At 29.7% G+C, this 142,938-nt stretch overlaps 13 protein-coding genes, 3 long non-coding RNA genes, 1 other non-coding gene and 2 pseudogenes across 30 annotated transcripts; 11 read left to right on the plus strand and 8 right to left on the minus strand.

Annotated features, from left to right (window-relative positions):
- The first annotated feature begins 4,434 nt into the window (after window positions 1–4,434).
- LOC145181257 (membrane-associated tyrosine- and threonine-specific cdc2-inhibitory kinase-like) lies at window positions 4,435–6,757 on the plus strand. Its single transcript, XM_090071303.1, has 2 exons — window positions 4,435–4,630; window positions 4,708–6,757. The coding sequence occupies exon 2, from the start codon at window positions 4,709–4,711 to the stop codon at window positions 6,254–6,256; it is 1,548 nt and encodes a 515-aa protein (XP_089927429.1). The 5' UTR covers window positions 4,435–4,630; window position 4,708; the 3' UTR covers window positions 6,257–6,757.
- Window positions 6,758–6,901: 144 nt separating this feature from the next.
- LOC145181049 (anaphase-promoting complex subunit 2-like) lies at window positions 6,902–20,155 on the plus strand. 5 transcript variants are annotated; one of them, XM_090071298.1, is made up of 19 exons: window positions 6,902–6,967; window positions 7,777–7,954; window positions 8,267–8,379; window positions 8,578–8,702; window positions 10,522–10,715; window positions 11,636–11,750; window positions 12,148–12,244; window positions 12,375–12,441; window positions 12,544–12,599; window positions 15,905–16,048; window positions 16,526–16,598; window positions 17,145–17,238; window positions 17,416–17,561; window positions 17,659–17,805; window positions 18,534–18,625; window positions 18,914–19,083; window positions 19,252–19,404; window positions 19,734–19,804; window positions 19,884–20,155. In XM_090071298.1, the coding sequence occupies exons 2-19, from the start codon at window positions 7,880–7,882 to the stop codon at window positions 20,091–20,093; spliced, it is 2,142 nt and encodes a 713-aa protein (XP_089927424.1). In that variant the 5' UTR covers window positions 6,902–6,967; window positions 7,777–7,879; the 3' UTR covers window positions 20,094–20,155. The 5 variants fall into 5 exon arrangements, 3 of the variants coding, with proteins under 3 accessions (XP_089927424.1, XP_089927423.1, XP_089927425.1); XM_090071297.1 differs by lacking the exon at window positions 6,902–6,967 and having other exon boundaries at window positions 7,681–7,954; XR_016446805.1 differs by lacking the exon at window positions 6,902–6,967 and having other exon boundaries at window positions 7,733–7,954; window positions 18,534–18,634.
- On the minus strand, window positions 13,603–14,826 carry LOC149879150 (uncharacterized; annotated as a pseudogene).
- A 644-nt stretch (window positions 20,156–20,799) lies between the features above and the next one.
- LOC145181726 (retinoic acid receptor RXR-alpha-B-like) lies at window positions 20,800–24,560 on the plus strand. Of its 5 annotated transcripts, none has more exons than XM_090071301.1 (6): window positions 20,800–21,034; window positions 21,751–21,852; window positions 22,482–23,375; window positions 23,467–23,678; window positions 23,876–24,182; window positions 24,284–24,560. In XM_090071301.1, the coding sequence occupies exons 2-6, from the start codon at window positions 21,801–21,803 to the stop codon at window positions 24,523–24,525; spliced, it is 1,707 nt and encodes a 568-aa protein (XP_089927427.1). In that variant the 5' UTR covers window positions 20,800–21,034; window positions 21,751–21,800; the 3' UTR covers window positions 24,526–24,560. The 5 variants fall into 5 exon arrangements, with proteins under 5 accessions (XP_089927427.1, XP_089927428.1, XP_079913004.2 ...); XM_090071302.1 differs by lacking the exon at window positions 20,800–21,034 and adding an exon at window positions 21,092–21,109; XM_080056878.2 differs by lacking the exon at window positions 20,800–21,034 and having other exon boundaries at window positions 21,751–21,917.
- A 2,206-nt stretch (window positions 24,561–26,766) lies between these two features.
- Window positions 26,767–32,258, minus strand: LOC145181695 (uncharacterized). 2 transcript variants are annotated; one of them, XM_090071757.1, is made up of 5 exons: window positions 32,130–32,258; window positions 28,801–29,380; window positions 28,071–28,326; window positions 27,918–27,965; window positions 26,767–27,791 (listed from the first exon to the last, which is right to left on the minus strand). In XM_090071757.1, exons 3-5 carry the CDS (start codon window positions 28,279–28,281, stop codon window positions 26,872–26,874), a joined length of 1,179 nt encoding a protein of 392 aa, XP_089927883.1. In that variant the 5' UTR covers window positions 28,282–28,326; window positions 28,801–29,380; window positions 32,130–32,258; the 3' UTR covers window positions 26,767–26,871. The 2 variants fall into 2 exon arrangements, with proteins under 2 accessions (XP_089927883.1, XP_089927884.1); XM_090071758.1 differs by lacking the exon at window positions 28,801–29,380 and having other exon boundaries at window positions 32,130–32,163.
- A 6,282-nt stretch (window positions 32,259–38,540) lies between these two features.
- Window positions 38,541–44,544, minus strand: LOC145181678 (heparan sulfate glucosamine 3-O-sulfotransferase 1-like). The gene is made up of 2 exons (XM_090072210.1): window positions 44,388–44,544; window positions 38,541–39,834 (listed from the first exon to the last, which is right to left on the minus strand). The coding sequence occupies exons 1-2, from the start codon at window positions 44,479–44,481 to the stop codon at window positions 38,744–38,746; spliced, it is 1,185 nt and encodes a 394-aa protein (XP_089928336.1). The 5' UTR covers window positions 44,482–44,544; the 3' UTR covers window positions 38,541–38,743.
- Window positions 44,545–45,975: 1,431 nt separating this feature from the next.
- LOC149879151 (uncharacterized) lies at window positions 45,976–46,365 on the plus strand. Its single transcript, XM_090071286.1, has one exon. The coding sequence runs from the start codon at window positions 45,976–45,978 to the stop codon at window positions 46,363–46,365; it is 390 nt and encodes a 129-aa protein (XP_089927412.1).
- A 2,842-nt stretch (window positions 46,366–49,207) lies between these two features.
- Window positions 49,208–55,561, minus strand: LOC149879152 (sodium/hydrogen exchanger 9B2-like). Of its 3 annotated transcripts, XM_090071609.1 has the most exons (7): window positions 54,927–55,561; window positions 54,535–54,710; window positions 54,311–54,417; window positions 51,268–51,420; window positions 51,084–51,192; window positions 50,539–50,675; window positions 49,208–49,561 (listed from the first exon to the last, which is right to left on the minus strand). In XM_090071609.1, the coding sequence occupies exons 1-7, from the start codon at window positions 55,559–55,561 to the stop codon at window positions 49,340–49,342; spliced, it is 1,539 nt and encodes a 512-aa protein (XP_089927735.1). In that variant the 3' UTR covers window positions 49,208–49,339. The 3 variants fall into 3 exon arrangements, with proteins under 3 accessions (XP_089927735.1, XP_089927737.1, XP_089927736.1); XM_090071611.1 differs by lacking the exons at window positions 49,208–49,561; window positions 50,539–50,675; window positions 51,084–51,192 and adding an exon at window positions 53,112–53,249 and having other exon boundaries at window positions 51,297–51,420; XM_090071610.1 differs by lacking the exons at window positions 49,208–49,561; window positions 50,539–50,675; window positions 51,084–51,192; window positions 51,268–51,420 and adding an exon at window positions 53,094–53,249.
- An 84-nt stretch (window positions 55,562–55,645) lies between these two features.
- On the minus strand, window positions 55,646–62,535 carry LOC149879153 (putative RNA polymerase II subunit B1 CTD phosphatase rpap2). Of its 2 annotated transcripts, none has more exons than XM_090071612.1 (12): window positions 61,957–62,535; window positions 61,738–61,855; window positions 59,803–59,901; window positions 59,435–59,500; window positions 59,132–59,217; window positions 58,949–59,008; window positions 58,746–58,796; window positions 57,616–58,066; window positions 56,899–56,984; window positions 56,282–56,365; window positions 56,095–56,163; window positions 55,646–55,956 (listed from the first exon to the last, which is right to left on the minus strand). In XM_090071612.1, the coding sequence occupies exons 1-12, from the start codon at window positions 61,974–61,976 to the stop codon at window positions 55,821–55,823; spliced, it is 1,326 nt and encodes a 441-aa protein (XP_089927738.1). In that variant the 5' UTR covers window positions 61,977–62,535; the 3' UTR covers window positions 55,646–55,820. The 2 variants fall into 2 exon arrangements, with proteins under 2 accessions (XP_089927738.1, XP_089927739.1); XM_090071613.1 differs by having other exon boundaries at window positions 61,738–61,850; window positions 61,957–62,422.
- A 4,986-nt stretch (window positions 62,536–67,521) lies between these two features.
- Window positions 67,522–75,417, minus strand: LOC149879154 (uncharacterized; annotated as a pseudogene).
- Trnaa-cgc (transfer RNA alanine (anticodon CGC)) lies at window positions 70,856–70,927 on the plus strand. The gene has a single exon. It is a non-coding gene; the product is annotated as a tRNA-Ala (tRNA).
- A 6,836-nt stretch (window positions 75,418–82,253) lies between the features above and the next one.
- Window positions 82,254–83,394, plus strand: LOC149879155 (uncharacterized). The gene is made up of 6 exons (XR_016447076.1): window positions 82,254–82,388; window positions 82,462–82,517; window positions 82,685–82,721; window positions 82,910–82,950; window positions 83,039–83,143; window positions 83,271–83,394. It is a non-coding gene; the product is annotated as an uncharacterized LOC149879155 (long non-coding RNA).
- Window positions 83,395–89,632: 6,238 nt separating this feature from the next.
- Window positions 89,633–97,953, plus strand: LOC149879156 (uncharacterized). 2 transcript variants are annotated; one of them, XM_090072292.1, is made up of 6 exons: window positions 89,633–89,668; window positions 96,544–96,666; window positions 96,738–96,793; window positions 96,944–96,980; window positions 97,170–97,210; window positions 97,300–97,953. In XM_090072292.1, the coding sequence occupies exons 1-6, from the start codon at window positions 89,648–89,650 to the stop codon at window positions 97,391–97,393; spliced, it is 372 nt and encodes a 123-aa protein (XP_089928418.1). In that variant the 5' UTR covers window positions 89,633–89,647; the 3' UTR covers window positions 97,394–97,953. The 2 variants fall into 2 exon arrangements, with proteins under 2 accessions (XP_089928418.1, XP_089928419.1); XM_090072293.1 differs by lacking the exon at window positions 89,633–89,668 and adding an exon at window positions 96,145–96,269.
- Window positions 97,954–103,350: 5,397 nt separating this feature from the next.
- On the plus strand, window positions 103,351–104,317 carry LOC149879157 (uncharacterized). Its single transcript, XM_090071288.1, has 3 exons — window positions 103,351–103,471; window positions 103,560–103,833; window positions 103,906–104,317. Exons 1-3 carry the CDS (start codon window positions 103,351–103,353, stop codon window positions 104,315–104,317), a joined length of 807 nt encoding a protein of 268 aa, XP_089927414.1.
- A 6,216-nt stretch (window positions 104,318–110,533) lies between these two features.
- On the plus strand, window positions 110,534–117,150 carry LOC145181050 (sodium/hydrogen exchanger 9B2-like). Its single transcript, XM_090071712.1, has 7 exons — window positions 110,534–111,179; window positions 111,380–111,555; window positions 111,876–111,982; window positions 112,815–112,967; window positions 113,586–113,694; window positions 113,850–113,986; window positions 116,446–117,150. Exons 1-7 carry the CDS (start codon window positions 110,560–110,562, stop codon window positions 116,635–116,637), a joined length of 1,494 nt encoding a protein of 497 aa, XP_089927838.1. The 5' UTR covers window positions 110,534–110,559; the 3' UTR covers window positions 116,638–117,150.
- On the plus strand, window positions 113,854–121,523 carry LOC145181029 (xaa-Arg dipeptidase-like). Its single transcript, XM_090071713.1, has 6 exons — window positions 113,854–113,986; window positions 117,485–117,691; window positions 118,491–118,609; window positions 119,594–119,806; window positions 120,003–120,272; window positions 120,853–121,523. Exons 2-6 carry the CDS (start codon window positions 117,486–117,488, stop codon window positions 121,224–121,226), a joined length of 1,182 nt encoding a protein of 393 aa, XP_089927839.1. The 5' UTR covers window positions 113,854–113,986; window position 117,485; the 3' UTR covers window positions 121,227–121,523.
- A 261-nt stretch (window positions 121,524–121,784) lies between these two features.
- On the plus strand, window positions 121,785–126,451 carry LOC145181030 (peptidase M20 domain-containing protein 2-like). The gene is made up of 6 exons (XM_090071714.1): window positions 121,785–121,997; window positions 122,869–122,987; window positions 123,900–124,112; window positions 125,104–125,373; window positions 125,730–126,322; window positions 126,391–126,451. The coding sequence occupies exons 1-5, from the start codon at window positions 121,792–121,794 to the stop codon at window positions 126,095–126,097; spliced, it is 1,176 nt and encodes a 391-aa protein (XP_089927840.1). The 5' UTR covers window positions 121,785–121,791; the 3' UTR covers window positions 126,098–126,322; window positions 126,391–126,451.
- Window positions 126,452–133,261: 6,810 nt separating this feature from the next.
- Window positions 133,262–133,765, minus strand: LOC149879158 (uncharacterized). The gene is made up of 3 exons (XR_016447048.1): window positions 133,687–133,765; window positions 133,497–133,601; window positions 133,262–133,369 (listed from the first exon to the last, which is right to left on the minus strand). It is a non-coding gene; the product is annotated as an uncharacterized LOC149879158 (long non-coding RNA).
- A 129-nt stretch (window positions 133,766–133,894) lies between these two features.
- On the minus strand, window positions 133,895–134,332 carry LOC149879159 (uncharacterized). Its single transcript, XR_016446757.1, has 3 exons — window positions 134,249–134,332; window positions 134,120–134,175; window positions 133,895–133,952 (listed from the first exon to the last, which is right to left on the minus strand). It is a non-coding gene; the product is annotated as an uncharacterized LOC149879159 (long non-coding RNA).
- Between the last annotated feature and the right edge of the window lie 8,606 nt (window positions 134,333–142,938).

A 142,938-nucleotide genomic window follows, 5' to 3' on the forward strand; every position in this document is an offset into this window, starting at 1 on the left:
AAGTAACATTTGTTTCGTATTAAGGAAAAAGGCCTTATAAACTCTTAATGACCTTTCCTATTGTTGTGATGTGGCCGGACATTTGAATGCAATGGACGTCAAAAAATGACCTAAACAAATGGCGTCATTTTATAAATAGTTCGAAGAACAGACTAACGTGTGTGTTACAAAACGGAAGTTTACTTGGTGCTGTTTCTATTGGTCGCTCTGTACATCTCAAAGAGGAATATGAACGGATAAATAAAGTACAAGATTTGTTCAGAAATGATGTGTACAAATGGATTACTTGTGTGGATCTTTTGATAGTTAAACTTTTACTTTGGCAACAAGGAGGATATATATATATATGATATCCATGTTTCCTACGTCTTTGGAATAGTTGAGCTAAGGACATATGTATATAATATTTGTTTTTAAAATCAGCGACCCAAAAAACAACTCAAGTTTAAAACAGCAAACATTGAGTTTACTGTGAATTCACTTTTGGTCGCTTGCACGTTAATAAAATTTTTTAAAATTTCTTATCGAACAATTATGCATGAGAAGGTTACATCAAATTGTTAGGAAAGAAAATAATAAGTTAAGTATGATAACATAACCATTTAATATACCAAGATTTACAATATTTTTTATTCACTATATTGTCCTAACAATATTGTTTATACCAATTACAAGTTGCTTATCGACTTTATATTTTTTAGCAACAACACGGTTTTTTATTGAAAAAAATATTTTTTTTACCAACAAGATAAAGAGATTTGGTTCTCGATACAAATTCTTGTTGATCTTGATCCATTCGACTTGGCCTCAAGAGTTTTGAGATTTATTATTTACAAATTGACAGAACAATTTATAAAATTTACTACAATTTACAAATCTGAGAAGTCTTAAGTCTAAAACTAATTTTATTTTTTGAAATAAGTATAACTGATTTACAAAATATTTAACTTTTTTTAAATATAAATTATTGTTATAATTATTATACATTAATACATTATTATGTAAGTTATTTAAATATTGTTTAAGTAATAATTATTTTATGTAAATAATTAGATTGCTTAAAAGTATTTTTTCTTTAAAGAAAAAAAAAGATGTGAAAAAATGAAGATACCAATCAAAATTTATGAAATTTATAATTATATTAGTCAATTTTTGAAGGCCATATCCTTTTAAAACAACACAACAGCACATATTTGATTTATTGAGTCGACAAGTTTTATTAGGTTGTTTATGAGCTTACTTTTCTATTTTTGTTTTAAAAACAAAAATAGAAAAGTAAGAACAGAAAAATAGTTTTCTTCTCTAACTTAGAGAATGAAGCTTTTCCAATAAATGTTCAAGGGGAACTAGGTGGAAACTTTGGCTAAACAAGTCCAAAATACTAACTTTATCAGATTATTAGTAGCCTTTCTTTTGAAGCATTCTTGCTTTGACATGTGATTGCAATTAATTTTTCTCCAAACAAAAAAGTTTGAATTAACAGCCCAATACAATCACAGGAAAAAAAAATCCCATGGCACGAACACGTCCGTGTTTTACGGTCGGTACGGTGTACATTCCGTAAAACGCGGAGGTAGTTGAATCATGTATTTCTTCTCTTTTGCTTTCTGGATATCTAAAATACTCAATAGGTACAAATGAAAAAAAATCGTATTTGCTTTCATCACTCAACAACACTTTCCTTTAATCTTGTTTAGCTCAGTGCAAATACTGAATTTTAATCAATCCATCCGGTTCTTTTTTGAAACCTAATGTTTTCAACAAAAAAATCAAAAACATTAAATGTGAAAAGACGTTTACATGACAAAAATAAATTGTTATCATGTAAACGCCTTCTTACAGTTAAATCAGATATTTGTTATATTCAGAAGTAATCTGATTTGTAGTAAGATAAACATCACTTTTCAACATTCGACGTTCTTGGTAGTTCTGGGATTTGTTTTAAAAGTTCCCCTGGGTGCTTTTATCTCGATCCATTTTCATACAAGTTGTTTAGATTCTCCAAGTTGACGAGCAGATTTCGCTTTTGTGATTTCACAAATATTAACTATATTTACTACTGATTTTCACAATATTCACCATATTCGACGTACTTTCCCATTTTTAAATGTGGTTTTAATAATTTTCAATGAACTTTGCTGAAAAAAATCCATCAAACTTAACAATTAAAAAAATGTAAATGTTAAAAAATTCGGATTAACAATTTTTTTTGAACTTATCTAAAAAGCCTTTCAACTGAATCCAAAAAAAAAAACAAAAGAACTTCCCCCATTTAAAACTTTAACATTGTGGGTTCCACAAAGAAAGAATGATTTAAATATTTTTCTATAAAAAGTTATTACATAAAAAATGAAAGTAAAAAAATGCAAGAATAGTTAAATAAAAAAAATTTCTAGTAATTTTTACGTCTTTGTATCTTAAAAAACTTTATGTAAACCAGCCGCTATTTTTGCAAAACCTTCAAAGCTCTTCACAGAAGCAGTAAGATCAAGATTATCCCCGTCGCTTAATTTTAAGAGTTCAAAAGATTGACAATAGCGTTATTTTAACAGTTTTAAAAGTAGTAAACTAATTGATGATTTAAGAACTTTTTTAAAATTTATACCCAAATTTAAAATTTATACCAAAAGAAATTTTATATAAAATAAATTATTTCAATTTAATGCCTATTGAGACGTTTCCTTCTTCTGAAAATAATTCGTTACAACTTAGGTTTTAATTTAGACCTTGTAAGTTTTAAGTTATAAATAGTTGTATAATTGATACTGATATAATTGTATAATACAAGTTTGATAGTAATATTATATAGATATTTATATAATAAATTGAGTTATAAAACAAATTTAGTCGTTAAATTATTCATGATGTCATCGCTGTCATTTTTATTTTAGTGTTTTTACTATTAATTAATTCTTTAGTAGAAATAGTAACTTTAGAAAAAATAACTTTTTATTTTCTCTTAGTTCCCATGCAACATAACCAAAACATGAGTTATTGATTGATAGAAAGGATTTCTCTATTCTGTTGTAAATTTCTTTCTTTTGAGAAACGTCGCAAACATTTACGTCAAAAATATAAGAAAAAGCGAAAAACATTGCAGTTGAACAAGTTCTACCTAATTACGGATTGCAATAAAACGTGTTAAAATAAAGAGAATTTTGGTCGAAGAGTACCGTTTTGAATCACTTACCTATACTGCAGCTCTATTTCAAACAACCAACTTTGTTTTTTTCAAAGCTATGAAAAAGTAATCCACTACATCCACCGCTTACATGAGTTGTTTGTGCCACTTCTTAGGGATTTCCTTCCTCCCAAAAAAATATCTTATATATATATATCTTACAGACATCTTATATCTTATATCTTATATACATCTTTGTATAAAACATTCCAATCGCTGAAAGGTTTTCTAGTTATTGTCAAAATCCTAATTAAAATTTTTTTATCATTACACGAAAAAGGTGAAAATTAAAAAAAAAACAAAACAAACAAAAAGAAAGAAGATTACATTGGTTTTGTTGTTGATACTTCAACAAGTATCAACAAGTTTTTAGTTATTGTCTTCGTGTTTTATCATTATAATATTTAACACTTGCATGTTTCCTGTATTAAAAGTCTCTTAGCTTTAATTGATTATTGGCTCAAAAGTTTCTAAATTTGCCACAGTGCGTTTTTAAATTTTTAAAAAATGAAAAAAAAAAAAGAAGAAAAACAAGAAAAAGAGCCAAGTAATAGAACTAGTTATCGCTCAACGCGTTCTTAGCCCGAAAGCAGCTTTTTAAACCTTTAAAGATTTTACATAACTCTTATAATTTTAGGTGAGCTGAATCCGAAAAACAATAACAAAAGTCGTATTACCATCTTTTTGCATTTAAATATACGAAATACAATACCCATTTTTTAACTCTAATATCTGTGCATTTTAATTTACTAAAACATGCAGTAAGTTTAAATGAAAATAGATTAACAGAAGGGGTAAATGGCACCCTCAGTACTCTTATTTTTTCTTCGTCTTGTTCTACTTCTTTGCTTACAGGGGTTCGTTTTCTTTCAGTCAATATAACCTCGCTTTTCAGTTTTTTGCCTATTGCCCCAACTATGGCTAATTGTGGTTCTAAAAAATCTTCTAAGAACTTTTGTTATATATATGTGATGATTTTGTAATTAAAGTAGTGTAACTTAAAGGGGCTTATTGACCTATTTTTAAATACAATCGAGGTTATGTTGTGAGAGAATTTTAGGTGATACAAAAAAACTAAAAACAGATGCGGTTTCAGCACCCGAAAATACTTAATATTCTGTTAAATTAGTTTAGAAAGTTTTCACAACATTTGTTTGCATTTTGTTAACTAATTAAAGTAATTATTTGTAAAAAGTTAAGCCCCCCCCCCCCCCTCCCCGAATTTTAACACTCGTATGACTTTAATTTATCATGCCACTTTTCCAATATACATCTCGCATCAGGCCGCGCCGTTTGATTTTTCGTTGTTATTTTTTAACGCTCTTATACCTTAATTATTGCACGTTAGAGACCTGCAAAACAATATTTATCATTATTTATTTTATTAAGTGAAAACTTGATGAAACAAAGTGCTATTAGTTCTTATATAACTTAATTATAAACAGGAAGGTAGGTAGTTATCATCTTAGGTTGTTAATTAAACAGTTATTATAGAGCAAAATAGTTAACTTTATCCTTTATTTAAGCATGACAACAAGCACACCTCGTCCAATTCCTATTATTATCGATGAGTTAACATTCTCGCGTAAAAAAAGTGGTTCCAATCACCAGGAAAGCTATCTTATGCCAAAATCTCCAATAAAATCTATTCCACCTACAAGTAGAATATTAAGACACCGAAATTCATCTACACCTGGAGCTTTATCAGTAAGCTTTCGTCAACCTGCATTAAAAAATGGTTCCGTTAGCATAGCAAGCCCTTCATACAAAAATCTTGACAAATTATATTTTGATCAATGTTTTACAAAGTTATCAAAACTTGGATCTGGATCTTTTGGGGAAGTTTACAAAGTTCAAAGTAAAGATGATGGTAAGCTATATGCTGTAAAAAAATCCAGGGATTGTTTTCGAGGAGATTTTGACAGAAAACAAAGGTTGGAAGAAGTAAAAAAAAACGAGTTACTACAAGGACATAAAAATTGTGTCCAATTCTACAAAGCATGGGAGGAACGTAATTTTTTGTATATCCAAACTGAATTATGTGAAATGAGTTTAAAAGAGTATGCAGAGAATGTACAAGTAGTCGAAGAAAAGGAAATATGGAATATGATTGTAGATTTATGCAGAGGACTAAAACATATTCATGATTCTCAATTTGTTCATATGGATATAAAACCTGCTAATTTATTCTTAGGACATGATGGGCGATATAAAATTGGAGATTTTGGCTTAGTTGTTGAACTCTCTAGAGATTTGAGTGATGCTTTAGATGGTGACTCAAAATACTTAGCTCCTGAAATAATGGAAGGACATTTTTCAAAGGCTGCAGATATATTTAGTTTAGGAATAACTATTCTTGAGCTAGCATGTAGTTTGGAATTGCCAAATAATGGTGCATTATGGCATCGTTTAAGAAACAATGAACTTCCTGTCGAATTTACTCAGGGGCTCTCTGATGATTTAATTTTGTTAATTACAAATTTAATGAACTCTAATCCTCATTTGAGGCCAACTATTGATGAAATTCTTGCATGGCCTTGTGTCAAGCAAGCTGAGTGGAACAGAGGATCAAAAAAGATCTTGGCAATAATTTCTAAGCCATTTCATTTTCTGTGCTTGATATTTAGTATGTTTTGGTTTTTTCTTTTGGGGATTTTTACTAGTAAACATAAAAAACCTATTCAAACTCATCTCACATCATCACCAAAAACTAATTTCAATTCTAAATGTGATTTCTTTACCCAAACACAAAAAAGTTCTACCCAATTGTCTCCTATCTGTTTACGCAACAATATAGAGTTATCTAAAGGAAGTCCTCTTTTTCAAAATGTCATTAAAGATAAACAAAATGCATTGTCAGGGTCTATAAATAAAGAAAAATGGAAAATATCATCTGATACAACAACCCCCAAAAACTCTTTAAATGCTTCAATGGACTGTTCTCCACCTACTGCTCCTTTAGCTGATATGGCTGTGCGATCACGTCTGTTTTCAACTTCCAGTGAAGATGAAGAAGAAGAAGTACAAATTGTACCCAAAAATTTGCTTAACAGCTTTAATTCATCTGAACTTTAAAAGATAAAGGTGTTTAAAAGCAAATTATTTTTCAAGTAAAAAATTACAATGTGGTTGTATATTATATATGCAATATATTTGTATCTATGTAAGTGATGTTATATATGTAATATATGTTACATATGCAGTATTATGTGTATTATAAATACACTTAGTTTAAACAAATTGTCTAGCTTTTGTAGAGTTCTGCTACATCCAAATTTATATTTTAAAGTTTTAAAGTGAGAAATTTGTTGTTGTTGTTCCAATTTTAATTTTTTTTGTTTCTTTTTGGTTAATTTTTTTAGACCTAAATTTTGTCTTTAAAGATAAAATGTTTAGCTAAAATTGCATTTCAAATGTTTTTTTTTTTTGTTGTTATTTTATTATTATGATGGTTACTTAATCTACAAAGAAGGCTGCTCTGCTGTAATTTATTGTAATTTTTTATTAGTTTTTATGTTTTGTAGCACTTGTTGTGTTTGGGTAACTTTTCTTGATTAAATTTTTACATTGACTTTTTCCGTGTGTGTTTTTTTTCTACAAATAAAATGTACGGTATCCTACGTATGTTATCATACGCAAATACAATGTTTTTTACTAGTTTAGTTTTTTACATGGCTTTTTTATTTTTAACCAAGTTTTTCAAGTATAATACTTTGAAATGTTTTTTATTAAACTAAAATAAAGCATGTCAAAAAGAAAAAGTAAACCATTCAGGAATTAAATGCTGTATGAATTTAAGTTTAGAAAACTGTTATAGTCATTCATTTATAGTTCTTATCGTAGTTTTTTTTTTTTTTTTTAATATTTGAAAAATTTTTTTTTTAAAATTCTTTGATTTTTTCTGCTGAAACTTTGTTGACAAAGTTTTCTAACTCATGGTTCTATTGAATTTTATTTAAAGAAAGATTTAATCAAATATTTAAGAGAATATTCTAAAGTAATTTTAGCATTAAAGGTGATTTAATGTTTTATCATAGTTATATACTAAGCCCCTATGAGTCAAGATATTTTTTATTAAGCTTAATCTCAAATTGTGTATAGGTTCAAAAACCAAATTGCATCTCAAATTGCATCTCAAATTGCATTTTAACATAAGCAAAAATCTAAAATTTTCCAAACAACATTTGGTTTAAGATAATTTAGGCAAAAGAGTTTTATTTTCTAAGAGGCCTGATTTTTTATTTGGAAAGTTGGCTGTGCTAAGCTATTTAGAATAAAGTATTTATTTTTATTAACTGGTATAACTTGTTGAGCCCAAGTGAAATTAAATAAACCAGTATATTGATTTTTTTTTTTCTTCTCGACTGGAACTGAAAAATTTTATTCATGGTTCGCATAAAGAAAATAGGCTCAAATCAAATCACAAATTGCATTTCTGGTTCAATTCAAGTTTCTAAGCTACATAGGGGCCTATTACATACTTGTGTAATAAATAATCTGTTTTATGATTGTTTTTAGTCTCATTTACTAATGACATTTATGTGTATCCGTATTTAACAAGATTTAATTATTTTGTTTTACAAATTTGTTTTTAGAATGGGGTGGCAGAAAAAAACAACTTTTGAAACAGGTGTTAACATAAAGAAGTAGCATCTAGTGTAAATTTTTTTTTTGATAATCAGTTTTTACAAAGGAAACATGAGCAATGAATGGCAGTTAGTAGAAGAATATACCGAGACTTTTGTTCAACTCTATAAAGAAAAGAATGAAGGGGTTTGTTGTTTTTTTTAAAAAAATCTTTATACAACAAATGAGTTCCTTAGAACTTTGATCGAGTTTGTATACCAAAATCCAAAATTGTTTTGGATTTGATTTATATTTACTTTAATGGAAATATTATTTGGATCTGTCTTGGGGTTACCCTTCAGGTTGCATTGATCCCAAGATATTTGGTTTTCTAGTTCTCGTTCTCATGTCTCATTTAAGTTGTTTGTAGTTTTATTCCATATAACTTGAATAAAAAAAAAAATTTAACAAAATGTAATTACTTAATGCAAAAATCAATTTGTTATTTTTCATGTACAGATTATAGACTGTTCAGGAGAAGAAATATGCATGTTTTACTTGAAACTTTTCACCCAACTTTATGAAAACTTAAAATCATGGATTGAAACAAATAACATTTTGTCTTATGAAAAGTATGTAAACTTTCAAAAAAAAATTTAAATTTTTTTGTTTTTTGTTTTCCATGTTTTTGATTATTAAAAAAAATCCTGTTTTTATTTTGTTAGGCCATTTACATAAAACCTTTTCTACATTGAATTTTTTTTTTTTATTTATTTGTTAATTTTTATTTATTAATTTTTATTTTTATTTATTTGCTGCTTTGTTTGTAGGAAACTTCTTACATTAGAAGCAATATTTTTGCTGAAAAAACCATTATCTCTTGGGGAAAAAGTATCTGGTCTTTATGAGTACTCATTTGAGGTTTACTGCTCCTACAACAAGCAGCTGTTTGAAGGTATTTGAATTCATTTTTCCGATTTTTTTTGAAAGATGACTTTGAATGAACAAAAAATAGTTATCACTTACAAGGATTTTCATTTTAGAAGTAAAATAAATTTCATATTCTTTCTACTGATAAGCAAGCTTAGGATAGTTTCACTGGTCTGCTATTAATTTTCATCAGGCCTTCACAAAATTTGTTAACTCTTAACATAGTTAAGAATTAGCAGTCTAGAACTCTTTAATACCATTTTTGTCAAGCCCAGACTTCTAAGCCTGCATAGAAAAATGTTACTTATAAATGAAGGAATTTATTTTATAATTGCTTTTTCTTGTAATATCTGATGAGAATTTTGCTATAATTGGTTGTTTTAAATTGAGGGTGCACAAAGGTACATCAATCGTTATCTGAAGAAATTCACATTTGTGACCTTCACTCTGTTAAAGATCGTATTTGAGTATACTCCTCTTTAAAAAGTTAAAAGAAAAGAGCATTGACAACTGAAAAAATCTAAGAAAAAAAGCCAATTACAGTGAATTTTTCTAATTATTAGAAAAGTGAATGGTTTTTTGTAGCACAAATTTTCATTTTTAGCAACTTTATACCTTATTATTGTTCTATCAGATTAATATATATTTTGTTCAAATAACTTGAATCTGTTTGCTTATTTTGCCAAATTTCCAGTTTGAAATTCTGAGAATTAAAAAAAAACAAACATTTTTAACCTCAAAATTTTCAAAACATGTTACTATAGCAGCTATAAAAGAATGACCAACAAACAGTCTCTGCATTCTTACATAAGAAAGTATATCTACCAGTAAGTAGTGTCAAATGTTAAGTATGAATTAATTGACTGCATTATTTCATTTGTTCGAGCTTGAGTTTAGAAACTATTTTGAATTACACATAGTAACACTGGTAGTAATTAAGGTAACTAGTTTTTCTATTATTTTAAACTTATTAAATAGAAATAGAATGAAACACATTAAATATGTCAAATAGTTATATTTTAATATAAAAATAGCCTTTTTTGTATCACAGTATTAATGGCCTTGTCATGGACATAGTTATTGTCCACTGTCTGCATTACTCTAGGCAATTACTTTTTAATTCACACAGTTTTACAAGAGTTTCAAGATGATGACTATAATATAGTGAGCTAATTACCTGTCAAATAACTTTAAGAAATGACTTAAGTTACGTTATATATGTAAATAGTTCACTTTCTAGTATCAGATGACATCTCCTTCTAACAAATGCTTACACATTCAATTATAATTTTTGATTTCAGTAGTTGCGGAAACTCTGCCTTAAATATATATGGAAAAGAAATTTTGACATTTTACAGGTTTTATTTCATCTGTATCTTTTAGACCCATATATATCTTGTACACTTTTAGGACACAATCAAATGTATACTGTTTAGTATTTTCATTATCATTATTTTTTATTTCAGAAGCTTTGGAAACCACATCAATATTGATATAATGTAAACATTTAGAAAATCACTTGCAAAATTTGCCATTTTAAAAGTTATATATAGATCCAGCTGATCATTTTTTTCAAGTTAAAAGTAAAAATAAATATTTGAAGTTTTCAAGTTAAAAGTAAAAATAAATAATGGTTTCCAGACTATTTTTTCTAATGACTATGTTCTTTAAAACTTAACTTTCAAATCTTTGTAAGTTTAGTTACAAAATCCTATTAAATCCAATTAAGTTTGCAAGTTAATGTTTGTTTTTTTATTATATATTTTTATTAATACTGTTTAGTATAACTGTTCAAAATATAAGTTTCTGCTAGTTAATTTTATTTTTGGTTGTATCACATTTAGATTTAAAAGACAAAACTGAAATTGAGGAAAATGATCTAGATGATGGATATTGTATTACATGCAATCAAGACACTGATTGTTGCAGATGCGAAAATATCTTAACACTATACTCCTCACTGACTGAGGTTTTATACAAGCTAGGATTATATGAACATGTGCTCTTTCCAGCTGTTATTTCTGTGGCATACAAACAAGTAGCTTTTTCTTGTGATATTTCTAAACAAATCTTGTGTAATTTTTGTTTAAATACTTTGTTCAAATAAAGAAATGGTTTAGAATGGTGCATAGGTAATAGTTTGCTACAGGCTTTTACAAAGTTTGGTTGAGCAAGTGGTTGAAACAGTATAATTCAAAAAATATTTTCTGCATTACACCATTTAATTAGTTAGAAGTGATAATTATAAATAACCAGAACTGATCTGAGATGTGAAAATAAATTGTGGCTTCACAAGCCTGCTCTGCGATGTAGCTTATGCAGAATTAATAAATGATGCTAAATGGTGAAAGTTTTTTAATGTTTAAGTTTTACAACTTTTGTTTGACTCACAATCAGTCACATGTGAGCTGCTCTATAAAAATTCTCAACCAGATTAGGCTCTAGAGCGCAAAACGTGTTAGCTTTTTTATTTGTAGAAAAACCAGATTTAGTGAATTTGGTTTCTCAAAGTACCACAAAATCCTCTCTAAATATGCCACATTAGACAGTTGTGCAATTCAGATATGCAACTTTTATATGGGAATTAAGTTCTGTAAAATGCAACTTTTATATGGGAATTAAGTTCTGTAAAATGGTTAATTTGCATGCCATTTCAATTTTTTTAAGTTATAAAAAATGAATAAATCAGATAAGTATCAACAATTGAAAACTTCATTTTTAATGAAATTTCGGTAATCAAAATGAATTACCTTTTTGATACTTGGTCATTGATTTTTTTCTGTTAGCAACATTATGTTAAAAAAAAAAAAAAAGCTTCAATGTTTTAAGTATTATTAGTAAAAATGAATGTAGCAAAGGTAAATATGGTTACTATTTTAGGTTGCCAAAGCTAGGCATTGAATGGTTGTTTTGAAGAGTTTTCTAACTCTAGAATAGTTTTGTAGTTTTTCTTTTTAGCTATCAAAGTTTATAGAAAAGCACTGTAAAGGCCAATTTTTTGAGCCTTGGTTAGAGAGAATATTGGAATGGACTGAAAGAGGTTTACTTAATTGGCTGCAATTTTGTACTTGTAGTAAGTTTTTTTTTCAAATGTTTTTTGCTTGTTTTTTCTCTACTTTGTTGTGTTTTTATGCATTCAATCTCACTTAATCTATTTAATTATTTAAAAGCTTATAACATTTCATTTTTTATTAGTTATTATTCTGGATTATTAGGACATTATTTCCAGGACTATTATACTTGGTATGGTAAATAATAGCAGGAATTTTACTAGTAATCTAGGTTTTTTTGTTGGATTTTTATTAAATTACATAAGTTATTATTTTTATCATTTTTTGTGTGTGAGACTTTTCTTTATCATTTTTGTCATGAGAATTTTTTTTTTTAATTTCAGCTTTGCAGTTTTTTATTAAAAGGTTTTTATTCTAGAATCTTCATATTTCATTCAAGATAAAATTTTCTAATTTCAGATTCGAACTTTTCCCATGCTTTAAAAGACTATTTCACAGTTGAAGATTGGAAACCAAAGTTGATATTTTTTGTACATAAAGTATTTGCAGAATTGAGGTAATCTGTTTGAAGCTCTAATATGTATGATATACACTGTCTGCATGTGATGCATGTGTGAATAAAGAGTGTTTTTACTTTTATTCAATTAAAAGATTCCTAATACTTTTCTACTCATTTTTTTATTCAGGATCTCAGAACTTTTTGAGATAATAGTTGAATACCCAGATTCTCTACCAGCAATTAATGATCTTAAGGTTTGTTCTGATTTTTTTGTTTTTTTTTTGTTTTTTTTTTTAAAACTGTGAACTTTTTAAGAACATTTCTAATAGATTTTTTTTTAAACTTTATTATTACAGGAATGCATATACAAAACACAAACTCGGCAGTATCTTACAGAATCTCTAAAGAAAGCGTGAGTATTGGTGTATATAAGTATAAAATCAAAGAATGAAGTATTGCTTCTGTTTTTTTATCATATTGTAAGAAGTTGATTATATTTGTTCATGAGACCTCCCCTATGTTTTGCTCATTAACTACCCTTACAGAAATATTTATTCGCAGTTTACTGGCAATTAGTTTCTCAATAGTTAATGTGTTTTGAAATTATGATTTCAGCCAGATTGATTGCAGCTCCTTGATAGCTGATTCTTTTGTTATCAAGACTCATAGCTAGTTTTTCATCAAATAAGTAGAATGTTACATAAATTTACCAGGGTTTTTTTTCCATTTATTATCCTTTTGTTTCAGATATTTCACTTAATTTTTTGTTTTTCTGCAGCTTCTTGCTGAACATTGGATGTCCCAATGGATGTGTTAAAGATTGAATGCAAGTAGTAGCTGTGCTACTACTGGCAATAACCATGTCACCCAAAATTTGTTTGTAGAAAAGATTCATTGTAAATGTGACAATTGAAACTTTCAGCATAAAAACTCCATTTAGATAAGTTTTGTGACAGACAAAAAGCATGTAGTTGTTATTACTACTCAGTGCAGCTATGTAAATTTTGAACAAGTAAATTTATCATGTCACAAATGGTTGCTGCAAATGCAAACTGTCAACATCACAATTAGTGGACCAACAACTTGAAGTAGCACTAATGGAAAACTCACAGAATTAATTAGTGAATGAAATTGAGATATTTTCAAACCAATTGCCTCTGGGCTCAAGATCTCACTAGCTATAAGTCTTTAGAAAACTCTTTATAGGAACTATCAGTAGTTCTCAAGTGATACCTTAAAATGCAAGACACAAATTAAGTTAAAACTTTAAACCAACTTTCAAAGATTTAAATGTCAATCAGAATGTCAATCAGAATGAAAATAGTGTTAAGTCTAACCTGAAAAACTTGTAAGTATTTCTGGTAATGGACAGAGAGCTTGTTTTTAAATCTAAAGGATATTTAGCCATCCATGTTTTATTTGTTGACTTCAATACTTTCACATATTTTTTTTTTCACAGACTCTCCTAATTTTTCTGATTTGATATCTTTTTCCTTCTGTTTAAGAGGTAGCATTTTTTTCATTGTCTTTTTTCTTTGAAATACATACAAACTGTTATTCAAAACAAAAGGTTTTTGAACATTACAATGTTTAAACAGTTTATCTTTTCTGAATGTTGAAACTGACTAGGAATAGGTTTAAAGAAAAAAGTATTTGCAATGTTTTTTTACAATGCATTAGGAGTTTCAAGGTCTAGGAGGGCTTGTGGAACCAAGATCTCATCTAGAGATACTATTGCTGAGGGCAATGCAGTTCTCAAAAACCAGACAGAGTAAAAAACAGACAGAAGCAAAAATAAACCCTCCCCATTCCTTTTAACTCTTTTTTTTTTTTTTGAGGAAAAGTCAAATCATGATGCAGCAGCATGCCTAAAATCATAATCTTTAGATAGTAAATAGAATTTGTCATGAACCAAGAATGAGAAACATAACCTGAAGCTGAAATGGAAAACCATTCAGGACACAATTACATTTAGGTAAGTTCCAATCACTCCCTTTAATGTCCTCTGGGAAATATCATTTTCCATACAATCTTGCAGAACTGTATAGCTTCTTCAACCTATGTTGTCAAGAAGGTATTGCTGATGGAATTGAAATTAAATCTTACCAATTTGGAAGGATCAATGTTATCCTTGGTTTCATTCCAGTTTGTCTAAAAGTGTTTAGACATTGAATTTTCTGATGCTGCTGCTTTGCCTGTGTTAATCCGCTCCCAGTAATGTTTGATATGAAGTTTGTAAATATGCCTTCTACAAGTAAGCCTCAGTAAAATAAAATCCTTTATCTCAGTGAATAGAAACCTGATATTAGTTCCAGAAGGTCTTCCAGTATTTGAGGCAGTTATACCAAAACATAATTCCTTCACATCATCACATCCATTATCATCCAATACCTTAGCTAAAGTATTATACTGAGCTGAGAAAGCAAACCTATCTCTTTCCATCAGTGATATCTTCAATGATTTTTCCATCAGTGAGCTATTATGGGGAAAAGTGGTTCCTCAGCAGTTCTTTTAACTCTTCTTTTATGTTGTGTAACATTTTCCTGAACCTAAAATCAAACCTGTACATGCATGCAATCAAAGCATCAAATATTTTTAGAAACTGTTACCATGGGAATATCTCTCAATAAACTGTTCATTTCTTTGAGCTAATTGCTTATGTTTCAATCTTCACTGTTGTCTTTTCTTCATTTTCTGGGTATACTGTTTATCTTTTTTCCTGAGGGTCACCTTATACAGATCCTTGGATCTCAAAAGTATATATAGAAACTATAATTGTACTCCTGCACAGTCATGCCCACCTCACACACTGCATTGTATAATAATAATTTAACAAATGTTGTTCAACATGAAAATAAAAATGTACTTCTAAGTTAAAGGACCACTTATTATAAAAAAAAGTTGCCTCCCACAGATATGGTATTTCTATGGACCTACCTCATACTGTAGTCAGACATCCCATTTTTATAAACTCTGTCTATTCAAGGTTTCTTTACTGCAAATATAATGCAATTTTCTGGACAGTTAGAAAGACCAGAAAACTTTTCTATATGATCAATTGCACAAGCAATACTCTTTTGTGTTGGAGTTATTTTGTAGATTTTCCAAACGGAAAGCAGAGAATAATTTCTACTTTAAGAAAACACTCTTTAAGTTCTGTTTCTTCAAAAAAAAATACTCCCTTGTTTTAAACCTAGTTGATTTTGACATCTTGTCTCTGACAATGGTTAGCAATATTTTGATTTAAAATAAACAATACAAGATAACAAGACAAAAGAATTTAATTGAAGATCAGTTGATGGACTGTAAACAAAGTACATGCCATCACTTAATAATGAGCTAATTTATGGTTTCATAATAAACTTATTTAATATCTAGAGAAAAATACAGATTGAATATTTGCTAAAAATTATGTAAAATTATACTCCCCCTCTTATTGGATCAGGGTAAGCCCCCTTTCTATATGAAATTTAAAAATATTATAAATCCTTAGGTAAATTATTTATTTATAGAATCAATAAATAATAGTCTCAGTTATAAATAAGTAATAGTAATACATCATTTTAAAGTAAATATCAGTTTTTTTAATCACTTTCTGCTTGTTGTATATAAAAAATTATAATTTCTTCTGTATGTATATAAGAAATTTATGTGGTTATTATAATTATTATTATTTAAACATGTGCTTTTTAAGATTTATGCTGCTATTTTTATCAGGTTTGAAAATCGGCTTCTACATCCTGCTGTTAATACAGATGACATTCTAACTCAATATGTCTCTGCCATTCGAACATTACGAGAACTGGATCCAGCAGGAGTAATTTTAGAAAATGTCTGTGCACCATTAAGAGAGTATTTGAGGTGGCATAAATGTCTCAAAATTACTTGAATTGTTTGTTAATCAGTTTTGTGATGTGTGTAAAAATTTTTTGTCTATATACTTTTTAAAAATATATATTAACTTCTACATATATGTTTATTAAAAGTATATATTAAGTATAAGATGACAGGGTATTTTTGTAAATTTATGTGTAAATGCAAATATGAACAGCAGTCTAGTAAAAGATATATTTATGGAATAATTGTTTTATTTTATGCAACTTTAAAAGGAAAAAAAAAATATTTTAAACATATTAAAAAATTTTTTTTTTCAAAAAGAAATTTAAGTAATTTTTAATCAATTTTTATGCTGTTTAAGGTTAAACTTTTTCTTCATCTTTCAATAATATTTCCTTCTTACTGATATCTATACTAAAATGTTTTTTGTTTAAAATATTCTGTAAAACTTTCTTTTGCTGTGCTCAATCTTGTAATTAGCATTTCAGTGTTTACTTTTAGAAGCAGGGAAGATACAGTTAAATGCATTATAACCTGCATTACTGATGAAGAATCGGGACCTGATTTAGTTGAGGTATTAACTGTTCTGCTTAGTTGTCTGTGCATTGTTGCTGAAATTATTTACCCATATTCAAGTAATTAAAGTTAACTAAAAAAATTTTTACAGTTTTAATGAACTTTTAATTAGTAAGTAAATAAACAGTAAGTTTTAGGTTTATCATACCATGTTTATTATACATATACATTAATTTCTATAAACATTATCTATATATTATACCATGTTTATTATACATATATATTAATTTCTTATTATATATAATTATTAAAAAGGTATATAAGTAAAAAATAACGGGATTTTGTAAATTTAGATGTAAATACAGATATGAACAGTACTCTAGTAAAAGATATATATTATTGAATAATTGTTTTATATGTTTATTATATTTATAACAATTCTATGTTTATTATACCATGTGCATATATGTATATATATAAACATATATGTATGTATGTATGTATGTATGTATGTATGTATGTATGTATGTATGTATGTATGTATGTATGTATGTATGTATGCATGTACACTTTTTTAAAAATTTTTAAACTGAAACTCTTCCAGGAACTTATTAGTAATGATGTATCTGGTGGATACAATTCAGATGATGAATCAGATGGTGAAGATTGGGTTCCTGACCCAATAGATGCAAAAACAGGTTACTGGCTTCAGAATTCATAAATACTTTTAAAAAGCTTTTGGTCAGAAAGTTTAGATAGATGCTTAAAGAGCGGAGAGTTTTGTTTTCATTTAGTGTTCATGTTATGCTTTTTATTTTTTTGTTTTGTAATATTTAAAGTGTTCCAAATATGTTATAATTTTTCTATGTTTACAGATTTATCTTCGAGAAAACAAAGGACTGCAGATATAATAAACATTCTTGTAAATGTCTATGGTAGTCAAGACATGTTTGTATCTCAGTATAGAATTTTGTTAGCTGATCGTATTTTAACAAACTTTACTTATGATATTACTAATGAGGTGAATAATATTTTTTTTGTGTGTTGTTACTTGATGCTACTATTATTGTAGAGCAAGTAAAAAATTGTATGTGTATATATATATATATATATTTCAGCGGCGGTATTTAGAGTTGTTGAAACGTCGATTTGGTGAAAATCATCTACATTTTTGTGATATAATGTTAAAAGATATTCAAGATTCACAGAGAATTAACAGATTAATTAAGGATGATGCCACAAAGGAAAAACATACAATCAAACAGGTTGACAACATTTAATTTCTTTCTTCTACAATGAATTTCCTATAGTAAATGCGGTACAATAAAGATGACTCGAGTTTTAACATTTTTAAAAGTTTAACATTATTATAAATTATATTGAAAGAAAAAATTACTGACATGCCCAGAATCTAATCTTGTACCTGTTCAAACAGAAAAAGAAAAAAAAGACTATACTACTAGGTTGATAGATAGATATATTAAAAGTTCGTTTGTTACATAAGTATTTCAAATTTGAATTAGAAAAGAAGTTTAGAAAAATATTTTGTTATTACTGTTGTAAATTTTAGGCGACGCTGCTAAGTAATAAGGAACGCACTTTCTGAATATTTTCTGAATTGTATTCATTCATTAAATATTTTATGAATTTAAGTAGGAAATGTGTTTTTTGATAACTTTTAAGTAGAATTTGATTAGGGAAAAAATAAATTAAAGATGAAAAATTAATTTTTCATCTTTTGTTCATTTTTTTCATAATTAAATTCTAATAACAAACCTAATAAAAATGATATGTTATTATAATTAATTATAATAACATCTAAAATGCACTTTTATGTTAATTTTACATCGGAAAAAAACGTCTGCTTCTACTGCTTACATCATTTAAAGCTATCATTCTAAAAATCACTATACAAAAATTTTCAAACTTTAAAATGAAATATTAGATACTAAAAAACACAACATTTATTTGTAATGAAAACTTCTGGTTTCAGGAATTGATTGACTTCAATGCTTTTATCTTATCATCGACATTCTGGCCAACTCTCTCAGACGAACCTGTTGATCCTCCAGAAGAAGTAAAAACGTAAATATAGTAAATATTATCATTTGTTATTGAAAATGTTCGAGGTTTTAACTGCAGTTTATGTAATTTCAATCCTTTTTCTTAGTGCGTTATGTTTTCTCAGATTTCTGATCCCTGACTCAACTTCAATAAATAGTAGTAGTAATTTTTAGCTTCAAAGGAATATTTGTAAAGGATTTATATAAAATAAACTTATGTAAAAGTTAATCATTTTAAAATTTTTAGTTTAGTCCGCTTTTCTTTTTCCATTGAAAGGCAACTATACTGAATTTTATCAACTATCTTTAGTTTGATGGGCAACTACACGGAATCATTTAAACAATTAAAAGGAATGAGAACTCTTGACTGGATACATAATCTTGGTAGCGTTGAATTAGAGGTGGAGCTACAAGATGGAGTTAAAATATTTAATGTAACTCCTGCTCAGGCTACTCTACTGTTGATCTTCCAAAGAAAAGGTTTGCACAAAATGTAGCTGTGGTTTAATTGCTGACTTAAATGGATTATTATTTAATACTTTTGTTGTTAAACATCATTATTAGTGCCGTCTGAAGCAGAAAGAACTTAGTCAAATAGCATAAAAACAATTTTGTATTTACGCAACAAGTTTTATTTCATTTTTTTAGATGAATGGGATTTGTCTGAGTTGTCAAGAGAAACGTCAGTAAATAAAATCTCGTTACGTAACAGAATATCGTTTTGGGTGGGACAAGGAGTGATTATTGAAAGACCAAATGATGTGTTTATAACAGCAACCTGCTTTCAATCACATAATCAAGGTTTTTTTAAATTACATTTTTGTTTTTATCATCTGTTTTCAAGATCCACACAAATCGAGTACGCTGGGTATGTATCGTCATTAAATCCACTTAAAGCATATAAGTGGCTGCAGTTAGTCTGTTGATGTTGAAAATTAGACAAAATTTATTTTGAATTAAGAAGCGCTGTCTTTCGATTTCAATCAATACTATTGTTCCTTACAGAGCAAATCAGTAAATTCTCCATAATCGAAGATGGTTTCTAGAACATTTTTATGTGTTGTTTTATAAACTTAATACTCGTGCTAGTTTGATCCTTATTCTTTTAAACACCATATGTTGTTTCTTAGACACAACAGCGTACGATTCGGAAGAAGAAGATCTTTCATCTTCTCAAAACCAAAAGGAGGAAGAGTTGCATGTAAGTTATTTGATGCTGATAGTTGCTGTGATGACAACCGTTATTTATGACTGTCTTACATATTTGCACGTTCTTCCAGATTTACTGGTCGTATGTTGTGGGGATGTTGACGAATATAGGTAGCCTTCCCTTAGAACGAATTCATTCTATGCTAAAAATGTTCGCAACACACGGCGAATCATCTTCGCATTGCTCTATGGAAGAAGTGAAATCGTTTTTGAGCACAAAAATCAATGATGGAGAACTTACCTATGTGGGAGGAATGTATAAGCTTCCAAAAGGGAGCTAACAAATATTTCATGCTTGTAAGAAAACGGTACTATATAAATTAAGTTCAGCTGAATTTCGAAATCTACATTTTTTTAGTTGATTTTCACAACCATCATCAAAACTTCAAAAAAAAAAATTTTTTTTCTCTTTAATGATTAACTACTTCATAGTGCGACTTTATTAGATATAGGGTTGAATTGTAAAATATCAATTAAGGCAACGGTTGGCTACACTTAGCCATTATAGGAAGATGGTAACCCTTTCCCTTGCACTGCTCCTCATCGTGGATTAGACAGGAAAAGTTTTATACTTAAGAATGCTTCTCTTGATTAAAATGGCTCACATAACGAAGAAGTGACTGAATCAACATTGAGCACTGAAACATTTTCTTTTGATTTAAACTTTCGGCGTTTTTTACTGAATTTTTACACATCGTTTAAAAAGACGCGTATACTGAATAATTCATAGTATTTGGTATTAATCATGTTTATCTGGTACCATTGATGTACTATATTGATGTACTATATAAGCTATTGATGTTTATTTAGTCGATATACGCTTTATATATCTTGAATAAGTGAATGACTCATTTTCTATAAACAAGAAATCAATTTTGATAAACAAAATAAAATTTCGTAACTTGAATTAAAAAAAAAAAAATACCAGTTGAGAATAAAGAAACCAATGCAGGGTTCAATAAACCATTCGTTAACTCCAAACAAAATGAATGGAAACTAAAAAACTTTGGCGCTTTGATGTTGCATCTGCCGCATCGGAAACCATTCAGCAAGATCAAGTTTCGCTTTCTTGCTTTCAGAGCACAAAAAGTTAAAATAAAAATTTCAAATTATTTAGCTATTGAGAAATGAATAAGAATGGCGTAATAATTACGTTTGACCTCAAATATATAAAAACAGCAATCAGTCTGAGATGCCGACAATGTTTCAGATCCTGATCAAGGTTTTAATATATGCTTTGACCTGGTCCTCTTTTTTTGTTATTCTCATATGATTTTTCTTTTCATTTATCTAAAAGGTCATTAATATTATTTTATGATTTTTTTTTCCCTGCTATTTTTTAATTTTTTTCATCTGGAGAATTTGCTCACAAAAGCTTGAAAAAAATACTGAGGTTGAATATTCGTTCGCTGAAAACGATTTTATAAAAAGTATCATCGTTCGGAAATATGATCTTACCTCTACTGCCCCCAGTTTAAATCTTTTGCCTTTCACGTCTTTTTTAAATCAGAAATTCGATTTATAGTCTTTCATCAATTTAAATCCTAAAAAGAATTTTAAAAAGTAACTAATTGCTAAATGCAACATTTTAATACACGAAGTCTTAAATATCAATAGTCGTTATGTAATTTCAAATTGAACAAGTTTGTGTTCTAAAATTCCCCGCACTTATTTATTTATAAGAAATCTTAATTATCTTTCAAAGATTTTCTATACGAGTTCTCTTACAATCAAATTGAAGGTTCATTTATTATTTCCCAGATAATTAATGCTTTTTTTTATTTTGTTCTAAAATTTTATATTCGAAAGATTTTAAAACCATTTTTGTCTGAGGTTGTTTGAATGACATAGGCAAGAACATCCAAAGCTAATATCGATTTTGACCTTTCAACTTTATTTTTTTTTTTTAGTTTAGCTGCCCTAAATTTGTTTGTTTAGAAGTTTACCGTCGTCGTCGAAAAAATTTACAAAGGCCGTTGTTTTAAAAAATGGATTTTTCATTCATTACTGAAGCTTTAAAGAAAGTAGAATATAGTGAAGGTTTGTTATATCCCTTGTCAAACAAATTAATCGCTCTCCAGTTTGTTTAGTGTTTAGAATTTGAGGTATTTGTTTCGAAATTAAATGTAATAGCGTTTGTTTGGTAATAAATTTTGATTGTGTGCTCTGTTACATATATTAAATATTAACCGATTTTAGACCTATTTTGAATGCTTTGTATCGTGGTATTAAAAGCCAAAGCGGTTAAATGGAAGCGCAAGAGACAGCCCTTAAGTACCTATTTTAAAATAGAATTCCATTTACTAATGCATTTATTTTCTGTATAATACAATTGAATTGAAAACTGAATGTCGCTAACCACGAAATATTTTTTGTTGCATATTTATTAATAATGATCAGTAGTCGCATGCCACTGCATATTTTTAAAAGTTTAAAGAAACCTGATCGGAAAATTCAGGCATAAATTTGCGAATTAAGCAGATGAAGGCGGCGCGGAAAATAATTTATTCATTATAAAAGAAACATTTTATTCATCTCTGCTTTTTTGCTACGTAAAACTCTTTATTTAAAGTTTAAATTTTGTTTTATTGAAACGTTGATGAATATTTCAGATGGTTTAAAACAATTCTTTTCGTAATTTTATCAAAAAAGTTTGAAATAATTTACAGGTTACAAGAATCCGATATTGTTCTCGTCTGATCTTTCACCAAGAACATCTATTGAAGAGTGTGTCAGTTCACCTAGATCAGAAATGTTTTCTCATGGTCAAAGATCACCAACTGATGGCTCCGACGCTCCTCTCAGCGAATGCAAACTAGAGTCTTTTAAAAAATCAGCATCTATAAGACAACTTTATGGTTCAGAATTCCAAAAGCGCAACGACGTTTTTGCTTCTCCTGAGAAACAACGACGAAGATTCCAAAGAGAAATTTTAAATGATTCAGTATCACCTCCTGATTTGATTGCATCAAGCCCTTCACTCTATCATCCTCACAGAGACTACTTGTATAATAGAAACTGTTCTATTTCTCCATTCAAAAGTTACCACAATAATAATTCAATTTGCTACTCTCGATGTAGTTTCAATCCATACTCTTTGGAGAAGCAGGAGTATCTTGATCATCATCGGGAAGAATTTTCTATTGGGGAGCTTCATAAATACATGAAGCAGGAGTCGCCCACTTTTAATTACACAATGTCTTCACGAACTCAACATTATAATCAATCTCGGTTAATAGATTCGATAAACCAATCTCCTCATCAACAGAATATCAGCCCAAACAATGACCACGGTGGTATTAAATTTGTACACGATGAGAAACAGCGTGGGTCATTTAAGAAGCATAATAGCTGTTGTGCGGTGTGTGGTGATAAGTTAAGCTCGTACTTTCATGGCGCAGTTATCTGTGTAAGTTGTCAAGGCTTCTTTAAAAGAGCATTAAAGAATAACCGTAAGTACACATGCTTGGGTCACCGGAACTGTAGTTTAAATAAAAAAACAAGAAACCACTGTCAAGCATGTAGACTTGCGACATGCTTTAAAGTTGGAATTAAAAAAGATGGTAAATGTAAATTTTTTTTATATAAAGGTATGATTTTTTTTTAAATTTTTATTTATTCAATTACTAAAGGTAATTTTTTTTTTCATCCAAGGTGTGCTAGAGGAAATTCGACAAGAAAAAGAGCGAAAAACGGCACAAAAATCAGTAAAAAAAAACAGCAAAATGGAGCACTTATCTTCTACTACTTCGATTGACTTAAAGTCTATATATGATGCAGAGAAGTTCGCCCATCCTCACATTGGTAACTTTGCTGAGATAAAATCGCACATTATTCATCATCTGTGTCGATCCATCGATAAACAGGTATACTTTTAGTTTACTAGAGATTCTCCAGCGATCAGAAATTCCGCGAAAGTTTAGAATCATTCATACTGGTTATTCTATTTATAGCTTATATTTTCGTCTATCTATATTTTTTAAGGCTTTTTATTTCATGCGTTTTTTGGTGACATTTAATTATTGCTGTTTGATATGATTTGGGATTTTTTTTTTTAACTTAGCTGGTCTCCTTAGCTGAATGGGCTCGTCGCCTTCCTTGTTTCGGTGACCTAAATATCACTGATCAAATTAAAGTCCTTCAATCAGCCTGGAGTGAGCTTCTTATTGGAGCGTTATGTTTTCGCTCATTGTCTACTGACGGTTTGATGCTCGAAACTGGTTTATATGTGTCGCGTGCAAACATTGAAGACAACAGTTTTGAAGCGGCACTTACTCGTACGTTTGACAAGGCGCTCGAAAGAATGAAAGAACTCCAGGTTGACATGACGGAATGGGGTTGTATGCGGGCAGTAATTTTGTTCAATCCTGGTATTTATTCTTTTTTTTTTTTCTTTTTTCTTTTTTAATTTTCTTTTTAAATACAAAATTTAAAAAAAAATCCATCCATATAATTAAATAGTATTCTTTAGATGTAAACGGCCTCGGTGCCGTCGATCAAGTGGAAGAAATTCGTGAGCGTTACCTTTCAACGTTAATCGGTTATTGCAAGCTTATTTGCCCAAACGAAACTAATCGTTTTAGTAAGTTGCTACTTTGCTTGCCTAGAATTAAATCTCTAGCATTAGAGGTTATAGAAAGTTTGAAATATTCTCAACTGATTGCAAATTCCTCGATTGATTCCTTTATTTGCGACATTCTGGCTGAAAGATAATAAAGTTTGGAGATAGTAATATAAAATTTTATAAATTGCAATCTTTTCTCTTTATCCAAGATATTTATAAAACTTTACGTAAAGGAAAATGATTACATATTAAAAAGTATTTGTAATTTTTAAAAAGCATAAAAACTTTTATTTAAAAAATATTTATAATTATAACAGAGTAAAAATATAAAAGTCAATGTGACAAAAAAAGTATCTTTTAAAACGTAAAGGTTATGAAATGATAATGAAGATTTGTTGATAAAATTAAATTTATATAAAATCAATTTTTTTTAACAAAGAAACTTACAAATGCGTTAACTGTGGTACGGTTCTCTCAGTTCTACGTTTAAGGTTTTCATCGGATCATGGGAGACAACAACACAAATGTCACGAAAGAAATTGCCGTCGGATTACAACTAAAAAATTAGGCATAAAAGTTTGTTTTTTTTATCATCGCGGCCAATTAGTTTTTTTTAATTTAAGAATATAAGTCTGGAAAAAGATGGATGCTTAAATAGGGAACACGCTTGCAGTTAAGTGTTACCGATCTTAGATTTAGGATGGATTGGAGAATAGAATTGTATCCTCCTTTACTGAATACCTTGCGAGACTTTGGATATGGTAATGGTATCTAAGGTTACTAAATATTAATACAGATAGATTGTTTGAAAAGAAAGATTTAAATTTTCTTCAAATAATGAAGCGTCACTTGGAATAAAAACGTAAAATTTCTTGATGGTGTTGTTGGAAAGACGGGTTTTTTTTACATAACGTTAAAAGTTTTTACAAATCTGTTGTTAGAAACGAAGTTTTAAATTAATTATTAAATAAAATCTTAACGTTGACGTATTTGGCTTTAAATGTATAGCTTAATCTCTGTAATAAAAGAAAGTGTTACATATCGTTTGCCAAACACTAAAATTACTTTAATGTTATTTGAACTTAAGCAATCTTTATAGCGCTGAAAACTCTGCTTACGTTTTTAATTCATGTTTAAAATTAATTAAAATGATATACTTCATAAATACTCTTGAACAATAATAATTTTGATAATAATGCTAAACCAAGGATATGGGTTTTATTGATATTATATGACACACGATGACACACGATGAATTATAACGTGGAATTTGCCGAAAAACATGTCGTTGTTATACTTGTGTGACACAAATGTCACATCAACATGTGTCATACCTGTTTAAACATAGAAATTTTTTTTTTTTTTAAATTTTGTTTTTAAGTAAATGTAAAACTAATTAACATCCTGGCGGGACATAAACTTAACACCTAAATATATATTTTGACAAAAATTTTTCTTCTTTCATTGGATTTTTTTATTTTATTTTTAATAACGACAGTTTGAAGAACTTTTTCATGCCACTGAAAATTTTCTTGAGTGAGAAGGGGGGGGGGGGCGGTAGTTCCGACACTTCGTTCGGAATTTTCAAAGGATAATTTCACCAGAATTTTAGATTTCTGCAAACTAGCTGATACTTTTTAGTACCATTATCGCTATAGTTCTAATTGCAACAGCAAATGTTGTGACGATTACGCGTTTATACAAATACTTCTGTAAAATACGTTATCTAATTTGTGTGGATCTCTGCATCCATCTTTCCCTCAAGGAGTTAAATATTGCGCTCTCCCTCAAGGAGTTTGATATTGAGCTGATTTTGAATAAGTTTTTTTCTCTCTTTTTCCTTCGGCTCAGAGGAGTTCAGATAAGAATCGAAGCTTAATTCAGCGCCAGGTTTTATTTTAATTAGAGTCTGGCCGGAAATAAGTGATAATTCATTAATTACAAGTACAATATGTCACTGTGAAGCGAACCAAATACTGCGCAAAGTACAGCGAATATAAAAATTAAATATATTAATTTAAAGATCTTGGAAACTGTTTTTAATAATTTAGATTTTGTTGTTTTATAAATATGATTACAAATAATTTATAAGGTTTCAAGTGAATATCTTGAGCATCATTTCCAAAATATTTTTACGTCAAGCGAGTAAACTGAAATGCTGCCAGATTGACGACGTCAGAAGAGTCACTGACCTAATATTTCACGGCTTATTACAAAATTTGTTTTGTTCCTACAACAAAATCGTTTTTTAATTTAAGGTCGTTTTACACGAGTAACCCTTTGTTGTTTTCGTATCTGCTCCCTAACATTTGGACTTTTAAAATTAAAAACACTTTGTCAAAACATCAGTTTATTATTGGCCTTTATCAGATAACTAAATTAAAAGAACCTTTGCAGAAATTCAACTCTCTTTAAAACAAGCAAAACTATTTATAATATTTATATATGTACAAAAAAAGTATAAATTACTTGACAAAAGAAAATATTACAGAGGTTTAGAAAGAACCTTTTGTTAATTCAGATTGCAAATACTTTAAGCGATTTAACAGAATTATTTGACGTTGTTTTTCTAGTTCATGATCAGCAATAAGTTTTTGCTCTTGAGCTTTTAAATCTTTTAAAAGCTCCTGTCCTCTTTTAAGAATTTGTATCTTTGGCGCTTTGTCATTAAGCGCTAAATCAGGTATTTTATCTCTCAGAATGTTAAATCGCAATTTCAATTCGTTTCGCCTTTGTCTTTCTAGAACATTGTGCGTAGCTCTACTCAGCTCGGGTTCGTTTTCAGCACTGCTTGAGCTGCTTAGTTTTTGCTGATGCGTTCGAATTTTCTCATATGCCAACTGTCTATAATATTGAGTTTGAGACCTTCGATGAACGTTTTTATTCGTTTCGCTTTTATTGTAGATAACAGAGGTATTGGGTAACAATGTTTCAAAGTTTTCTTGATTAGATAAATGGTGTTCAGAATATACAGCACAGGGTTGGCACTCAAAATCTTCGGGCTCGCTATAACATGTATCGTTAGGAATGCCTGATTTCATAAAATTCAAATCTAAACAGTTATTCATGGGTTGGCACTGCACCTGTTGATTGTATGGATATCGAATGCATCTTGCATCAATTTCATGACAAAGTGTTCTGCAATTTGAATAAGAGTTCTTGTTGTGTGTACCAAAGGTATGATAAAGATTCTCATTTGGAAGAGCCTCGTTTTCACTTAATCTTCGTCCATATCCATGTAAAACGGAGTGAACTTTTGAAGGATGATTGTTATGGCAAAGTCTAGTAAATTGTTCGTCTGGGTATTGAATGAACTGAAAGGATCCCTCTTGTGGTGATGAGATTGGGGAGAGGATACAGTCAGGAAACTCATCGTTTTGATAGGTTGTTAAATGTGGCGCATCTACGTAACGCGCTAAAAAAAAAATGTTTAAAAAAATGTTAAGAGAGTAAGTCCAAAATTGACTTTCGCTGAAAAATTTTAACTTATTTTATACATTTAAAAAATTTTAATTTTTTTTTTAAATTTACAAAATAATACCTTGTGATAATCTCATCTCATTATCGAAAGCAGATGCATCTTGCAAACCTTAAAAAACAAAGCTGTTGCTAATAAAATCTTAAAACTCTTCTTAAAGAGTTGGCTTTAAAATTGAAGTTTATTAGATTGAAATTATACAACTTTTCAATTTACCTTGTGGAGAACCGTCTAAAAAATGTCCAAATCTACAATCGCTGTTTCCAGGAGTCGACGGTGGTGTGGGCAATCCTGGAAGCCTATTGTTTGCTTTCCAAGCATCTGTTGATGTTGCAAGATTGAAAAAATTATCATAAAATGTCGGATCTGACTGATGTTGATTTAAAAAAGTTTGAAATGCATTTAAATCAAGTGATTGTTCATACATCTTTTGACTCGCTGGAATTCGCCTCAATTTCAAGGAACGTAAATCCTAAAGATTACAAAGGGAAACATAATTACACTGCATTTGATAGAACCACAGTATTTTGTTAAAATTATAAAACCATTAAAAACTATTTTTACCAACTTTTTGTACTGTTTCTTGGAAAAAAACACGTTTCGTACTTTAGTTTCGTAATCATTAGCGGTATAATAATTACGAAAACCATTAAAAAATAATAATAATAACAATAACCATTACATTGTCATTATGGCTTGTGTACATGGCTACCGCCCTAATTACTCTTCCTATTTTGTTATGTAAAAACTGTTTGCATAGTAAAAATCAAATAATTGTTAAGCTTGACCTTAAAAGAGGCAACCTATTTTAACTAGCGATTTAAATGGTACAATTACTAAGAGATCCCTTTTCCCGTGAAAAATAAGATGGCAGTTCAATGATCTTAAGGTCGATCAAAGTAGGAAGAAAAGAAAACAAGGCAGAGGAAAAAATTAAAAAATTAACCTCATCAAGTCTTGTAGCAGTGTATTCTTGAGCAAATCAAGCTGAGGTTTCTTTTATCGTATTTTGTTGCTCCAAACAAACTACCGTACTTCTGAGAACTGCTCTTCGATTCAAATGATGTCATTTTAATGTTGCGAATTGAAAATAACCGCTAATTGGCCAATTAAAAACTTCTACCTAATTTATGCTAGTTTTAGTAGATAATTATTATTGGTTTAATACGAAAATTAGTCAGCAACTTGAATGTGCGTTTTTGGATAATTGGATGAGTTATGACTAATCTTCTTGACTGATTAGCCACGAGCAACGAATTAAAGAGTGGGACTAAATAATAGATAAATACTCAAGCAAGAACTTTTTATGCTTTATAAAAAGTAAGGATCGAAATAAATCCTTTTTTAGTAAAAGAATTTTTTTTTTTTATTGGTAGATCATTTTTTTGCAGCCGTATTTACGCTAACCAATTCCTTTCCCCTTTCATTGATATTGGGGTTTGCAAACAGAGTTGGTAATTCATCCGTCGATTCCAATCATTTATTTGTGGTTTACACAAACAGAAGCAGAGATAACGCTGATCAAACTGGAGATTATAAAATAAAACAAATTATTTCAAAATAGTCTTTATTTAATAAATAAAAGCTTTATTTTTTAATATTTAATCGTCTATAGTAAGGTACAAAAAATGTCAAATTGCCAAAGATAAAATCGATTAAGAAATTAATTCATAAAAAAACCAATAGAAATACTGTTGTTATATAAAATGCTTAAAGACTATTTCATTCATCTAATCTGGAACGATTTAATTTAACAATAGATTTATGTCGCACGCGCCAAATTAAATCTATAATTGTTAGGTTTTTATTCATTACTTCAGTTCCGTGACTGAAATAAACAAATTTTGATCGAATTTTCCAAAGATGAAATTTCCAAAGTCTTTTGATTGTTGCTAATATCTGAAAAACGAGTTCAGATTATTTCATATGCAATAAACATGTTTATTTGGTTAACTTATTTTATAACGGACGTTATAAAAATAATATTTTTGATGCTATTAAGTTGTTTAAAAAGTATAAACTTTCAATTACCTTAAATCTGTTATCTCTGTTATCCAAATCTATTTTATCTCCCAGAATTAAAAAAACAAGAAGTAATCAAAGTAATTATTCTTTTAACAATAACAGCAATTATTTTGAAAGAAATTTGAAAAAATTGGCGTCTTCTTCAAGTGCTTGTCTGCAAAGCACGTCTTAAAAACTTCATTGATATTAAATTTGGCATAAAAATTACTGGGTTGATAAAATTTTGTAATATTCAACTGGAAGCAACTTAATGGCAGAAGGAATCATGTTTTTTAAAATAGATTTCAAAAAAAAAAAACATTCAAAAAATGGATATGCATTAAACTATATTAGTTTAAATTTAAATTTTCTGAAAGGTTTTAATTAATAAAGTTGATACTGTTGGTCAAAAATACACGATTAAAATTTTCTTTAAAAAATAAAAATCAGAAATCTCATAAAATATTCATATTTTGATAAAAGTATTTACTTACGTATGAACATTTTTTAAAATATGCGATGAGTTTTTCAAGAAGGAAATGGATTGTGCGATCTTCGCTTTAATACGGATTAGATGACATGGATTTAACATGAACATCTTAAATTTAAACAAACGTGATTCTAATAAAGATGATTCTAAGGCTAAAACAGTAAGGCACACAAATCCCGGAGGAAGAAAGATCTTTTAAAGATAAAGGTATAGAAAATATTCTAACTCGAGAAGCAGGGCCCATTCAATTTCAATGAAATAATCTTAATCGATAATAAAAATCACAATATCAATCAGAAATAAGATTAGTAATTTGTAAAAGATAACATAATTTTTTTACAATTTTTCTCATTATTTGTTCAGTGGATAAAAGATGATTACAATGTGTTAAGCTAACATTTCGCACACCAAATGTTGTTCTTTTGTTTCCCGTGATTTTTCTATTTTAAACTTATGGCCCTATTGAACTAGGTGTGCGGTTAGGCAAAATTTTTTTTTACTTAAAATTTTTCTTCTCCAAGATCCTGTTTGAGATGCAGTGCTTGCTAAAGAATTGATTTTCTTTTAAAACGAACGGAATAAGCGAACTGTCCGTGAATTGATCTTCAAGGTAAACATCAAGCAGTTTTCATAAATTGTTCTGTAAAATGCATTTTCAATAAGACTTTTTGTATTTAAAAAAGAAAAAAAGAAAAAAAAAAGCGTGGAAATAATCATTTATTTAATCAATGTGGGCTCATTTGCAATATGTAACTGATAAGGGTCTGGGACCAAAATTCATATTAAAACAATCACGGAAACCTCTTTCCTGCTATCGTCGATCCATAAACCGTTTACACAAAGATCGTTTTGAAAATCTTCGCAAATGTTTTGCGAGAACTTAATCCCTGGAGTTGAAAATTTTCGAAATAATTCAGTAAAAATCAAGTATTGTTTTTTAAACCAGGTATTGTTTAGTCAAAGGCAGATATTATTTTTAAACTGCTCGGTTGTATTTATGTTTTGTAAAGCTGTTGAAAAATTTGAGTTATTTCACAATTAGTTTGCGAGCCTTTAAAGTCCTTCTGAAAATTGTGCTGACCACCGGATTAGTTTACAAATAGGTGGATAAACCGTGCCTTCATAACTGTTTTGAACGGTTACCTATAGCTACAATCTTATAACAAATACTTATATTTTAGTGATGGCGGCAATCGTCGTACATAGCAATATCTTAAAACCTTCCAAAAAATAATTCATACAACTATTTTAACAATTTTTGATCTTATTCCAAAAAGTTTTTGTGACGGTATACATTAACTTAATATATTACCTTATAATTTGTTACTCATTATTTTCAAAATATTTTTTAGAACACATCGGTCCACTTTGATTGATTGCTGCATATTGTGAGATTAAGTCAAGCGTCCAGCTTATTGCAAGTATATCAAGTTTGTTGATAGCATCTAAGCTTATTGTAAGCTTACAGTAAAGTATCTTTAAGCTTATTGTAAGCGTAAATCTATTGTAAGCATATTGACAGTTTTATGAATAAACCGTGGATTTTATTGAGATTAAAAGTTTGTTGAGTTTTTCTTGGTGATGACTTTAAGTTGATGTTATCTTTGTCAACGTTGATATCGTCGTTGTTGCCGTCGTTGTTGCCGTAGTTGTTGCGTTTTACAATGCTTAACTTTCCTTTCAATTGTTTGCTAGTTGTATTTTCAGAGAACCCAATTTAAAAATGAAGATAATATTAAAAAAAAAGGTTTTTAACAAAGGTGTTACTTTCAAAAACTTACGTTAAATTTCGTCCTCAACGAGCGTCGAAAAAAAAACGGTATTTTTAAAATATGCTATTAATGAAAAGTAACAGATGTTTCAGAATGAAACTTTTCCTTCGCCAAATAATCAAATAAACTCTCTTGTTTACACGATTTATTTTCAATTAACAATGCAGTAATCATTTTATTACACAGAGAGAATTGCGGTTGCATATTCTATTGTACTTACTTGATTCCTAACAGAATTAAAAAGAAAATATATATTTTAAGTTTACATAAATCCCCTTTTGCTTATATTACCCATCAAACAACTAAAAACAGTTATATATATATATATATATATATATATATATATATATATATATATATATATATATATATATATATATATATATATACACACATATATGCTCCATTGGATGCAATTCAGCTTTATGATTGGTTTTAGTAAGTTATCAGAATTTTAAAACATTTCATCGATATGTTATCAGCTATTTTCCTGTTTATTTGTCAATGTAGTTCGTTATGCTCGTCTTCTCAAGTAAAAACACCTGCAGTCAAACATTTATTAGTATAATAAGAAAATGAGAATAAAATTTAAAAAAAAACATAAAATTATCCAATGATTCTTCTATACTTGTTCTATCCACCTCTTTTTGCCTAAAAGATTTTTGTTAAATGGCCATACTTTAATGGTTACGCTTAATGTTGTAAAACGTAGGTCTTAGAGCAGGTTCTGGTTCTTATGTCCTGACAAATTCTATAGATTTTAAAATGTTTCTTTAATCAAATTGCTAAATATTGATGAAAAAATGAACTGCGATATCCATAATTTATCCTTAAACCTGGTCATAAACTGTCGAAACCAGTGGGGTTATTTGAATGATCACGTGCACATTTTTACTAAAATGTTTTAACAATATTACTAATCATAATACCAATAATGATAATAGTATTACTAATTATCATAATGATGATGATGATGATGATGATGATGATGATGATGATGATGATGATGATGATGATGATGATGATGATGATGATGATGATGATGATAATAATAATAATAATAATAATAATAATAATAATGATAATAATATAATAAGATTGTAAATAATAAAAATCTTGCAAAACTTGCTCAAATATTATGTTCAATTTTCTGATTTCTCCATTTGATATATAATCCATTTGCCAGTAAAAAGTATTTATACCAATGTAGAACTTTGGCAATCAGTTAACCATAAAAATTTAGTAGGCCGTATCTAAGCCAATGAAATGACACGTAAGATGACATGTTTTTGCCTTTTCCAGAGAATAACGACTCAAGTCTATCAAATTACGTGCAGTTATCCATTAGAACGCCGATTATTTTTAAGTTGAATTGATTTTTTACTATTGCACAACTAAGAATTTTAATTACATTAAAAAATTCCGTTTTTCTGAAGACTAAAGGAATGCGCAATTTAAGTTTTTACAACGGAATTTGGTTCAAGGAATTGAAACTTTTTTTTTTCTTTTTTTTTTTTTTTTTTTTAATAATGTAACAGGCGCCTAATTAATTTACAATTGTAAATAGAAATGTTAATTAAAAAATAGAATGTACTATAGGTTATTAAAGACGCGTACTTTATTCAAGACGAGAACCGTTTTTCTAGTTGTGGATCTTGAGAAAAAACTATGTTCTTGAGCCATAATTATGCGAATTAAATAGTGATATTACTTCGATGTATTTATTAGTTTTTTTTGCAGATTTAACGTGTGATATAATTTTATTTGTTATGCAATATAGGGGTGATAACTTTATTTAGTTACGTAATATACGTATCTAAGTTTACTTTGCTGCTTATTTACTAATCGCATTCTTTTCACTCAAACGGCGGTTTCAAGATATTTTTATACATTTTCTGGTACGCACAATGATTATTGCTAGGGTTTGTAAAATGAGCTGATTATTCATTCCGTGTTCGATCTTTTATAGTTTGAAAAATATAGAATGGTTTCTCTATTATTATTCTTTTCTCAATTATTGAAAAATATAAAAGGTTTCTTAAATCAATGCTGATTTCTCAAAACGACAGATCAAAGTCAGAAGATGAATCTTCCATATAAATAAAATGGTTCTACTTGAACGTGTCTATAAAATGGTTCTACTTGGACGTGTAAATATAAAGAAAAATCTTTGTCGATTACGCACGAAACAGACGATGCAAGCGCACTAGTTATCGTTGTTTTTATAGTGCAGTTGCTGAAGGTCACAAGTAAATCGGGATTTCAATAAGTCAGAAAACTACATTCTAAAAAATTTGCATTCAGTTTGATTTGCGCTCCCTTTTTTCCTCGACCATGAAAATGTCCCCAAGATGATGTAAATATTTTACTGGAAATTTTCTTTATTTTAAAACTAAGGATCTTTTCAAAAGATCTCTCAGATCAGATGAACTGAACAGAACAGATCGTTGCTTAAAAATCATTCGTCAGTCGTTACTTCTTAAAGGTGCAGGTTTCTTATATCAACAGACTGCGTGTGCTGAAAATTTTACCACTCGATTCGTTAATCAGATGCAATATCTATCAATTACTTTCCATAGTATATGTTGTCAGGTCATTAAACTGCACAGTATGCACCTCGTTCAGGTGCATACTGTGTATTTAATGACCTGACACTTTTTTTCAAAATACAGTCTTTTGTTTGATTATCATCAAAGATTCACATGCAGTGTAACTTTTTAATGATTGAAACTTTATAGGAAACTGACTTGCAGCTTGCAACGTTCAGCGAAATTGGAAGATGAAACGTTGCAAAAATAAATGAGAAAATTCAGCCAATATAAGATTTAAAAAACCAACAGTTGTAATGATTACAATAGATCACCAAAAAAACACGCCCAACATTACCGTTAATGATATATATTACCGAAGACCATTTAATTTTATAACTCATAATGTACAAAATTCTTTTGCTAATAGAGTATACTTTTACAGATCAAAAGAAAACCATAAAGAAGGTGCAAAACTTTTTTTTGATGTTTTTTTCAAAAAAACTTTAGAAAAATGGAGCAATTTTAGTTTTTTCTAATCATACTGTTTACGATTTACCCTAGCAACGCACATAGCAATAATACAATACCTGGTTTTTGTCCTTATTTTTGAGGCTCACACAAAAGTAAAAAATAAACTTAAAAAGTAGGGTTTATCTACTTTGCTTTTATTTCAATTTTGTAATCTGGCTACATTAAGTACGAATCGATTTCCTAATATCCATTGCACTCTGTTAAGAGTAAGATTAAGTAGATAGTTACTATTGAAAATGGACATAACATCATATTATGGAAATTAACATCATATTCTGTAGCAAGCTCTCGCATTCTTTCTTTTCTATACATTATCTTGTTACAGAACAAAGCTTTTTTTAATTAAGTGTAGTCCTGATGGATTTGCATTATTCTTCAGAATATCTCAATAACCCTCCTTCAAAATGCCATGGATTCTTGTAAGGTCACCTGTCCCACTTTTTTTTCTCCCAAAAAAATTTGAATAAATCATTCAAATAATAAAAAAAAAAAAGATAAATGAAAATATTAATGCCAAAAATTAGCATTTGTGAGCATAGAAGATGATTTGTTATAAAGTACAATAGTAACTATTTGTTTTATATAATATTATAAATTTATTATTATCATTATTATTATTATTATTATTATTATTATTATTATTATTATTATTATTATTATTATTATTATTATTATTATTATTATTATTATTATTATTATTATTATTATTATTATTATTATTATTATTATTATTATTATTATTATTATTATTATTCTTATTCTTTATATTATTATTTCTTATTATTATAAATTTGTTTCATATAATATTATTATATAACATTTATTTTCCTTCAACATAAATTTTTTCAAAAAAACTTCAGAAATTATGTAACAAGTGTTTAAAGTACAATAAAATAATGCATGCCTTTAATTAGTTATTAGTCATTAGTTAAAAAATCATAGAATAATATACCAACCTCCGCAGAATGTGCTCTGCATTCTCTCAATTCGAATCCTCGTTACTTCTGTCAGCATACTTCCCAGTGTAATGATTCTATTACTTACAATTTCTATTTACATATTTATAGCAGCAAGGTATTTCTTTTAACACTATTTATTAAGTAATTTATTATATTAAAAACTAAAACTCCTACCAATAGAAAGAACGCTAAGTAAGTACTATATAAAATACTTGATATATTTTAATACATTATGTTATATTACACCGAAAACTTGGACTTTAACAAAAGTTTGGTCCTGACTATAGGACTGTTGCATTGCGTGAAAAAGAAAAAAAAGAAAACGAAAATAGTTTTGTAACTTAGTTATTCAAAAAATAACTTGATGATTACTTTTGGCAAGAGCCCGCTCTATAATTGTTAGAAGTTTTATCGATAGAAGCAAAATGGAGATTATGCGTGATTAACAAAGACGCATCGTTAGGGACGGAAAGTGAATATTTAGGGAACGACTGTTAAGACAAAACGATAACACGATTCACGGTTTGTACATTTAAAATAATCGCCAATGATCATTGTTTCAAGAAAAAGAATCAAAGTTAAGAAAATGTAGTTCTTTTCGTATTTAGGTGAATTAGATATCCAGTTCTTATGTTTCTATCCGTAACATTTTACCAGAAAGAATTTTTGTGTGGCATTACTATAAATTGGAAGATTTACTATTGGTGAGCTTCTATAATCTTGGGAATTGAATCAAGCATTAATTTAGCTTAACATCTTTTTCACTTCTTATTGCTTAATCATGATTTTAAAAACAGCATGATAAGAAAAAAGAATTCCAATTTCAATGTCAAAGCCAAAGCCGAAATTTGCATTTACATTGCTCAAGGAAATCAGTATGTATATTGGTATTTCATCATTATTTCATCAATTTTGTGCATTGCGATAAAAACAAACCCACGCCATCACAGAACTGCCACCATGTTTCCTAAAAAGCAACAAATATCATCCAGTAGTCTTGGGTCGGATTCAGCAACGTCTTCTTTCTGAGTCTGCTAAATTGGTAAGATAGCAAACCAGATAGTTAGCTGAAAATTTATTTTTACCTAAATTCTACTAAGCCTTTCTTGAATTTTTTCTTGAATTTTCTAGCAAAAAAAGTTGAAAAATTTTTTTTGAATATCATATTCTTATAAACTTTCGTTGTTAATTGACGCAAAATACAAAGGAAATTGTAAATGATTTCAAACGTGGAAACTCAAATAAAGTAAACTTTTCAAATAACATTTTTGATGAGGGTGGTTTTTACTCGGCATTTGATAGATTCAATCCAAACATTTTAAATTATTTTTTTAATCGAGCAAAGAATGAAAAGAATTGCTCTTGAAAAAATTATATCAAGTGTTGAAAAGTTTGAGTTAAAAAATTGTTCCGCAGCTATTTACTTCGCAAAAGCCTTCTATTGTTGGCTTTTTTGGTATTCTAGAGTTAAAAGCTTTTACATTGGTGAGCACCAATAACCAGAGAACAACTTTCGAATCAAAAATTCTTTTTACTCAGAAAAACGCAAATAATTTTAGTGGAGTTTTGATGAATTCTGGTATCAGTGTTTTGGTAAATATCTGTGAAAAAAACAGGAGAGTTAGGATAAATCTATTATCTCCAGCTCAAATCAAAGATTCTTAGGTGGAAACCAAAAACTTTAATTTAGGCTCGTCATTATATTGGACTGTATTCCAGTAATCAAAGTCCAACTTTTATCTTCTTTAGCCCGTTCAAACATCTTCTGCGGTTCATTGCAGTGGCTACCTAACAACTACCCTGCCATGACATCAGAAAAAAGTGTGATTCTGGGTCATTGCTTTGTTTTGTTGGATATCGGTATTAAATTTCTCCACGTTTCAGTGGATAGTTTTCGGTTTTTTCAGTTCAATCAACATTTAGCTGTAACATTTACCACCGTTATGGCAGGCAATTACGGAAACTCATCTCAGTCACATGTTTTTTTCGGTATACGACATAATGATAGTTATAAACACTAAAACTCGTAAACAAAGGGACAAAAAAAAGCAAAATTTCAGTTTTTTCCGCAAAAATAAAATATTTCATAAGTATTTAGAAATATCTTCTTAACACACACACACACACACACACACACACACACACACACACACACACACACACACACACACACACACACACACACACACACACAAAGGGCGGGCGGGCGGGAGTAACCACTTGTTTTAATACCCAACCGAAGTGGTGAAAGAATTTGAAATCTGAAAGACTACTTTTTTAAGAAAAATACCCTCGGATTGTGTTCTTGTGAACTAGCCACCCGAGTTTTACATTTTAACTGGTGATCAAGTGTAATATGGCAACCACTAACTTTTTAACCTGTGAATTAATTTTTAAACTATGTATCATAAATTTATTGCAACATTTCTATGTTATTTAAAAATATATATAGTCAGATATGCCAAAATATAAACGATATACAATTTACAAATTTAATAAATATATAAAAATATACAGACAAAATTACATCTTGTTAAAAAAAATCAAGAACAACACCTATATAAAACCTTAAAGCTTCATGTCTAATTAAAAGTTACTTATATCAGGTTGCCCAGCCAAAATTTTTATTGATCAAATTAAAAAATTGTTTATTATATGATTTAAAGAACGCTCGCATTTTTGTTTTGGTGCTTTTTTTGACGTAAGGATGTTTTCGGCCTTTTGTTTCACCCAAGCAGTCTTCTCTTTCTTCTTCTTTTTCTTTAATGCGAAGACAATAAAAACCTTTAGTTTTGTTAAATACAAAAGAATTTTCATTGATGACAGAAGGAATGTTTAGAAACTTTTGAATTTCCTGCATTTCTATTCCAGGATTTTTTATAAACTCGTCTCCATTTGCAAAATACATTTGCTCCATAGGAAAAAACTTTAACCATCTTTGTAGATGCTCTACGTAAAGACCAATTTTTATAAGGCTACTATTTTTATTAATAATTCTCTGAAAAGAGCCTTCTACAAAAACGCGCTTTTCTATTTCTTTTACTTCGTCGTCTGATTTAGCTAAAGTTTGAGCATAGTCAGAAATAGCTCTCTCTACAGGATCTCGAAAAATAAAAATCAGTTTAACAGATGGAGACAATTTAAAGATTCGCTCTGGTGCATAAGGGCTAACAAAGTAACCAGGTGTCTTTTCAATAGTTAATTCATTTTCATAAGAAAGTGGCATTTCATCAAGGTATGATTCCAATCCTAACTTGTAGCGATCATCTTTATCAAAAAAGTGAATCTCCTTACCTGCTGATCGCACATTGGGATGTTTTCCTAAAAAAGAAAGTAATGCTCTGGTTCCGCACTTCTTCACTCCAGCTATGATAGCTTGTGGGAATCTTTTCTTCAGCTCGCCAGATTGTTGCTTATTAGTGGTCATTTTTTTAATGAATTCTAAAAATGTTTTAACGGTTGAATTTAAATTCTGAACTAACTTAAAATTTCTTTGATTTTCTTCTTCATAAAAAACATTTGTCACAAATGTTTTAGATTCTGCATTTTCATTAATGAAGTTTTTCTTATTTCTCTCAGCATCATCATTCCGATTTTTATGAGCCAACTCAACTTCTTTTATTTTATTAAAAACTAAACTCTGTTCATCTGTTTGGTCAATTAAACTTTTAGTAGACGTACTCTCATTTTTTACTAAAAAAAAAGAAAAGAAAAAGAACATAAACATTACTTATAAACAGTCTTACTTTATATTATGGTTGACATTTAAAATTAAACATAAGTTAAAGACCAGGACATTTTCACTTTAGTTCCATTGAGTACTGGTTACTTCTCGCAAATTTCAGTTTTCTACTTTTCACAAAAGGCAATTTTGTATAGCCATAGCGTTTATGTATACATACGGTGTCCTATTAAAATTTAGTTTTTTTGAAAATACCAGTACAATTTCCCTAGAAAGTTTCATTATGACACAGTGATGCCAAACAGAAAATTCAGCCAATTTAGATTTTATGGAAGTTTTACCATGTTAGCTAAAATAGTATAAGCACATTTTCCAAAATGGTGTTCTAATATTCTTACTATTGTCACAACAGGTTTTATCTCAATATAATCTATTATGCCATAATATGCAACCTAGAAATGTATTTAACCATTCTGTAAAAGCACAACATATCATTTGTAAGAAGTACAATCCTCATAATGCTCATTAATCATGATAAAATTATAAATCTGCTTGTTGATATTTTTAAGATTAGTTATATAATCAACAAAATCATTTCAGTTGGAAAAATGCGCTGGTGTTTCTCAACTACTTCTAAAAGAAACTGGTCTTCCTCTTCATTCTTCATGATACTTACATTAAAATTCTACATCAGCATACCTTCATGCTCCACATAACTGTTTATACACTAAAAATTATTGACTAATTCAGAGGCAGTCTTGTACAATTTGCATTCTGGGTACACATCAACATTAAGAAAACTATCATCAATATCAATTGTTTCAAAGAGGCTGCAAAAAGTTAACTGTTCTCCAATGGTCTGTGACAGTGATTTTATCAAACATAATCCTCTTCCAAATTTGATAATGTCAATACATGCTGTATTTTCTTTTTGCAGGACATTTTCTGTGAAAACAGTAAAAGTACTGCACTCTCATTGCACTATTTGCTGATGTACCAGAGTGCCTCACTGCTTTTAAAGCTGCAAAATTACAATTGTTTTTTCTTTGGATGAGGTAAATTTTATTAAGTGCTGATTCAACCACCTTTTAAAATGAAAAACAAGGATTCAGGTAGATATAAATAATTAATCTTTAAAACCATTGTGCTGTTGGCAATTCATGCGACTACCTAACAAATTTGTTGACATCTAAAAGAATTTCAATTTTGTCGCAGTAATTGTCTTTTCCATCTATCTCACTTGGAAATGAGAAATCATTTTAAGCTAGCAGCTATTGCAAAGTGTTAAAGCTGTTGGTTCTGTAGAGAATTTGAGAAATATTTCAAATTTTAAAATTTGTTTTGTAATAAAGAAAATTTTAAAGAATAAGAATGCCAAATTTAATTTTGGCAAATGAGAAACTCAAATACCAAATGGTACAAAAGGTCCTAGTCACTAACTTTAAATTATATTTCTTGAAATATTCAAGAATACTCATGTTATGTAAATATTCATACACACTCAATAATGGGTATCCTTCATTTATGCATGCATACTTATAGCTTTTACAATAATATATTCTTTGATATCTTAGAGCACCCTGTCAAATGCTATTTATCAGATATTTTGATACCTTAATAAAACTATTGAATTATATGAAATTCATCATATTAAGACAGTTTCATAGTTTGTTTTTATGTTTATCAGATAATGCTATGAATTGGTTCAGATAAAAAGGAAATATAAATAAGAGTAGGAAGGTAAGGCTTGACTAAATTTAGCTGGCAAAAATATCTGAGGATAAAAAACAAAATTATTTAAAAAAACACTGAGGCTAAGAGTAAGTAGCAAGATATTAATCAAACCATATTTATAGATCATTAGTATATTTATAGATCATTAGTATATAGAAATAGTGCGAATATATGATATAAAGCACTCTTTTGCTTTGTCTTGACAAAAAGCACTCCCAGGACACGGAAGAGCTGATAAAGAAACATAAGTTTTAATTGTATTCTCAAAGCAAACTATTTTTGAAGTAAATTAATTACTTTTATTATTAATATAATTCAACACGATTAAAATAAGTCATGAATTATTTTGTTAAGTTAAGTTAATTTTTTTTTGTTTTTAAAAAGTAAAACAAAAAAAAAAATTTACACAAAAATTCAAATGTATTTTCACACATATGAGTTGGTACTGACATACCTTACCTGATATTTTTGTTATTACCTGATAATTCATCTGAAGCATACTTTTCTACCAATCAATTGAACTGTAAACTATCTGGCTTACTGTAAATAATATTCAAGATTACATATATATGCATAATATTTACAAGTATTTGTAGAAAAAGTGGTTTGTGAAGAGCAGGGAAGATGTTGAAAGAAAATTCTGGTACTTGGAGTAAAAACCTGACAGCATACCAAAAGAATGTAACAGAAAGGAAAGTTTTAGGAGCAGTCAATGATCCACTGGATGGAAAAATCTCTTTTCTTGCTCAAAATGAAAAATCTAGAAATGGCAGATTTAAAGTGATGACTAATGAATAGAAAAAATTGTGGGAAAAGTTAAATTTTCCATTCATAAAAGAAAAGCCAATAGTGAGGAAGATTGAAACATTAATTAATAAATATGATGCCCTTTTTAAATACCATAATAAATATGCTCAAATCAAATTTGTGAAAGTGTTTGATATTACAAAAACAGATGTCATCTGAACTTTGAAGAGACTCATTAAAAATGAAAATTGCGCTTTGAACTTTGACGGTAAGAAAATTACTAAGCAAGAAATGCAAGTTATTGTAATAAAAAATCAGAACTGTGAAGTTTGCTTAGCTGCACTAACTCTTGGTGATGGGAAAGCATTAATACTATTTAATGGAATAGCTGAGGTATTATTAGGTATTATTACTGTCTAATATCAATTATGGGAAAGCATTAAAGTTACAATCTGTGATATCACAAGAGTCAATACTGGAGTAAAAAATGGAGTTGTTGTAATGATCTAACAAAAATTTAAAGAGAAAAGTATTCCTTTATCACAGTATATAGAATATCAACATTACATGTTGGATTTAGTGGTAAGGCATTCAATGCACCAAATTCTTAGTGGAAAGACAACATCTCCTAATATATATGATTTTGTGCAAGAAATCAGTGAAAACTATGCAAATTTAATCAATAACTTTCAACCAAGTGATGTAAAAATAAAAGTTAGAAGCATTAAATGGCGTGATAATATGCAGCTTTTATAACAATTGGGAAATGCATATTGACATAATCAAGAACATGCTATATTTTGCTTTATTACTTTTTAATCATTACCTTATATAAGTAATGCAAGGTGGAACTCTAAGGCATTATAAGCCATACTTGCTTTTGTCCAAGACAAATGCATAAAAAAGCACATCAAGGACAATACAAATTCAAGCACAAACAAGTAACATTTGTGTTGAACAAGCAATTAAAATCATGCAAGATATACAGTGTAAAAGTACTGAAAAAATCAATTTAAAGTTCAAATTAAACAAGTGATCATTGCATAACATCATTCATTTACTAGGACTGAACTGTGTTATATATTATGATTTTCACATAAGTATAATCTTATCCACTTATACTATATTTCAAAATTTTTAATATCTAATTTATATTTCCTGGGGAAGTTTTTTGATTAAATGTCATCAATGAATGCCTATTTCAGTGTTTTTATGCTAAAAATCATCTTGTAAAACCATGACCATATGAGGTTGTAACCAATTTGTTAATTATATCTATAATAAAAGTAATTAATATACTCCAAAAATCATTTACTTTGAGTATGCAAATAAAACTTATGCTTTTTTTAAAGCGTTTCTATTGAAATATTTCTATGTCTCCGGGGGTTGCTTTTTGTCAAGGCAACTCAAGAGTGCCATATATCATATTTGCACTATTTTTCATCAGGCAGGAATGAGGCCATGTTAAAATTGAAAAAAAAGTTTAAGTGTTATAACCCTGACATACAAATACAATTTGCTTAACATCTTGTAATTTAATAATAACAATAACAAGAACAATAACAACAACAACAACAACAACAACAACAATAACAACAACAGTAATAATAATATTACTAATAAAAATAGTAATAATAATGACAACAAAAACAATAGTAATAGCAATAATGATGATAATCATGATGTTGATGATGTTGTTGTTGTTGATGATGATGATGATGATAATGATGATGATGATGATGATGATGATGATGATGATGATGATGATGATGATGATGATGATGATGACGGCGACGACGACGATGACAATTTGTCACAAAACGTTGCTTAAATTTTATGAGATGTGAATTCTTGTGCTTTTTAAAAAAAGTTTGCTTTTGATACTAAGTCAGATGTCACACAATATGCTTATACATCAAATAGCAAGGAATTGAAAGAAGTCATACTGATTTTAAGATCCTCAACCCTCGAATAGTGATACTACAAAAATTAAACATGACAATGACAATGATAGCCTATTGAAATAGAACCTTTAGTGTGAGAATGTTTGGTTTTTTTTATGAGCAATAAAAAAATAACTTACTATAAGACTTATGAAACGAAAATGATTCCTCTTTGCTTAAGAAGTATATTAAAAGAGCTACACAAACTGCTATAATCAAAATAAACTTTTTCATTTCGAGAAAGTAAAAAGTAAAACATATTTTACATAATGTATGAATTAAAGCAAAAAAGCGGAACCATTTGAAAACTGTTTTTTTAATTAAATATTCGCGTATAGACGTTAAAGAAATGGTTCAATTAAACTGGATTTTAAAATGTAGACGTTAAACTAATGTAATTTCGTCACTGTTGATAGACATTTAAAAAATCTTTAAAAAAGTGTTACAAAATCCAAATATTACACGAAGTTATAAATTTGATGTTTTTCAACTTTAACTTTAAATTTGTAATTTTCAACGGCATATTTCTTAAAGACTGGTATCGATCTGTCGTATTAACAAACTTCAGGTTTGAAGTAAAGGTTTATGGGAAGGGCAGATACTATCAATATCTCCACCTGAATCACACGCACATTTTTCCATCCTCGCCATCATGTTTGTTACTAACCCATCCTCATCACTGCAGTATCTCTCCCCATCCAGCCCCCACATCACATATAATTCATTTATCTATAAATACATGGTATTTTAACCTTTTATAATAAAAAATTAGAAACAAAAAAATTAGAACAGGATTTTTTATACATTTTGAGTAAAATCAAGTTGATGCCTATCAACCTCATTGATGGCGGTTTCTTCATTTCAACTAAATCCACAAAATATCCACTGAAGTTGTCTTTATGTATTCGTATTATTATTCTCTTGGGCAGCAACAAATCTGTATAACAGATTTACTACAGTAAAATAAAATTTCAACGTTAGAGAAAAAATTTTTTTTTCACGCTAGAAAAAAGTTATGCACGACTATTTGGAAAATTTAAACAGAAACTAAAATTATTAACAAAAGAGTTGCAAATACATCCCCTACACCATTTGTTGTGTTATTCAAGGTTTCTCTCAAAACGAAAATCACACAGTGGGTTTTCAGGAATAAAAAACTGATTAGAGAAATTGTTAATGACTTCAAGATTAACCCAGACTTTTACTTAAGGAACACACAAAAAAAAATCAATTTTCTCATTATTTTGTTGCAAAAGTTTAAAATAAATATGATTTTCATTCTTTCAAATCACAAAAGGTGCCAAACCATTATGAAACTAAAAAAAAAGTGCGGAAAATTGCTGCAGAAAGCTGTTTCTCAAATTTCTCTATTGTTAAAGGCGATTAAACTTTCATCGAATACATCATCATCAAATTCCCGGGCTATCTACAGTAGCGTCCAAAAGTAATTGAACAAACATCTTTTTTGTTACATTTTCACATTAAGTTAATATATTTAAATGGAAATTTCACGTAAGCGTGTCAAATTACACTACAATTATGAAAAAACAAATCAAAAATAAACTTTTGGGAGTAATTACTCAAAATTTTGCTAAAAGAATGGAAATGATTGGCTCAAAAGTAATTGGACAAACTAAATTCAAACAATATTGATATAACTTAGACTGTTTTAACTTCTTTTTCTGAAGGCAGATTTTTACAAAAACATTCAATGATCAATAATTTGCAATGGGGCATAATAAATATTTAAGCGAGGCAGTGAAAAAGTTGATTGTACAAGCATCTAGTAACGCTAAGACTGTGCGACAAATTTCAATAGATATGAACATTCCGCGATCAACAGTTGGTTATACATTAAAAGTCTTTCAACAGCGGAGTCACTTCCAAATTTCAACAAAGTCAGGACGCCCAAAATCAACAACATTTCGCCCAGATAATTTTGTAGTAAGATCGTCAAAGGCAGATCCGCGCAAGTGTGCTAAAGAAATTCATAGAGAATTTACACAGTCACATCAAGTTTCTTGCTCTTATGCAACAGTAAAGTGTCCCTTAAGACAAAAAAACCTTTTTGGCCGTCGTCCTGTTAAAAAACCTTTTGTTTTCTGCAAAAAATCTTAGAGCACGGTTAAAATTCGCTAAAGAACATCTAAATTGGACAGCAAACCAATGGTCGAAAATACTACGGAGTGATGAGTCAAAGTTTAATATGTTTGGTTCTGATGGTATTAAATATGTTCGACGTCCAAAAGGTCTTCGAAATGATGTTAAGCACCAAGTTCCTACAGTAAGGCATGGTGGTGGTTCAGTAATGGTTTGGTCATATTTTAGCCGTGATGGAGTAGGTCCAATCTATCGAGTTCAAGGCATTATGGACCAAAACATGCAAAAAGGAATAATCAAAGATATAATGCTGCCACATGCAAAAGACAAAATGTTGCGTTTTTGGACTTTCCAACACGACAACGATCCAAAGAAAGTTCGTATCTTGGAATGGCCGTCACATTCTCCGGACCTGAACCCAATCAAACATCTTTGAAAACATATTGAGAGAAAAATGAGTCTTCGGAAACCATCTAATCAGCATGATTTGTTTAAGTTGATTAAGCGCACTTGGGAGGAAATACCAATTGATGTTTCAATTAATTTGGTTGATTTAATGCCACGTATATGTAATGCTGTAGTTGCGGCAAAAGGTTTTCCAACGAAGTACTAGGATTAAGCACAGATTATATAGATTATGTAACAGAATATAACACAATGTAAGATTATAAATATTAACAGAAATCTTCATAAAAAAATGCTGAAAATTTATCCTTTGTCGAGAAAAAATTTATCCTTTGTCTTTTTTAAAACGACATATTTAGTTTGTCCAATTACTTTTGAGCCAATCATTTCTATTCTTTTATTAAAATTTTGAGTAACTACTCCCAAATAAAGAATTTTGTTTTCTTTATCATAATTATAGCATAATTTGATATGCTCGTGCAAAATTTCATTTAAAAATGTTAACTCGATGAAAAAATATAAACAAAAAGGTGTTTGTCCAATTACTTTTGGACGCTACTGTATATTTCCAAATTTATAGGAGAAGCTGATAAGAAGATTGAATATATTAAACAAGATCATTTTGCTAAAGAGAGCCTTGATTTGACATACTATTTGCAGTTATGGTAAAAAATCAATACCTTATATATGTTTTACTGGTCAGATATATGTTAAAGAGTGTTTACAAAAACGTCATTTAGCTCTCATCAAATCAGTAATGGACCTGTGCTCTGGCCTGATTTAGCTTCAAGCCATTAGGGTAAATTGGCTTGGAATGGTATGCGTGTTAAAACTATTTGTTGTACAATGATTATTTGATGTTTGGCGAAGTGTTATATACCATTAAAAAGCCCGTGCTATGCGCTATTAGATTAAAGTATTCGCTTTTACTTACATTATTATTTTTTTCTTTTTTTTAGAACCATCAAATGGATTGTCAAGTCGACAAAAAAATCGCATTTTCGACACCTCTTTCTTTTCGCCTTTAATAGAGATGTAAAAACGAAGTGAAGCTACCAGAGATGTTTATGTCGTGTGTGAGAGGACAATAAGAGAACTCCTCGGGATTAGTTTGCCAGGTTCAAACACAATAATTTCAACCTTAACAACGCTCCTCGTTCCGAAGACCAGTCGAGATGGACGTGGACCAGCTCGGGGATCTTTTTGAAGGAAGATGGCCGCCAAATATGCACAGAGTTGTGAAAAAAGATGAGTTGTGATTTTGCAACGGTTTCACGCCACCTTCAGTTGATGGGTTTCACTCAGAACCTTGGAGCTTGGGTCCTTCACGTACAAACCGAAAAATAGAAGGATGAGTAGTATTCCATTGCTGCGCAAAATCTCGCTTGACACCAAGAAACCCATGGCCACAGGTAACGTTTCTTATACAGAATCGTCACTAGAGACAATAACTACTGTCTTTATGTGAATATGATGCAAAGAAATTGAAATGGAATGAAATATGGAATCAACAAACTGGTAGAAAAATGGGAAGAAGTTGTGAAGAATAAAGGAGAGTACATTATTGGTTAAAGTGTTATGATTTTTACTGTTAAAATTTTATGATTAGAATTAATATATTATTGACAGCCATTATTTTGCTTGTTAAAAATCCTTGATTTTTTTGAAAATAAATGTTTAAAAAATGATGGAAACTTATGCAATCACCCAATATATTGATACATTAGAATTGTTATTTGTTTTTTAAAAAAATGATGACTACTTTTTCCTATTTTTTCTACTTTTACATTTATTTCGTTTACACGCTTTCCTGTTCTACAACGCAAATAAATATATAGTAAATATTTCTAATTTTGTTGTCATGAGATCTAATAACAATAGCTGTTTTTGGCGGTACGAATATAAAGCACGTCTAATACAATCAGTCGTGAAAAGTTTAAATAAAAAACCTCGTCTAAAAAAAATCCATTCTAAAAATTGCAATTTATCGTCGTGCGTCGCATAAAATGATAGAGTTAAATAGAGAGTTCTCAAAGAGCGCGTAAAAATATTCCAAAGTTTTACTGTTACAAAGTTTTATAAAAGATCACTTTTTCTTGGCCATCATTTTTTCACCATTTTGTCACTAATAATTCATAAAAATAAAAAAAATAATTAAAATTTAAAGTAAATAAAACCTATTTTTAAAAACTAATGATTATAAAATATTCTTATTTCAAAAAATAAAAAATTTAAATAATCTCAGAAACCTGTATACAATTATAAACACGATTATTAACACGAATATAAACACGCTTAACAAACACAATTATAAACACAATTATAAACACGATTAAAAAACACAATTATAAACACGATTATAAACAATTATAAACACGATTATAAACACGATTAAAAAACGTTTTATTTGCAAGAAAATATTGATGTAGAAAATAACGCCACCCTATTAGTACGATGCGTATAAAAGAAAAACAAGAAATTTAATTAAGCAGTAAAACTTGCTCTCTGAATAAACCAACGCTCGCATTGAACGCATTTGGAGCGAATAACGCTGTGTGGATGTCAACAGACAATTGACAGTTAAGAATCAATGAACTGATTCTTGAACGTCGCAAGTAACTTCTTTATCATTGATTTTATTAGTTAGACACTTCGGGCCGCTAAATGCAATTAAAAGAGCTCCCAAAGGTGCCGTCACAAGAATGGAAAGGACAGCTATAGTCAAGATTTCTATTCCAACTCGTCCCTGCCACTTTTTATAGAGGCCAAGTGATTTTGCAGTAGAATAAGGGATAGAGCCGATTGCAGCCTAAAAATGATCAACACAAAAAATCAATTCAAAAATCATCAACTAATTAATGGCACATTCTTCGTTTATTGCGTCAATGCAGTCTTGCTTTTTGCTTTTCTCTAACTTTTTTATGTTAATGCGGTGTAAAAACACAATATCACCAAATATTTTTTTTTTTAGATTTTGAAATAAGATGAGTTAACATGCTCTATAGTAACTAACACAAACACAAAATTTCAGTTCGAAATGTCAAACGATTTTGAAATTAAGGTTTGAACTTAGACCCAGTTTTTAAATAACAATAAGATAATAGGATGTCTTGAACTGCTAGTTGCAACAAATATTGTCAGTTACAATCTAAATGTTGCAGGAAACGCTTGAGGTAAAAAAAGGGCTAATGCATTTTTAAATGGAGTTCGTAAATTAGCACTTCGAACGATCACCTTTAAATTAGTTTTTGTTTGGAATGATATTACATTGATAAGTAGCTTGAAACTAAATTCAAAAAATTTTTTCATTTTTGTTTTAGATGATTTTCTATTCTTTTTTTGAGGTTTAAGTAAAACTTTCAGAATCTCTACATAATCATTCTATAGATAATCATTCTATAGATAATTCTATACCAAAACATAAATACCAATTTCTCTTAAACGATTTTCTTTATTTACATTAGTTATGAGTAAGGTCATCCAAGCAAATTTTAAGAAAAATGTGAATTTACCCGACTATCCTTTGGTATTTGTTTGTCATAAGTTTTATAATTTTGTTGTCTTACTGTATTTTTTATATTGTCATCAGTTTTATTAGGTCATTGTTATAATTTTGACTCTTGACTCACTCACCATCAGTTTCCGTTGTATTTGATTTTGTTAGTAATCAGTATTATCCGCTCATTTATAGTCATTTTTAAACCTTTTCATTAATCTATTAACTAGGCCAGAGGGATCTCTTGAATTATTAAGCCCTTATAGCTAAATAAGTGAAAATTTGCTTGCCTGTACTGTTGCTTTAGGTAGCCAAGTAACTGCACAAAACAATTTCTCCTTGAAGTTAAGGTTGTTTCCTGACACTACCAAGTGCACAGTGATAGAACGAACCAGAAGTCCAAGAAGCAGTATGGCTAAACCTTTCCCTTTTGTTAAAAAAATGTACAAATTCATAAAAATATTAATAACTGAGCATAAAATAGATTAAAAGAATAATAAATATAAACAAAAAAACATTAACCAGAAAATTTTACTTGAAACTGATCAGACAATTTCAAATGTTCAGTTTGAGACAAAAGTTTGAGTGAGCTGATGTTTGAGTTACTAGAACTTAACTGCACTTCTCTTGACTTTTTAAAGTCAAAACAATAGGTAAAAAATTTCTAAACCTTAAAACTTTAGAATTCACCAAAATGCTTTTTTAAGATTTTTAAATCCAAGTAAAATTTCTTAGATAAAAGGTTAGAAAAAAAATCTTTACAATTGTTAAACAGAAATTAAATGCAATATAAAGTTATCTACAGATAAAATTAAAAAAACTACCACTAACTCACCAATAAGACTTCCAACTAAATACTCTATAACAACCTCAGCACCAATGAGACCAAATAATAAAGGTTCAAGATAATACCAGATCATGCCAAACACTTTTTCCACATGCAACTTAAAAAAATATTATCAAATACATCAATTCAATAAAAACAAAACTTAGAGCAAATTATTTCACTGTAGACTTACTTTATCTTTTTCACCCCATCCATAACCAGCCACAGTTGCCATACAAAGCACTCCTAGAGCACCAGCCCCTTTTAACTTAATCAACACAAAACCAAAAAGAAACAGCAAGCAGCAAAAAAGAAGCAAAGCAGAACGGAGGGCTACAACATTTTTCTACAGTAACAATTCAAAAATTAAATTACAATAAAACAATGGTCTTTTACAAAAAAACTAGTTTTATTTTATCAGCTTCTAAAAATATGTGATCAAATTGGATCACGAAAACTGTTGGATTCACATGATCATTAGAATTTTATGAGCAACAACATATGGTTGATCAATTTATACAAGTATGCTACAAAAAAAAAACCTGGTGCAGAAATTATAAATATAATTTATTCAAGCAATAAAAAATTTTATTGTTAGCAACTTTGGCCTATAAATTGATGCAGTCAAAAGCTTTAAATAAAACTTTTGAAATACCTAGAAAACCAAATTCAACTAAGAAAGCATTTTAAAGAAAATTTTCAAGCTTAGAAAAGGTTATTATATATGCTTTTGGATTTCAGCTAGAGTACTCTAAGAATAACATTTGCATAAAGAAAGTCTGCACAAACTTTGAGTCTAAACAGAATTCAAATTAGGAACATCAGAATAATAAAGTATTTGGGTAATGAAACAACACTCAGCACATTTAGGTGCATATTATTTTGTTCCAATTAATTAATATTTTGTAGCAAGATAAGCAGGGCAGAAAAAGAACAGAATATTAAGGTTTTTTGTAATTGAAATCCAGAAGCCTCAAAGCCTGACATTGTCAAATATTTTTTTCATCTAGAATTCTAACAAACAACAATTCATAATATTCTAAAGCAATATAAGAATAATATTACCTTAGAGAGATTAAAAAGTTCAGGTATTAAATCCCCAGCTACAAAAAGTGAAGTTTGTTGAGCACAAAAATGTGCAACTATCAGTTAAGTGGACAAAAATTATCATGGCCAACCAATAAAAAGACTTTAAATAAGATGAGTATCATGAGAAAATCCAAAAAAAACGTCTAAAAAAAGCTAAAAATCAGGCCAGAACCCAACATACTAGACTTCAAAGATTAGTTGCTAATAATTTGAAAGCAAAAGAGAATATTTAAGTAATGATTGATGACGAGTCCTATTTTAATTTAGATGGTAATGAATGGCAAAGTCAAGATTATTATCATCATGAATGATTATCTGCAAGCAATTGCACAACAAAATTGAACAAAAAGTTCTGCATCAGTTAAAATAGAAGTTCTAAACTGAATTTTTAAAAAATGGGTTTAGGTATTAAAAGGTGACAATTCAGTGTAATGCATTTCTGTTGTTAAATAAATTATTTGAAAAAATCACTTGAGAGACTAAGTTCAGTTCTTGCCAAATTTAGCCTTGGCACATTAATTGGTTATTTATTTGGATAAATTGAGAAAATCAAAAAATACTATTTCTTCTCAAAGATGAGTCTGCTGAATGTTCAGAATTGCAGCCTATTGAAGAATTATAGGCAAACATAAAAAGGAAAATTTTTTGCAAACAATTTTCAGGCAAAAAATATCACATATTTATAGGCAAATAAAAAGTGTACTGAATAGCATAGATCTTTCCATTTTTACAGGTCAAATGTGTCCGGTTCCTATTAATGTCCCTAAGCTTCAAAATACAGTCCAGACATACTAACTAAATATTATGTAACAAATAAAATGTATTTTAAATTTCATGTAATGTATATTGTTCAATGGATACTTGTATTTTGTTTTTGTCTTATGTAATGTGCACCCGTTTAAATCTCTTGTGTTAAAAAAATAAAAATACTTGAACCAGCTGTATAGCCTTCTTATGCCATAAAAGTTTTTCTCAAAATGTACACAAAAGGTGTATCCAACAAAAGTGCTCTTCGCCAATTTCAGGATTTGTGATTGAAAAAACAACAGAAATCTCTTTCAATTCATTGATTTCTGAATTTATAACCTGGGAAAGTATTTTAAAATTTACTAATACCTTTTATCATAATAGAAATTTTAAAACAAAACAATAGGAAAAATAAATTTCTGTTGTTAAAAATGGAAATTATAACACTATCATACATGAATTAAACAACCACTTTTAGATATTACATCAAATAAACAGTTCAGATACCGTCTTTAAAAGAAATTTTAAATATCTTGCAAATAATCAGATTAAATGTAGATTAACGGAATTTACTTTTAGATTAATCACCCACACGAATTAAAAAAAAAAAATTTGTAATGAGTAAAATTAATAAGTAATTTGTTCTTCTCTAATCTTAACAGACATTTTAGACTTTTAAATACAAACTGCATATTATCAAGCAAATATTACTTACAATACCAAATGAGATAGACTTACAATACCAAATGAGATACATACTGTGGTTTTATTGTTTAAATTTCAAAGGATACTTTCAGTTGCTTAAAGTACTTCAATTACTTAAAGTACAGTCATTTGTGAATGTTCAGAAACAACAGGATAAAAAATTCTGCTTAATTGATAGCAAGATTTGTGTATCCAAAATTATCAAATATGCATGAGGTGGCAAAACATAGGACTAAATTGTTAGGAAACATTGTAAAGTTTTTGGTAGTCAACTTTTAAAAGATGTTAGTAAAAATTTTTCAAACACAAAAGAAACAGATTTTATCAAAACAGTTTTACCTGGTAGAACCTGGTTTGGTTGAAAAAATGCAATTTTTTTTTGACACAAATTAATGAACAAAAGCACAAAAAACATCGTCCTTTTTATTGCTTTATACTTTGTAATTTCTAGAATTCTAGCTTTTAACTTTTTTTTGTAAAGATAACATCATCAGAATCTAGTATGTATAAATTATCAAAAAATTTCATAGTGATAAGATAGAATAGTGGTCATATTAAATTTTATTGTTTATTGAGATTGATTTCTCAATAAAAAAAAAAAAAATTTTATCAATAAGAATCCTTTTTCAATTTTAAAATGAAAAAAAGTAAAAAAAAAAAAACTAATTATGACTGAATAATAAAATTAATTTTACCCCTTTATTCCATGGTATATACCACAACAATAAACCAATAACAAATCCGCCCAATAATCCAATAACAGTCTCCAAAGGACCACGAAAAATATTAAATAATAAATTACCTAAAAAAAAGTCTAGTAAAAAATATCTTTACATTACCAGAAATACAACAAAACATTTAACAGAACTATGCTCATACATCATTATCATAAATTTTAAACATTTAAAAAACCTCTAACCATCTGAAAATGCAACTCCAAAAAATACACCAAACATGCTTATAGCAAGCACATCATCACAAGATGTCGCAGCTACTACTAGTGTGGGTATTCCCTTCTGGACACCATAACCTTTCTCTTGTAGAAGTAATACTTGAGGGACTACAACAGCAGGAGAACCAGCACTCAAGATGAAACTAAAGTATGTATAATTTTATTTTTCATTTTTATAAATGAAAAAAAAATAAAATAAAACATGATAAAACTATTTTATTAGTATTTATATAAAACAACTTTAAAACTCCACAAAACCATGAGTAAATTTTTTTGCTTGAACCCATTTTACTAAATTTTTTTTACATACATTACATTTTATAAGCTATATTTTTCACTACTCACAACTACTAACTCACCCTAACTGAAACCCCCATAACCATGGCATCCCCAATATTAAATATGCTGAAATCGCAATTGTAACAGCTTCAGTAATGCAAGGAAGAAAAGCCAATCTTGAAGCCGTGAACTTGAGTTTTTTTAATGCCTCAATATCTAATCCTAGCCCTGATCGCAACAAAATAACAACCAATGCAACACTTCGCAATGTTGAAGACCATTCTGGATTAATATCTTTAGCAACATTAATTTTAGGTACATTTCTTAATATAAAACCTACAACCAGCATTCCAAAAAGAGGAGGCACAGAAAACAAATGCAATATAAAGCCTGCTAGAGATGTGCAAATCAGTAAAGCATAAACAGCAAATATGTTTCCTCCAGGTAAAGCATCTTTGCCTGTTATAACATACAAAGTGCCCCAAATAATAAAGCACAAAAATACTACAGTAAAAAATTTTGCAGGCTTTCCACGAGGTGGTAAATAACTTTTTAAACTGTTGGGGACTTCACAACATCCTGTATTTTTCTCAAAAGCCTTTTCTGCAACGACATGTTTTTCAACTTTGTTGTCTAAACCATTATCGACCAACAATAACATTGTCTCACCAGTAGTTTTGCAAGAATCCAATACATCATTATTTACATCTGCCATTATATAACTACAAGTTAATGTAGTAAAATTAAAATAAAAACACAAATATTTAAATCAAAAGGATGCTAGGGTAAGAAAACTCAATTTTAAATTAAAAAAAAGCTGCTAACCCATAAAATTTTTTTGAGTGTTTTTATGCTTAATACAAATAAAAATCATCAAATAAAAAATAAATATTGCATATCATAGATCAGATAAATATTATTTATTAGATAAGTGAAACTTGACAATATTAAACTTAATAAGATTGTTTATGACATTAAACATTCTTCAGTGATTCAACAATATAACTTAAATTATCCACTGTAATAAGACCTTCCTTGTGTGCTAACTCATTAATTTCAATAGATTGCTTGACAAATGAATCTGCTAACTCGTGGTTCAAGTTGCTTAATCTGAAAAAAAGTTACGAGACATTAAATTTCAATGTAGTAAGATGTATGATGAACAAAATACAAAGACTTATTCTTTTTAAATTAACTACTGTGCTGTAAGATCTTAAGATGTATGATGAACAAAATACAAAAACTTACAACTTTAATATAACAAGACTTATATTGTGCCATTGCTTTGGTTTTAAAACAATATTTTTACTAGTGAATCTAAATTTTAAACAAAAACAGGTGTAAAAAAATAAGCAAACACTAAAGGAAACTAAAAAAAAAAAATAATAATAGGAACTTCAAAGAAACGTTTTTTTCAAAAAAAAGAAACAAATACCTGAACGTATCAATGAGAGAAAAGAATCCACATTCGGATAGATCTGTAATTGTCATTCCAACAACAAATAAAAGTTTTCTCAAACTATAGAGAAAATAGTTTAACATTAGTAGTTGCTTTAATGCAATGAAACATTAAGGTAAAAAGCAAGGTTAATCTCTATTTATAGCACTCAAAAGGTCACTAATCCACCCTAACCTAAAAATGAATTTTTTTTTAAAAAATCTCATTTTACTGAACTTTTTGTTGTATCATTTTGAAATGCTGTTTTTTATAGACTTTTTTGCTGTTATCATTTTGATATGCTGTTTTTATAGTGGAAACTTATCTTAGACTACCTTTGAAAAAAACTCTCTTAAAAAAAGGCCATGTAAACAAAAATAAATTTTAACATTTGCCATAATAAGATTAAGGCTCATCAAGTAGACACTTAGTATAATATATACAATAAATACAATAAAAACTTATCGTTTGTTTTTGTACATGCATAAAATGTATATAATTTAATATAAATAAAATTGATTAAATGTCAAAATACTTGCAAAGTTATCAATGAAGAAAATTTTATTTAAAAGCAAATGAAAAATGATAAGAAAAAATACTTTAAAAAATAATACCTGGATGAAAGTTTCTCCTTAACAACCCTTTTTCTGATAACAGACTGTGATTTTGAGTCCACTATTAAAGGTGGAGTTGACAAACTCTATTTAAAGAAGATCCAATGTTTGAAAAAGATTTAAACACAGACTATTTTAAAATCAAAAAATAGCAGGAGTAAAAAAAAACTAATCTTTTGCCTTGTATAATAACATACATTTTTTAAAAATGATTTTAAATTATATAAATGATATAACTTTATATAATTAACAAATTTCATGCAGCAGCAAATTTAGGGGAGGCCTGGAGGGTCTTGAAACCCAACAAAATTTGAATTTTCAACGAAATGAAATTTTATCGTATAAACAGTCTGAGTGTTACAATTCTCAATACCCACCTTTTCATTATGGTAGTGAAACTGGAAAGGAAAATTCATAAGATTGAAGCTAATGTGGATCATAAGTAATGAAAGTTCAAGACCCCCACCCCCCCAACCCATTAAAATATTTCTGGGTTCAGTTTGAAATTGTAGTAGCAGAAAAAAAAAAATTTAATTTTAAGTAGTATTACATTAGAAACTTATTTTTAAGTAAAAATATTTTTAATGTAACTAAAAGAGTTCAAATGGACATAATTTGTTGACATTGTAAACTTATCAAAGAAAAGTGATAAATAAAATTTAAAAAATTCATTTGGTAAGCTTCAACAGCTTAAAAAAAAATCCATAAAAAATAAACCTCATTGTCACTTTTGGTTAATTGGTGCTTATTAGATACAATTGTTTCAGATAGCCATTCAGGTTGCCTCAACAAGAAATTTGCTGCTTTTTCATTAAAACTCTGAGTAATTGCTATGTCAGCTTGGTTTTTATTATTAACATCTGTCGAATCAGCTCTTACTACAGTTTTTTTGCTATTAAACAGGAAATCATAAGACTTTTGTGTAAACCAATCTTTTAAGGTGACGACCAACTCATTCAACATCTTGATATCGTCATTGACTGAATCTGTATTTAATTTAGAAGATTGTTTTATTTTATCTGGTGATATTAAGATTGTGTGTTTTTCACCATTTTTGCTTACTTGTGGGCTACTTGCATGTGTTGTTTGATTGGTGTCTAGTTGAGTAAAATATTCTAAGGCATCATGGTTGCAGTTTTTATTTTTTATGTCAGATTCTTCAATATCACTGAAAGCAAAAGATTGATGGTTTACTAAAATCTTAATTATAGTTTTCAATATGTGTAAAACTTCAAGTTAGTAAGATGTAAAATAAATATAAATTTATTTTACTACAACAATTAAATTGTTAAAAGATTAAAAATCATGCAAATGGTTAATACTATGAGCATTCAAAATTCAATGTATTCTTTCTACTAATGTCATTTTTAAGATAAAAATAACAATTGATTTATATATATATATATATATATATATATATATATATATATATATATATATATATATATATATATATATATATATATATATATATATATATATAAATATATATATATATATATATATATATATACATATATATATATATATATATATATATATATATATATATATATATATATATATATATATATATATAAATATATATATATATATATATATACATATATATATATATATATATATATATATATATATACATATATATATATATATATATATATATATATATATGTATATATATATATATATATATATATATATATATATATATATATATATATATATATATATATATATATATATATATATTACTATTCTATATTATATTTAGAACTGTGTAAGAAAAAAACAAAAGATCATAGAGCAAAAATGAGGATACTTTAAAAAAAAAAAAAATTAAAAACCTTTCATTATCATCTGTAAGTTTTAACCTCTCCTTTAATTTGATCTCACAACTAAAAAAACATTTTTCAAAAAACTTTATGCAACTTTTTTAGTTGATTTATATAATTATACACAAATGATTTCCTTTAACAACAAACTACATTGAGAACTTTTAACATTCAAAGAAATTCATCAATTTAAAAAGAATAAAAAGGACACATACTCATGTACAAGAGGTGCTTTATCTTTCTCTTCATCAATAAATGTGATTTGCTTTTCTGTACTAAGAAAAAAAATATTTAAAATAAACTGTATGATTTGTACATGAAGAAAATATTTGCTTTGCATGTTTTATTTTTTTTACATAAACCTGCAGTAATCCAGGATACATATGCATGATGCATACCTTGGACTTCTTAGCCACAAAGGAGACTCTTGGATCTGTCTTTCCACATGCTTGCTTGCTTTAAAACAATTAAATGAACAGAACTGCTAGAACAAACCAGATTATTTGCTGATTGCAAAAACTTGTACAATATATTTATAAAATGCTCAAAAATTACTTTATAAATTAGAGTTAGTATAGCAATTAGTACTTAAATTTTTTTAAAAAAAGCACCTTAAAAAACTTTAAAAAATCCTAATTAAACAAGAAGCCAAAACTTAATAAATATCAATTTAAAAAAATATTACAGTAAGGAAAGCATACCTTGCGTTCTGCAATATCATAGACTTTGTTTGAAATCATTGAAATATGAAACTTTTGTTTTAACACCTAAATAAGCTCCATATTAGACTTACTGTAAAAAATTATTTGTCAGAAAAAAACCGTAAAAAAAGAAAAATTTTCATTGAACATTCTTTTTCACTGAAGTTTTTGTTAACACTAAATTTTATTTATCAATTTACAAACACTGACTTTTAACAATAATCCTGCTTAAAAAATTATCTTATTAATAAAAAAAAAATTAATGAGTAAAAAATAATTTTTATAATAACTTTTTAAACTAGTCAATGTATGTAATGTAACAATATAAACTTTTGTAATAAAAAAAAATACAAAATTCTTCTATTTACCTTAGGGATCTTGTTAGCACATAAAGCATATCCACACATATTTGAAACAAAACGCTCTTCAGTAATATCATTATAATGGGAGATTGTAATGATGTTTAGCTATTAAAGTATAATCATAAATATTATGTTTCTGCATATTACCCAAAGTATAACCATAAATATGTTCTATATATTATCCAAAGTATAACCATCAATATTATGTTCTGTACATTTTCCTTAAATTTAAAAAATTTGTCATTTTACTGCATAAAAACATTTGATAACAGTATTTTTCTAATAATATAATATTGTTATACAGAAAATTCTATTTACCAATATACAAACTTAAAAAGAAATTTTAAAAGTGGTAGAAATATAGTTTTGTAAAATATAAACAATACTCCTCATGGCACAATCTGTAGAGTGTAAATTAAGAGTTTTTTATCATTCGATAAATCTAGAAATATTAATCTTAAAAAACAACTAAAACAATCAGTATTCTTGAAAAGTGACTAAAACAATCAGTAATCTTAAAAAGTGACTAAAAGTGCACTAAAGTGAACTATTAATATAACGAGCAGTTTAAAATTAATTAGATCTTAGATTTTAAATAAAACTTGTACTTGATATATATCATAGAGACACTATGTATTTTATATGCAAATAATCTGTAAAGGAACTACTTTGCAAATATTATAAAATATATATTTATCAATTGATTAACTTTTATGCAAATACAAATACAAATACATACATACATACATACATACATACATACATACATACATACATACATACATACATACATACATACATACATACATACATACATACATACATACAGATATATATATATATATATATATATATATATATATATATATATATATATATATATATATATATATATATATATATATATAATATTGTAAAAACAATTAATATAAAAATGCACAAGACTTTAAAACACAAATAACCTTTATTCATCCTTATAAATAGATGATAGCTTTGATAAATACAAAACACCAATGCTTAAGGTGTATTTTAGTATTAAAAGTCATTAATTGAAAACATATGATTCCACAAAAAAAATGTTTTTTACAGTAAAAATTGATATTCTTCTTTCTTTTTGTTTGAAATTTAACTAAAAATCTTTTCTTGCAAAAAATTATTTTTAGAAATTCAATTAAATATCTGCCAGATTGGACAATGAGTTAAACTTTAACACTTCATTTATTAAAATAGTAATGATAAGTTAAGAACAAGTTAGAAGTACACATTTTAAAAATAGTGTTTGCTTTTATTTTAAAATATGTTTAAAAAGTTGAAAACTAATGCTTTGAAAAATGCTTGATATTAATAAAACTGAAACCGATGAAAAGAAATTTTATAGGACTTGGCACAGTTGGTATGAAATGAAGCTAAATACTATAATGTTTAACAGAAATATGACTTTAAAAAATATGCAGCTCTGTGGATGTATTGATTATTGTTATAAAATATGAAACACTCATATTTCCTTACTATACTTTAACCCAAAAAATAATGTATTTGTGTTAAATATAGAGCAATATATGTTTCAATAAAAGTGATTTCATAAAGTTTTGTTTACTAAAGTTATAGTAGAACTATTAATATAAAATAGCATGAAATCATATACACATGAAGCATATCAAATTAAAGAACACTAAATCAATTATTAATTATCTTTTTCTATCATACAACACCTTGATCTTTTATGATCAGATGTTATCTAACCAAATAAATCACAAGTGGTGCATCAAATTTCAAGTAAATATCAATAAAGATATTGAGTACATAATACAGTAAATTTTAGCATAATTTTGAACTTTGTAAAACAAATTTAAGATTAATGAAAAAATTACTTTCTCTGCAAAAAAACTTATTCTATTATCAATTTAAACAATAATGTGCTCATTTTTGTAATAAGCTTACCACATGTCTAAACTCTTGTTTTGTAATGCATTCAACAACAGCTAATCGTTCAACACAACGATATGCAGCTTCTTCTGCTCTTACATGCCTTTGAATTTCTGCCTTGATTTTTGCTTTACTTAAAAAATTAAAATTTGCTGCACTAAAAAATCACATTAAATAGATATTTTTAAAAATCACATTTTATATTTATATAATTTAAAAACTTGCATCCAATACCTATCAGCATTTTGATCCATCGTGCAAACAGGTTAAACAGCTCGTGCAAATAGAATTTTCTAAAAAAAATTACTTTACAAGATATCTTTTATATCTACATAAATAAGGGGTATGTAATTTTTTAAAATTTCATGTGAAATAGGTTTGGCTTTTATTTATACAGCATTTGAGAATTATTCCTTAAAATTGTTTTTAGATGACTTCCGTTTAAATGAGATGCACAGCTAATTTTGATTTATCAAGATAAGTGATTTTTCTATGGTAAAAAAAAATTATCTTAAGAAAAGGGGAGAGCATGAACTAAAAAGATATATATAAATTTATGCTGATAGTAACTGTTGATGCGAATAGTAACTGTTAATAGACAACGAATAATTAGGAAGAATAATTGAGAGAAAAGCATTCCGAGGTTTCTGTGAATTCTGATTTTCGTTCTGGCATTATTTAAACCACGTTCTTCCATCGTGATTTGTGACATTCAGTCGGCGTCTTAAGCGCGATTTCCACTTATGTAAGAGTTCCCGAGAAAGGCTTCTCGTAACTTTTAAGCGTGTTTACGCTCATCTCATGAAGTACATTATTTTTTCTCTAGTATAAAGTGGAGACATCATAACATAAAAGAAATAATGTTATCACAATGCAGAATCTTCGAAATTATCACAGTATTGACTTGTGGCGCTTGTCTAGATTCGCATAACCCCTCCTTTCCTCCTCCCCTTTTTTTTCCAATTTTTTTTGCAGATTTGTAATGATCGTTGTTTGAAGTAAAAATAAATTAGTTTTCATTTTATTTTTTGAAAAATAGAACTCTTACAAACATTTGAATTGCTGAGTAGATAATATTCAAAAAAAAAAAAAAAAAAAAAAACTTAGATGGGAAATACATTAAATAAGTTAATTAAATAAGAGTGTAAAAGATAATAGTTCATAGAAGCTACATTTACAAATTCAGCTTTGTAGTTTATGTTGAGTGGAAAGATGGGAGTTCTAGGAATGTTATCTTTCTTCCACTCACAATCGTACCAGCGAGAATGTCTCGTTTATTTTCGTCTATTTTTAATTAATACGACAACAACGACGATTGTAAGGTTGTTTGGGTTATAAAAAATTGCTTTCGAGAATATCTTATAATATTCGATAATGATAATTCAATATGATACTATCATTATTCCGTATTCAACTCGCAGCTCGTATAAAATACAATTGGTGCGATTTCACAAACGACTTTGTATTTATTCGTTTGTTTTCAACGCATAAAATAATTAACACAAAAAGTGTTTCATAATAGTAATTTGAAAATGTCATCCGATTCAGAGGAGAGTACCGCTGAACCAAGGAGAAAACGTTAAAATTTTGATAAAGCCCAGCACATTAAAGAACCAGAATAATCGGCCACGCTAAGAGGGGAAATGAAAGGAATACGGATCTTTTAGGCCGAATCGATAGAATTTTCAAATATAGACATAGAACTTTATTGTCCAAATCAAAGCAAAATACATCTTTTAAATACTCTGCTATTAAAAGTGCGAGTCGCGTTGAAGTCTGTCGCAAAGGGTTTATGAGTCTTCATTCAATGTAAAACAAAGTGATTTAAGGTTTGAACAAAATACTTAAAGCCAATAGGTATGAGAGGAAAGAATAAAAACCGGAGAAATACTTTAGAACCAGAAATAACCTGTGATATGTTTCATTTTTTCTTTTAAAGGAGGAACATTGTACATATAGCACTGTTATTTATCTAGAAGCATATCTGGCAGTAAAAAAATGCAGGTCTTTTTCAGTGACAGTGACCCAAGACTAGAAAAAGTTGTAAAATATAAATGTTATTTAAAATATTCTAACGACAACTTCGGACACAGGTTTGGTCAAACACAAGTAGATCTCGACTTGTGAAGAGGCTAAACACTAAAATTACTTCTCCAACACAAAACAATGTGGCAAAAAGAGTTGCAGTCGCAGAGTTTTAAAATTCAAAAAAAATTGAGCAAAGAAGTTTTACAATAAATACAAAGAAATATCTGAGGTTTGTAAAATCAGAAATGATGTGTTGATCGTAACATTCATTATATGCAAAACCTCCCCCTTTCATTCATGGTTTTGTTCTGGTCCAGGATTTGTTCTACTTACGTAAGTTATGGTTTTGCGTATTTAATATTCATGATACAGGATTGTATTTTATACATGCATTGACGGGACCGCCAATAGGAATCCAACTGATGTTTGTAGTTTTCTTTTTGATTTTCTCGAAACGATACCTGAAGAAGTAAAGGAACTTCATGCATTTAGTGACGCGTGGGATGGCCAAATTAGAAATCACACGCTGACTGGAATATTTTTGTTTATAACAACATATAACAGATATTTCATCATCTGCCAATATTTTTCAGTTCGAGGGCATAGTTTTTTGCCCTGTGACTAAAAATTTTCAGTGATAAAGGCAGCGGTAAGAAGATACCTAGTCAAATGAAAATTGTATTAAGACAACCCAAAAGTTCTTACCAACTATTATATATATATAGATCCGTAAAAAATGAAGCCATACTAAACTTTTACAAGCGTTGGCCTCAGAATTTTAAAAAAACAACAACCGATATTAGAAAAAACGGGTGAAACGTTAAACAAAAGCCAGTAAAGACACTTAGCGTACCAAAGACAGCTGAAAGACTTTGTAAAAGTTCTTAACTTTATTGACGGTCTTCTAAGTGTCATGTTTAAACTCAATAAGATTTATAAAGTTGCAATCAACCCTAAAAAGAATTAGGACATATCAAAAGTTTGACTATACATCCCACAAGAATAGCCAGGATTCTATCATAAAATTTCGAACCTACCAACTTTGAATGGTGATGATGACGGATTTTAAAATTAAAAAAAAAAGCAAACTATTTAATTTAATTAACTAATTGAATGTTTTTTAACATTCATTATTTAAACTGAAAAATGTACTTCATAATAATTTTTAGTCTTATTATTAACAAAACTATATATTTAAGTTGTTATAAGATCTTTTTATTATATTGAGTGAAGTAAAAAATAATATAACAGCACTTTAATTTTTTGTACAACAAAAAAATGCATTACTATGATCTCATATTTTAAAAAGTTGAAACATAGGTACCAACTTGTATGTGTTGAAGGTTAGGTACTAACTTGTATGATTTGTATATGGATAAAATTAGCATTCAAGTAAAAAGTAATGAAATAATTTTTTTTTTAAATTTTCCGAAAATTGGGTGTTGAGAAATATTAGCTGTTCATTTGGTTCTTTGATTTTGCTGATATAAGGTGCACAACTTTTAGACTCCGTTTTAGACTTCAAATTAAAACATTTTGACTGGTTTTTATCATCATAATTGTTTCTACTTCAATTTTTTAAATTATCTTTAACTTTTTAAATTGACAATAAACAAAAGAGGTAATTAGATTATGCGAATATCTTATTCATATTACTATTATAATAAATTATATTACTAACCAGTTATGTGTAATAGTCTAAATAAGATTTTGCTAAAAGTTTTATCAGTGTGCTACGGAGTGAAGAAATTTAGATGCTGTTCAGTTCTTGTTATTTTTTAAGTAACTATATTTGATCGTAAAAACCAGGTACTAAGTAGGTAGGGTGCAAGGGAAGGAGGGAAGGGAGGTTTGATTTGTTGATTTTAGGAATTCCATTTGGAAATTTCAAAATGAAAAGTAAAAAAAAATTTAGTTTATATAAGGAAAATAGAAGGTTCAAAATTAAGCTAGCCTCCAACTTTTAAGAGGTGTTAATGAATAATCTTTGAAATTACCTTAAAAATATGGAATTTTTTTCGGAGATGATAACAATATTGAGTCTTAAATTATCAAGATATAGACTTTTTTAAGAAATTATCTTAATCTTTGTAATTAATTGAAAAAATCACTTCATGAACTTATCTACGCCAGTGAAAAACTGTCGGATATTAAGCTTATTATTGTAGGCAAATGGATACTTTTTCTAAAAGAAAAGTTGTTTTTGTAAAGAGAAAAATTATTATGGAGATTTCATAACAAACAAAAACACTAGAAACTTTTATATTGTGATAAAACTTCAAAGATTGTAAAGTTTGAAAAAGCCTCGATTGTGAGAAAAAGCCTCGATTGTGAGAAAAAGTAAATTCCATTCTATATTTTAAATTTCTTCCGAATCTCTGAAATATTAAACTCTCTTCAGCCTGATTACTAAAAAAATAAAAATACGCTGCACAGGCCTTTATATTTTATAGATTTTGAAAAGTGTGAAATCATATGTACAATTAGTACCGGACTTCACTTCCTTGCCGCCCTTGTGTGAAGTTTTTCCTCCCGCCCTCGATTTTTTTTAAAAATCTGGCCAAGTAGATAAACAAAGTAAAAAAAAAACAAAAAAAACAAAAAACATAATCCAAGTCCCAAAACAGCACGTGTATACTTTATTTACATAAAACATGCTTTTTAAATAACTCAAATTATATTTTTTCTTGTGGTTAATGCCGCAAATCGTTCGCGGCTTTTTATCAGCAACAACTTTGAGTAATTTTTATCAGCAACAACTTTGAGTAATTTTCCGTATTTAAATGAACTTTTTTTTTTTTTTTTTTTTTTTCTTTTTACAAAAGATGACAATTAAGTTACAATACAAATAATCTGAACATAAAGTAAAAATTTATAACTTGTGCTCAAATTTACTTCCCGACCTCCTGCAGCATTCGACCTCACCCCTTCCCAAAGGCCGGTACAAATTATATATATATATATATGTATATATATATATATATATTTATCACTATAATGTAAATAGCCTGCGCAATCTCCTGACCTAAATTCTATTAAAATCTTATGGAAACGATGAGAATGCATGCAGGTTTAGAAATGCTGAAGAATTGTAACACGTGGGTTGCTAAACGCGCGCAAACGCATTTCATGCGCGCTATAGGTCTTTAATGCGCCAATTTTTAACCTTATATTTTCGTGTAGTTTAGTAGCTTCGTTAAACCAAAGTTGAACGTGGAATAAAGTGGAGCTTTTTTGGCATGTACTTCTTAAAACAGTGCATTAAAACTTTCATTTTTTTTATATCGAAAGAAAAAAGCAAATTAATTGTAATATTTAAGCACTTATTATCTAAGTATTAACTTTAATAAAGGTTTGTAAGGTACATAAGCTTATTTGCATGTAGTGAACGAAAACATTTGACATCGTTTTGGCTTGACATCTTTTAAAGTTTTAACTTCTATTGCATCAGGGCCATAACCACAATTTTGTTATGGGCGGGAGGGGGACTATTACAAAGAAATGGGGGCTATGGTTACGAAAAAACATGAAAATAATAAACTTAAAATTACTAAAACAAAATTTTGAAAATTAATTTTCAAGGACAGTAGTTATTTAAAATGAATATTTATTGACCATTAAACACCATATCTTTCAATATATCTAAAAATTATTTTGTAAAAAGTTAAAATGCAAAATGCAATAAGTCAAACATTGTTTATTCTTGACAAAAAATTAAACTGAATTCACCAAAATGGTTTATTCGTGTTTGACATTTATTAACAAATTCATTTACAAGTTGTTCAGATGGGAATCTATTGTTGTCAATCGAAGATAGGTTTTCATCCTTTTCAAAGCGGAGAAAGACCTATAACCAAGAGAATTAATAGCTGGCATGACGAGAATTAGCTTTGCGATCCTAACAACTTCTGCAAGTAAATCCTTTTTGGAGTGATCCAAACTCTTGAGAAACGAGATGAGATCTTGGATAGTAAATTTTTTGGTGTGGTAATCAAGCGATTTTGCAATGCTTGGGAGAAGGGTAATTTGTGTTTTAGCTATAGATTGATTAATACCTGGACTGTAAAAGCAACAAACTGATTGCAAATGATTTTCCCAGCTTTCCCATTTTATTGACTTGAGAAGAACTTCCTGAAGATCAATATAAACCTTACAATCAGGTTTATTAAATCTCTGTTTTATATAGCTGATAGTAAGATCAAAAGCTTCAAAATGCAATTGGAGGTAATGTTCTTTTGATGAATCGTTGAATTGATAAGTATTTTTTTGGTTAAGGATTTTTTGTAAATAATCTGGCACTCTCCTTTTTCTCGGGAGTTCAACAACACCTAGCTGGGTTTTCATTCATCGTACGTTCCCAAAACAACTCATATTTCGCTGCTTCGGGATTTTGTTAGAACATTAACGGCTTAAGATGCCAAATTTTGTCCCTCCGCTACCAAAATATCTTGACGTTGGAGTGCCTCACCCAGGTTGTTGGTTTCTTTTAGGTGGCATTCTCCTAAATAGCAACAAAAGATGAAATCAAATATTGATATTACAAACTTCACTCCCTAATTCTTGCTTTTATCTCGGTATCATTCACCTCCTGGAATGATCATCTCCAAACTCCATGAGTTCGTGATAGTTTTCTAGAAACGATTACTGAACATCCCCCTCATACTGTCCACTTTGTCGAACAAAATTTATGTATAGATTTAGAATTGTTCTCCGTTATAAATTGAACAAGTTTATTAATCTCCGTTATAATTGAATAGCGTCGAACTTGGTATTTCTTTTAGGTAACTTGGTGATGAGTTTGCAATTTTATATGCTGTTCCAAAGGTTTTAAAGAGACTTGGAGTATTTTTAATGACATCTCCTATGGCAAGACTTATAGCGTGGTCGTAGCAATGCGTGTATAAATACTTTTTGTTCAACAACTTTATAATAGTTGCTACTCCAGATATAGGACCAGAATTAGCAGCAGCTCCATCGTAACACTGACCACGTGCATTTTCCAATTTCAAATTCATTTTCAAGAGAATCTCTTTGAGAGCACGCTCAATTTCTTTGAACGTTGTATTTGGTAACAGATACATACCAATGAATTCTTCGTGTGCTTGTAAATCATCTTCAACCCACCGGAAACAAAAAATCAGCTGCTCCGTATTGGAAACATCACTTGTTTCATCTAAAGAACAGTAAAGATAACTGATGACTGTATGTTGTTGACAAAATTGCGAAAAACTTATAGTGCCATAATTTTAAATATTTCATTTTGTATTGCTGGTGAAACAAAACGATTTGTTTTCTTTTCAAGCCACAGGGTCAATTCTTTGTCATCCTCGCTGCGAAGTAAAAGTAACTGGTAAAAATTGGAGTTTAACTGACAATTTTTCTTAATTGCTCCAGTTTTTAAGTGAAAAAGATTTTACAATAGTAAAGTTTTACAAAATAGTATGTTTTACATAAATCTTAGTAGATAGTTAGTAATAAAATACTTATGGACGAACGAAATCGTCCAAAATTGGACAATTAGATCAGTTTTGTTTGTCCACCGGACGTCAAAGGAGTCCAATGTTTACTGGGTAATTGACAACCGAACCGTGATCGACAAAAACCGCACGTGTTACAGAAGATAAATTAAAGTTTTTTTTGCGGACCACGTGAAAAAGAGTTACTTCTTAATAAAGAAAGCTACAATGGTACAAGACTAATTTTTACAGGATATCATAAATACTGATACGTTAAGAACATTTTTTGCGATAATATGGAGTATCAAAAAATGCGACGTGTGGTTTTCGCAGATTTTAACAAGTTTACTAGGAAAATCAATGCAAAATAAGATAAAACCATTCCATATAATTTACAATTGGCTTACAATTACCCAATGTAAAATATATATAAGGTAAGGTTGCCAATATTGTACCCCCTAAGACGAAACTAAAAAATGTAGGTGATCTACTGAGTGAAAACATGGATTTTCAATTGAATTTCATAATTTAGGGATTGTTTGTTGTAAAGATGTTAAAAAAACTCAAAATTTAAAAAGCGTTAAGTCTCGAAGAATCAAATTTAAAAAATAGCGCTAAGAGTACAATTAAGGAAACTAGATCCTTAATTGTACCATTGTAATCCAATATTGTACCACTTTCTTGATTTCAATTACTTTACAGCTTTGCAAATATTTTATGATTTTAGATTTAAGGGATTAGTCTGAATAAGAAGCATGAGTTCAAAGTATTCGACATTTTTCTATCAGGTTTACAACACTCTGGAGTGAAAAAAACTTCTTTTTTGATCACTAGTTCATGTGAATGATTTAGACACCCAGCAAACTTGTAAACACACTAAGGTTCTTTGAAAGCTGCTTTTACATTTACCGCATTATCTCTTAAGCAGACTGTGACCTTGTCTTTTAGCTTCCACTCTTTCGCAACATTCTCAAGTCTTTAACAAATTTTTGAAGCAGTATGTTTTTCATCAAACTTAGATCATAACAGGCAGAATTTGATCCGCTCCCAATCATTTCAAATATAAATCTTTGAAACTTCAGACCTTTTTCGGAGTTTGAATCAATTTTTTTAGCTATTGTCAACCTAGCCAGGGATTCAAGATTGTAACATTTCATTCCTCTGCTGTTTTGATCTAAAGTCAAATAAGGGTATTGTTCTTTTTTTAATTGTAAGGGGCTCAAGTTATTCTGATGTTGGCACACCTTCAGGACCAACGATAGTTGTGAGTAAAGTTTTTTAAGTTAGAAGATTTTTTAGAGTACGCTATGGGTGCCGAGGTCTAAAATAAGGTGAAAGTTCGTTAAGTAATTGAAGTTTTGGATTGCGCAATCCACGAGATATTTTCACATTTCAGATATTGCAAGTTGTGTATTTGAAATGACTGGCTGTTACGATAAAATGTTTCCACAAATTGCTTTTCTTCTATTGTAAAACTTAGCATTGAATAAGTTTTGATAAAATTATTGATTTTGGCTGTTCATTTTAATGTTACTTCACTTAAAGAATGATTTGAAAATACTGTGGTTTGAACCAAAATTTTATCCAAAACCAAACAAAAAGATTATAAAAGCACAAATCACCTATAAAATTATCTTCAATATACAACAGGGGGTGTAGCTCAGGGGTAGAGCGCTCGCTTCGCATGCGAGATGCCCGGGGTTCAAATCCCCGCTCCTCCAAACCTTTTATTTTTGTATCTATCTCTTCTCGTCTGCATTTTTTCTCTTTTTTTTTGAAGGATGAATTTTGAATGGTTAAATTTTGATACAAAAGCATTGAATTCTAAACTTGAACCGTATATTCATCTTTTAAAAATTAAACAAAATACATTAACCTTATTATAAGGTTAATGTATTTTGATTAGCTGAGTTCCTTTTTGTCAAAAAGGAACTCAGCTAATCAAAATTAAGAATCCGAAATACAGAAAAGAATTTCATCTTCATCTATGGCTAATTTTTAAGCGAAACAGAAATAATATTCTTTTGAAAATGATTTTAATAGTAAAAAATGAAGTTAAACCGTCTCATAATGGCGCCGAAGAAACGAATGTGTTTCAGTTTTCTGCAGCTTCTTTTTTTTTTTTTTAGGAATAATTTTCAAAAAAAGTGAATGTTTTAAATCACACTACATTATTTGATAAACATTTTTAATTTAAAAACGAAAAATAACGTTGCGAAAGTGGTGTCCATTCGCAGCTTCGAAGATTGTGCTTTGTCTATAATATTTTCTAGAACTTTACGAATGATTCCAAAAGTTATCCTATTTTCTTAGCTTGAAAAAGAGGCCAGTAAGGACAAAAATGTAAATAGATAAAAACTCTTTCTCGAAATAATAAAATTAAAAACATAATTTTGCTCCAAAAGATGTCTTACTCCAACTCAAGCAATTTCAGACCAAACGGAGTGAAAAAAGGTGGAAGAGGGATGTATTGCTGTATTCCACTGTGCGGAAGTTCGTTTTATAATAACAATATGGAAAAGACAAACATTGCTCTTTTTTCTTTTCCTATTAAGAAAAAAAACTTGATGTTTACAGAGCTTGGTGTAACAATACAATAATCGACTCTACCAAAAACGTAGATTGTGAAAATTGTAAACTTTTATCATTCGAAAAAAAATCATAGAAAAAAAAGTAGAAGTATGTCATGAAAGTTACAGAAGCTTGCTTGAAGAATACAAAACTTTAAAAATAATAAACGACCAGCTAAAAAATAATATTTTTAGCTACGAAAATTTAGAAAAAGAAAAAATAGTTTGCCGCTATTTGTTTACATTTTTGTCCTTACTGACCTCTTTTTCAAGCTGAGAAATTAGTTGCGCAATCGAATTAGAGAAATGTCTATACAACCTCTGAAAAAAAACAACAAAATTTGCGATATTCATCTGCATTTATATAATTTCCCCCTTTGAAATAATAATGTTTAGGATCAGATTCTATAAAATTACAAAGAAAACAGAAACAGCTAGTCAATAACAACTTAAAGGGCAGTTTGATGTTGCCAAAACAGTTTCAGCTACAAAACTGTCAAATTACACCCTTTTTTTCTCATTTAATTTATCAAAATACCTGTTTTTAAGCACTAAATTTAAGTAGATTTGACCATGTTTTTATTTCTGTTTTAGAAAAGACCACTCTCCAATTCTTTGTAATAACTATAACTTAACTATTCAGGACAAATTCTAAAAAAAAACTAAAAAAAAAAAAAATCGAGCTACATCGGCATTTTTGTGGTTCGACTCGCCCCAGTAAAATTGTGGTAAACATTTAAATTTAAGGTGTTATGTTCGTTTTTAAATATTTTAAGTTGTTTCATTGGATTCGTGGGCCCAAAATATGTAAAGGTACAAATTTTCAGCTTTCCAACACACATATAACAGAAGCTAGGACCAAAACCATTTTTAAAAATGGCGGTTTTTTGTTGGTTGGAGGCAAACTTTAAATAGCTATATCTTAGGAACCGATTGAAATTAGATGATAAAATTTTCAGGATGTTCATAATTTACTAAAATCTGTAAGTGGTTTAAAAATCAGCAAAATCTGAGACTTAGGGTTGCATTTTAAAAAAAAATTGGATGTTTTCCCATGGAATTACCCATTAGGCATCAAGTCACCAAAACCAATTGAACGACAAAATTTTGGATTAGTTCTCAAAGTTTTTTTTGATGAAATAGTTGCAGCATTTCGTGTAAAAATTCCTGAAGCTAAAGATACTGCACTTTTTATTGAAACAGTTGTCAAGTGATGGCTTATTGTCAACAGCAAAGCTAAAGGTCTAGATATTAGATTAAATGATATTCAAAGAAAGCCTATTACTTCAGTCAATGATTGGCAAATAGATTTCTTAAAGAACTATATTTCTTATTTTGCTGAAAATTTGAAATGCGTAAACTCAAAATTCAGAAAGAAAAGGTTAACAATGGATACTGCGAGTGCTTTGCAAAAAACTTCTAAAAGATTAGCAAGCTGTGTCAAGTATTTGTTGAATTGCAGTGTATCCTATGTATTGCTAGGACATGTGCAATCAGATGGACTAGAAAAAAAGTTTAGGAAATATTAGCAAGGGTAAGGTGGCACATATCTGATAACTGTGCAAAATGTTATTCAAAAATTTAAAATCGACAAAACTGGAAAGTAGCTAGATTTTACAATAATTTCCTCCTGCTCACCACCACTGTGATAACTGTGAACTTGATGTGGAGTTTGATATGTTATTTATTGTTTTTTTATATTTGAAGTGACACTTGTGAATAAAATTTCACAATTGCTGTGAAAGAGAGGATTAATTGACATTTTTATTAACTGCAATAGTAAATTTCAATTGCTTGTTCGAAGTGTTAAAAAAGTTTGCTGCATTTTGGCAAAAATCTTTTTAAACAATTATTGTAAAAAACACTCTGAAGATTTTGGGAAGGAATGTTTAATAAAACAAGCAAAACTTTCAACTTTAAAATAAAATACATTGAGTTAAAAAAAGTCAGAATAATTTTAATAAATTAAAGTTAACTTATTTTTTTTTTTTATCAAAAAGTTTATTATTTGTATGACAAGTGTTAAACAGCTAAAATAAACATATAGTTAAAAAAAATGAGATTTAGTTATTTTTAGCTAAACTCTTTAAACTTTTATTTCAATTAACTTATTTATAAACGTAAAAAAAATTCCTACAAAATGTTTTGTCCTAATAAAGCTCTTTATTTGTTTCTGAAGTTTGTTTACAAAAGCAAGGATAAAAAATAATTTTAACCGTAAAAAAGTCGGCCTTCGCTAATTTTGCGGAGAGTGAGCTGTCGCAGCCACTGATCTCTATAATAACTGGATAGCACAACTCCGAGCAAAACTTCAAACTTTTTGACGCCAAAATTGCCATATTGGAAAGCCCCAAAAATTTAAATCCCGTAAGCTTTAAGCTCTGTTTTTCGGCTTATCGCTTTAAATACACACATCAGATTTCAGCGTTCTGCAGCTTTCCAATATGGCAATTTTGGCGTCAATTTTGATATTAGAGATGCGCTATCCAGTTATTTTAGAGAAGAGTGGTCGCAGCCTGTTTAAGAAGGCCTTGAAATTAAGAAGTGAAAAATCTTATAAAAATAAGACCGAATGATAAAACACGGAAGATCTCAAAAAATTTACTTAATAAGTCAAATAGAAGATCACCGTGCTAAATACTGTCTACACATTCTTTTTTTTTTTATTTTTTTCATAAAAAATATTGAATTCAAATTTATTTCATCTCATTCAAAACCTAATTTATAGATTATCAAAGTTAGGAATTTTGTTGGAATTCTCGGATAAAATTTTACTGACTCACCTTAACTACGCCGAGTGTGAAAGTAATTTACTTTAAAAAGTAATTTAGATTTAAATGGTTTGCGAAATGTAAATAAAATGCAAAAAAAAAAAAAAAGATTTAATCTTTTTATTTTCCTATATTTTCCGATGGTTTGTGGTGGCTTGCAAAATTTTGCTGTAATTTTGCGAAAACCTCGTAATTATAGAGAAATACATCGGAAATTAAACGTCTGCGCCTCGTTATTGTTTTTATTTGAGACGAGACGACTCTAAAAGTTTTGTCCCGATTAGCGATAAATATCAAGACAATTTTCAATTTTCTCTCAAAATCCGGGACGATACCGAGACGAGACGAGATGTCCCGAACAAAATAGGAGCTTTACAATTTCCCGGAATTCTCATCTTTTTAACGGGACATAACGAGACATAACGAGACATACTAGTTAATCCTTAATGTTAAACTTAAATAATGATTTTCTGGCACAATTACCATTATTTATTTCAGCTGCTATTATTGATATTGTTATACTATCTATATAAACACAGCTTTATAAAAATAATGCTACTGAAATTAGGGGGGAAAAAATATTGAAATAAATTGGAAGAAGGGGATAAATATGTGTCCAAGGGCTAAGTTTCTGATCATTTAATATTATTTACCGCTGAGGTCAGTATTCGCTTCTAATGCAAGAGTTTGTTTTACACTCATATTTAAGGGAAAAGTTATCCAAAGTGTCTTTAACTTTTTTTGATCTATAAAACTTTTGACATTTTTTTAAAAAGTGTAATTCTTGCAGAGACTAACAATAGAGCATGATGTTCAATACCTAGTTCTTTTATTTTTTCTCTTTTCCTTTGCTTTCAAAGGACCACCCATTGTTTATGGGGTTTTCCAGAACCAAAATGGCTACTTTTATTAGTCATAAGATTTTCTTGAAACCATTGCTATCCTTTTTCTATGAAAGAATCATAATTTCTACCACATTGTTTTAGTCTTTTTCTTCACTTTTAAAATGAATCTATCTAAAGTAGTATTAATTTATGTTCTTATTGCTAATTTCTTCAGTTTTATTTGATTTCGTTAAGCAAATCCTTCCGAAATCGTAGTTTATCCACTCCTAATTCCCGTATATTCGGGATAAAATCTAATCTCTTTGTTGTTGTTGTTGTTAAAATTATTAATATATATCAGAAGCATTTTTGAGTACTTTATATCATTTTTCACTTTACACTGTTTAACATTTTATGTTAAAACTTCTTTGAAAATTATCACATTACGTTCCCTATGTAAGTAATGTTACTTGTATATTACAGGAAATACTGAAGTTGTTAAGTAATGCTATTTCAAATATCTAGTATTTATCAGATAATAAATCATTTATCAAAATTAACAATAAACATTTTAACAAACTTTTAAATAGCCGATGATGACAAAACTATGTTACTTGAACTTATTTAATATACTAAAACAAGTTATACATCTAAAAAACAACTCAAATTCAAGATATAAAAATATCAATGAGTCCATAAAAACCTTGTTTTCCGCCAATTTCATTTGTTTTGATACAATAAACTACTGCTTAAAAAAAATGGCGGAAAACAAGTTTTTTATGGATTCACTGACATTTGTATTTCTTTAATAACTCCCTATACTGCAGGTGACCGCAGCAATCCCTTTATGTTCTAAAATTTAAAGTATTTACTGAAAAGAATATATATCTACTTGGAACTAGGTGGAACATTTTTTAGCTAATATTTAAAATAAAAAAGTATACATATATTCTATATTATTTTAGAAAATCCTATTTTTAACAAAAAAAATCAGATTGGAATTTTGTGGGGAATTATATAAATCTTCCCTGAATCACTAAAGAGTCACTATTTTATTTATGAACTTGATATTATTTTTCCCATCTGACTGCGAATAATACACTTTTCAAATTCCACTCCCTTTTTATATAGTTTTACAACTGCGTCATTTTGACACATTAAATACATTAAAACTTAGACGCGTTAACACCTAGATAGATTAACACCCACACACATTTAACACCTTACATACATTAACACGCTAATTGCATTTTGAAGACGTTATTCACAACACCTTCCCGCGATTAAAGCTAACACTTCGGGTTTAATCTTTAAAAACTATCTTCCATCTCGTCTTTCGTGATGCAATTGATCTTTTGCCTTGCATCCAATTTTGCCCGTCTTGTTGCTCTTTTTAAAGAATTCGCTTCTGCTCTGGTTTCCATATTCTCGTCCGATTCGATTCCACTTTCTGCCTTTGCTTTTGGTGCTGTAAATCACTTTAAGGTCTCCATCAAATATCTTGTAGGACAAAAAATTGGTGTCTTCAATAATGCGGCGCATCCTACCTATCTCACAATTTGAACTTAGTCAGCATGCTTGTACATGTTCTCCATCGTTTTTCCAAAAACTGCGTTGTTCATGAGCTAGAATAAATCCTAGATTACTATTGAGCTCAAGTTTGGTACAATCCAGGCTGCCTGCTTGACCTTAACCGTTTATTTTTGTTATTGTTTTATCATCTTCATGCATTTGATGAACTTAGCCCCAAGTTCGTTCATCAAACTGTGTTGATACCTTCTAATCGATGATTTAGATACGACCATTGTTTCCTGCGCCATGGGATATTAATTATGAGCATCGTGAATCAGCCAATATTCATATATATATTTCCATTCTGTATTATCAGGAGTAGCCAACAGTACTGATAGCAGTTGATTCATAGTCATCTTTAGGAGCGCATCTCAAGGCATGCCAGGTGATAAAAAGTATTGCCCTGTTATTTGTAACTGATTTTCTAAAAGCATGTTAACACATCAAACATCTGTTAAAACAAAAGGGTGGTTGATGGCCAAACAAAGACTTCAGGTATAAAATTTGCATTGTCGACTTATTATAACACACACAGTGTTTTATAAGTTATCGAAGAAGTAAAGAAAATGTCGTCGGAAAACAGTATATACCATCTTTTTCTGCATCGCTTCCGAAATATTATTGCAGTAAATCGTAGCTCGGAGGAAATCTAATTTTTTTACGATTTTCCGATTTTAACTCTATCCCTAATAGCGGTAACTCGATTTTTAATCACTTTATTGTGGGTTCCACTGCCATGAACGTCTTTTATTTATGGCAAGGAAGCTCTGTAAATTGTCGCACCTTTATTGTTTAAAGTCCCAAAGTGTAAAAGCAATTTACCCTGTTTGCTTTTCTCCTTAGTCAGCAGTTTTACAGAATTTAGTTATTATTTATTTAAAACTGTCTTAAATAGCAAACAATTGGAACGAGCGTCTACTGTAATTAAGTATAAGTTGTTATTACTGAGATACAGTCTTTCCAAATGCCCACTTGGGAGGAAAACGTGTGTGATGAGCTTAACAGTGATTAAACTGTTACATAGTTGTTGATTTTTATTACGTTTGTTAATTATTATTGGTGAACGTATCAGACGCAAACTCAGCAAGTGACATTTTCAAATATCCTTACTCAAAAACTCATGATAAGTGACAGGAAGTTATGTTGCCTGGCTTACCTTCAAAAGGTGACTTAATAGTTGAAATAAAGACTTTGACAGAAAGAAAGACTGTTTTTTAGAAAAGTACTCCTGTGACAATAAAAAACGTTTATATAGGCTTTGTGCACGATTTGGAAAGATTTTAGAAAAAGTAGCTATTGATAAAGCTGATGTTGAGAAGATCCCCCAATGCTTCAAGAATATTCTAAATTGGACTTTCGGGAATTGACTCGGAGACAACTTATGAGTTTAACAGAGTGCTTGTGTTCCATTTGCAATATTGCTAGAGCTCATCAATCCACACCTGATAAAAGAAGGACACCATTTTCATTAGATAGGCCTAGGGAAACTCCTATCAAGCTCCTCGAACTTATTGTACTGAATGCTATGATGTAAAAAGCAAAAGTATTCCCCGGTAATTCAATAATTGCAATTCGAGAAAAAATCTTCAAGCACACTGCAGTAAAGATCATGTAGCAAGAGAAATGATTGTCCCATCAGCTAATAGAGAGAAATTTCCTATAACTACTTTCAGCTCTTAATTACAACTTAAAACTGGAGGATGAAATGTCAAAAATCCAGGTACTGCATCCAAATGAACCGATTTCTGCAGAAGAGTACAACAAAATTGAAGCCAAGGTTCCCTATTTTTCACAAGCCTTGTGAAAATTAGGGATACTAACACCCAAGATTCTCATTCAAAAAAGTTTAAAGGGATAGGGGTCAAGAAAATGATACCATTGGCAAAAATTCAGGATGAAAATGATGTTTATGAGAATCTTATGCAAATTAAGAAGTAGACTAAACTCTATTCCATTTGTTACAATCCAGCTTTTAACATGAAACGGGGCTTAAAATTCTTAGGACTAAGTTCTGCAGCTTTATTTTACCAATGAATTTAATGCAAATTGCGAAAGAAGGACTTTGGAGATCCTAAATTTATTTTTAAATGAGACATTTAAGGACTTTTCAGTCTATCTAATAAAATGCAGAGGCTGACCTAGAAGCTCTTAGACAACATAGAGGCAGGAATAAGTAAAGCTCGAAAGACTTGGCATCAGTAAACTTGATTTTCTGAATTCGTTTGAGGACCCTGAGTTAGGCTTTGTTGAGTTAGATTGTCCGAGTTATACAGCTATTCACGAAAGTTTAAACGATAACAGAATTTTAAGATCTAATCTTCGGTTTTTCTTGAATAAAAATCTAACTGAAATAGATATCAAAATGATTTTTTTTTCCAATTTGGCAAATAGGTTATTTGTTAATAAAATAAAAAAAAGTAGGTTTCGACTCATCACTGTTTACTCAGAAATTTCATTAAAAGGTAGGTCATACAAATTAAGAGGTGTCACAAAAGTTTAAGCGATTTTATTTAGGATCAATTATTTTCTAATTAATTGATTAATCCGGTGCGAAATTTTTTTTTATTTTCAAATAAAGTTAAAATAAGTGGTTTACAATCAAAAAATTCATCACAACATCATCAGGCAGCTTTTAATTCATTAAAAATCAACTTGAAATATTGTGAATTTCAAATTAATTTCAATTGCGTGCAAATGGGTCGAATAACAGTTTCTAGTGGGATCAAGTGGCAAGTTATTGGTATGGCGAGGACAAAAAATCACACAAACGTTCAAATAGGCAAAATACTTCATGTTTCTGAATCTTGCGTTCGAAAAAGCAATTAAACCTGGGAACTTACCAAGGACGTCTCCGATATGCCGCGTACTGGGAGACCATCCAAACTCAGCAACCGTGACAAAAGTGGTATATTCAGAATGAGTAGAGAAAACCCCAGACTCAGCTACAAAAAGCTAGCACAAAACTTCAACGACTCAAAAAATAATCAAAAAGTTAGCAGAGAGCTCGTGAGACGAACATAGTTGGACAAAGGTATTGGAACGTACATAGCTGCTAGAAAACCTATTCTTTCAATCACGGATAAACGTTAACGACGAGTGTGGTCCAAAGAAAAGCTGAACTGGTCTGTAGAACAGTGGACAAAAGTTATTCGGAGTGATATAGCTAATTTTCAAGTAGTAAACCGCAACGGAAGAATCTATGTCAAAAGATTTGCAACAGAGGAATATTCAGACAGGTTTTTGTAACATCGTCGACAAGGCGGTGGAGGTTTGGTTGGCATCTGCTGATGTTTTTCTCATAAAGGTATAGGCTTCTGTGAGCTGTACGAAGGCTGAATTAATCAATGCACTTACAAGAACACATTGGAAACGTATTTAGTTCCATCAATCAGACACTTGTATGGCAGAAGCAAGCAATTTATCATTTAACAAGACGGGGCTTCAGCTGACACAGCTCACTCAATCAAAAAATATTTTTTGAAAAAAAAGTTCAATTTTATGCCCTGGTGCCCTAGATTACCAGATCTCAACCCAATCGAAAATATTTGTCTTGGATCGACAATCAACTGACATACCATGAAATTCAATCAACTCAGCATTTGAAGCAACTTTTAAATGAGTACTGGCTAAAAGTACCTCGCGTGATGTGCATGAAATTAGTTGAATCAATGCATAAACGAGTTTATCTTTGCTATAAAAACAAGGAGGACACTTTAAATATTAATTCTGCTTTTTCTTTTTCATTTTTTGTTCAAATGTTGCAATTCGTTTAAACTTTTGTGCTACTTATTTTACCTATATGATTTTTTGCAATTGTTTTTTTCTAACTAAATATTAAAGTTTTTATAATATGTTCATATTTATTTTAAAGCTAATTACTTTTTCTTTATTAAATAAAAAAAATTGATTCGATATTATTTGACAGTTTTTTTTTATTAAACAATAACCAGACATACTTGATAAAAATTCTGCAATCGTTTAAACTTTCGTAAATAGCTGTACCTACTATGGAACTTCACATTTACTTTGAACTTATAAATGATCTTTTTAATGTTTTAGAGCAAGCCTTAGTGTCCGTGGGTTTTAAAGAAACTCTTGATAAATGGTTAAGCTTTAAATGGTTAAGCGTTTAAACTTTCCTAAATAGCTGTATTAACAACAAACTTTAAGGGTTTGTTCCTACTTCGTTTTGCCCCATTTACATTGTTTTCTTGTGTTTAGGATATATTAAAAAATAGATTACAAAGATTAGAGCTTCTAATGAAACTGTACATTAAACAAAGATCTTACTTACCTCCTGGGTTTCGAAAAGTAAATTATATTGAATTTAAGTTAATTCTTCAAAAAATGGAATGAAATTTGTATGCCATTTAGCAGCCGCTACAATTAAAAAAATATTTTCGTGTTGTAAACTCATAGCTAGACAAATGTCAATTTGAATGCAAGATATATTTTCAAAATGCTTGTTCTATGAAAAAAGTTTTTAAACATTTCAAAAACATAAATCAAAAAAAAAAAAATGTTTCAAAAAATCTGAATATGTTTATTAAGTAACAACTTAAGCTACATTTTAGTTTCGTAACGACTTTTTTACTGTTCACTTTAACTCATAAGTAATAATCCAACTCATGAACACTTTTGAGTTGATCACAATGAAAATTGTGAAATCATGAATAGCTTAATCGTAACAGTGATTAAATTTATGAACTCATGAATTGTTCTGGGTAACATGTAATTAAAACTTTATGCATAAAGCTCATTGTATTTAAAACGTTATGCATGACGTTCAAACTTAGTTTTGGTAAAAATCAAACGTAGAAAGAAACACACGATTAAGCATCTTTTGCAACCCTTTTGCGTTTTGCTGTAACAATGAAATTATTTTCATTCATTTTGTCACCTGCCTAACTGACCTCTATTTTATAAACGTTATTTCATAGCATTCCGTCAACCTAGATTTGTAGTACCATTTATTTGATGTTGCATCTATATTCGAGAATTTATGATAACAACAGAGAGGTCAATAAATTAATCTTACATAACTTTAGGTAAGGTAAGTTATTCGTTTTGCGATTATATAAATAATGCATATTTATATATCAAAGAATGCTGAAGTATAAAGGAGATTTAATGACCTTCATTCCGTGGTAACAAAGATTCTGGGTGTGTTGTGAGTTGGTTATTTTTTAACAAAACATAATCTTTGTAGGATTATGGATGTAAATGAATAACCAATCAAATTTAGTCATTTCATGCAAGACTGGAGTTTGTCGAATCATAAAATGTTCATAACAATCAAATGCTTTGTTAAGCTTTGTTTCATTGTGTATAAATGGTAGTGCACGTTACAAGTATAATATTCATTCCTTTTTATCTGAAGAAGTCGAGCCAAAAATGGGTCAGCTTACCATGATGATTCTGCTTGTGATTTCGGTTCAGTTTTTTGTAAGTATTTCAGTTTATCATATTATTACAGGATTACACAGATCTCCGCAATATCTCTTCTTTTTTCTTTTAGCTAAATGAAGCTGCACCGAAATGGCGAGCAAGAAACAAGTTTGCGGCAGTTCCAAGGTACGTTTTTTGCTCTTTTTAATTTGCATTTCAAAATCAACTTATGCTTAGTAGTTTTAAAACGGTCATTTTATTTAACGAGTCAAAAGTTATATTTGACTCGTTTAATAAAATGAACTTTTCAATAAAATTACCTATGTTGTTTACCAGCAACAATTTTTTTTTAGATACCAAGAAAGAGACTATCAAGTTGAATATAACGCAGTTAGTTAGCTTTGATATTTTTTCTGTTATTTAAACATATATGCTGATTATTTTATGCGCATTTAACGCACGTTAATGCACATTTGCAATTTATAAATTGCTTGTATTTTGTTTTAAAAATGAGAACTTTGCTTGTTGAGGAAAATGCAATAAAAAAACTGTTTGATTTATCTTTTTTTTCAATTTAGGAAGATGAAGATTTCCCAATGAGGAATCAAAATAGAGAGTTGTGAGTTTAAATATATGCTATTTAATAAAAGCAAAATAAACTTGTATTTAATCGTATGAAATTATTTGAAAACGGGAACTGTTTTTAGATTTGAAGAGAGGAACTACGAAGAAATGGATATGATGAGAGATCAAAGAGGCCTCAGAGGATGTCGAGCAGGAAGCCCTGATTCCCGTTGTTGAAAATAATCATGGTACTTTATTTATTTGTATTGATGATAAATTTATTTGAAATAATTGATTCGAAGATAAATTTTTTTGAAAAAGAAAACAGTTATAAAAGTTACAACTTTCTCATTTTTTTTTCTTCTAAAAACACAGAATGCGAAAAAGGAAGTTATTTGGTTAAAGATGCAACGACAATGAAAGAGATTGCTAAAAGCGTGTATTGTTTAAAGTTTGTTTGTATAATTTTACAGTTAATAAAATAAATGTTCGTTTTGTATTTTATGTCGTCAACGTTGCGGTCACATTTCTTTCTTCATGCCTTGATATTTGAAAATGATACCGCCTATTCAAAGGTTATATATTAAACCTCGGTCTGTTAGACATCTATTATACAGAATACCATCAAATCAGAGCATCATAAATTTCGATTTTTTGTTCTTACTTGTTCTAAAAAACTTGTCAAATCCATTACGAGGAGGTTTTTCGAACTTAAATTAAGTAATTAAAGTTTTTTTTTTTGTCAAGTGTTCTTTTGAACAAGGGAGGAAAAACACTTTTCTGTTTCAACATCGCTCAAAATTTATTGCCCCTTGTTTAAGAATCTGATTTTATCCTTCCGGTCAAGTGTCGATAGAGAGTTTTAGTCGGACTGCTCCACAGGACACCTGATAGCTAGTTCGTCGCGTTGGTTTGACAAGGTTCTAACTGATCCGTGATTAGTTTTGAGTAAATCAATGTTAAAAATTCTTATGTTCCTTCCATCAAAAATTATTAAAAATCCATCGATAATATTCTTTACTCATGATAACATAAGCATTTACTATAAGTATTTCTATTTTTTATCGAAAAAGATTTCATTCTTCATAGAAAAATGAAAAAAAAACCCTAAAATGCAGTTAGAACCTTGTCATTGTGAAATAATCATATTCTCACAATGACAAAGTTCTAACTGCTGTTTAACGGTAGTTAGAAACATGTTAGTTACTTTGAAATTTTGTGGCTGACGCAGTTAGTTACTTTAAATTTTGTAACTGAAACAATAATGTAGTAAAAAGCTAATTATTATAAATTAGATTATTGTTTCATTCGCAAAACAAGGTTACAGCATTTTGTTTACTCATTTTTTGTTTTTTTTTGTACTACATTTTTTGGTACATTTTAAAAGTATTACATTAAGTACAACCCTTAAAAGTTTTTCATGTTTATTTTATAGGTGAAGAACAACTCGATAGTAATCTCTGTCCTCGAGAGCCATAAACGGAAATGCAGCTTTAATATACTTTTTATTAAGTCTGCAAGTTCCTTTGTACAATTTTGAATCTTCGGTTTTACATTCAAAACAGTGGAAGTTGATGGACTTGTTGCTGTATTCTTTCTGTTAGGTTTTTCATTGAACTTGACATTCACACAGTTCATAGGTTCATTGCGATCATGGCTAGATTTAAAATGTATAATGTGAGATGTTTGAGTAAATTTTAAAACAGCAACGTTAGAAACAGGAACTGTCTTGTAATTAAACAGCTTCGCTGTTACTGAATACTCCTTGAAGTCATGTGGTTTCATTTGAATGATACGACAAGGATTTTTTCTGTTAACTTTTTTCAACATCCTTATCAATCCAATTGGACTATAAAAATCAGTTTTCCTCATGAGCTTTTCAATTTCGCTAAGGGGATGATCCACCTCTTGGACGCATAAATGTCATGGAAGGGAATATTTCATATTTAATATTTTCATTTTATGATTGATTTAATGTTAGGATTGTCTCTTAAAAATAATACAGCATTTGATAATATACTATTCCGATTTTGAGGAACGCAGGAGTCAGACCAAGTAATTAAGTCACTTTCGTCATTTTCCTCTGCTAATCACTCAAAATTTTGCAAAAGGCACTGGCAAGATAATTGCCGCTTCTTCCCACGATTGATTCAGTCCCTAATGCACAGTACACTTTTTTGGTTGTTGAAAAATAAGCTGTTAAGTTATACACGCTTAGCTTTCTCAGATAAAAAAAGGGAACTAATTTCTGCATGCGGAGTCAAGATAACATTTTGAAGATCAAAAAGTAAAACCGCAACATTTTTGTCTTTTTTTTCTTCAGCACGTATATCTCTCATTTCTGTTTTAAAAATTTGATGTCTTTCAAAGTTTTCGCTCAATTTTTCAGACATAGAATCAGTGTTTTCAGCAACTTTAAACTTCTCACAAAGGTCGCATCTAACCTTTTTTGGGAATGTGAAAACCAAGATTGAATTCGGTGGAGAAAATATGGTAGGACATAGATTTTTTTACTGGCTCAACATTTTCGTTTATACATTATTCTTTACAAAGATTATACATTTTTGAAACATTAACGTGTGACTCAAGGTATTCTCTATTGGTACTTAGACGACAATAATGTGACTCAACAGTTGGAAAAGACTTTATGTGATCCCTAGCTGAGTTGGCATCACTGTGCGGTGTACGTTTGCCTTTAATGATTTTACCTCGTAGATCTTATGCAGAAGTATTTGTTTTAACATCTTTGGTGTTGTGAACTGTGTGAACTGACTTTAGTGAAATTGACAGTGTAGTGAGGTAAAATGTTTTGCAAACACGAACTTTTTCTCCTTTTACATGAAAAAAACAGCTATAGGCGTACTTCCTTTTTGAAAAAAACTTGTTTTTCAGGGTCATCATCAGTTTCTTTATTTGCGTTTTCACTATCATTGTTTTCCTCGTGGTTTCTTTTTGGTCTAGAAGTGGTTGTGCGATCAGTTGAAGTAATAAAGAAATGCCTCTTTTCAGTAGCTGAATGTAAGGCATAAAATGATAAAAAAATATCGTTTCGCTCATCTTCTGATATTTTCTTAGCACATTCGTACTTACAGTTTGCCAGACAGTTTTTTTTTGTTTGAATGATCTTGTTCGGTACTTGTTTTCCTCTTCGACTTGTATAATTTTTTCCAGGTAGGTATCCTTTTTTTTTTTTTATTACATCCTCAGCTTTCGGAATTTATTCTTAAGCGTTTGTTGAACGTGATCCCTAGAAGAGTAATATTACTTGATGAATAATAGTATCTCTAGTATATTATTATATACGAATCATTCTTAAGTGGTTAATAATGGTTCACTTTGTATATAGTAGTAGATTTTAATGTCAAAATCACTTTTTAGATGAACTTTTTATGATAAAAACAAACCATAAATAGGGGTAGCTGTTGTACCTCTGACCACTATTTGCTTCCGGACGTTTTTTTTCTAAACTATTGAATCAATTTAAACCATTCAAAGTTTGTGCTATTCTCTTATATTTTGCGCAAAAATTATACTTTTGACCCTTTTTCTCATTCAACCAAAAAATCATTTTTCAGCGTTTTAAAAAAGTAGTCAAAAGATCAAAGGTACAACATGTACGTTGTACCTTTGACCGAGGTGTATTGTTCCTTTGTCCATATTATCATTAATTAGTAATCATGAATTATTTGGACTATTATAGCTTTATTATATGTTATAAAGAAATTTCTGGCTAACCACATGTCAATAAAAGCTTGTATAACCATTTTGTAAGCAACCAAAGCTGTCTAAAATAAATCCAAAAAATCAACCCTTACAACTTAGGCTTTCCGCTGATTTTTACATGTGAGAGCAATAACGAACAGTCCATCTGATAAATTTGATGAAAATTTTCATAAAAGCGGCCTCTTAAAGTTCGCAAAAAATCAAAGCGCAATATGAACCAGTCAAAGGTACAACGACTTACGCTGGTCAAAGGTACACGAGATGGGTTTCTTTAACAACTATCATCACAAACCCCATTTAGGGTTAGAAATAATCATATAAACTTTTTTATAACAATAAAAAGATGTTGGTTAATGTTACTAATAACATACATTAACCAAATAATTATTTATGACAGTTTTGTCATCAAAATAAGATAAACATGAATATTTACTTTTTAAGCGCTAAAATTTATAATTCCTCGTGGATCAACATAATCTATCCTTAACATAATATTTTACGGTAAAAAAAAGCCGTCAATGGCTAATATTTTAAATGGCACTTCATGCTTTTGCACAATGATAATAGTAGACCAACAGGACGGAGTGACTAAAGGTACCACAAGGTCAAAGGTACAACAGATTCCCCTATATTAAAAAATATTTATGATTTAGAGGATGATTGAGGGCGAAAACTACATATTTCGCGTACTTGTTTGTCAATTATTCAGCATCATTCGTAGGTTGTACATACATGGCTATCTCGAAATTATTTTCAGTCTGTGCTACATAAATGTTATTGGCATTGTTTCCAGAAGCTTCTTCTACAATAATTAGAATCTTGTGCAGTTCTGGTTATATTAAAACGCCTCTTCTTCCTGTTTAAACATGTTAAAAAGAAAAATCTTTTTAAACAACTTTTCCGAAGCTTATAATTTTAGCTATTTTACTATATAAATGCATGGCCAAAGCCACACAAAAAAATTATATAAGGTTACTAACCGTGTACTTAATTCACAGTAGTCTTCACCGCTTTCACTGGTTGGAGCTACAAATTCGTCACTATCCTAACTGCTTTTGATATCATATACTACTCTTTCCATTTTCTGTTGATATTTTGCTTAAAACGAAAATTAATACTTTTCAAATTTTCTTTTCTTTTTTACTTTCAAACTTTCCAAAAAAATTTTCAGAAAAATTATTTTCAAATCATTTTTTAAATCCTTTTTTTAACTACGCAGCCTCGTTTTTATTATTGCTACAAAAACGTTTTATTACAAGTTGTTTACATTTTAATATTACTGATTTTTTTGATTTAACAAGTTAAAATAAGTTACTTTGTAAGATCAACGTTTCAAAGTGCACATATATTGACTAACCTTTGTAGATAAGTAAAGAAAAATGAAGAAGTATTGAATTTTTGGGTTAGGCACTGCAAAATATAGTTAAATCGACTTACTGTAAGGGAATGGCGCGGCAAATTGTACTTACATTGATTGCGGTAAGTTTGTAAATTTATTAATTAAAAAATATCATTACTTTATAACAAAAAGATAATTTTAGCTCATTAATCCCCTTTCATTTTGAATTATAATAGTTATTTCTATGCTAATCGAAACCAGTATTTTGTTTCGCAATGTGACAGGTGTCAATATGAGTAATCTTATAAAAAAGATTGTTTTTTAATTTTCAAATAATAGCTTTAACGGTATATTATTCTACATCGGTGTCACATTTGAACACTTTTTGTTGATTTTTAGACCTATTTTTTATATGATTTTTGATGGGTATAAAATTCTCTATCATAACAATTAGTTAATAAAAACCAGCAAGAGATTATGCAGTTATTGTCATTTAGAACCTTGTCAAACTGAATATTACTTAAATAAAGTTGCAGATGAATCTCAACTTTATTTGAGTAATATTTTCAAGGACAATCGCAACCGCCAGATTTCGTTTGTGAAGCCACAAACGAAAGAAAGTGTTGAAAAAGGAGATCATTTTGAAAGAAGTGTAGCCATTATCAAGAGTACAACTAACAGAATGCTCATGTCATTAATATTTGTCAGCATCATTAGATACAAACATTTTAATATGGTGCTGCTATGGTCCAACTATATATAATTTACTTCGGGTTGATCCTTTTATCCTTCAAATCTGCCATTTTAGGTGTGAAAAATACGTTTGAGCAAAAAAGATTCATCACCCAAGATAAAAGGTAGAAATCATAAACTTGTCCAGCAGTGATGGCTTTCATTAAAGTTTTATTTTCTTTATATTTGTTTTTTCTGAACCTGTAATACCATCCTTCGCTGGTACTAATTGGATAATTATTGGTTTATACTGTTTTTTGGTGAAAAAGTCTAGAGCATTCTATTGTCCTAGTTTTTCATTTACAAAAATATTTAACATCTCATTTTGCTTTGAGATATTCTGAGACTGAAATGATCTCCTTTTTCAACACTTTCAATATTTAGGGAAGACTTTATCTTTTTATAAAGATAATTGATTAAAACATAGAAACATTTCATAGCACACATTTTTGATGTTACATAAAACGCAAAATACATGCTAGTTGAAACGTTAAATTCATGTTGATTCACAGAGTTTTTTCTCGCACACTCGATATAAATCTATTCCAGCCAATAAAAAGTCGTTCACAGTGCTCATATCTTCTTCTTTACCTTTTTTAACGAATGATGTTTTCTCATCTTCACCTATCCAATCACATGTATTCTGTCTTGTATGTTCCCTCATATGTCTATCCTTTGTCAATTAGCTTAGAACAAATGAAAGCTCTTCTTTAGAAACAATAACACTTATATTACTCCATTTTGTCTCTGCTAATGTTTTTGTCTTTTCATGATTTTTAGCCTTTTGAATAACCCTTTTATAAACCAATTTACTTACAATGCTTAGAAATCACTAGCCTAAAGTTGTTGCCTCAATAGCTACTACTACTGGTGCTGTAACAATTGTGGACAATAGTCCTACTCCACCAATGCCTAATACCATAGATTTAGCTGTAAGTGTTAAGAAAAAAGGTGGGTGATGGCCGAAAGAGAACATCAGGTAAGAAATCTGAATTCTTCACTTACGCAGACATTGGTTTTCATGAATATTTACAAATAAATTTTTTATTGTGTCGTGAATAAGTCTTCAAGACGTAATTGAAGGTGTGTGAAGGCGTGTTTGAAGGTGTGTTTGTGTGAAGGCATGTATGAAGATGTTAATACTTTGTAGATGCTAATGAGTGTAGGAGTTAAGGTATTTAATTGTTAATGCACAAAATGTGTGAAAATGACGCGATTGTAAGAATGTATAAAAAGAGAGTGTATTTTGTAAAATGTATTGATTCGCAGTCAGATGTAAAATATATTATCAAGTTTAAAAAGTGACTCTTTAGTGTCTCAGGGAAAGTCTAAATAATCCCCCACACTATTTGGTGGCGACTACTGCCAAGACGAACGAAACCTACGAGTTAGCGAAGTATGGACCAAGAACGAACTTACCAGAGAGAAATCAACATGTTAAGAATGAACATTAAAGGCATAGAACGCAACACGATTAATGGCGACAAATCCAGCATAATCTTAGCGTTGGACAAAATAAAAAATTTATTGGGAAGATTTAAAATGGCAAAGGATGAGGTGACCAGAAAAATGCTTGACGACGGCGAAAACATCGATTTGGTAGAAGTATGGCTTTCGAAACCAGTAATGGAAGTGTAAGCAGCGATTGAAATCAAAAACAAAATGGTGGACAAATTGGATTCAATAAACAAAAACGAATGCATCAGAAAATTCGAGTATGAAAAACAAATCATGGAACAGCAGTTAACGATTCTAAAAGAAGCAGAGCAAGCCTCATTGAGAAAACTTCAAAGCGAAGAAGAATGGTATTTAAAGAAACTAAAAATGAAAGAAACATTGCGCAAATCTCTTTGAAACGAAAACGAAGCTACTCAACAATCCGTCAAGCTACAAAAGTACACAATCACAAAATTTAATGGCGATTATAAAGACTGGTTGCATTTTGGAATCAATTCACCGTAGAAGTCGACAACTCAAACATATCAAACATCAGCAAATTCAACTACTTACTAGAACTCGTCGAAGGAAAGCTCAGAGAGGACATACTTGGTTTACCACATTCGTTGGAGGGATACGATGAAGCTAAACGCATACTACAAGAAACTTACGGAAAAGATATTTGGGTTCACAAAGCATTGATTAAAGATTTGGAAGGATTGACGGCTATACGCAGCACGCACAAAATCAAAGAAGTTCACGACTTTTACAACAAGCTTGCGAGAACTGTACGAACATTGAAAACTATGCAGAAACTTCAAACGGCTCAATCATTCGTGTATTCATTGATGGATAAACTTGGACCAGTTCGTGAAATACTCACACAAAACGATGATGGATGGGAAGAATGGGGACTGGAGCAACTTGTCGAAAAGTTGCAAAAGTACATTGAAAGGAATCCCTCGAACTCAGCTTTTAAACCAAGCGACGAACAAACAAAGGGCGATAAAAAGAACACAAACGTGCAGTCAAGGTCCTATGAACATCGAAGCACTACATTCAAACAGTACAATGGCGGTCTTTATGACAAAGAAATCATGGCAACTAGTGGCAAACATGGATGTATCTACTGTGGGTTACAAAATCACAAAAGCGAGGATTGTACAAAAGTGCTAACTGTTGCAAGACGCAGGGAGATTTTAACAAGCAAAAGATTGGTTACGGACACTCGGCGGTAAATTGTAAATCAAGAGGATGCAGAAAGTGCAACAAAAAACATCACACGTCCATTTGTCAAGATGGGAACGCAACAATGGACGGTAAAATGGAAAATAAAAAAGAAACCATGGGAGCGGTGCTTAATGCAAGTACAACTATTCCCCCAACAGTGATCGCAAAAGTAAATGGTGAAAAAGCAAGAATAATGTTGGATACGGGTGCTGGAAGTTCCTATATATGTACGAACTTGATTACGAAACTAAAGCTGAAACCTACACGAAAGGAATATAAAAGTATTGAACAGCTCTATGGAACGGTGGACAAGCGTGTGGAAATATATAACGTTACGCTAGAATCAACAACAATACCGGAATTTAGCATCAAAGTCGAATGCACCAACGCTGAAAAGGAAACACTCACCTTTTTACCTAATCCGATGGTCAAGGATGTTAAGAAGCATTTTGCAAAACTAAGGAGACTGAAATTTAGCGATGATGAAGGGAGTGACGAACTTCAACCTGTTCACATCATACTCGGTGCTGCTGATTATCAGCGAATAAAAACCACGGAACCGGTAGTTCTCTGAAAAAATCCGGATAAAGATCCAGGAGCCGAACTAACTATGTTTGGATGGACTCTTTCTGGGAGACGAACACAATTGAGTTCTGGTATTGAGAAAAGTTTTTTATTGAAAACTGGTCGTGATGAGTTCGAGCAAATGTGTAGTTTAGAAGTACTTGGATTATCAGACACAAGCAGCGAGTCAATGTTCCATCAAGACTTTAGCAAAAAACTGCATCAAACTGAGGAAGGTTATTATGAAACCAGAATGCCGTGAAAGAAGGGTGTTGTTAAACTGTCAAACAACAGAAATCTGGCTCTTAAAAGATTGGAAAGTGTGACGATTCGGTTGAAAAAACTTAAAAAACTAGAGCAGTATAATGATATAATGATGGAACAGATCAATGAGGGAATATTGGAAATGGCACCAGAAAAACCTACGGGAGAAATTATTCACTACGTTCCTCATCAAGCGGTAATTAAAAAAAATGCCGAGTCAGCGAAAATGAGAATTGTTTATGATTGCTCAGCAAGAAAAGACGCTCAATCACCTTCATTTAACGATTGTCTAGAAGTGGGACCATCGCTGCAACCCTTAATATTCGACATAATCATACGAAATCGGATAAGTAAACTCTGCATTTTAGCTGATGTGAAGAAGGCGTTTCTACAAATTAGAATACACGAAATGGATAGAGACGCACAACGATTAATTTGGTATAAGGACTTAAAGAAAATGGAATTAACGGAGTTACGATTTACAAGGGTGATTTTTGGTTCAAGTTCAAGCCCTTACATTCTTGGTGCTACCATTAAAAAGCATATATCAAAATACAAGGACATTTATCCAAAAACGGTGCTTGCTTTGGAAGAAGATACTTATGTCGATAATATACAGGCAGGTGGAGAAACAGAAGAAGGACTCATCAGGTTTAAAAATGAATCAACGCAAATCTTAATGGAAGCTGGGTTCCAGCTGCACAAATAACATAGCAACGTCAGCAATCTGGAAAGCGACGCTGAGGCTAAATCAACAAAAATACTTGGGATTCCTTGGAACAAAGAATTGGATCAACTATCGATTGACTATACTGCATGCATCACTATCGGAAATAAAGGAGTAATAACAAAAAGGAAAATGCTATCAGCTCTCAACAGTGTCTTTGACATATTGGGGTTTAGTGCACCTGTATTAATCACTGGAAAATTACTATACAGTCGAACATGCTTGTTGAAACTCGGTTGGGATCAACAAATTCCAAATGAACTTTCAGAAGAATGGAAAACCTGGATCAAGGCAATAAACATCAAGAGAACTATTTCAATTCCGCGGAGTGTCGTGTCTGGAAGAATCATTGAAATGGAGCTCCATGGATTTTCAGACGCAAATAAATCAGCAGTATGTGCATGCATCTACGTTGCAGTGAGACATAAACATTCGAAAACCAGCAACCTACTTGTAGCAAAAGCTCGGATTGCACCGAGGGATCTTAGTATTCCAAGACTTGAGCTGGTAGCAGCGCACACCTTGAGCAAGTTAATGAATCATATTAGGAAGACATTAACCAAGTATAATGTCATTGAAGTATATCATTGGGTTGATAGTACTGCGGTACTTTACTGGTTAAAAGAAAGGGGTAGTTGGTCACAGTTTGTCAGGAACCGAGTTCAGCAGATCTTATTAAATGGAGAAGTAAAATGGCTATATGTCCCAACAAAAGAAAACCCAAGTTACCTTGGAACAAGAGGAGTGAGTCATGATAAATTATCAAGCTTGTGGCTAAATGGACCTATATGGTTGAAACACAAAGAAAATTGGCCAATCCAACCAGAAATAATCGAAACGCCGTACGCATCATATGAAACTATTAGTGTGAAAGAGAACGTGAGTATGGCAACAGAAGAAATAAAGGGGCATCATATATTTAAAGAAATATTGAGAAAACACAAGTATTGGAAGATTATAAGAATATCATCCTTTGTAACAAGGTTTATATACAATTGTCGAAATGAAGTAAAAATAACAGGACCGCTAAAAGCTGAGGAGATGATGGAAGCGGAGTTAATGAACATTAAAGTCTCTGGGTATAATCCGATATTTGCACCAAAAGGATTCCAACTAACTCTGAGAATTATTGAGCATCATCACGCAAAAACGTTACACGGGGGAGTAGGAGATACCATGAGTAGCATAAGAGAAGGATTTTGGATACCGAATTTGAGAGTTGCCGTAAAAAAGGTCATTCGTGAATGCAATCTATGTAAGAGATATAGAGTGAAGCCGCTTTTACCGCCAACGAGAGCAATGTTACCACGCTTTAGAACTGAGGATATAGAACCGTTTACGGTTACAGGTGTTGATTTTGCTAGTCCGCTAAAATATAAAACGCCACAAAAGTTGATTGAAAAATGTTATGTTGCGCTGTTTACATGCGCATGTACAAGAGCTGTCTACTTTAGACTTTGTCATGATCTATCGGCAGGAGAATTTCAGAGAATTTTAAAGGAGTTTGTTGCAAGAAAAGGACCTCCACAAATGATGATTAGTGATAACGCAAAGACATTTGTGACAGCAGGAAAGTGGTTACTAACACTAACGAAAGATGAAAATCTCGCAAATTTTTGCTACCCAAGCCATAAAATGGAGGTTTAATTTGTCAAGGGCGCCGTGGTGGGGAGGTTTGTTTGAAAGATTAATTGGAATAATGAAGAAAAGTTTGTCAAAAACAATCGGTAAGGGCATCCTAAGCTTCTTTGAATTGGAAGAAGTATTGTTGGATGTGGAATGCGCTATGAACAATAGGCCACTATGTTACCAAGGTGACCAATTCGATAATCAAGTATTGACGCCAAATGTATTAATGAGGGGGAGACCTACAATTTTGCTAGAAGAAGATATCGATTTAATAACAAGGGGCGATTGTGCACTCCGGAGAGTCAAGTTTGTGAAAAATTGTAAGAATCACTTAAGGAAAAGATGGATGAACGAGTACGTGCACGCAATGGAAGAACGACAACAAGCAAAGGAAAAGAGAGGTAATGCAAAACTCCCAGGTGTCGGAAGCATGGTTCTCATAAAAGACGATGTGAAGGACAAGGCACTTCTCAACATTGGTCGAATAGAAAACAACATTAAAGGGAAAGATGGAGTTGTTCGTGGTTTTAAAATACGCTTGGGAAATGGTTATGTAATTGAACGACCAATTCAGTTGGTGTGTGACTTAGAAATAGGTTGTGAGGCAGGAAGCGGAATCGTATCGAACAAGAAATTGCAAACTAGAGCTGAAGAGGATATCTTGAAAAGAGAAACGAGACTGGCGAAATTGGATGCAAGACAAAAGATCAATTACATCATGGAAAACAAGATGGGAGATAGCTGATTAAAACCGAAGTCTCAGCTTTAATCGGGGGAGGGTGTCGTGAATAAGTCTTCAAGACGTAATTGAAGGTGTGTGAAGGCGTGTTTGAAGGTGTGTTTGTGTGAAGGCGTGTTTGAAGGTGTTAATACTTTGTAGATGCTAATGAGTGTAGGAGTTAAGGTATTTAATTGTTAATGCATAAAATGTGTGAAAATGACGCGATTGTAAGAATGTATAAAAAGAGAATGTATTTTGTAAAATGTATTGATTCGCAGTCAGATGTAAAATATATTATAAAGTTTAAAAAGTGACTCTTTAGTGTCTTAGGGAAAGTCTAAATAATCCCCCACAATTGTATAGCATAATCATGGCGATACAAATGCCAAATTGAACGCAAGATACAATTGCAAAATGTTTGTTCAATGAAGTAAACATTTTGAAAACATAATATAACCTTAGAAAAGAATTAATTATGAGTTACAAAAGCATAAGTGAGTTTATATAAAGTTGATATATATATCAAAATTTATTCTGTAACAAATTAAATTACATTTTGGTTTCCTTCGAACTTTTATTACTTGTCACTACAACTCTTATATGATAATCCAACTCATGAATAGTTTTGTAATGATAAAGATTAAAAATATGAAATCATGAATAGTTTAAACATAACATTAATTAAAATTATGAACTTAAGAATTGTTTTGGCTTAAACGTGATTAAAACGTTACGCATGTAGTTCAAACTTTCTTTTGGTAAAAAACCAAATGTGGAGAAGAAACACATGATCACGTCTTTTCTGCAACCCATTTGCGTTTTTGCTATGGCTGATGAATTTTTTTTATTTATTTCGTCACCTATCTAACTGACCTCTATTTTACAAACGTTACTTCATGCCATTTCATTTACATAGATATGTAGCATTCTTTATTTGATGTTGCATCTAAATTCGAGAATTTATGAAAACGACAGAAAGGTCAATAAACTATTCTAATATAACTTTAGGTAAAGTAAATTATTCGTTGTACGATTGTATAAATAATGCATATTTATATAACAAAGAATACTTAAATATAAACGAAACTAAATGACCTTCATTTTGTAGTTTCAAAGAAACTAGACGTGCTAAGAGTTAGTTTTTTTTTACAAAGCATAATCGTTGTAGGATTACGGATATAAACGAATAACCAATCAAGTTCAGTCCTTTTACGCATGGTTGGAGTTTATCCAATCACAGAATATTCATAACAATCAATTTTTTTTTCTTTCTATTTCATAGGTATGTATAAAAGATAGTGCACGATATAAATATGGCATTCACCTCTTTTTATCTAAACTAGACAAGCTAAAAATGAGTCAACTTAGCATGCTGGTTCTGCTTGTGATTTCAGTTCAATGTATTGTAAGTATTTCAGTTTATCATATGAATGCAGGGTTGTCAAGAACTTCGGAATCTCTTTATACTTCGTTTAGCTAAATGAAGCTGCACCAAAATGGCGTGCAAGAAACAAGTTTGCGGCAGTTCCAAGGTACGTTTTTTGCTCTTTTTAATTTACATTAAAGTAGTTTTTAAACGGTCATTTTATTTAACGACTCAAACGTTACATTTGACTCGTTTAATAAAATGACCTTTTCAATAAAATTACCTATGTTGTTTACCAGCAACAATTTTTTTTTAGATACCAAGAAAGAGACTATCAAGTTGAATATAACGCAGTTAGTTAGCTTTGAATTTTTTCTGTTATATCAACTTATATGCTGATGGTTTTATGGACATTTAACGCGCGTTTGTTTAGGCTTTTGCAATTTATAAATTGCTCGTGTTTTGTCTTATAAATGAGAACTTTGCTTGTTGAGCAAAATGCAATAAAAAAACTGTTTGGTTTATCTTTTTTTTCAATTTAGGAAGATGAAGATTTCCCAATGAGGAATCAAAATAGAGAGTTGTGAGTTTAAATATATGCTATTTAATAAAAGCAATATAAACTTGTATTTAATCGCATGAAACTATTTGAAACCGGGAACTGTTTTTTAGATTTGAAGAGAGGAACTACGAAGAAATGGATATGATGAGAGATCAAAGAGGTCTTAGAGGATGTCGAGCAGGAAGTCCAGATTCCCGTTGTTGATAGTAGTCAACGTACTTTTTTTTATATTTTTATAATAAACGTTTTAAGATCTTTTTTGAAAAAGAAAGTGGTTGTAAAAAACTACAAATTTCTCTTTCTTTTTTCTAAAGACACAAAAGACAAAACAAGAGGTAATTTGGGTCAAAGATTCCGCAAAAGTGAAAGAGATTGTTAAAAGCCTTTTTAGTTGAATGTTTATTTAGATATTTTAGCACTTAATTAAATAAATGTTTGTTTTTATATTAACTTTATCGCGTTAATATTGCGATGTCTATATTTTCACAATTTAGCCAATATTGTGAAGTTATTGATACCGCAATATTGTCGCGACGAGTAAGAAATATTGCACTAACATTGTAAACAATATCATACCATTTTTGTCTGCTACTCGGGTAGCTGTGCAAGCATACGTTTTTTACATTTACTTGAGCATTTCAATGCAATTTTATTTATAATAGAAAGTTTATCAGTTAAATGATAATTTAAACTCATCAAATACTTGTAGGAGTGATCTATAGATTCTAAAGTAAAATTTAAATGCGAAAAATTAAAATAAAAAATTAGTTTAGAGATTAAAAGCATTCAAATATACCACATTATTTCCATTGGTAGCACTTTCATTGGTAGCTACTGTCACGACGCAAAGTGATATTAGAATTATTCAAATTTAAAAAATGGTTTAGATATTTGTAAAACTTATTATCCGAACCCAAAAGTTGCAATACACATCGAAATCGCACCGAATATGAACAGAAAAGCCTGCATTAACAAAAATTAAATGATATCATTTTAATAGAAATGTAGACGGCATAATAGAGACAAATGATTTGTCAACGAAAGTTATTTGATCTTAAAGTTCCTTCATTCAGCTGATAAACTATCTATTTGATTATAAAGAGAGAAAAACATCCTCACACGGTCATATTTCCTTCTCCGTTCCTTACTACCGCTTATTCGTACTTTTGATTTTAAACCTAGATTTGATTGACATCAACTTTTATTCATTTAATACTATCAGATCTGAGCAGCAATATTTTTGTTTTTTTGCTCCAAAACATTTGTGACCAGTTTTCAACAATTCAATTAAGATGAAACTTTACGAACACAAATTATATATTTAAGAGCATTTCTTTTTTTTCAAAAAAGTATTTTTTCGATTTCGATAAGGCAGGAATAAAGTTAGGATGAGCGCATTTCTAATTCATAATCGTGCAAATTTTAATGCCGTGTATTTCAGAAATTGATTTTGTAAAACCATGAATAAAATGTTGAGATCAAAGTTTTAGTCGCACTAGTCTACAGGAGACCAGCAAGCCATTTGGATGCTTTTGACTTAAACTGGTATACTTTGTCAATATGATTTGTCATCTATTTAAATAACATCGGATACTGAAATGAAATATTAATTACAAATTGTGATTATTTAGTTGTTTAGAGTTTGTCAATTACATTTAGATGAGATACATCAGGTGAATAAAGGAGCTCAAAAATAAAAACCATAAAAGTGATTTTTGGTTAAAAAAGTTAATATTGCAGAAAAAAGTAAATTTTTAAATTTGTCAGGCTTGTTATTGGCCTAGATTATTAATATCAAATATATTCTTTATTCCTGGATTTTCCGCACTGTTAAGATGATGTGGCCATAGGTTTTCAATCAGTTAACTGCGCACATATTTTTGCTGAACCACAAATAACCCATTTCTTTAACTGTTTTAATGAAATTACGTAAATGTAATTAATATATAACAAAACGGAAATCACAGCGAAAAAACATCCACAAAATATTTTGGAGATGACTGGACATAAGATGAATTCATTACCTTAAGCCAATGTGATAATTTAAAACATATAATGTAAACAGCCCACAGTGCGCCAGAATTGTCTAAATATAGCAAAAATGTTTATAGCTTGAATGTAGATATGATACATGTTTATAGGGGTTTTTGGGGCCAAGGAATTCATTTTTAGGCTTGGAGTAGACATGACCACACAGGTGTTTAATTTAAGTGTGGTCAATGGTAGTCATGTTATGTCCCGATGGTTTATCAATTAGATGGGACGTGTTATATGTCTAAGTATTGGTAATTGAGGTCGAGGTATTAAAATCTGGGCATAATCTAGGAGTGGCATTTATCGCACAGGTGGTTATTTCAGGGGTGGTCCTGGGATGTCTTGGCAGTTTTATAATAAAAAGGGACGATTTGTATGTTTATATAGGTAAATGAGGTCGAAAATCTGGGCTTATTTTGTCTGTAGGAGTGGTCAAGATCATGTGATCAGGGGTTGTCAATACGGTATATTCTTTACTTTTATGGATTTTATGAAATTAGTTATTGTGAATATAAACATAAAATGTACAATAACATTGAACTTTATAACTATTATTAAGGTATAAAGTATTTGTAGACTGTCCATGATATTTTCTCCAAAAATGGGTGGTTATGTCCTCTTAGAGATAAAGTTGTTAGACTGTAGCAAAAATTTTTAAGACTTTATTCAAGCAAATAAAGCCAGGTAAATATTATGTTTGTAAAGGTAAAAATCTTTATAGTAGAGATGTACGAAGCTTTATATAGAAAGTATAGTGTAGAAAAGTTTTGAGGTAGAAAAATTTTAAATAGCAGAACTTAAACCAAATTTTTCAGTTGGTGATAGGGTTGGTTTAATATTCCACAATACTTACTGATATCTTATTTAGTAAAAATGATATATCACCTTGTAAATACAATGCTCAAATGTGTCCCACTTGCTGATGGTTGCTTAATGGTCAACGCTTAAAAAATCTACTCACAGCAGAAAAATGATCCGTTCTTTTACAATTGCAACAAATTGTTTAGTTGTATCCATGTGTTAATAGTTGCTTAAACAGTTGATTATTTCGTCATTTCTCTATAATATTTCGTCATTTCTCTATAATATGCATGAAAAAGTTCGATAGTTAAAAAATTAAACGTTGAAAAAAATAATTCTGAGGATGGGGTTTTTTATGGCTAAGACATGGTCAAAAAATGGGGTGAGCCACCTCCCGCCTTTTTATACCACTTCTATTCTGAAATATATATCTTGGTAATTACCAAGTATTTTGCACTTGAATGTATTTCAAGTATTTTGTCCAAGTTTTCGAGTCAGTTAACTAAAGAAAGCTGCCTTCGAAGGCTTCTCTGTCTCGTTGAAGTGTTCATGAATGTCAACATATGACAATAGATAAACACTTTTGCGGAGTATTAATTGAAATTTATCCGTTAGATCTTTTCATCAGCGTGTCCGGTGAAAAGTTCAGGTATTTTAAACTACCAATTAATATGAGCTGTCATACGCTGAAGTTGAAAACATTTTCCATATTATCAGGATGCAGTTTGTTTTTACACTATCCTCTCCTAATTTCGCTGCGCTGACATGATTAGATGATCACAAAAGCTTCGAAGATTGTGGAGGATCACTAAAACCCTTTCAAATTGATGTAAAAAATTAGTAAAAGACTTTTTTTACGGTTGCACAGTGAGTTAGGGATGAGCAAAATCCCCCAAAACCATCTTCTATAAAATTTCTATAAAATCTATAAATCTTCTATAAAACCATCTTCTGTAAAATTTCTTTCGGGGAAATTTCTTTTTTTAAATGAAATCTAAAGACTCCCCAGCACTCAAAAACTGGTTTAATTTATTCCCAACTATGATTTTTGAGCACAGTATACCAATTTTACCACGGAAAGGTCAATATGTTGTTTTTCAAATATTGGTCAAAATAAGAAAAACATAATAAAGAAAAATGGCCAGAAAGACCATTTTAGAACATTTTAATACTATAAAGGGATATATTAGTCCAAAGACACCATAAGTTGAAGTAAGAAGTATGAAAATTTGTTTTTTAATTGATTTTTTTCAAAGTGTTTTTCATTAAAATCCCTTAATATTCTCAACCTATTTTTTCACAGTTAACTTTACACAAGCAGAAAAACACTAGGCCCCACATGTGATCAACTTTAAATGATATATATATGAAACTTTAATACTAAATTTTTTGAGCTCACCTGAGCGCAGTAGGTGCTGAGCCTTTTATTATAAATGATACTATTCATTAAATTTTGCCAAAAAAAACTGTATATAACAAGTATTGTGAATATAGCACAGGGAAGGAGAAATTTAAAAAAATTTCTCCAACAAGTTGTTCAAACTATTCATTGACATTTAACTAATCATTTAAGATGATACTGGTAAGAATTAGGGAGGAAGGCTAAGAAAATCATTTGGAGAGGCAATATCCTGGACCAAAAAGAGGAGGGCAGAGGAGAACAATTTAGAAAAAACTCTGGAGCAGGTCCTCATACCTTACTACAAAAAAATAAAGGAGGGGGAGGAAGGGAGGGAGAAGGACGCTCAAATTCTGAAGAAGATAAGAATCTCTCAGATTGATGGCTCAACAACTGAGCATAAGTGCTACACTGACATTGAAGCTTTGACCCTTCTTCTGGACTGTGGGTAAGTAGACAGGTTGGACACAGTTTTTTATTTAAATGATAATGCACAAATAGAAAGAACATTATACAGTTAACTTAGCCCTGCGATTATTAGAACAGTTATTAAACTAAATATATGTTAAATCTCATGCTGTTATCCTCTTAAACTCAAGTTTTGCTGTGGACATTAGCATTAGGGTGCACAAAAAATATAGATGTTTTAATTAGTTTTTTTAATGATTCTTTTATATTCAGGATTTCAATGTTTGATTACCAAAATATAAGAAATGGTGCCATGAGAAAGGACAGGAAGCTGTACCCCTCCTTCAACCATTTCACCAACATGAGAAGAGTTAGATGGTATTACAGCAGGGGATTAAAATGGCTCAGTTGACTTGCAAGATCTTCTCAATAATACAGCTAAGTGAACAATAGAGTGTGTTGGCTTAGAGATTCGGGCTAACAATCTCGTTATGATCTCTAAAGTAGGGTATGATGGTTGCACTAGACAGTCTGTTTGTAAACAGATGGTATCTAAGAATGTTGAGCTAGCCATCATAGCAGCAAAAGAATCCTTGTTTGTCACCTGCCTGAGTCCCCTACAGATCCGGAGCAAGGAAAAAGATAAGATTGTCTGGACAAACCCAAAACCCTCCTCCACACTCTATTGCAGGTCAATCAGGTTAAATACATAAAGGAGAACAAAGATGTCGTGGTGGAGGAGAGTAACTTTTTCAAGGAGTTCCAGGCTCTTCTTACAAGGTTGGATGGATTCATGATCTACCAAGAGCTGGAGGAGACCATGGTTGATGGAAAAAATGCCATCATTCTAAATAAAGTGTTTGACGCAACTACTAGTTGCAGCATCTGCGGCCTGAGCAGATCCTTCTTTAATGACCAGGAGAAGGTTTATAGAGTTGCGGCAAATCTCCAAGATATTAGATTTAAAAATGGCCTGTCCACCCTTCATTTGTGGATAAGGAGTATGGAGTGCTTCCTTAACATAGCCAATAGGCTGGATTTTAAGAAGTGACAGGCTAGGGAAGGAAATACTACAGCTAAAAAAAAACAGATTCAGGTTGCGTTGAGAGGTGATCTTGGTATCAGTGTTGATGTTCCAAAGTCACGAGGATCTGTAAACTCCAATAATCGCAAGAGAAAACAATTAAAACTATGTGTTACGTTAAAAAACTTAATATACTTCGATGATACATATTTAACTTTACGCAAATTCTGTAAAAAGATGGAAAATATCAAATAAGTATGCAAAAAAACACCCGAAAATGATAGTGCAGAACATATAAATTTAGATTCTGGAGAATTACCTACCATGAAGACACTTGGAGTTGTCTGGAAAGCAAAACCTGAGTTATTTACTTTTCATTCCTTCGCTACCAAAGAAAATGCAGTATATACAAAAAGATTTTTGTTAAAAAAAATGGCAACTTTGTTTGACCCATTGGGTTTTTTATTACCACACATTATTCGAATAAAAATAATAATGCAAAAGTTGAGGATTGACGGAATTGAGTGGGATGATCGAATTCTGGATAGGATTTTGAAAAATGTTGATCAAAGGTTTCAAGAACTAAAAGATCTTTCTATGATTAACGACTTCATCAGTTATAAATCGATCCATACAAGTTTTTACAGATGGGTCTTGTAAAGCATACGGTGCTGTTGCTTATCAACAATGTTTGTATGAAACAGGAGAAGTGACCTGCGTAGTCATAATCTCAAAGGCCCGAGTAAGTCCATTGCAATCAATCAGTATACCAAGACTGGAGTTACTTGGAGCTGTTCTTGGTTTACGACTTGCAGAGAAGATTTTTAAGACCTTGAAGCTTGAAATTAAAGACGTAACTATATGGTGTGATAGTCTTAACGTTTTATGGTGGATAAGGAATCACAATCGAAAGTTAAAACCATTTGTTGCTAATCGTGTCGGACTCATTCAATCAAAGACTGAACTAAAACAATGGAGGTACATACCTACAAAAACTAATATAGCCGACTTACCATCTTGAGGAACATCAGTAAATGAGTTAAAAAACAGTAATTTATGGTGGCTTGGACCAAGTTTTCTGAATTCTTTAAAGGAAAAATGGCCTCAGAATCACATTGAAATCACACAAGAAGTTTCAATTGAAGTAAAGAAAAACGCTGTGTTAATGAATTTCGCATTATCTTCCGAAGTAGTAAATCAATTACTTGATATAAATCAATTCTCATGTTGGAAAAGACTTGTCAGAGTAAACGGATGGATATATCGATTTATAAATAACTGTCGATGTAAAATTGATTTGCGTACGATAGGTGATATAACAGCTGATGAATATCATAAAAGCGAAAAGGAAATTATTGTTAAAGCTGAACAGGAAAGCTTCAAAGAAGAATATAACAACCTTAAAAAAAGAAGAAACAATATCAGTATCAGGCAAAATTATATCTTTAAATCCACAAATTAATGATGGCTTATTACGCTCTTGTAGTCGATTACAAAATGCTTACTACTTGCCTTACGATGTTAAGTATCCAACCATTTTGCCGAGAGGCCAAGTGATTACAAAATTGATTGTTAAACATTACCATGAAGAAGGAAATCATGTTATGGGAACAAATCAGTTACTAATAAAATTATCACAACGATATTAGATTACACGAAGACGAGAAGAAATCCGCGATGCTGAAGCAAAATGCAACAAATGTAGAAGAAGAAAATGTAAACTTGCTCAACAACTGATGGCTCCTCTGCTAGTAATTCGCTTAAAGGAACCACTACATGCGTTTGCTAGAATTGGCATTGATTTTGCTGGGCCTTTTCTAACTATGCAAGGTATAGGGAGGACAAAACAAAAAAGATACTTATGCTTGTTTACCTGTTTACTATCACTAGCAGTGCATCTCAAGATAGCTTATAATTTAGATACAAATTCATTCCTCAATACACTTTTTTGAATGGTGAATAGAAGAGGATTACCATCTATTTTCATTTTTGGGCATTCTTGATTCTATTTATACCGCTTTGATAAAGAGGGAAGCCATTCTCGCAACTATCTTTTCCAAAAGTGACGTAATAATTCGTAACATCGGCTTTTTCAAATATTGCAGATACTGCACGTTTTGCAGCCTTGATCATTGTCTCGAACACACCACCAAGATGAGGTCCTAGTGGAGCCTCATCTTGGTGGTGTGTTCGAAACAATGATCAAGGCTGCAAAACGGCAATGGCTTAGATAAGAATAAAATTACTAACTCTACGGCTGATTAAAGAATCAAGTACCACTTGATTCTTTAATCAGCCGAAAATAGATGACATTGTATTAGTCATTTCTCCGGATACAGCCAGAGTACCTTGGCCGCTCGGCTGTATCCGGAGAAATGACTAGTTCAATGAATTACAGAAGTATTTGAAGGAAAAGATGGACGTGTAAGAGTTGTAAAAATTAAAATTGGCGAAAAAGAATTTATAGATTGTTTCTTCTTGAGTTCGATAATTGAAAAGGTTTGATAGACTGGAGTCTATCAAAGAGGGGGAGAATGATCAAAAGAAATTTACATTAAAATTATTTTTGTAACTTGGATATGCCGATCCTATAATTATGCGTTGTTGTGGTATCTGGGTGCTTTTGTGTGAGAAATTACCATAAGTGTGCCATATATAACACATTTATGATGATTGTTAAAAAACCAATTTATCTATTTTTAACCGATTAAAATTATATAAATAGGATAAAAATATTATTTTTTATATGTTGATTAAAAAGTAACAAATGCGGTGTTGATCTTCAAAATATAATATAATACGCAATCGGTATTAATCTTGATCACCTTCGGATCACTCAGTGTCTTTTCTTACACATCCGCTTTTTATCGCCATTTACTCTATCGCTTGATACTACTACACAAACGATTAAAACACCAATAAAATTGAGAAATTATCATGATCCCACACTAAATAAAAAACAAGTTTTCTAAACTTAAAAAAAACCTAATTAAAGTTTTGGTTTATTATAGTAGTACACTGTGGGCCAGGTGGTGGAAAAAAAGTAAAAAAAAAAACATCCTCAAAAATTACATTATATACCATTTCAAAGTTTAAACATCTAGCTTTTATAAAATGCATATACTTTTGTATAACTATCATGCCGTTTGCATTTTAAGGTGTTGATAAAAAAGTTTTTTTTTCAAAATATTTTTTAAATTGAATAATTTTTTTGTGTTACTAACAAGCATAAAATAATTTATAATTTTAAAACCTATCATTTTTTTGCATAGCTCAAGTATTATCTTTCAAATGAGCTGTTGCAATACTATTTTGTACGTAAGTTATGTCAAATAAATTCATTACAAGTAATGGCGCATTTAAAGTTCTTTTTTTAGTTAAAATTTCATTTATAAAATTTGAGTAATTTAAAGTAATTTGAGATATGAAAGACATTGTCCAATACGTACATTATCAATATAAATTTGATTTATCATCCGCAGATGTCCTCATGGTCTCTATTTATGATATTTACAAGTTAAAATTATGTATCCGATTTTTTTTAGCGAAAACATTTTATGCATTTTGTTCTAAATGGTTATGTAGTAACTGCAGTTACTACATAACTATTTAGAACAAAATGCATGAAATAATTAACACTAATCTAGTTTCACTGAGACCCATAGGTCTCAGTGAAACTAGATTAGTATTAAGACTTATTTTAATAATTATACAACTTAAAATACTTATTTATAATATTTTGTAAATGTGTACATGTCATTTATATTTTTAGATAGCGTAGTTAAAACATGAAGTATATTGATATTTATTCATATGTAATAGAAGAAAACTTGAAGTTTGCTGATCCTAATATTTTGCATGCAGTTGTAACTGGCATGAATTTAACTGCAAATAAAAACTTGTCTACTTTCATGAAGCATTTTCGACAAAGGAGGCATATATGCAAAAGCTCTAAAGTTCGTTTCGAAGAGAATGACAAGAACAAAAAAATGAAAAAAAAAGATAGCAATCCAAGAACAAATAAAAGAACAGCTTGGAGTTGATATTGAAATCCCTAAGTCGGGTGGTTCAGGTAGATCGAATAATGGATATACTGAGAGAAGGTTTTTTGAGAATGCTTAAATAGTATCTAGCATTACTGGATTTATTTGTGCTTAATGAAAATTATTTATGTTGTGTTACAAACATCATGCTCAGGACTCCAGATTTATCCAGATGCTTTCCAAGTGCAATGTGTAAATGTTGCAAATGGATATGTAAAAATGTATTCATGGCATTATACGCCACAAAGTTTACATCGTATTTTATAACATGGACATGAAGTTGTACGACAATTTTCATTCCCTAATGGATTGAATTCTGAAGAAGCTCAACAATCACGCAACAAGGATTTTAAGAAAATTCAAGAGCATTTTTCACGCAAATGTTTCCGAAAAAAAGCTATCATGGATTTTTTAAGAAGGCTACTTTGTTCCTCAGATCCACTTATCAGTAGTTAATGAAAAAAAAATTTAAGCAAAAAGAAACCATTCGATCCAGAAGTGATGCAACTTTTAAAACTACCTTTATTTCCTGTTACATCATAATTAATACCCTCTTGAATATTTAAGAAAAATGGTTTTTATAAAAAATGTAAAAAAAAAAATTTGAATAACAACGTTTATATTATTATATACACAAAACCTGTTTAACCGGTTGAAACTTTAAGTTCGTTTTTTATATGGAGTGGGTAGTTTCAAGAAATATGAAATTGAGCCCTGGAACTGTATAGCTAATCATTTAATTAATTATACAAATAGTTTTCAAGCAGACTGCCACATTAATATTAGTCTAGTTTATAACTTCGTTGTATTATGAAAGTCACTTGCAAAATGAGCGGTTGCTAGGAATGTCAGGTGGCCCCATCAACCAAATAAAAAATTCAACAGTGCCACTGCATTCGTAGTATGAAAAATAATCAACCCGGTAATTATGGGGGTAATACGATAAATATTTTAAAAGTTACTGCTATTGTACATTTAATATTGGTAAAGAAAATGTTGCTAAGCAATTTAGGTATCCATGGCAAGCAAGAATTTGACTTGAGTCACCGTTGAAACCGCTTTCCTCAAGTTTGTAAACAGTGCAAAAATGACTCTTAAATATTTTTTATGCAACGAGTTATTTGTTTTGTCCAGTAAAAGCGGATTCTCTCCCACTATGCAGTGATTTGAACTGAAATTTCGGCCGAAACAGAATAAGTAAAAGGTTGTTGAAGCAGAAATTTCGGATTCTGTTTCGGCCAAAACCGATACCAAAACCATGGACCTATAAGAGATGGACGTGCAACCTATTGTTTATTTTGCAAACCATGCTCGTTGCACATTGTTACAAATATTTTGTTTTAAACAATAGAAATTAAATTATATTAAAGGCTGTCGGATTCGTCAAAAATTGTTGGACTCTTTTAACCAGTCACATCAACTTCCTTTTAGTTATTTAAGATAACAGCAATAGAATCATGTTTTAAGCTTAATTTTATTTAGCTAGATATTCTTAATATTTTGAGAAATAACGCTGATGATAATATAGAAATTGAGATCATTTACTTAACTACTTTAGTACATGTATAACTAGAGATAAAAAAAACAATACAAAATATCAACTAGTTTTGTAGCTACCTAAAGCACAATGATTTCATGTCCAGGGAACTGCTCCATATTGCTGTAGACTTCTAATTTTTGAATATTATAGAACTCTCTATTTTTCTGTTTTACAACAGAAATATATACAGTTAAGGATAAATAATTTATGCATAAAATGAATGTAAATACAATAAAGAAAAAAATAATTTGTTACAGTTTTAAAGAATTTAGCAACGCCACTTTATAGCAAATCGCCAGAATAACTAAGTATTTAATATTAACATAACATGATTTACCAGCTATATATAAACTAATTTTTATTTGACAAAAACTAATGGGTTATTATATGCCTTTCATGACAAATGAAACAATATATGAAATATGAAAAACGAAAACATGAAATATCTGGCAGCATTATGCAAGATAATTATAAATTTGAATAACTTTTTAAAAGGTTTTGCCATATCAAACGAATTATAAAAAATCCCATTAAAAAATACACCTACTAAAAAATAATGCATAGTGGAATATACATTATAGAGCTTATAGAGCAGTCGAGGCAAAAAATGAAGGTATATCGGAAAAAATATTCAAAAAAATACACAAAATTAAGCCTGGTGAATGAAGGATCAAGGAGTTGATTGAAACCAGACCTTGACAAAAAGTTTTTTTTAAGCTTTTTTAAATTTCGCTATGCTTTTTTTAGTAATTTTAAAACTAACCTTACAGGTCTATTTTATTATTGACGGAACTTTGTTTACACGAAAAAAGTTCCCAAACTTACAAATGTTTATCTTAGAAAAATGATAAAAATCTGTTCGTGCCAACAACTAATTTCCTTTACCTTGGTGTAATTTGTTTAGTAATTTTTCAACGCGTGAAGTAGTTACTTTATCCTGAAGAGTCTTATTAAACAAATGCTATAAAAGTTTAAATTATACCACGTAATCAGAGTTTCTGTTTTAAAACAGTGGGCAGCCATTTTAATAGATTTTTTTTGTCGACGGGTGAAAATTTAGAGTTTGTCGGAAACTCGCATGGCTCGCTGATTTCTGCGGCCTCTTTAATGTTAAACAATAGGTTGCACGTCCATGCCTTATAGGTCCATGCCAAAACCGAAAGTTTTTATTCGCAATAATTAGCGGCAACATTTTAACTAGACGATATTTTAATTGCATAGCAATTATTTGTTATAATTAAAAAGGTGGACTTTAATTGAATTTACCACTATTGTCATAACTATTTAAAGAAATATTTGTTTTTCTTTTTTAAAAAATTAAAAAAAAAATTTGAGTGCTTTTGCTATTATTTAAAAAAATAAACGAACAGTTAAATTGTCCTCCTCACCGTCTGAACCGTTTTTAACAACTTTATCTAAAATATGGCAATAAAAATAGGCGATTTTAAATTTTTATCAATAATTTAATCAATAGATTAAAAAAATATATTGCAAAATAAATAAAAATCTTATTGAAACTCAAAAAATATCGTTTTACATTTTTAACGATAATTAATGCGATATCTATCGCTGTTAGCGATAATGATATCACTAATATCGAAACCCAAACGACATTTTCTCGAAATCATATCGAAACATATCGGATATTATCAAATTATATCGAAACACATTATCGTAAAAAGTATCGGTTATTTTCGATATTTCGATAACGATACGCAAATTCTCAGTGAATTGACAGAAAATTTTTTATGTAGTCATTATTCAAAAAAAATTATATTAATTTACTTACGCTTTTAATTATGCTAAGTTTAGTTTTACAATGTTGTTGGGGTTAACGATACGATTAAATGTTTTTCCTAAGACAAAATTTTAGGCATATTTTTAAAAATAAACATAATGCCAATATATCTAGCATTGCTTAAATAACCTATTGCTTTTTTGAGACACCCCACTGGCGCTTTATATATAAGTATATTATAATAGTTCTTTTTGACTTAAAAGAGGAATTTTTATGCAGCAGGTTTTTTTAAGAACGGGACAGGGAGGGGGGGGGGCGGCTGCTTAAACAAAATATATATCCGCCAAGGAACAAAGGTAGACGCTGTTTTTATCACTCGCAAAATGGACTCAAACTGTGAAAGTAAGGAGTCGGCTTTATTTATGCGGAAGTCCGAAAATTATGTTGAACAGGAAATAAATCACCAAAAAGAATCATTAACAATAAGTGATGACTTAAATGTTACGAGACGCGGATTTCCTACAATTTTATCAAAATACTTTCCACCTCGCGGGTATCCAGCTAAAATTATAATTAGAGTATTCACTTGTTTTTCTTTATGGGCTGCTCTGTACGTTGTCATAGGTGTCGATGCTTTACCAGAAGGAAATATATTTTCTATATATGTTTTATTTATCTGTGCATTGTCAGGAGGATTTTTGTTATCATGGGGTTCTCTCCCTCCACTTCTAGGAATGTTAGTTGCAGGTTTCCTTTTGAGAAATGTTCCATACATTAGTGTCGCTAAAAATATAGACAAGGATTGGTCCTCAGTTTTAAAAAGTATTGCTTTAGGAATTATTTTATTGCGATCAGGCTTGGGATTGGATCTCCATGCATTACGTAGGCTGAAGTGCACAGTAATTAGGTTGGCATTTCTTCCTTGTATTGGAGAAGCTGTCACAGTTGCAATTGCTGCTTATTTGATCTTGGGTATGCCATGGCTATGGGGTTTCCAGTTAGGGTGAGTAAACACACACACACACACACACACACACACACACACACACACACACACACACACACACACACAGACACACACACACACACACACACACACACACACACACACACACACACACACACACACACACACACACATATACATATACATATATATGTATGTATATATGTAAAAAATATATATATAAAATTTTTTTTTAGGTTTATATTAGGTGCTGTTTCACCTGCTGTTGTTGTTCCATCAATGTTAATTTTACAAAAAAATGGTTATGGTGTAAATGAAGGAATTCCAACTATGGTAATGGCTGCATCATCTTGTGACGATGTTCTTGCTATTAGCATGTTCAGCATTTTTTTGGGAGTTGCATTTTCTGAAGGTCACAAACCATGTTACCTTAAAATTTGTTGAAATAAAATTTAAAAAAAATAGTTTACTTAATAGTTATTTTTTTTTCTTAATTTAATTTCCTAAATAATTTTTAAGAATTTTATTACAAATTAAAAAAGTTTATTTTTCAAAAAAGTGTCATATAATATTAGAGAAAAACATAAAAGTTAAGTAAATCTTAAATATTAGTTATTATCTTATAATTATCAAAACATTTTATCTTCAAAAATAAATTCAAAGTTTTTTTGTTTAGCTCCTTTTCATCTCATTAATTTTTTTTTATCATATTATATATATATTTTTTACCAGGTAATCTTTATTTTAACATATTCCGTGGTCCTCTGGAGATTTTGATGGGCTTATTTGGTGGTTTTGTTGCTGGGTTTATTTTCTGGTATTTACCAGCAAAAAAAGCAGTGAGTAAATCTTTATTTTATCATGGATGCTACTTATTATTTATAATTTTTTTTATTTTATTTTTTAATAGTTTTATTTTCTATCAATCAATTAAATACTTTATGAAGTATAAAAGCACATAAGAAGATGAAAGCAAATTGAACTAAAGTAAAAATCTAGATAAAATCCTTTTTTTTTTAAATATCTGCTTAAGAGGCAATAAAGCAGCTCACTATATTTTTTTTGGAAAAAATTACTGAGTAAAATCAATATTTCTTGAATGAATGACATTTAAAAACTCCCATCAAATAAAATGTTTTTTTATGGCTGTTTAGTTTTTATGTGAGTTTTATCTCTATAATAAAAAATAATTTTTACTAAAAAAAAACTACTTTTATATTTAGAATCAAATAAATTTTTTTTGTTACTTAAAAATGTAGCTTCTTCATCAAAAAAACCTTTTTAAAAAAGTTATGTACAGTTTACACACATTAACACCAAATTTCAATAATAATTTACTTTCTCTGCACTTTTTCTTTTGCAGTAAAATTAGTTAGCTAATGATTTTTACTAGTTTTCAAGACAAACTTACTCCTGCCCATCATGATTTTATGCAGTGTTACACATGCAGGGATAATTTTCATACATAATTTTCTTAATTTTCATACATAATTTTCATAAATTTCATACATAATTTTCACACATAAGTTCTGAATGTTTTTTATTATTAAGAACCTTCATAGTTAATTTTTAAGAACAGCATGAGGTGTTTGTTTAGGTTTTGAGAAGTAAGTCTAAATTGCAATTCTTCAAAACTCCATTTTTCCACAAAACTTCATTTTACTTGTTTAGAAAGGATTAAATGCATATCGCTCATTTTTGCTCATTATTTGTGGAATTATAATCCTGTTTGGTAGCAATAAAGTAAAATTTCCAGGAGCTGGTGCCCTTGGTGCACTCTGTATGGCAACAACTGCTGGCTATGGATGGGATGAAAATGAGAAAGTATGTTTAGTATTGTATGTATGTTTATATATATAAATATATATATATATATATATATATATATATATATATATATATATATATATCATTATTATTATGCAAACTAAATAATTAGTTTGGTTTATATAACATTACTTAAAACTTCACCAAAGTTTCAAGGTGAAATTTTAAGTAATGCTATATAAACCAAACTAATTATTTAGTTTGTATAATAAAGATAATAATAATATATTTGCTCTACTTATACTATGCTGTATTGAGTACTCTTACTGGAAATATTAACATAATTTCTACAATACTATATATGCATGTATGTTAGAAATCATGTTAATATTTAAAAATTTAACTAATAAAAAAAGATAGTTCTTAGCTGGTGTAAGAAATGAAAATTGTACTGGTGCAAGGATTGAAAGTTGTATATGATAATCATTCTCCCTGCTTTTTACTGAAATTGCCCAGAATTTTTGGAAATCTGTTAAAATGACAAATGTCATTATGGGCTTGATGCTCATTCTTTTAACCTAGGCTTTGATATTTTTTAAGCATTCTGTTAACAATCAGTTTGTATTTGTCAAAATTTTTTAATTGAATTTTTATTTAAAATTTATTTTGTTTTAGGCTTCTGTTGAAAAGGTCCTTACTTTGGTATGGGAAGTTTTTCAACCTTTGATGTTTGGTTTAATTGGTGCTGAAGTTGGTATAGAATATCTAGACAAAACTCTTGTAGGTAAAGTGCTTTTTTGATGGAGTATTTTTTTATATAGTAACTAATGGCAAATGTTATGACATAATATTTTCTCTAAAGGTTTTTAAAAAAATCATGTTTCTTTATTTCTTAAGGTAGTTAATATTCATTTAGATAATATCAAAATATTGTTTTAGGTAGAGGTTTTGCTGCATTGTTCATTGGCCTTGTAGTTCGAACAATAATAGTATTCTTTGTTGTGTCAGGAAATAACCTAAACTTTAAAGAAAAATGTTTTTGTACTTTGGCATGGCTACCAAAAGCGACTGTGCAAGTAAAACTGTTTGCTTCAAATTAGTTTTTTTTTCATAGAAGAAATAATTTTTTTTTCAACAGCTTAAATGAAGAAATAATTTTTTCTTCATTCAAGCTGTTTAAGGTGTTTTTTATTTATGCAATTATATATATATATATATATATATATATATATATATATATATATATATATATATATATATATGCATATACATATACATATATATTACGGCAATTCCATGGAGCAAAATTTTTTTTAAAATAAAAATTGGTACAGGTGTGGAAGATTCTATGTACAAAACCAATTGCAATTTCAAAAAAATTAATTTAAAAAAACTTAAAACTAATTTGGGCTTCAATATTTAAATACAGCAAAAAACTGACAAAATTGAGGATTATGGTGCAGATACAGAAGCTTTAGTTAAATAAAGCTTATTTAAAAAACTGGCTCATAAATGTAATATATAGGATTTATGATATTCTAAGCTGTCACCCTTAAAACAATAGGGTTGAGGCGCTGATGCCACCTCTCAGATCAAAACCTGATTAGTATCTTTAAAGTATTAATATTAAGAGACATAAGACATTGATCTGATGAAATCAAAACATCAGTTTTACAAAATTAATAATCATCAGTATACAAAACAATTGTTATTTTGAGGTATTTTTTAGAGGGAAGGGCGGCATTAGGATTTGTGGCACTATTACCTAATATTGTTTAAAGCCCCCCAAACCAAACAAAGATAGCGCACTAAAATATTTCACTTTCTTTATTCTGTTAAGAAAAATAAGAAATAATCAAATCAGCCCCTTCCTCCATATATTCTCGGCGAAGATCCCGGCAAACCAAAAACAATACAGCATTTTACATAAATAACTGTAACTTATAATTTTTCATTTTTTGAAATAAAATAATTGGTTTTGTTAACACTTCTGTTATTTTCTTTTCTACTCTGATCTCTAGTAAGAATAAAGTTGTGGCTTTTTTTGAGACCATAAACTAGTTTTGAGGCTTCGGTAACAGACTTTACAGTATGTTAATGAGTTATCCTGTAGCTAAATGAGCAGCAGCATTGTTACTAATTTTATAATGTATGGCTGGTTTTACAAAGTTAGGCAAGGGTTTGTAATTGTATGAAATTGGTATTTCTCCATAAAACTCTGGATCATGGCTGTTTTTAACATTTTCACTATCATCATCACAAACATCGTCATCAGATGATACATTATCACACTAAACAAAAATGAAATAGATTTTAAAATGTTTGAATTGAAAAATTATTTACACCATTAATTCTGCTGATCTAATACAGATTGTAAACCCACAATGAGCACTACTAGAGCAGGAGTACTTAAATGCTATAAAACCTAAGAATGAGAAGACACTTCTCTTATAATACTTAAAATTACTAAAAAGAAACACAAAAGCAAAAGTAAAAAAAATTTTTTGTTTTCGGCCCACAAAACTCTTTTTAAAAGTTTCTCAAATTTTTTCCTTATGCTTGTTGTGAAACAATTTGTTGATCAGTTTTTTGAAAATGAAATGTCCATTGAGCTTGTAGCTGAGCTGTACAACTTGTTTAAATGTGGGAAGCTCACTAATAGGTAGATCATCTGGTAGTCCTGCAAACCAAGAACTTGTGTGACGAGTTCTACTTTTAAGTAACTTAGCAACTTTTCCCATTTTAAATATTATCTATTTGAAAAATATATTTAGTTGCATAGTAGAAAATATCAACAGAATATTGTTATATATTTTTTTCTATTTCAGTTAAGTTATGCATTTTATGCCTTTAAAAATATTAATAGACAAAAAAATAGTTTTAATATTATTATCAATAAATATGGCAATTGTTACAAAATTTAATATATAACTCACTAACAAAATATAAAAACACTAACAAAATATATAATCTATAAAAACTACTGGTATTGATTTATTGTTATCTGTTGAATCTATTAAAAGCAGTTCATTAAAACAATTTTGAGTTATATATATATATATATATATATATATATATATATATATATATATATATATATATATATATTATATATAAAATAATATTATATATATATATATATATATATAATATAATATTATATATATATATATATATATATATATATATATTATATTATATTATATTATATTATATTATATTATATTATATTATATTATATTATATATATATAAAGGTACTACCATTAGGTTGGTTTGTTTACTTTATTTATGTGGAAAAAGTAACTTGCTGAAATCAGTTTTTATTTTTGATTAAAAGTTAATTATACCATTATTCTTAGTTTTCTTAGTCACAGAATTCTATGCCAATTTTAAATAGAAAAAATGGAATTGCCCTAATATATATACATATATATATATATATATATATATATATATATATATATATATATATATATATATATATATATATATATATATATATATATATATATATATATATATATATTTCTCAGGCTGCAATAGGTTCCCTTCCATTGGACATGGTAAGACAACATGCTCTTCCAAATAAATCTAAGGAGTTGATTGGCATACAAATATTAACAATTGCAGTACTGGCAATTGTTGTCACTGCCCCTTTAGGTGCAGTGCTTATTTCATTTACTGGTCCGAAATGGCTGAAGATAAAAGCTGGCAACAATATATGATCAATGGCATCTTTTTTGTATCATCTTGTATCTTAATGTATTTGTGTCTTCATAATTTATTTGTTGTGGAATAAAATTTTTGTAACTTTGTTTATAAACATTACTTTTATAATAATTTTTGTTAAAGAGAAAGTTTTATGTACTAATAGTTTTGTTATTTAATAATTTTTGTTAAAGAGAAAGTTTTATGTACCAATAGTTTTGTTAGTTAAGCATGTATGTATTAGCATAAAAAAAGTTACGATTATTTATTGGTTAATTGATACGCTGAATTTTACATTATTAACAATTATACATGAAACCTGTATTTATTTATGATTTTCAGTTTTTAGTTTTGATAGTTTTTATTTAATAGTGCATAGGTATGTTTACAAATAATATGATTAATATATGCAAGAGACAATATGCTAAAGTTGTTTTTATTAGAAAAGATGTGAAGTTGAATAATATATGAAGAACTATTATAAATGCTATATCTAAAGTTGTATATTTAAATTGAAAAAATAAATCTATTACTTGATGGTTGTTTTTATTTGTATCTTTACTTGATTACATTTTATAAAACTTATATAATTAATTTAGTTCATCTCAGAAGATATTGGTTCCAAAAGCTTTTCTGAGTTCTAAAATTGTTGTAACCTGATACAGAATGAGTACCCTAAATTGTTTATCTATTTGTTAAACACAGTATTTAGTTTCAAATATTAATAACTAGTTCAAAAAAGTTATAAATGGGATTTGACTTAAATGATCTTAGTAAATTTTGTAAAAGTAGTTTAAAATGAACACCGATTGCCTGATAATGAGATGCTCTTGGTATATAATCAAAATTGAATTATTTTTTCAGAATGGTGGAAAGTGAACTAAAAGACATTGTTATAAAAACAATAGACAAACGAGCATCTGACTTGAATATTATTAGTCAAGGTATATGGCAACACCCAGAGTTATGTTTTCAAGAGCATTATGCACATGAGTTGTTAACTTCGTTTTTGGAGAAAGAGAATTTTTATGTTCAAAGAAAGACTCCTCTTGAAACTGCTTTTATTGCAAGGTTATAATTTCAAAATGATTTTATTATTGAAGTTATATGCTAAGCAGCAATACTGGTTGTTAAAGAGTTTTTCCTGTATTAATTTACAAGGTGTTTGAAAAGTAACAAATTAAATAAAAGTAATCAAACTAAAGTAAATTTTATTTAAAAATCACAATTAAATTAGGAATATTTATTGTAGTTTATAGTAGATGCTGGAAATGGCCTGTATTTTCTTGCACAACATTTTCCAAATATGCCACCTAATTGTCAATGGCTGTTTTCTCTTATGAAGTGTTTGGTATTGCTTACTAAATGCAATTAACTAATTCTTCTTCAGATTTGGGCCGATTGTAATGATATACTGTTGCTTGCAACTCTCCCAGAGCCCAGTATTCATATGGATTAAGGTCTGGGGAACGAGGCCAGAACTGTTGTTTCACTTTCACCCCCACTTCCATAATAGCATTTTATGATATAAATTCTGTCTTCCATAGAAATATTGTTCATGAGTGTATTCTAAAAAGATAACAATCTACAACATAATAATCCTTCCTTATATATGTTTAAAAAAATAACATTCTAGAAATATTCTCATTTGCTAATTAGTAACATAGAAATTAAATTGTGTGTTACTTATCAAACATACGTAAATCAAAAATATACTTAATTACTTGCAGAAAAAAATAAAAATAAAAAAACATAACTTGGTGAAGAACATAAGTATTCTGCAGCAAATAGTTATGCTTGATTTTCAATCTGAGATAACATGGTATTTTAAAATGTTTTATGTATGAGTTACAAAATTTTGTATGAATAGATTTGGAAATGCTGCTGGCTTGAAGGTGGGTGTTCTTTGTGAATATGATGCTCTTCCTGGTGTTGGCCATGCTTGTGGCCACAACTTAATTGCAGAAGTTGGTATTGCTACTGGTCTTGGTAATGATAATATTTTGATTACAGAGGTTTTTGAAAACACTAATCTTTTTTTAATCAAATTAAAATCTGTTTTTTTTTTTAATCAATTTTAATCATATCCAAATCTTTTATTCAAATTCAAATCAAACCTTTGCTTTTAGCTTTGTCATTTATAGCAAATAAAAAAGAAATGTTTTTCCAACATGAGGTTATTATTATTTTTTTAACTTGTATTATTTCAATAAGCATACTTTAACTCATATTAAAATTTGTGTTGCTGGTTGCTGTTTCTGTTAAGTTTCACTTAATACTTCAATACAAAATGTAAATCAAACCTTTAATATCCATATTTGAAATGGGGAATTTATCAGCTGCTCTTTATTGAGATTCTTGTTCTCATTTTCCTGAGGTATAGCAACCAAGAGGATTGAAGCTTTTGAGAAAGTCTTAAATTATTAAAACCAACAAATTTAAATAAAACCATTCCAAATATTTAAATAAATTGATCAAATCCTGAATTTCAAAATCCCTAATCTAACTTCTGTGCATAATGATAATCAATGATAATGGTTAAACCATAAAAAAATAATTTTGACTTTTGTCTTGCTGTTCTTATATATTTTGGATTCAATAAAATGGTGTTATTTTCATGACTTGGATTTGTTGATCTTAACTAAGTTTAGTTTAGATAGAGAAAGCTTAGTCTTGATGGACAAAAGTAATTATGATTTTTAAATTAAATGCCTTGAATATGTTACAGCTTATCTAAAATATCTGATGAGGCATGATTTTTTGTTTACAAGCCTGTGTAATAAAATTTAAATTTAAAAAAATCTTTAAACAAAATTTATAATAGGTTAAGGAAAATGTTTTACTAAAGTATTCAAAATGAAACTTTGTGTTTAAATATTTGTAAAATATTTACCAGTTTAGTTTTCCTCCAATATTATCTGCTTTATTATAAAACTTTTTGCTTTGATATTCTCATCTTTCTTGTTATCATAGCTCTCAAGGAAATAGCAACTTTACATCCAGAGTTGAAATTGGAAGTAATTATATATGGAACACCAGCTGAGGAAGGGGGTGGAGGAAAAATTCTTATGATTGAGAAAGGCATTTTTGATGAATTAGAAATTTGCATGATGTCACACCCAACAGCTATAGAATATCCAGCTCCTATTTGGCTCTCTTGCAAGCAACTTAAAGCTGTTTTTAAAGGTTTTTTTTGGGTGTAAATCTTTTTAGCAAACTTTAATGTGATTGGATTTTTTCTTTAGTAAATAATTGTTTTTTTAAAAAAATCAGTTTAACCAATGTTTGTGCCTATGAAAACATAAAATAAAACTCAAGCATCTGATTATTTACAATGTGAATCCTTTTGGATGTTTTTTAACATGGAAAATGTTGAACTTAGGTAAGCCGGCTCATGCTTCAGGTGCTCCCTGGGAAGGTGTAAATGCATTAGATGCTGCTGTAACTTGTTATAACAGTATAAGCATGTTACGACAGCAAACAAAACCAACAAGTCGCCTCCACTGCATTATAGTTGATGGCGGGAAGGTACCAAATATTATTCCTGAAAGAAGTGAGCTTCAAATTTTTCTGCGAGGTTTAGTTAAAGAAGACACATTTGATCTTTTGGATAAAGTAAAGGAGTGTGCCACAGGTGCTGCAGCAGCTACAGGTAAGTTACACCTTCTGCAATAGTTCTTTGCTTATAAAAAATACTTACATTATTGTGAAGCACTTGCCTTAATAATCTATCTAATCATTACTTTAAGAATTAATTAGTCAGTTAATTGTTTATAATTCCTTTAAGTAAAAACCTCTTTTTTCCTAAATGATCTAAGGTTGTAGTAAAGAAGATTATTGTCAGGTAAAATTGATTTTTTTAAATCAATTTTTTTAGTTATTCCTCATTCATAATTTAAACACATTGGGTTCCCTTGTACACTTGCAACATTAATAACCATTTTACGTTTAAACATGCCTGACTAATTAACTTTCACTAAATGATATTATCAAGTTGAGAAGTTTTATTAAAATAAATTTCAAACAATCCCAAAGATATTTTGTTTTTTTCTTTGTTTGCTTTCCCAAAAGAAAACTAAAGAGGTTTTAGAAACTTTTCTTTTTTTTTTTATCTTTAGACATGAAATGATTGATCTTATACAAAACCATTTATTATTAAATATATTTATTCTTCCTCATTTTTTCTGTTTCTGTTTTTTTTTTCTCTTTATTAAAATTTTATGTAATTTTAGGCTGCTCTGTGACCTTTTTAGAAGAAGAGCCTTTTTATGACTCTTTAAAAACCAACCAGACTATGATAGAGTTATATATAAAAAACGCAAAAAGCATTGGAGTTTTATTTAATGATGATGACATTACTAGCAAGATTTCAGCGTCCACTGACATGGGGAATGTTTCACAAATCAAACCTTCTATCCATCCCTGTTTTAAAATAATTACCACAGCTGCAAACCACACCCATGAGTTTGCAGAAAGTTCAGGGGCTCAGGAGAATCAAGTTCATGCCCTAAACTCTGCTAAAAGTATGGCAATGACCGTTGTAGACATCCTTTTGAACCCAACATTGTTAGAGCAAATACACAACGATTTCCAGAGGAAAAATTAATAATTTATCAGTTTTAATTTATTTCTCAATTTCTTTTGTTTTTATATATTTTAGTAGTTTGATAGTTTTAAGTGATGATTTACTAACCAACTTATGATTTTGTATGATGGAAACACCATAAACCAAGAGAATTTTTTAGTATAACACTTTCATGAAATCAAAATGGTACATGCTAAGAACGCTGTTATGCAATTTTTAACTAAAAAAACCTTTTAGACTTAACTGTGAAAGGTATATTATTGATTTTTATATTTTGTAAATGTATTTGAAAAGTTTAAAAGTCAAATCTATTTTTTTCGGCCTTAAATGCAATTTTTATAAGAAGACAGTAAGACAGGCTTATATTATGTCCTGTTAATTTTCATGAAAATGCCATTTTATGAAAATTAACAGGGCATATGATTTATATATAAATTAACAGGGCATAATATATGTATATATATATATATATATATATATATATATATATATATATATATATATATATATATATATATATATATATATATATATATATATATATATATATATATATATATATATATATAAATCAGTTTGTTTTAGAATGACAGAAAGTGAATTAAAAAATCTTATTATAAAAACAATAGATGAACGAGCACTTGATTTGAATAGCATTAGTCAAGATATATGGCATCACCCAGAGCTGTGTTTTGAGGAGCATTATGCTAGTGATTTGTTATCTTCTTTCTTGGAGAAAGAGAATTTTAATGTTCAAAGGAAGACTCCTCTTGAAACTGCTTTTATTGCAAGGTGTTAGTTTCCAAATTTTTTTACTAATTTGTTTACGGAAAGAAATATTGAATTTTTGAAAATAACAGTTCTTTTTTTCTTGAGATATTGAAATTAGAATTGCAAAGAGCAGTCACCTTTTTTGTTCAATTAAGTCATAGCCCTGTCTGATAAACTATTCAAGGAAGTTTGTTATAAATCAGGTTTTTAATAGAGAAAAAAAATCTAGATCGTTTAAAGAAATATCTATAAATAATACATTAATATGAATAATTATGTCTGCATATTCCACTTTCATAAATTGATGTTACCTTAATAAAAATTGTTTGTGTAACAGCTGGTGTTTTAAAAGTACAGGCAGTCTAGATAGTCTATTTAAAGACTACAGTGAAATAACCATGGTTGTCCACTTTTTCTAATTTTTGAAAAAATGGAAATTTGTGTGGAAGACTTCATTTGTCATTAATGTTGAACATATTTGAATACCTCATTTTTGCACAATTAAGATGATTTTTCTCTTAGGTAAGAAAATAGTATATGATAAGTAAGCACTAGTATATGATAAATAGCACAAATGTGAAAATTTGTGAAGTTGGTTATCTATGGTTTTTCCTGTGCAGTCTTTAGTTAGATTTAACTATACAATAGTCTTGTCTTTTTGAACAATAATGAACATCTATTTGAAACATTTCAGACAGAAAAATTAGATCCATCAAAAATTATTCATTCTATCATTTGAAATATTTTAAACAGAAAAGTCACAAAATTTTGGTTTTTCTATATTTTCATATATTTATATGTATTATTTTGCTATATTTTAGAAGTCAAGGTTTTATCTAATAAATATAAGTAATGAGCATTTTAAAATTGTTTAACTTTTTTTGATAAAAAGATATGGGAATGCTGCAGGTTTGAAGGTTGGTATTCTTTGTGAGTATGATGCTTTACCTGATGTTGGTCATGCTTGTGGCCACAACTTGATTGCAGAAGTTGGTATTGCAACTGGACTTGGTAATAATTTTATTTTGGTTTCGTTTGTTTTTTAAGAAAAGTCATTATTCTATTTATTGCTTTTGTGGGCAAAAAATGAACAAATACGCCATTTTTCCTAAAAAGTATTTGAAATTTTTTTTCATTGTCTGGGAATTAATACTCTATAATTATTCTAAAAGAAAATTTTTATGTACATTATCATGTTAAATTACAATAAATATGATGGTACCCCTAAAGTGCCAGTTGATTCAAAATTAAATGTCTAGTTTGAAATGTTTTGTTTTAAAATTTAAAAAATGAAACCCGTGTTTTATCTTTTTACTTGGTTTGAATCAAGTTATGAGCAGGAAGTGTCATTTTAAAACAACAAAACCTTGTTGACCAGTACCTTTATCTTGTTTATGCTAATATTCATTAAATGTTGTATACAAGGCCACAAGATGACCTTAGAATTATGCCAATATTATATAATGATTGAAAGTCTGGTGAAATTTATGCCAGAACAATATTTATGCATTGTGACATTAAAGTGCAACTACCAACTACTGAAGCAGATGCTCTACTTCTTGATTCTATGTGTGTGAATCCAGCAAAGAGTATGATGCTACAGTGTGCTAAAGAGTATTAATTTGCTGACAGCTGTTAACAAGGTTGAGCTAAAGCTGTGCTTTCTACCTTTTGTAAAAATTTTTAACCATGAAAATGACCTGCAAATTGTTCAGTCGTTATTGTTGTTCAAACAAATAATTTTTACTCATACATTTTATGATTCTAAGACTTTGGAATTCATCATAGCTCAAATCCCGAGTGTATTTCTTTTATTCATAATTTACTGTTTAAAATATACTGAAACTTAAGTAGTTATATAACACTAAAGGTTTAAAAAACAGAAAAAGATGCGAAAAACTGTATTTTAAATTTTCTTATTAGCTCTCAAGGAAATAGTAACTTTACACCCTGAGTTGAAAATGGAAGTTATAGTATATGGAACACCAGCTGAGGAAGGTGGCGGAGGAAAAATTTCTATGATTAAGGAAGGTGTTTTTGATGAAACAGAAATATGTATGATGTCACACCCAGCACCGTTTGAAATTCCAACTCCAATGTGGCTTTCTCGTTCCCAGCTTACAGTTGTTTTTAAAGGTCTTTTTCTTTTTGTAAAAGTATCTTTTATAATTTTTATTTTATATTTAAAGCATTACTTTATCTTTTGTTATTTAATTTATTAATTTTTAAGTATATATATTAGGTTTATAATAAATATATTAGGTTTATGGTTTTGTAAAATAGTTATATTTATTTGTTTCACATTAAAATCAAATTATTTAAATTCTTCTTGGGACCAAAAAAGGAGTCATCTTGACAAATTTCATTGTTTTAATCTTTGATAGCATTTGGATCCACCTTTACCAGTTGAATATTGTGTAATTTTCTTTGGGTTGTTCACTGGTGGAATTTATTGTAGGTGGTGGAAGCCCATTCTAGTAAGGCCTTCTGGTTTGATTCTGAGCTATTAGAGGTGATTAAGCACCCAGTCATCATCTAACACATCCCTCTTGTCAACGTGTTTTGATGCACTTTTCTCTGATTTTCTTTTTTTATTTCCTCTTGAAATCTGATTCTGTGTTTCACCAAACAATTCTGCAATACTTTCTGGATTTGCCCTTCACTTTTTGCCCTTGCATTAACAACTTTGCCGATTAGTATAATAACTGCATCTTTTACTGATAAACAATTAGTTTCTTCATTTCTCTGCAGCACTTGTGGTTTAATGATCTTCTTTGCTCTAATTGTGCGCAAATTTAGCATAAACAACTAGTCTTTATTGGATTTTTTTTTACTTTTAACAAGAGTTTCAGCAGCTTCTAACAGCAATTGAACCACCATCTCTTTACCTCTGTGCTTTACCTTTTTGGTGAAACCAAATGCTACCAGTGTTGGCTGCTTCTTTTTTTTGACATTTTTTTTATAGAAATTGAAAAAATATGATTAACATATAGAGTAAGGCTCATTAATGAGCTTATCATCTGCTTTATTTTTTAACAAAATGTTAGCCTAGATATGCTTATAAGCATTATGCCAACAAAAAAAACAAATTTGGGTTTTATATTTTTTATCATTTTCTGAAATATAGGCAAACCAGCACATGCTTCAGGTGCTCCTTGGGAAGGTGTAAATGCATTGGATGCTGCTGTAACTTGTTATAATAGTATAAGCATGTTACGGCAACAAACAAAACCTACTTGTCGAATCCACTGCATTATAGTTGATGGTGGAAAGGTACCAAACATTATCCCTGAAAGAAGTGAGCTTAACATATGCGTGCGAGGTTTAGTTAAAGAAGACACTTTTGATCTTTTGGATAAAGTGAAACAGTGCGCCACAGGTGCTGCAGCAGCTACAGGTAATTTAAACCTATTTGCCTGTTCTCTTCAACTTTTTCTTACGGCTATTACAGGCATACCCCAACTGATAAAATCTTTTTTATTAAAAACCAATTTTAAGTGGAGAAGTCTTTCCAAATGGAAATTTTTTTTTTTTAAATCAAACAAAAAAATTAACTTAGTGGAATTATGGTTAAGTTTTTTAAAATCTGCGTGATTATTTTTCACAGAGTTTTTATTTTATATCTTTAGGATAACTTTCATTTACTTTTAAAGTTTTCTCCTTATTTTTAAAATGTTAAACTGAGGATCAACTGTTTATTCGCGCTTTCATTAATTTTTTCACACCAATATACTCTTATTTATTACATTTTAGGATGCTCTGTGACTATCTCTGAAAACAACCCATTCTATGACTCTATAAAAACCAACCAGACTATGATAGAGTTATATATAAAAAACGCAAAAAGCATCGGAGTTTTATTTAATGATGATGACTTCACTAGCAAGTTTTCAGCGTCCACTGACATGGGGAATGTTTCACAAATTAAGCCTTCTATCCATCCCTGTTTTAAAATAGTTACCACAGCTGCAAACCACACCCATGAGTTTGCAGAAAGTTCAGGGGCTCAGGAGAATCAAGTTCATGCCCTAAACTCTGCTAAAAGTATGGCAATGACCGTTGTAGACATCCTTTTGAACCCAACGTTGTTAGAACAAATACGCAGCGATTTCCAGAAATAGATGCTTAAGTTTTTTTCTCATTTTGTTTCCTGCAAATAAATTCATTAAGTAATTTTTTAATACATATTGCTTTTGCTTAAGAATGCTTAAAACTGATTTATAAATAGCCAAAAATTGTTTTATAACAATTCTCATCTTTAGGAATTATTTTAAAGCGTTGGAAAAATATGAATCTTTGATAAATGTTTTAGCTATTAATTTTTATAATGCAATTGTGTGGCGAAAGTTTAAATCGATTAATTGTTTGATTTAAATTGTTTGATTAATTTATGAGTTTATAAAAATTAAAATAGAAGTATTATAAACTGTTTTATTCTTAAAACTGAAATTATATTTTCATGCCATAAAGTTAAACAGAGTTTCTTCCTTGCTGTTGTGTTTGATTGCGAAACCATTTTGTTTGACAACATTTATGCTGAAGAGTATTGGTAATTAAAGAAAGGCAGTGGTTAAAAGTCCTCTGAAGAAGAAAAAAAAAAAAAAAGTTAAAGGGAAGAATTTTGCCCTTCAATATTATTGCTTCGGCAAGTATAAGATAATTTTTAAAGTTAAACCGAATATAGATAATGAGTTTTCGACGAAAATATTTTTATGACGACAGAATGTTATAGCTATTAAAGAATACTATGAGCTTCAGTGTTTTAACAAAAATATGCAGTTTACCTAAAAAATTAGTGAGGTTCCACCAGAAGAAAGAAAAATCGCTCTACTAAATACTCGATAAATTAAACTTTAGGCGGAACACTCAGACACCAGTAAATGTTTGATTCTGACGACTGGACTGCTCCGTTCTGTTAAAAATACATTTCTCATAAATAATTTAGTAGCAATACAAATTTTCAACGAAGCAACTTATTTACTTTCAACATTTTAGTTGTGCTGCATGTAGACAAGAGAAAACACCAGCTATAGAAAACTTACCACCGTTAAGAATACTATACTAACACGACTAAACAGATTTTTTTCGTGAACAAACTGAAGCACCAATCTTAAAAAAAATTACAACTTAGCAATTACTTAACAGCTATTACATTAAATTCACTATCAAATATAAGAACAAGTTACATATGAAAATCTGAAAACATCCATCTCTTGAACTTCTGTAAACAAAAGTATTGAGGGGTCTTAAGACTAAAAAAATCCTATGGCCACCTTATCTTAGTCCGCGATATTCTGGAATAAGGAATACAATTTATATTGACATTAGGGTGGAGCGATATTAAAAAATTTTAATATTAGATTCGCTTGAGTTAGGAATCGAAGAGTAATAATAAAAAAAGAACATTACTTTTTTTTTTTAACTTTATTTTTGATGAGTTCTTCAGGTTCCTCTTTGCCCTCAAAATTGACATCTTTATCAAAATTAGACTAAAGCGTTGTCTATTGTGAATGTTTGCGCGCGCAAGTCAAATATGTTTTTATAAATGCAAATATTTGTTACTAATTTATCCGCGTTTTAATTTATCTATTATTGACGTTGTAAGGAATCGTTTTGTAAAGTGTTTAGTTTAGCCAAGGAATTCGATAAGAATGTTCCTCCTACAAAAGCAGATCTTATAAAACATTATCTATTTTGTACGCTGTTATTAAAGGCGGATGCAAATGTAATGGATCTATCTGTGAAGGATATTTTAAACGTTTTACTGCAAGGTTTGAAAATTTTATGGCAAAAAGCATCCATTCCAATAACTTCCGATTAACGAATTTTGCGCTTGATTGCAAACATAAACAGAGTATAAGTCTATGAAAAAGAATCTTCTTAAGCTACTAGATAAGAAGAACATATTTAAAAAAATATGTGAAAGAACTGTTTGATATCTTTATCTGTAAATGTAAAAGTTTTATTGACTTTCATTTCAAAGTGAAGTTCCTATTAGGGAAAGGTATTTTCTTGTGGATCAGAGAACAGTTTGTAAAACGGCAGTCGATAATGTTGACAAAAAAGTTACCCAACTTCTTCATAGTAATATGAAATGAAAAGCAACGCAATCATCGCGACTGGAAAACTTTTTCATGCAGACGATATAGCAGAAAAAAGTAAAAAATTACTTCCTTTTTCAATCTGCAAGTAAAATAGAAATTGAAAAAGCAACATCATTTGAAAACTCAGGTAATATATCTGAAGATATGTTTAGAATTAAAACTTCTGATACCAACGCATCATTGGAATTTTACTATACTTGTATTTCTGAAAGAAGATTTGAATTGAACAATCTAGTCGGCAAGCCCTACTCGGCACTGAAATTTGAGTTTCAGATCAATCTGCTTCATTATTAGATAATGCTATTTTAAAGGATTTAAAAATTTGTTAAAAAAAGTAAATACATCAAGAATAGTTGATCAAAGTAAAATAAGAAGAGAACGAAAAAATGGAAGACTACAACTTCAAGAATGGGGAAGAAATGATCATTTTGAAGTTCAAATACTGTTTTTTGATGGAAAGAAGGATGTAAAATTTCATCAAGATGAAAATGGGACAAACTATTACCGAAAATATTTTACTGAGGAGCATATTGTTCTTGTTTCTGAACCTGGAAAAAAATATCTGTTCCACGTAACGCCATCATCTGAAGCTGCACTGAGTATAGCATCAATTGTTCAAACTTTTTTAGAAGATCCTTATAAACGTTTCATATAAAAGCAAGTAAAAGCTGTTTGATGTTATTGTCCTGTCACAAACACTGGATAGAAAAATGGTTCTTTCAGTCAATTACAATTATTTTTTGGCTGCCCTGTGCAGTGGCTTACATACTTACTACACTAATGAGCTGCCTCTCCGCCATCTAATATAGCACCTAGATGGAAAAATAAATCATGCTACAAAAATCAAAGGTGCTATTGGAAAATGTTAGAAAATTGTGAGAAAGAACCAGTTGTTTCATTTGAACCTATGGAAGTGAAACTTCCAAATATTGATCGAAAAGAAAGAAGTACTGATCAGAAATATCTTTTTCATATTTGAGAATTTTAAGAGGTAGTATATCAAAATCTTTATATCTGAGATATCCTGGAATTCTCACATTCACCTTGGTTAAAAACAGCCAACAGAATTTTAAGGTTATATGTATCCACAATAATTGCATTATTAGATCTCAAAATTTTGACCAAGCATGTTATTAGAGTATTCTGCGCCAGCTGGTTTGAAATAAAAATAAGACCAACGTGTATGTAAGACCAACGTGTATGTATCCATACATACACGATGGTGTTATTTTTATTTCAAACCAGCTAGCGCAGAATACTCTAACAACATGCATGGATCCAATCATTTTGAAATGATAAAAAAATCTCCAGTATTACAAAGAAATGCCTCTTTCTGTCAACCTGAAAATATTTTGTTGGTTTTGTTAGTGGATAAAAGAATGCGTATTAGAGAATTAGATTCAACGCGAATTATCAAATGCAGGGAATCCTATGATTATCAGATGTCATTCGACCGTTTAAAGTGCCTCATCTGAATTTGAATTATAATGTAGACATGATTAATTTGCAAAATGTTAATACTACTGAGGCTTCTTTGACAAGACAGATCTCAATTGATAATTAAAAAAAAATTATTTCTTAGATTTCAGAAAAAACTGATATGATAAAGACACCTTGCCACACTCAAATAGTTTAACAACCCATAAAGATTGCATCAAATACCTCGACATCAGTTTGTGATAATAAAGCATCCAGGGTTTACTAGTTTCTTCTACCACATATAAACTGGATTTTTTTCATTTGAATTTTCCTTCGCCTTGGTAAATTCGAGGCATGACCTTGTTCCTAACTCTCTTCACAGGATGAGTAATATGAATTTGTGGGCTATTGGGAACCTCAGTTCTTTAGTTTTTTGATAGCTTTTTTAAACAAAAAAAGTCTTTTTTAAACAGAAGCTTTCAGAACTTTAACTTTGAGCAAAAAGAGCAAAAAGTGAGCAAAAAGTAAATCTAAAAAACCTACGAAATGTATTAGTTTTCTATGAGAAAATTACAGCGGTTTTACCCCTAGTTTCCCTGTTGGCAACCCTGTTAGTGATTTTAAAAACTGTTTCATTTCTTTTTTTATTTGTTGAAATATTAAAACACATTTTAATAATAAAACAAAAGCTTTTAAAACCAAACAATTTTAGATCACATCGAATCGCTGTTTTTCTGCGATCAACATCGAATTTTATCAACAATTTTATTTTTCCTAATAATTAACATAACATATTTTATTCCATATCAACAATGTTTGAAAGAAATAGTAAAATCGTTAAAAGCATGTTTTTAACCAGAAGAGTGACAAATTTTTTAATGCGGTCCATTTTTTTTTAAAAGAAATTTAAATGATATTTTTTAAAAATATTATAATCGAATACAAAATTCCTGGCGATTTTTAATATAATATAACTGAGGAAAAATAAATAAACAAACATTTGGTCTCAATAACAAATATTCAACTGATTACAACAAAAATGCTAATCGTCTTAAAGAAAGGTAATGAATTCTTATCTTCTCAGATGCAATTTTGCAAAAAATTTAACGGCCATATCTAAATCAAAGTTATAAACATAGTGGATGTGCATTAAAGCCAACTTAGAAAGTCGTTCCTGTCTTTGTGTTGCTCTTATGTACGAATGAAGGCGTCGAATTACACTTGTCGTTCTTTCGCATTCTGTAGTAGTGAAAGGAAGAACACAACCCACGTAAAGGACAATGTAAATATTCGGAAATTTATCTGGCTTATATTCTTTAAGAGCACTAGCAGCAATTGACAATTAAGCCACATTTTTTACCACATAACTATTTCTTCATCAAGGATATTAGAGTTCTAATTCTGAGATGACAATTTCAACACAACTAAAGGCATATATAATGTCACTAGATTTTTCCTGCAACATAACTATGGGCTCACGGAGAAACCACATATCTCGCGTTGGTGTAACTAGTAATATAATAAAACAGAATTTATTATTATTTCCATTATTTATTATTATTGCAACATCAATTTGACGAAAGTTCGTGAAAATTCGCCTGAATTTTCCGCAAATATGTCAGAGGAAAAATACCTTCTTTAAAAGGTGTTAACATATTTTCATAAAAAATTACTTGTAATTGTTCATGTACGGTTTCTTTTGAAGCCCTGCTCATGTTTTCATTTTGCGTCTAACCATCTTTTTTTTCAAAATTAAGATGTTAATTTCACACACTTTGCTGAAGATTTCAACTTTTTTAGTTTTTTTCTTATCACCAACTTTTCTTTTTTGATTAATGCGAAACAAAATAATTTATAGGAATAAAAAAAAAAAAAAAGTAAATACGAAAACTAAAAAATACTGTAAAAAAAAAACGTTTGAAAAAAGTACTTAATTTTTATGCAATAAGACGAAGATAAATTATTGTTGTGTCCTGCAACGTTTTACTTTTATGGCGGCGCTTTATTCACTTTTTTAAAACCAGTTCCATTGGTTAACATGAGAAAAAAAAAACTTCAAAGCTTACTTTTCATCGATGTTTCTATGCAATAAAATTTAATTCTCGTTTTTGCAATTTATTTTTTTATAGTAGTGGAACTAAGAATTTTAAAAACGCTTGAGGCCACTTTTACACTACTTTTCAAAAGCCTTCAGTAGCGACCATAGATTACATGACGGGTAAACCCCCTCCCCTCCCCTTTCCGATTGATAGTCGAGCTCACCCAACATCTAAGTATTAATAAATAATGCTCTTAGTTTCCTTATTTCTCAGTATCATAAATATTTTTACAGCTGATTGTGTTATTTGCTGTAATTCAAGCTATATAATAACTGCTGTTTCTAAGAGCAATGGATTAGCGTTTATGTCCTTGGCAACATGTGCCGTGAAAGTAGAAACCAATTTTTCTCATATCACTTTTCTTTTTTCGTAAAAAGCAACATTTATTTCGTGTTTTATTGTGTATTAAACTTTTAAAAGTCAATTTTCTAAGAAATAAAATAGCATCAAAACTCCATTAAACTAAAAAGAATATAAACATTAAAAGGAATCGGTTTTTTTTCGAAAATCAATCCCATAGAGAGACCTGAAGAAGTCATGAAAACGAGAAGAAAAAAAAATTACTTTCCTATTCTTTTTAAAATGCAACTATCCGCACCTCAGGCAATTTGAACTTAAAAACTTTTTTTGCCATGAAAATCACTCCACCCTAATTGATTATAGAAACCAGTTTCCATAGCTGGAAATATTTTAAAAATTACTTAATTTCTGCAGTATTAATGTTTTTTGACCAAAAACCTCTTTCAAAGTTTTTATTCTTGAACTCCTTCATGCTCTTGATGTATTTCATGTAATTATAATTGACAATCTCTTAACAAATAAACAATCCCAATTTGTCATTAACAACTCATTTAAGTATTTGATGATCTCCAAACGCATGACAAATAATATTGACAAAGTACACCGCTTTACCTCAAAAGTATCCAACTGGCTAGCAAGAGCCCTGTAAAGCAGTTCGGCGAAAAGATCGGTCTCAACATATGACTCTAACGATAAGATAAAATCAGGTTGTGAAACCAGGGGCATAAAAGTTTAAGCGATGTTAAATGAGAAACGTGCCTTTTCTAAACTTTTTTTCTGCTTTACTCAAAAGAACACTTTACAAAAAAAAAGTCTTTAGTTGTATAAGAGTTCGAAAGACCTCATCCGAAATGATTTGCTGTAAGCTGATCACAAGTTTTTTTAGAACAAATAGAAATTTATGATGCTCTGATCTAAAGGTATTCAGAAGAATCGATCGATTAAATATTTATAATAATTAAATTATTGCTGTCACTTTTAACAAGAGCATCGATATCAAATAATACATGTTGGCACTTCATATGTCTCGTTTAAGCCAAATCCACATCTCAACTGAAATGGTATCATTTAACTTTCGTTAAAGCAGGCATCTCTGTTCAATCTAGATGCAAAATGGATGTGAATTACAATAATGGGATATAAGTTAATATGCTCAAGTAAATAATATAAGCAACCTAAACTTGCACAACTACCCAAGTGGCGACAATTTTGGGATAATATTGTTCACGATATTAGCGAAGTGTTGTAAGATTTAGCCCGTCAAAATTGCGGTTTAAGAATTTTCACAATAAACTCAGAAATCGTGAAAAAATTGCTATTGCAATGCTGGTGTAATTTGGACAACATAAAGTACATAACGAACATTTATTTAACTGCAAAATTATACAAACAAACTTTAAACAATACACGCTTTTAACAATCTCTTTCATCGTCGTTACATCTTTAACCAAATAACTTCCTTTTTCGCATTCTGTGTTTTTACAAGAAAAAAAAATGAGAAAGTTGTAACTTTTATAACTATTTTCTTTTTCAAAAAAATTTATCTTCGATTCAATTATTTCAAATAAATTTATCATCAATACAAATAAATAAATTACCATGATTATTTTCAACAACGGGAATCAGGGCTTCCTGCTCGACATCCTTTGAGGCCTCTTTGATCTCTCATCATATCCATTTCTTCGTAGTTCCTCTCTTCAAATCTAAAAACAGTTCCCGTTTTCAAATAATTTTATGCAATTAAATACAAGTTTATATTGCTTTTATTAAATATATATTTAAACTCACAACTCTCTATTTTGATTCCTCATTGGGAAATCTTCATCTGCCTAAATTGAAAAAAAAAGATAAACCAAACAGTTTTTTTTTAGCATTTTGCTCAACAAGCGAAGTTCTCATTTTTAAGACAAAATACAAGCAATTTATAAATTGCAATGTGCATTAACGTGCGTGAAATGTGCATAAAATCATCAGCATATATCTTTAAATAACAGAAAAAATATCAAAGCTAACTAACTGCTTTATATTCAACTTGATAGTCTCTTTCTTGGTATCTAAAAAAAAATTGTTGCTGGTAAACAACATAGGTAATTTTATTGAAAAGTTCATTTTATTAAACGAGTCAAATATAACTTTTGACTCGTTAAATAAAATGACCGTTTTAAAACTACTAAGCATAAGTTGATTTTGAAATTCAAATTAAAAAGAGCAAAAAACGTACCTTGGAACTGCCACAAACTTGTTTCTTGCTCGCCATTTTGGTGCAGCTTCATTTAGCTAAAAGAAATAAGAAGAGATATTGTGGAGATCTGTGTAATCCTGTAATAATATGATAAACGGAAATACTTACAAAAAACTGAACCGAAATCACAAGCAGAATCATCATGGTAAGCTGACCCATTTTTTGGCTCGACTTCTTTAGATAAAAAGGAATATTATACTTTAACCATTTATACACACTAATGAAGTAGCTTAACAAAGCATTTAATTGTTATGAATAGTTTGTGATTCGACAAACTCCAGTCTTGCATGAAATGACTAAATTTGATTGGTTATTCATTTACATCCATAATCCTACAAAGATTATGTTTTGTTAAAAAATAACCAATTCACATTACACCCAGAATCTTTTTTACCACGGAATGAAGTTCATTTAATCTCTTTTATACTTCAGTATACTTTATTATATAAGTATGCATTATTGATGCAATCGCAAAACGAATAACATACCTTACCTAAAGTTATGTAAGATTAATTTATTGACCTCTCTGTTGTTATCATAAGTTCTCGAATTATGATGCAACATCAAATAAATGATGCTTCAAATCTTGGTGGATGGAATGCTATGAAATAACGTTTATAAAATAGAGGTCAGTTAGGCAGGGGACAAAATGAAGAAAAAAAGTTTTTTCTGTAACAGCATTACGCTAAGTTGTTGCAAAAAAGACGTCACCAAGTGTTTCTTTTCTACGTTTGATTTTTACCAAAATTAAGTTTGAATGTCATGCACAATGAGCTTTATGCATAAAGTCTTAATTACATGTTACCCAAAACAATTCATGAGTTCATACTTTTAATCACTGTTACGTTTAAGCTATTCATTTTAATTGTGGTCAAAAGTATTCATGTGTTGGATTATTTTTTCATGTGCTAAAAGTGCAGAGTATAAAACAATCGTTAGAAAACCAAAACATAGTTTAATTTGTCGCTGATTAAATGTTGTTGGATAATTTTGAACTCTTTATTTTGAAATACATAACGTATTCTTTTTTAACGTTATATCATTTTTTGAAAACTTTAAAAACTTATTTATCTTGCTATGAGAACACTATACCACAAAAACTTACTTAAAAAATATTCATAAAATACAATTTCTGTGCACAGTGTTCCTGAAGTTGTTGCAGATGAAAATTGTCAAGGAAATTTATATCGTCAGTTTCTACATGGCCTGAGTTTTTTAAAATGGTATAGCAATAAATCATAACTCGAAGGAAACCTAGTTTATGACCTATGATCCGATTTTAGCCCTACCGCTTGTAGCGGTTGGTAAATTAAAATTCATTTTAAATCTCTTTTTTTGAAGAAATAACTTGAATTCAATATAAATTACTTTTTGAAAGGACCAAGGAGGTAAGCTGTTTTTTTTTTTTTTTAACAAATTCACATGAACCAGTTACCAGTGTAAATGGTTTTTAAAATCCTTAACACAAAAAAAAGCAATATAAATTAGAAAATCTATTAGAAAAAAGCTACTAAAACTTGTTTTCAATATTCTTTATATAAAAAGCAGCATATGAGCATTTTAATGTCATTTCAATGAAGTCTGAATGGTTAAGCTGTATCTTAAAACTTTCACTAACCAAACTGATTCAAAATCATTGTGTACTAATTCAGTTGTATATTCTTAGCAGTAACACCTTAACAGGCACCATTTTGGAGCTATTGACAAATATTTTTTGAAATCTAAGAGTTTTTTATTTGTGTAAACATTAAATGAGTATTGGGAGTAACATTTTCACATTATTGCCATCCAAAAAAGTCCAATTTGTTAAATTTCTTTTAGATAGTCATCATCTAAAGTTTAGGAAAAGCAAGCGTTTCTAACCCCTCTCTAAAACTCTTTTAATGTATTCAATATTGGATCTAATTGTTTAAAATCCAGTGGCATTATTAATTAGCATCCTCAATTTATCTGTATTTCGTAGTTTTTTGATGAGGTTGCTATTGAATTGGCCTGCATAAATAAGATTTATTTATTCCCTAAAGGCCTTAGACAGTATCAAGGGTTTCTTTAAAACCCACGGACACTAAAGCTTGCTCTAAAACATCAAAAGTTCAAGAAGAATATGACATTTCGTAATAAGTATAACTTGAGCTGTCAATTGACCAAACTCAGAGTCCTCAAGCTCATTCAGAGAACCATTTTTATAGCTGTAAATGTCTATTGAGCATAACTTGTTCCTGCCTCTATATTGTTTAAAAGCTAGATACACTGAAAAGTTCTCAATATGCCTCCTTTCAAAAAAATAAGGATCTGCAAAGTCCTTTTTTGACAATTTGCAATAAATGCATGAGCAAATAGAAGCTGCAATACTAAGTTCTAAGAAAGTTAAGTCCAGTTTCATGGCAAATGCTATATTATAATAAATGGAGTTTCATTTAGTCTATTTCAGATTTGCTCAAGATTCTCATAACTTCTATTTGCATCCTGAAAGAATGGGAAAAGCATCTAAATCTTTATTTCAATATCTTTAAACATTTTAGAATGTGAACCTTTTCCGTAAGTCTCCCTCTTTTTCACAGGTTTTGTGTGCTCAGATTAAACTCAGGATTAAACAAACCATTAAAAAAGATCAACCATGGCCATGGTCTAATATTAAAAAAAGCACAGTGTTACGGAGGTGATTCCTTTTTTTGAAATGAAATCAGTAAGTCAACGAATGTCAATAATATTACAAATGGAAGACTCACAGTAAGTCAAACTCCATCCCCCAATATCCAATTCAAAACAATCAAGGAGCTTGGGGATCTTATCAATATTTTCTTAATCAAGAGCCACTCATTCTAAATTTTTTCTCTAAATTGCTCTAAGCCCCTTTGGATGCTTTTAAATGTGACAAGAATAATTTTTTAAAAAGTTGTCTAAGTTTTTGAAATTTTCTTTTACTTCAGCTATTTAGTTACCTATTTGTAGGACAACTAGGCAACCTAGCTCCCTGCACTCATCATGAGTCTTTGAATTAGGATAGTTTATGAGGTTACTTTCAGAGCTTGGGTGTGACGTTCTGAAGTATAATAACTAATAAACATAAAAACCAACAACTATATATCACAATATTAATCACTACTGTCTAAGGTCATAACACACATTATCCCCCTAAGTGAGCATTGGGAGAGACTGTCCCTTATTAATACCAACCCATATTTACTTTTGAGAGCATCTGTTCCATATGTTCGCTAATTACTTCAGTTTTAAAGACTTCAGAACAAAGTTGTGTAAAGCTGCTAATTTAGGAAATAAGCAAACAAATCCTGCTGGTTCTCCTCTTTGGAACTTTAAATTATAAAAATGTGACATTTTACAGAGGATTATTGCCATTAATAAAACTCCTTCATGGCAGTGGAACCCACAATAAGGTGATTAAAAATCGAGTTATGTAGTTCCTACTATAAGGAATGTAGTTAAATTTGGAATATCGGTCTGAAATCAGATTTTCTGCGAGCTATAATTTACTTTAAAAACAATTCGGAAACCATGTAGAAAAAGATGGTATCAACTGTTTTCCGATGACATTTTTTCACTTCTTCGACAAATTTTGGAACATTGAGTGATATAAGTGGCAGTAACTATTTAATTAGTGTAAAGGAGCATGGTGAAAAAGACATTATTTAGTTATTGTGAGTTTTGTTAAATGTGGCATTTGTAACCTAATTATTGTTATTATTGTTATTTGTTAGTTTATTTGTGCGTGCTCTCCACAGACCTCTTTATTATTATATATTCTGTTGGTAGAGAAGCTTAGACACTCTCGTATTTTGTACTAGCTTAAATACATGGTCTCTCCAAAGGATCAGTTTTCAATACTCGAGATTTTACACGGCGCCCGATGAAAAACTATGAAGAGTTACAGAATCAAAAGATTAAAGAAAGAAGTTTGTCAAGAGTTAAGAAAAGCTTGAGTTGTTGAACATTAAAGTAAGTGGAGTTTGTTATTTGTAATTTTGTTTGGGAAGGTTCGATAGAATTATAATTTAATTGTTGAAGGTGTTGATTGTGACGAAAATTCAATTTTATTCTCAGTTGTTGTGCATATTTATTTAAAAATGGCAGCCGCATTAGGAAGGAAACTAGCGAGAAGGAGAGCGTTACTAGTAAGTTTAGGAAATTTGTTGAGCGAAATAAGTGAGGAATTTAACTATGTCAAGTTAAGAGGTTTAAAAAATAATTTAAGCGAGAGTTACGAGAGATTAAAGAATATTGATGAGGAAATGTTAAATAACTTAGATGAAGAGGAAATTGAAAATGACATTTTGGAGAGTGCGAGAGTAGTTGAGCGTTATTATGATTTGATGGCTTGGGTGACACTAAAATTTAAAAGTATTAAAATAAGTGAATCAGATAAAGATTCTGTTACAAGTTTAAATCAATCTAAGTGTATTTTACCTAAGTTAGAATTACCAGCTTTTGATAGGAATCCCGTATAATGGCAGGGTTTTTTTGACCAATTTAATTTATCAATTCTTAGACCTGAAGGATTAAGTGGTATAGATCAATTTAACTATTTAAAAAATACTTGCCTGGCCAAGTACTGGCTACTATTTCAGGACTTTTACTTAGTTCAGAAAATTATAAAGAGGCAATTGAAATGATGACTAACAGAAATGGAATAAACAAGTTTTAGTTTAAGCACATATGGATTCTTTATTAAAGATAAAAATGATTAAAGATTTCAGTGATCTAAAAGAGCTAAGAAAACTTTATAATGATATAGAGAACTGTGTACGTAGTTTTAGATCCCTAAAAATAGAAACAATATCTTACGGCTGTTTGATAATTCCTATCCTTGAGAAGAAACTGCCCGATGAACTTTTAATTTAAATTTCTAGAAAATTTGCCGGAGAGTTATGAACTTTAGATAGACTTTTAAAATATTACAATGAAGAATTACAAGCTAAGGAGTGTTGTGCCAAATATGTTTTAAAATAAAGTTATGATCAAAATGAACATATAGACTTGAAATACGATTCTTTAAACAAAAATGCACAGCAAAATTATTTTTATAATTATAGAAACAAAAATAACTTTACAACATCAGGTTTTCCCCCAAATAAAAAAACACTGGAATAATGAATTTTACAATGTGTTTATTGTTTAGAAAACCAAAAGCCTTCTCATTAAAAGTTACGAATTTAGATTCATGAGTTGAAACTCTAAAAAAGCAAAAGAGATGTTTCATCTGTTTAAAATTAGCTCACATCTCAAAATTTTATCATTCTAACTATCCATGTTTTCCATGCAATGGGAAACACCACATTTCTATTTGCAATAAGAAACAAACCCAATCTAGTGCGACTCTTGTAGGCGTATTTGCATTCTAGTACAGACAGCAAAGGCTAAGGTTTTTTAGTTCAGAGAGTGAGTGTGGAATATTCAGAATATTACTTGATAGCGCTAATCAGAGGTCTTATGTTACTAAAGATGTGTGTGAAAGATTGAAATTAAAAACTATAAGGCAAGAAGCTATAGTAATAAAAACATTTGGTCAATTTAATAATTTCAGAGTTAAAAAGCTCGATGTTGTTCAACTTAAGGTAAAACATAGAAATACTATCTTGTATGTGTATATCTGTGTGTGCCAGTTATTTGTAACCTTTTGCAGTGGCAAGAGATATCTCGAGCGTGTAAAAATTACCCGCATATTTCAAAGTTAATTCTAGCTAATTATGATGATGGTTCCAAAGATTTTCCTATTGACTTATTGGTAGGGTGTGATTTGTAGCATAAATTTATAACAGGGAAAGTTATTAGAGGGGTTGAGGGCTGTCCTGCACCTTCTTCCTCTGTTCTAGGATGGGTATTAAGTGACCCAATGCTTTCTGTAAAAAATGTTAATGAGAAAGTAATCACGAACTTACGCGTTAATGCTAACTTAATGGGGAGTGTGGAAGATGTGCGCAGTAAGTTAAATGAACTAAGAAATGATTTACAAAAATTTTGGAGTGTAGAGAAAATGGAATCTACTGATGAATGTGTGATAAATAAATTCGAAAATGATATTATGCATAATACTGAGAGATTTGTAACGAAGCCTCCTTTTAAAACAGATCGTGACTGTTTACCATAAAACTATTAAGTTTGTAAGATTAAACTGAATAAAGAGGCAATTAAAGAGAAAAAAAAAAAAAATAAAGAAAAAAAAAAAAAAAAAAAAATAAAGAGGCAATTGAGTGATAGGAATTTGTTAAGTGACAATGATGCCATTTTTAAAGAATACCAAACGAATTTCCGGATAATGAAATTGCTAAGGAACCAGGAAAAACACACTACCTAGCACACAGGCCAGTCGTAAGAAAAGATAAGGAAACCACTAAGATAAGAGCAGTATTTGATGCTTCGTGTTCTAACAATGGATTTTCCTTGAATCAATTCTGACTCCTGTTCTGCATCCACATTTTTATACCAGAGAAATCTTAAATAATCTTTATGCTCACTAGAAATTTCTACATCTAAGAGAGCTTGTTTTTTTTCAGGGCCAAATCTATTATCCAAAATATTTGATGTACTACTGCGATTCCGATTAAATTATATTGCCATATTAGCAGATATCAAACAAGCTTTCTTGAATGTAGAAATTTCTAGTGAGCATAAAGATTATTTAAGATTTCTTTGGTATAAAAATGTGGATGCAGAACAGGACTCAGAATTGATTGTTTAAAGGTTTTTAAGATTAATATTTAGTCTGACTAGTAGCCCCTTTTTATTAAATGGAACAATAAGACATCACGTCAAAAAATATAAAAAATTTAATTGTAAGTTAGTAAAAAAATTCGTTGAAGATATCACATCTAAAACGTTGATGGTATCACCTCTGGAACGGAAAGTGTAACGAAGGGTAAAGAATTTTATAAAAAGTCTAAAACAATTATGTCTGAAGGTGGTTTCAATTTAAGGAAATGGAAAACAAACAGCGATGAATTACAAAACTATTTTGATTTTAATGAAAAAGTGATAAGAAATAAGGAAATAAAAAATTGATAGTACTTATTTAGAAACAGAATTGGGTAAAAGTGATCATGAGTATAAAAGAGTTTTAGGAATTGAATGGGATTCCAAAAATAATTAATTTATTTTCCAATTTAATGACTTTATAAAAATGTCACGCAAACTTAAAACAACAAAAATGAACATCTTAAAAACTTCGGCATCAATTTACGATCCATTAGGCATTGTTTCACTTATAACAGTCAGACTAAAAACAATTTTTCAAGTTTTGTGTAGAGATAAAAAGGAGTGGAATGCGAGTGTGAGTGGAGAGATTGTGTGAGTTTAAGTGGAAAGAGTTATTGAGAAATGTTGAAGAGCTGAGTGTTTTAAGAGTAAAGAGATATTCATTTGTTAGAGTTACAAGGATTTTGTGACAGCTCAAGAGAGATATATTGTGCAGTTGTTTACCTTAGAGTTAAGACGAGTATTGCTGTGAGAGAAATTTTTTGGCCGAAACAAAGGTAGCGCCTTTGAAAGAGCTGTCTGCTTCTCGGTTAGAACTGTTGGGTTGTCTGGTGTTGAGCAAGTTAGTAGGAGAAGTGAAACGAGTAAAAGAAAATAGAGTAAATATTAGTAATTTTAGTTGTTGAACAGATTCTGAAGTATTAAAGACTTTAAATAAAAGGGAAAGAGAAAGCTTGGAAACCTTGGGTGGAAAATCGTGTAGTTGTGATTAGGAAAGAAGTTGAGAGGAAGAAATGGAGTCATGTTGTAGGATTGGAGAATCCAGCAGATATTCCAACTAGTATGTTTTGTTTTAAGCAATTAATTGATTGTTGGTTATCTGGATCTAAATTTTTATGTGAGGAGGAGGTTGAAGTAGAATTCTTTGATAGTGAGAATAATTTTAATGTGGATGAAGTTCCAAATGAGTCGAAAAGTGTAGATAGGATAAATGAGAGTAGAGCAAATATGGTTGAGGCTGCGAGTAGTGGTAATATTGTTGTTCTGATAGACACAAAAAGTATAGCACATTGAACAGACTTATAATGGTAACTGGCTATGTGAATAGATTTGCAAGTAATTTGATAAAAGCAATTAAGAAGAACAATGGAATAATTAAAGAAAACATGTCACCACTTGATGAAAATGATAAGGAATTTATATTATGGTTATTAGTTGAACAGTTTTATTTACGAAATCAAGATAACCACAAGAAGCTAAGTTTATCCCTGAAGTTGCTTACTGAAAAACAAAACATACTGCGATTAAAAGGGCGATTTGGAAACTCGATACTAAGTTATAATGAAAAATATCCAATTATTTTACGTGATGGAATACTTACGTGATGGAATAAGGTTAGTGGAAGAGCAATGCTTCCTCCCCCAACTCCTGACTTACCTGATTATTGTGTAAATGTTTCTATGTTTTCGTTTCAAGCTGTTGGTGTAGATTTTGCTGGACCCTTAAATGTAAAAAGTAAAATCTAAAAACTGATGCTGCATCTAAGGTTTACGTTTTTATTTTGACCTGTGTATCTAGTCGTACTGCTCATTTGGAATTTCTTCCAGACATGAAGATCCCTGCTTTCCTCCGAGTACTCAAACGTTTTATTGCACGCAGGGCATACCTGATAGCATTACTAGTGACAATTTAAAAACATTTAAATTGATTGAAGTCAAGAAGTTTTGTTTAATTAATAAATTTAACTAAAAATTCATTCTACCTGTTTTCCCTTGGTGGGGAGGATTTTATGAAAGATTGGTACGATCAGTTAAGATACTACTGTTAAAGGTTATGGGAAAATCCCTGGTTACTTATGAAGAACTGCAAAC

The sequence above is a fragment of the Hydra viridissima genome, unplaced genomic scaffold (genome assembly GCF_058129835.1).
Source record: "Hydra viridissima isolate aposymbiotic clone 2 unplaced genomic scaffold, HvirCarnegie_v1 scaffold_14, whole genome shotgun sequence".
In the NCBI taxonomy this organism is placed as follows: Eukaryota; Metazoa; Cnidaria; class Hydrozoa; order Anthoathecata; family Hydridae; genus Hydra; species Hydra viridissima.

Coding starts and splice junctions, on each gene's coding strand:
- LOC145181050 (XM_090071712.1), top strand. CDS start 110,560: ATGGACTCAAACTGTGAAAGTAAGGAGTCGGCTTTATTTATGCGGAAG. Junction 111,983..112,814: donor ATTTACCAGCAAAAAAAGCA/GTGAGTAAATCT, acceptor TTACTTGTTTAG/AAAGGATTAAATGCATATCG. Junction 113,695..113,849: donor TCTAGACAAAACTCTTGTAG/GTAAAGTGCTTT, acceptor ATATTGTTTTAG/GTAGAGGTTTTGCTGCATTG.
- LOC145181257 (XM_090071303.1), top strand. CDS start 4,709: ATGACAACAAGCACACCTCGTCCAATTCCTATTATTATCGATGAGTTA.
- LOC145181678 (XM_090072210.1), bottom strand. CDS start 44,481: ATGAAAAAGTTTATTTTGATTATAGCAGTTTGTGTAGCTCTTTTAATA. Junction 39,835..44,387: donor TTCGTTTCATAAGTCTTATA/GTAAGTTATTTT, acceptor CTTTTTTTTTAG/TAAAAAATGAGAGTACGTCT.
- LOC149879152 (XM_090071609.1), bottom strand. CDS start 55,561: ATGGCAGATGTAAATAATGATGTATTGGATTCTTGCAAAACTACTGGT. Junction 51,421..54,310: donor ATATACCATGGAATAAAGGG/GTAAAATTAATT, acceptor TTGTTACTGTAG/AAAAATGTTGTAGCCCTCCG. Junction 50,676..51,083: donor TTTAGTTGGAAGTCTTATTG/GTGAGTTAGTGG, acceptor TTTTAACAAAAG/GGAAAGGTTTAGCCATACTG.
- LOC149879153 (XM_090071612.1), bottom strand. CDS start 61,976: ATGGATCAAAATGCTGATAG. Junction 59,501..59,802: donor GTGCTAACAAGATCCCTAAG/GTAAATAGAAGA, acceptor GAGCTTATTTAG/GTGTTAAAACAAAAGTTTCA. Junction 58,797..58,948: donor AAAGCACCTCTTGTACATGA/GTATGTGTCCTT, acceptor ATGTTTTTTTAG/TTGTGAGATCAAATTAAAGG.
- LOC149879157 (XM_090071288.1), top strand. CDS start 103,351: ATGCAAAAGTTGAGGATTGACGGAATTGAGTGGGATGATCGAATTCTG. Junction 103,472..103,559: donor TATGATTAACGACTTCATCA/GTTATAAATCGA, acceptor TGTATGAAACAG/GAGAAGTGACCTGCGTAGTC. Junction 103,834..103,905: donor ACTGAACTAAAACAATGGAG/GTACATACCTAC, acceptor GTTAAAAAACAG/TAATTTATGGTGGCTTGGAC.
- LOC145181029 (XM_090071713.1), top strand. CDS start 117,486: ATGGTGGAAAGTGAACTAAAAGACATTGTTATAAAAACAATAGACAAA. Junction 119,807..120,002: donor ACTTAAAGCTGTTTTTAAAG/GTTTTTTTTGGG, acceptor TGTTGAACTTAG/GTAAGCCGGCTCATGCTTCA. Junction 120,273..120,852: donor AGGTGCTGCAGCAGCTACAG/GTAAGTTACACC, acceptor ATGTAATTTTAG/GCTGCTCTGTGACCTTTTTA.
- LOC149879156 (XM_090072292.1), top strand. CDS start 89,648: ATGGCCGAAAGAGAACATCAG. Junction 89,669..96,543: donor TGGCCGAAAGAGAACATCAG/GTAAGAAATCTG, acceptor TCTATTTCATAG/GTATGTATAAAAGATAGTGC. Junction 97,211..97,299: donor AGGAATCAAAATAGAGAGTT/GTGAGTTTAAAT, acceptor ACTGTTTTTTAG/ATTTGAAGAGAGGAACTACG.
- LOC145181030 (XM_090071714.1), top strand. CDS start 121,792: ATGACAGAAAGTGAATTAAAAAATCTTATTATAAAAACAATAGATGAA. Junction 121,998..122,868: donor GAAACTGCTTTTATTGCAAG/GTGTTAGTTTCC, acceptor TTTGATAAAAAG/ATATGGGAATGCTGCAGGTT. Junction 124,113..125,103: donor GCTTACAGTTGTTTTTAAAG/GTCTTTTTCTTT, acceptor TCTGAAATATAG/GCAAACCAGCACATGCTTCA.
- LOC145181695 (XM_090071757.1), bottom strand. CDS start 28,281: ATGTATGAACAATCACTTGATTTAAATGCATTTCAAACTTTTTTAAAT. Junction 27,966..28,070: donor TTTAGACGGTTCTCCACAAG/GTAAATTGAAAA, acceptor TTGTTTTTTAAG/GTTTGCAAGATGCATCTGCT. Junction 27,792..27,917: donor TGAGATGAGATTATCACAAG/GTATTATTTTGT, acceptor TTTTTTTTTTAG/CGCGTTACGTAGATGCGCCA.
- LOC145181049 (XM_090071298.1), top strand. CDS start 7,880: ATGAGCAATGAATGGCAGTTAGTAGAAGAATATACCGAGACTTTTGTT. Junction 17,562..17,658: donor CTTATGATATTACTAATGAG/GTGAATAATATT, acceptor TATATATTTCAG/CGGCGGTATTTAGAGTTGTT. Junction 19,805..19,883: donor AAAAGGAGGAAGAGTTGCAT/GTAAGTTATTTG, acceptor ACGTTCTTCCAG/ATTTACTGGTCGTATGTTGT.
- LOC149879151 (XM_090071286.1), top strand. CDS start 45,976: ATGGGGCATAATAAATATTTAAGCGAGGCAGTGAAAAAGTTGATTGTA.
- LOC145181726 (XM_090071300.1), top strand. CDS start 22,023: ATGCTTTGTATCGTGGTATTAAAAGCCAAAGCGGTTAAATGGAAGCGC. Junction 23,376..23,466: donor AGTTGGAATTAAAAAAGATG/GTAAATGTAAAT, acceptor TTTTCATCCAAG/GTGTGCTAGAGGAAATTCGA. Junction 24,183..24,283: donor AGTAATTTTGTTCAATCCTG/GTATTTATTCTT, acceptor AGTATTCTTTAG/ATGTAAACGGCCTCGGTGCC.